Source organism: Stegostoma tigrinum, chromosome 5, assembly GCF_030684315.1.
Source record: "Stegostoma tigrinum isolate sSteTig4 chromosome 5, sSteTig4.hap1, whole genome shotgun sequence".
NCBI classification, from domain to species: Eukaryota; Metazoa; Chordata; class Chondrichthyes; order Orectolobiformes; family Stegostomatidae; genus Stegostoma; species Stegostoma tigrinum.
The window spans coordinates 105323031-105467209 of NC_081358.1; the positions used below are offsets into that span (position 1 = coordinate 105323031).

At 40.8% G+C, this 144179-nt stretch overlaps 1 long non-coding RNA gene across 1 annotated transcript; it reads left to right on the forward strand.

Moving 5' to 3' along the window:
- The first annotated feature begins 17897 nt into the window (after nucleotides 1-17897).
- On the forward strand, nucleotides 17898-74043 carry LOC125452097 (uncharacterized). Its single transcript, XR_007247455.2, has 3 exons — nucleotides 17898-18101; nucleotides 67704-67788; nucleotides 73668-74043. It is a non-coding gene; the product is annotated as an uncharacterized LOC125452097 (long non-coding RNA).
- The last annotated feature ends 70136 nt before the right edge of the window (nucleotides 74044-144179 follow it).

Here is a 144179-nt window from a genome sequence, read left to right on the forward strand (position 1 = left end):
TGTTTCCTACATTAGATTTGCTATGTTTGATTGCAATCTGTCTCCTCTTGCTACCTGTATTATTTTCTCATCATGATTTAAACCTATGATATTCTGTGTCAATGTAGTTGAGTCCTGCAGAAAAAGCTGGAAAAATTCAAGAGACCATACAGCACTGGTACTGAGGTGATGCCTGACCTGCAAAATATTTCCTACATTTTCATCACAGATTTTCAGCAATAGCCATTCTTTGTTTTCATAATTTTGATGGATTCAGATGTTGCTATAAAAGGTGAGCCATCTGTGAGGTGACTGGAGTAGAAAAAGTCTTTTTCATTGTTCCATTAAAACCAACAAAACCATATGATGATACTGACATAAAAAAAGCTGTTCGCCTCAGGAAGTATGCTCAATCTCTTATTTCTGCAGTCCCTCCCTTTCTATACTGGCTGGTTTTACTTAATCCCTCTGGAGGGAAATCTGAGAAGGTGCAAGTCAGCCTTGCTTATTCACTACCATCACAATTTCTAGCCTTCCTTCTATGTAACAAAAAGCAATTCTGCTTACAACAATTCCTTTTGTAGGATTCTGCATAAGTCTCATATTGTGTCCTCATCAGCACTTAATAGGTCCCAAAGAAATTTGTCAATCTTTCAAATATTGTCAGCAACTATAATACGGGTCATTATGTGGCTTACAATACTCCCTCTATTCCCATTCTGAGCTTTCCATATTGACCTTTTTTTTATGATTCCTGAAAATGTTATGACTTGAGAGACAATAGAGAAGGAAGAATATCCTGGGAAACACATTCTGTGTGGACTTTGAGACTAATTTTTTTTTTCATTACTACAGGGTCATATAAGTGGAACTTGTGTTTATTGGAATAGTTACCAGTTCAACTTTGCTCATTTAGGGAATTATTAGGAGTTGGGAGGAATTGTTAGGTTTGTTTGTATTTCAGCTAATTTGTTTACTATTTGACTTAAGGAAATACATTGTTACTTTTTAGTTACTAAGTGAATCAGGGATTTTCTTTCATTTAAACCTACCATTGTCCATAACAGTTTGGGGCCCAAGCTTGGGATCTGGCTTGTTTGTTTACTGGATCTGAATGGATCTGTATGGATTTGGACAGATTTTAAAAGACTTGGGAATTAGTGTTCTAGAATTTTAAATAAAATGTAAATGAGCAAAATTTGTTTAGTTTTGGTTACTTGTGGTTGGTTAAATCAAAAGTGAGGGAAATGAGATAACAAGGTATAGAGCTGGATAAACACAGCAGGCCAAGCAGCGTCAGAGGACCAGGAAGGCTGACGTTTTGAGCCTAGACCCGTCTTCAGAAAACAATTATTAATATTGCTAAAGGGGTTGTGGGATTTGAAGATGCTTCCCAAATTTGCCAAGGAAGTTTGGAAAGACAGAGAAAGATACACTTTTAGGCGGCAAAAAACAGGCTAGATTTGGGTTTAACTAAGAACAAAAGGAAAGCTGAAATTGTAAAGCAGTTAGTCAAGCATTTAGGTATAACAGTAAAAACACTCAAGTGCAGTGGAATTAGAGAACATTAGATTGAAAATTGGACAATTGGAGTTAGAATGGAAAGAAAAGGATAGAAAGAGGGGAGGGGAGAGCGGGAGGTAGATAGGATGGTGATAGGTGAGCACAGGTAGTGGTGATGGGGATTGGTCAGTGGTAAGGTTGGGGCGGATAGGTGGAAGAGAAGACAGTTTGTGTCAAGTCAACAAAGTGGGGATGATAGGGATGGTTGGACATGGGATGAGGCTGGGGGTGGGGAGATTTTGAATCTGGTGAATTCTATGTTTAGGCCATCAGGCTACAGGTTCCTGAGGTGGAATATTCCCCGAGCCCCACCCCCTTCCCTCAATTTATTTCCCAGCTGCCTGCCCCCTCCCCAGTCCTGACTAAAGGCTTAGGCCTAAAACATCAACTCTCCTGCTGCTCTGATTTTGTGTTCCCCTGTGTAAGATCAGGTTGGAAAGACCGATCAAGAGTGGGGAAGTGACAGTGGGAGTGATTAAAAGATTATCTATTCCAGGAATACAGTTTGTTCTGGTTATGACCTAGCAGGATCAAAAGTGGGAGTGCCATCCCTTGTAGTAGAGAAGCCAAAGGGAAACCAGGGAACTGAGGAGTTGAAAGAAAAGTACCGTGGAATTTTTTTCCGACTGTGTGGCGACAAGATCCCACAGTCGTAAGATCCAAGAAGGAAACACCAAAGAAAGAGGAGTTGAGGTTCAGTGAGCTGACAACCTGTCTGATTAAATGGTCAGGGAAGAATCTAAACAGGTAGAGGATTCCTCAATGTTATTATCTTAAGAATAGAATTCTAAAGCGAGAATGGAGACCATTGCAGGTCAGTGTGGAGGAGAAATAGGCAGACGTTCAGCAGATTATGTTGCTGGTAGCATACAAACAGGAAGTATTGTGGGTAGCAGATGAATTACTGGTAGGTGGTCATTTAGGAGTGAGGAAGAACATAGAACATAGAACAGTACAGCACAGAACAAGCCCTTCAGCCCACGATGCTGTGCCGACCATTGATCCTCATGTATGCACCCTCAAATTTCTGTGACCATATGCATGTCCAGCAGTCTCTTAAATGTCCGCAATGACCCCAAAAGACTCAGGCTAAAGGCACTAAAGCACTTCATTTGGCTTAGATCACTTAAGGATGTGATTGAATTTTGTTGTACCTTCATATGTCAAAGGCAGTAACAAAACCAGCACCTTTGATGCCAATTCCCACATTTGAAGGACCTTTCATGCTGCTTATGATTGACTGTGTAAGTTCCCTCCTTAAAACCAAAAGTGGGTACCAGTATTTGCAAACTATGGTGGATGTGTCTACCAGTTTCCTGGAGGCAATTCCATTACAGAATGTTAAGGCAAAAAAGGTTGTGGAAGAGTTGTCAAAGAGAACATAAGAAGTTTCTATGTTTGTAACCCTAAATGAGCTGTATCAGTTCAAACTAATCCCCTTTGGAATGAAGAATGGACCAGCCACTTTCAAAGATTTATGAATAGAGTTGTGGCAGTTGTGTCATCTGTATAGATGGTTTAGTGATCTTTAGCCATTCTCGGAAAGATTTTGTGGTGTATTTTGCAGAGCTCTTTGAAAGAGCACAGGAGGCAAAACCGGTTATAATTTTATCAAAAAATAAATTTGCAAAGGCAGAAGTGATGTTCTCAGGACACAACATCAGACATGGAGGGATGACCCCAAGGAACATGAAGGTGAAGGCCATCGAGGAATTTTCAAAACTCGATATCGACCAGAGAAAATACCCCACCATTGAAAAAGATTGTGGAGTTTGTTAACAGCCTTACAACATTTTAATGTTGATGTTATAAACAATGTTTCAGAGACAGTTATGTATACAGACGACAACTTTCTCACTTCTTTGGAAAGATTTAAGGACAAGAATACAAGACTATTTCATTGAACTCTTATGTTACAGGCTTTTAATTTACAGACTGGACATATTGCGGGTCATAAAAGTGTTATTGCAGACCCATTATCATGGGTTTGAAAGAAAATCTGTAGACAAGATAGAACCAGTACGATCCAATGTTTTATATGCAGAATTAGTATGAATGTGTAACTTTAGATGACTGACCTATGTATCTCATGGTAATGGGTGTTAAGATTTTTTTTTAAAATGAAGCCATCTTTTCGTAATGATGGTTCTTTTTCTTCTCAAGAGTGGAGGTGTTACAAAGTTGTGTAGAGTAATCATGAATTGGGAGGCAGGAAACTAGAATTTGTTTGTAAAAATATGATAGAGAGAAGAGTGTGTACATAAGGGGCACTTCTGTTTATTGAAATAGCATACTAGCAGAATTTTGTTCCGTTAGCGAATAGTTTGGAGTTATGGGGGAATTGTTAGTAGTTCAATTAATTTGTTCACTGTTGGGGTTGAGGAAACAAATTGTTACTTGTTACTTATAAGGTGAATCAGGGATTTTCTTTCATTTATCACACCCCCCTATTAACCCACACCACACGTTCTCCGAAACAAATCTCAGAGCAAAGGAAGGGAAAACTAGGGTAAAATCACCAATGAAGCACCCTCATTTACAGGGAGCACTGGTCAGGAAATGGTGAGTCCTTGATTCTGATTTGTGACAGTAACTTCTTAACAATTGCATGAGTGGATGTTGCTATGTTGCTGACAGTTCTGAAGAATTCACTGTGTAGCATCAGATATTACAGAATTGCTGTCAGATGAAGTTATTTCATCGCATAAGAAAGCCTTTGGGCATGTATTTAAATAGGACCTTTTCACACCTCTCAGAAATGTTTAAGCTTTGTTCTCCAAATTAATTATTTTAACCATAGTGGCTATTATCATGATGGTTTATGACAGCATTGTTATTTTACAGAAACTTGAGCCCTAAAGTGAACAAATACATACCTTTAAGTTAGATCTGTATTTCTATTTTTTGTCATCTAAGAAGTGAGGGTATGATTTTAGTTGAACGTTAGATTTGATTTGAGAGGTGTCTGAAATTTGCTGGTATTTTTAATGAGGGTTTACAGTCTTGGAGTGGAGCTGAAAGTGAATAATTCAGTTCATTAGGAGAGAAAAGGTTAGCAGACATAAACTTGTTGTTGCCTAGCAGCAAGAGTCCACTAACACAGAAAGCCAGAACTGTCCAGGAGATCAGGAGGTATGTGTAGGTTCAAGCAGAATAAAAATATACCATTTGTATGTTAATTTCCAAACCTAATAGAATATTCCAGAGCTACTTCAAAGAAAACAACTCCAGAGCCAGAAAAAATTCTGAAAGCTGGGTGAGAGGCTCTTGTGGCAAAGTGGTAGTGTCCTTCCCTCCTGAGCCAGGAGGCCCAGGTTCAAGTTCCACCTGTTCCAAAGGGGTTTCATAACATCTCTGAGCAGGTTGATGAGAAAAACAATGAATTTGTTATGGATAGGAAGTAGAAAGGATAAACTGAGCATTTTCAAGTTAGCAATTCTGACAGTCTGAATGCTGCTCGATCAATGCTTGGGCCTCAGTAATTTACAATCAATATTTCGAAGTCATGGTTTGAGGACACTTTTAGGACTGAGATGAAAAGAAATTTGCTCACCCAGAAAAAAGTGAGCCTGTAGTATTTACTCATGCAGAAAATGGTTCAGCCAAAAATAGTTGTGTTCTCAAGAAGTGATAGGTACAGCTCTTATAGTTAAACGGATCAAGGGATATGGGAGAAGGGCAAGCTTGGGGTATTGATCTTGATGATCAGACATAAAGTTCATCAGTTCATAATGAATAGTGGGGCAGGCTTAATGAGTTGGAGAGCCAACCCCTTGACAACCCTTTCGTTTGCTCTCAAAGTACCTAGACATCAAATAAGCTCCAACTGAACTCCATTCCCCACAATTCTGCTCACCCATTTAGTCTATCAATGTTCCTTTGTAATTTTATGCTATCATCTACATTGTCTACAATTCACCTAAGTTTATGTCATAACTGTTATGCAGGCTGGTGGGTCAGTCATACTGCACCAATAAGACTTTACAAAGAATAATTTAAGGAGTTAACATTTTTATATTGTGTATGTTGTATTATTCAAGGAAAACTACAGGCTAGGGAAGCTGGAGAACTCTTTTTCCTTCTTCAAACAGCACTGTAGAATATCCTCCACACCACTCAAGCAGGAGCACAGGGCTCTGATCCAAGATCTCAGCTAAAGAATGATATCTGCAACATTGCAACACTCCCTAAGTATTATAATAATGTGTCAGCGTAGCCTATAATGGATGACATCAACAGTGCTGCAAAAATTGCTGAACTGAAGTGGATTATGGCTTTAAAGTAATAATTGCTTTCAATTCTCAGCTGTCTTGTAAATTTTGATTTTAATCACTTGGGATGACTATGATTGTCTCCAAATGAGATGAATGACTGTGATATTCTGCTCTCAAGTTATATATAGGACAGAGTTGGCAAGTTGATCAAACATTTCGAGGGAGATGGCACAAGTGTAGAACCGGGTACAACTAGCTGGGGAATACGTCGAGGTACAGGACAGAGAGAAGGCCCTGCCAAATTTAACAATAGGTGCCCGTTATCACTATTTCCATCTGCATTTAGTCGACAGTCAATTTTCAAGAAAGCCTTCGGCAGAAAAATGAGTTAGTAGTCAATTACTGCCAGTGCCCTTTCAGGATGGTCACTAATACTCTGGAGAGGATGAAGGTCAGATATCAAGAATGGGAATGAGGTGAGGAGGGGAACGATCTCAGGAACCACAAGGCCAGCCATCAAGAATCACCAGGAGCAGACTGCAATCACAAAAATGGGGAGCAGTGAAGTGGAAAAATTCCATAATTGGCGGAGATGAGGATGAATGTTAAGTGTGGGGCCAGGGTTCCTGAGGGGACTGAAAACTGGGACAATGGGAAGACTCAAACTAAGAAACATAGTTTAAGAATAAGAGCTCTCCCTTTCAGGATGGAGGTGAGGAATGTGATATGGTTTTATATGGAGAAGGTTCTGAAAGGGTTAAAGTCTGAGATTACATTATGTGTCACCCAATCTGACGATGTTACAAGTTCCTCCTTGGAGATTGAATGATGTAACATGAGGTCCCAATGGAGACAAATGTATCTCCCTGGTTTCTATTAATCTTCATTGTTATTTATTCAAGGAAGAATTTTTGTACTTTGATAGACAAGTGAATCAAGAGTTGTTGGAATGAGGAGGCCATCAAGAAAATGGACTTGAAACAATGATCTTGTTGGATGGTGGGACAGGTTTGAAGGACTGAATAGCCTAGTACTGCTTCAATGTTCTTAAATGAGTTCTTTAAAAGGCATTTACCTTCTTGAGTTACCAGTTGTGGCCTTCCTTTCACTGTTGGGTTCCCCGACACCGGCGTAGTAACTGGTAACTTCCAGCTGCACTATAAAAGCCTGAGTTAAAACTGTTAGTGAAAGTCTTGCCTGTTCATGGCAGAAAACTCAGGTGTCACATAACTAGCCAGTGTAAAAATGACACACTGTACTTTGGAGGGGCATTTCATTGTTAAACATCACCCTGACCCCTTTTCCACCTAATGAGAGATTAACACTGAGACCTAATGTTTTGCATCCCTTAATGATTAACCTAATAATGAGTTATCCCAGCCTCTGAAGGGCATTTCCAACTTCCCTTCTTTATATTTTTGGTTTCAGGATTGATGTAATTTCTTTATGTATGTTACACTGATGTGGTCTAACACATTTTCTGCTTCATGCCTCTGAATGCCTGAACTAGACTTATTGTCTGGTTAATCTGTTTTTAACAAGGTCCAGGTTAAAAAAAATCCACACTGACCTGCTGGAAATAGATACAACCCAACTGATTTATACGCTGCTGCTGGAAAATAGGAGCCCAGGACACCTTTGTCCATGACATACTGTAAGGGTTCACATATCTCTCTTCCACCGGCAATTTTTCAGCTGGAGATTTGAGCTGAGCAGTACATGAAGATAGAGCTAAATGCTGCCCTCTAATGGCTCTGTTGTCTCACTGCACCAGCCATTCATTTGAATCGAATGCGAAAAGTTGTTATCGCCAAACGCTCCTGGGCAAAGGCATTGCACAAACACAGCCAGCCAGGGTGATTTGAGTTTAAAAAATTGAAACACCTGAAATAAAAATAGACAGTACTGAAAGAAGAAGAACATGATTTCTGATTAGAAATGTCACTGCCAGTTTGAAGACACCCACTTGAGAATCTGGCCAAAATGAAGAGGAGAAAAGAAAACCTCTCGATTCTGCTAAGTATTATCACTTTAAAAAAAGTTATTACATTAATTAGCCTTGGGAAAAGTTATATTGTAAAGTGCTTTTTCTCCAAGGATGCTGGATGTTTAGAACTGCATCTCAAACTTGTGACAAAATGGTACCTCTCCAAAGGGATGGAAATATTTCTGTTCAGCAACAGTATTGTTAGTTATAGGCAGCAATGTCTTGCCTTTGTTAACAGGAGCAAAGGAAAGAAATTGGTTCTCTTTCAGTACAGAATTAAGACAATGCATGGGAGGAAAATCTGTGATAAAATATAACAACATTGAGGAGGTGACATGGTGATAATGTCACTCAATTTAATAATCCAAAATTAGCCTACTGTTCTCAAGTCCCAGCACAGCTGTTGGTGGAAAATGTAACATTGAAAACTCGTCTTGGGCTCTTGAGTTTCAATGGTAATGTTCCCCTACCTCTAGGCCAGATAGATCTGGGTCTAAGATTACTTTCTACAAAAGAGTCTAATAATATTCTGAACAGGTTGAATAGAAAATGTCTTGAAAACTGATCACAAAAATGCCCTGTAAGGAAGGAATTCTGCCATCCTTACTTGGTTTGGCCTACATATGACTCCAAACAATGCTGAGGATGCTGAAGAAATTTAAGGAGAAGGTAGACAGATTTTTAATTAGTGACGCATTGACGAGTTTAGAGGAGTGGGCAAGAAAATCGAGTTGAGGCTGAGAGATGAGATTAGCAATGATCATATTAAATGGCAGAGCAAACTCAAAAGGCTGCATTGCCCACTTCTGCCCGTAGTTCTCATGTAAACTCATAGCAATGTTGTTAAAATGTAACTGCCCCATGATGGTTGACTTTCATCTTGCACCATTGCAGTCTATGTGATATAGGTACTTCCAAAACACGTTTCAACCTCTTGGTCTAGCAACAGTGAATGAACGGCCATACTTACCCAACTAATTTCACTCAGGATGGTAAGGAACATGTAGGGGAACTTGAAGATGTGGTTTTCCCATCCACTTGCTGCTGTTGGCCCTCAGATTGCAGATATAGAAAGTGCTGTCAAAGAATGATTAATGAATGCATTTGAAAATAGCACACAGTGCAGTCCTGGTTAAAGGAAACTCCACATTATTTAGACGATTTAATGTGTAAGTGACTTCATTACCCTCGCTGCAACTTTGCAAGATTGAGAGTCCAGTGGAAGATAGGCATGGAGTTCACAGAACTGGCAGTCATGCTTTTGTTGCTAAACTAAAACAAAGAACCGCAGAATTTGGAGATCTGAAACAAAAATAGAAATTGCAGGAAAAACCTCAACAGGTCTGGCAGCATCTGTATGAAGACAGCTAAGTGAACTTTGAGTCCCGATGAAGAGTCACTGACTCATGGGGAAATGTTCACTCATCTTTCTCAAAACATATGCCACCAGATCTGCTGAATTTCTCCAGCCATTTCTGTTTTTCACATTGGTTCCTTTTGGTATTTGGGAAAATGTCTGCATTTGCACCACCTCTAGTCTTTTTCAGGCACTTTGGATATTATGAGTTTGATGTAGCCAGATGGCGCAATAAATTTTAATGCTTTCCTCCATGTGAACTGAGCAGTTGCAGTGTTGTCCCAGGAGAGCTGATCTACAAATGAAGGCATATGTAATATTCTTTTTTTAGGTGATTCATTTGTACTGATCTTTGAGATGTTGTTTGCCCTGAGTCAGTTCCCCTTGGCCTGAGTTGTGTTATCTTTGATACAAGAAACATGGCTTGCCCATCTGATTTGAATTTTCTGGAATTCATTTTCTATGTCATTGAGTCCAGGACAATGAAAGGCCACACTGTTTTGTGATTTTTTTTCTGTTACTGAATGCTTACAATGAACTTGGCTACCTCTTATGGCAACATTGATAAGGTTTGATGCAGCACCTATAGCAGACTCAAGGTTCTACAGCATGCAACATGGAGCAGCACGGTGGCTCAGTGGTTAGCACTGTAGCCTCATAGTGCCAGGGACCTAGGTTCAATTCTGCCCTCAGGTAACTGTCTGTGCAGAGTCTGCATGTTCTCCCCATGTCTGCGTGGGTTTCCTCCAGGTGCTCTGGTTTCCTCCTGCAGTCCAAAGATGTGTAGGCCAAGTGGATCGGCCATGTTAAATTGCTCATAATGTTCAGGGGTGTGTGGGTTGTAGGGGAATGGGTCTGGGTGGGATGCTCCAAGGGGCAGTGTGGACTTGTTGGGCCAAAGGGCCTGTTTCCACACTGTAGGGAATCTAATCTTAAAAAAAAACAAGATGGTAAGGAAACTGATCTGGTAGAGTTTGATTTCAATCTTCAGTATAACTTCAAACTTCTCTCAGGCATGCTCAGGGGAGCCTGAAAGAGCCAAGATTGTGCTCTCCGGGCTCTTGCATTAATATTTTAATAAACAGTGACATCCCTGGAACACACTGAAAAAAAAACACAAAGAATTGCAGATGCTGGAAATCTGAAAGAAATACAGGCATTTGCTAGAGAAACTCAGGAGCATGCACAGAGAGAAAACATTTCAGGTCCAGTGAAGGCTCACTAAAGAAGACCTGATGGGCACAATGGCCTACTTCTACTTTTACATGTTATGGTCTTATGGTCGATGTCAACACACCCATCCCAGATGGCATTCAGGTCAATTGACAAAAAATATCAAAGTAAATAGAAAACAACATTGTTCACCCTTTGATTTGGTCTTTTTAGCAAATGGCCTATTGAATGTCAAATGAAAAGATTCAACAAAAATGCTTCTTTTTCAGCAATAACTCTCATGGTGGGTGCTATTTAAGATACTCATAGAGCTGTACAGCATGGAAACATGCCGACCAGATATCCCAAAATAATCTAGACCCAATAGCCAGCATTTGGCCCATATCCTTCCAAACCCTTCCTTGGTCATATACCCATTCAAAAACTTCTAAGCATTGTAATTGTACTAGCTTCCACCACTTCCTCTGGCCGCTCATTCCATACACGCACGCACCACCTTCGTGAAAATTTGCCTCTTCGGTCCCTTTTAAATCTTTTCTCCTTAAGTCTATGTTAGTTTGGACCTACCCTGGGGGAGAGTTCTTAGCTATTCACGCTATCCATGCCCCTCATGATTTTGTAAACCTCTATTAGGTCAGCCCACAGCCTCCAACGTTCCAGGGAAAATAGGTCCAGTCTATTCAGCCACTCCCTTTAGCTCAAACCCTCCAAACCTGGCAGCATCCTTGTAAATCTTTTCTGAACACTTTCAAAATGGTTAGCATTAACCTTTTCAGATTTTAACCCCTTATGCAATCGCCATATTTACAGCTAGTTCTGCTGAGTCTCTGGTCTATTGCTTAACCCTGTATTCCGCTACTTAAATCATTTGTGAAAATTAACTATCAACTTCAGATCAAGTATATTTATCCATCTATTGATCTTTGTAAAAGAAACAAAGCCAAGAGGACATAGATTTAGAGTAATCCACAAAAGAATTAAGAGTAAAGTGAGAAAAAGCCTTTTCACTTAGTAAGTAGTTAGGGTATGAAATACACGGCTTGCAAGTGTGGAAAAGCAGATTTAATTGATTCATTCAAGACGAAATTGGATCAATATTTGGATGGAGTTAACATGTAAGTGCATGGGGGAAATTGCCATGAGGTAATAATACTCACTTAATGAGCTGGTGCGATTACAATTGGTTGAATGGCCTCTTTCTATGCCGTAACACTTCTGTGATTCCGTGGCATTCCAATTTACCAAAGCCAGATTGTTTCTCCCATTGTACATTATATTCATCGTGGTGGCAGATACAGTTGTACAGTTTCATTAAAGTTTTGAGAAGGGGCAGGTTAAACAATAGATATGAGAAAACAATTGTCTATCCGACAGGAGAATCATGTTTTCCTTTCCTGTTCCAATCCATGGCTGATGTGCTAGAATAAATTCAGAATATTTTCTTTCATTGGAATGTGCTTAGAGTTTTTTTCTCTGAAATGCTGATAAAGGCCTCTCTATTTGAGCACAGAATGTATAAGTATAAAGTTGTTCGTCTGTAACCTTCAGTATTCGTTTAGCTTTGTAAGCCTTTATAGTCTCATAACCTCATAGAGGAGTGCATATCTCTGATGTGAGCTTCTTGGCCCCTAATAGCTATTCTGAATGAACTGTTATGTCCATACATTTTTCACTACAAAATTAATTCTAAAGTCGAGATAACCAACACAATGTAAATTAGTGCTGAACTATCATTGAATTTCATCAGTAAATACCAGCCAGTAGGAGCAGAATCTATGTTTACTTGTCTGAGAAGTGTGGTGCCAAGAGATAAGATAAAAATGATGAAGTTCAGTGAGGGTTTCTGCTATATAAAACATAAGCCTGGAAGCATTTAACCCAATCCACAGCCAGAGCTTTTTTTAGCAGACTGTGCAGTCAGAGCTGGCTTAGTGAGGCTTGCCTGGGATCTTGTGAGTGCCAAACAGAAGCCGAAATCAGGAGGAAAATGCAAGATGAGTGCTGAAAGGAATTGAGACCTGGAGTTGGGGATGAATCTCGTGGAGCTGATGGGGGTCTCAGCCGCTGGAGCAAGAGTCAGCAATAGCCCAGTGTTGCCTCTTTTTCTGTCCAGCCACCTTCATCCTGTTCCTCTCAATTGCTTAACTGGATGGTGGCAGGCTTTTTTCAGGATCAAGGATCCTGAGAACGCAAGTCCAACTCAGCAAGAGCTGCAGGCAATTGGAGATCAGGAGCTGTATCAAATGGCAGATCTTCAGGGACCCAGCGTCAAGTGTTGATACTGCACCCACTCAAAGCCTCGCATTGTCAATGATTCCCAGGCCACAAATAAGTGATGGGAAGAGGAGGCTGTGGGAAAGGGCTTACTGGATTAGAGCCTGGTGGGTTGGCGCAAGAGTGGGCATGCCCCAAGCAGGTCCCAATCCTACCACACCCTTCCCAATGTAAAACATTTGATCAGGCACTGAATGGCTTTGAAGAAGGGACCTGAAGTCTCACAAGTAAACCCTGCAAGAGTTTGTTTCTCATACTCCTCACATTTTGAGCCTCCCGCTCACCATTTGATTAACACCAATGTCAGCAAGAAAACAACATTGATTATTCACTTAAGGGCCCCATTTGATGAAGAGGGGGTGAAAGCCATCCACAAGTTTTCCTGCCATTGGCTCAGGTGGAAGGTAGGAATTCATGACAAACCCGCCTCCAGCTTGATTCAATGTCTGTCACTACCAGAGGAAGAGCACAAAAGTTACACTTTCGGAATGACATTTTCTTCCTGGCACAAGTAATTAATATGGTCATCTGGTAACTAAGGGTCAAAAACTACTTGAGAAAGAATTTCGGTGCTATTACACCGACAGGATGTTTCAGACTTGCGATTATTTTAAAATGGCCTTTGAATGTCATCCATGTCTTGCCTGCACTTATGTAAGTTGGAGTCTGAGATCTTTCCACACTCAGGTTACATCAATCACAGATCCCTGGCTGTGTGGAAACAGGTCCTTCAGCCCAATAAGTCCACGCCAACCCTCAGACCATTCCACCCAGACCCATCCCCCTAGAACCCATCTAATCTACTCATTCCCGAACACTACAGGCAATTTAGCATGGCCAATCCACCTAGGCTGCACATCTTTGTGGGAGGAAACTAGAAAACACAGAGAAAACCCATGCAGACAAGGGAAGAATGTGCAAACTCCAGACAGTCACCTAAGGGTAGAATCGAACCTAAGCCCCTAGTGCTGTGAGGCAGCAGTGCTAACCACTGAGCCGCCATGTCATCCACAGTATGGTCCAGCGATAAATATTATGAGCATGTCTCTTAAGATGATAGTGATATACTGACTGTGAGACATAACACAACAGGTAATGTGATTGAAAGCATCCTCACAATACATCTCACTCTGGCCATGTTAACAGCCTATCACTCTGTGCAGCACAGACCTATCACTGCAGAGCTCCTCTCTTGATACTCAGGTGTAACATTATCATAAAAGGCATTAAATTGGCAAGAGAATTTCATTGCTCAAATAACTTCTGTAATTTATGAATTGACAGAAAATGTAGACTTTCCATTTTCCCAAGCAACAGCATATTTATTCAGCAAAGGTATAATTTTTAAAAATAAAGCAGATGATTTTCAATATTGAAGTAATAGGGTTAAATTGTAATGGTTTACATAAATATGGGTGAGTGCGTGTGGAGGGTTGAAATATCTCCTTTTGTTGATGTGGGATTCAAGTTGTTTATACCAACCTCCTTGAAATAAATTTGCATTGTCTCCTATCCAAAGAAATTGGAATATTGTCATGCCTGGTGGAGTTTGCCAGGGCACCAAGTGTATGATGCCTAGAATAAGTAATATCTTGAGTATGGTGGTGAGGGACAGGTTGTTTTAGAAAACTATTATTTCAAAGGACCTGGATGCCACTCTCATGGACAGTCTTTCTCACCCATCCTTAATTGTCCCGAGAAGGTGACGTGAGCTGAGTGCCTTTGTCGATCTGATCGAGAAGCTGTTCCAAGATTTTGACCCAGAGACAACAAAGGATAATTGTATAGTTTCAAGTCAAGATGATGGAGAAAACAAAATTAGATGCTGCTATTCACTTAAGCTGCCTGCCCTAATCCTTCAAAGTGGTCGAGTTCACCAGTTTGGAAGATGCTGTCAAAAAAGGTTTAGTGAGTCGTAAAAGTGCATCTTGGATATAGCACACACTGCTGCTATATGTCGGTGATGAAGTTAATGAATATGTTAGGTGGTGGAATGACCATTTTTGGAACTGCATTCATCTAGTCAAGTCAAGGATATTCCATGATATCCTTGGCTTGTATTTTCCAGTGATGGAGATGTTTGCGGAATCAGAAAATGATTTACTTATCATTGAATAACCAAACTCTGACTTGATCTTGGAGACAGAATATTTATCTATCTGATCTAGTTATTCTTCCTGACATAAGGTGACATGCACCATTTCATATTTTTAATGTGTTAGAACACTCACTGAGATTTCCTTAGTTTTATTCTTTTGTCAATTTTGTTTTGGAGCTGTGAACTGTGATTTCTGAGCTGAAGATGACGTTTGAACTTTTTGGAACAGCTTGTAGTAAAAGAAAAGAACAGGCCATACAAGCTTTTGTTTGTTTGTGAGGCCAGTCTTAGAGGCTAATTGCAGGCTGATTCTTGTTTAAAAGTGTCCCTACAGACACAGTGATCCTAGAAACACCATTGGGCTGAAACAGACAGCAGAAGTTGGCTATTAATGAAATCAGTACCTGGAAATATGTTCTGGCAGGCCTGGAAGAGAATCTATTTTCATGTAGATGGCAGCTGTTGAATAGTAATTGAAGCTTTGGTAAAAGACACTCCGTTTGTAAGAGCAGAAGCAGAATTGATTTGGTTTGATTTATTGCTGTCACGTGTAAGAAGATACAGTGAAAAGTATTGTTTTGCATGCTGTACAGGCAGATTGAATTATACAAAGTATATCAGGTGGCAGAATAGAGTGCAGAATATAGTGTTACAGCTACAGAGAAGGTGCAGATTGAGAGATCAATTTTACTGTTTGAGAGGTCCGTTCAAAAGTCTGATAGCAGTGGGAGAGAAGCTATTCTTGAATCTGTTTGTATGTATATTCAAAATTTTATATCTTCTGCACAATGGAAGAGGGCAGAAGAGCGTATAACCGGGGTGGGAGGCATCTGTGATAATAAAATGTGAGGCTGGATGAACACAGCAGGCCAAGCAGCATCTCAGGAGCACAAAAGCAGAGGCTCTCTGATGAAGGGTCTAGGCCCGAAACGTCAGCTTTTGTCCTCCTGAGATGCTGCTTGGCCTGCTGTGTTCATCCAGCCTCACATTTTATTATCTTGGAATTCTCCAGCATCTGCAGTTCCCATTATCTCTGAGAGGCATCTGTAGTTATGTTTGCTGCTTTCCTGAGGCAGTGGGAAAAATAGATGGGGTTATAGGATTAAAGGCTGGTTTGAGTGATGAATGGGTTATGTCAACGACTCTCAATAGTTTCTTGCAGGCTTGGGAAGAGCAGTTGCCATTACCAAGATGTAATGCATTTGAATTTGAAGCTTCTTTGGTGCATCTTTAAAAAAATGTAAAAATCCTCATGAACATGCCGGATTGCCACTGTCTCCTGAGGAAGTAGAGGCCTTGGCATGCATTCTTGACCGTCACATTGACGTGAGTGGGTGGACCGGGACAGACTGTCAGTGATTGTCACTCCCAGGAACTTGACGTTCTTGACCATTTCAACCTCAGTGCCATTGATGCAGATCGTGGCGTGCCCTCCGCATTGCTTCCTGAAGTCAATGAGCAGCTCCTTCTTTTTGCTGACGTAGTCAGAGAGGTTGTTGTCTTTACACCCTGCCACTAAGCACTCAATCTCTTTCCTATACTCTGTCTCATCTTTGTTTGATGTCTAACCTATCACAGTGTTGTCAGCAAACTTTTAAATGGTTTTGGGGTAGAATTGGCCACACAGTGATCACTGTACAATGAGCACAGTAGGGGGCTGTGCATGCAGGCTTGCGAGGCATCTGTGCTGAGGTTCATCATGGAGGAGGTGTTGTCACCTATTCTTACTGATTGTGCTCTATGGGTCAGGAAGTCGAGGATCCAAATGTGGAGGGGGGATCCAAGACCTGAGTCTCAGAGTTTGGACATGCAATTATGGGGTTGAAAACAGATTGGTAGACAATAAGTAGGATTTTGATGTAGGTATCCTTGTATTCAAGATGTTCCAGGGATGAGTTGTATTTGAGCTGTGTTTTCTGGAGGAGGTGAGCTGTCTGCCTCCAACACAGCATGAAGATTTAAAACTCCCTGCTTAGTCTCCCACACCAGCTTTTGGAGCGCCAAAGAGTGTAAACCTGAATTAGAAATATTACCTTTTTTATTTAGTGAACTGAGAATGTTCCAGAAAAACAGGTAAGGCATCCACATCTATGCTTAACCCTTTGCGAAAGTTATTTAAGTAAGCTAGCTACTTTCTTCAATTTATCCCTTACCTGTGTTTGTTTGTATTTTGTGTAAATGGGGGCCGAAAGCAAATGTTTTGGGTTTGACACACAGACATTAATCATTTCACCTTACTAGATAATTTTTTTCTCTGCCTAAGTTTTGGGTATTCAATAAATGTTAAGTATTCTGTTTGAGATACAAAATTAGTGTCTGAAATTAATTATTCAAAAGATACAGAACTGTTAGGTGTTACAAATACACAAGGAGAAAGGCTGATTTGGTTTGGTTGTCTGTCTCCAGATCATAACAATGATTTGCTGATAGCATTGATAGTATGTCAAAAGAAGGTGGTTGAACTCTCTCTTGTTGAAGATGTCATTGCCTTGTACTGTATGGTGTTCTTTTATCAGCCCAGGCCTGAATGGCTTTGTTGTGTATAGGCACATACATTACTGAAGGAAAACCAAGTAATACTGAACTCTGTGGTATTGACAGCAACATTTCCATAACTAATCTTGTGATGTCGGGAGGGCCACTGATGAAGGAACTGATGATAACTGGGCCCTAGACATTACCAGGAGAAAACCCTCTGCAGCAATGGCTTGTTATGATTTGATTAGCCTCCAAAAAAAACAAACCTATCTTCCTGTGCATTGGTTTGATTCCACACTGTAGAGACTTTTCTTTGATTCTCATTTATGAGAAAACCTCAAATCCACACTCAGTCAAATGCTGCCTTTATTGCCAGTCGCAGTCGCTGTCACCAGATGTAGGGCAACAGTCAGAGTAGCAGGACTAGTTGAAGGGGGGATCTTAAGAATCCCTTTTGGGGTCCACAAGAACTCTATACACTTCGCAGAAAAATCCATCTGTAAATTACTGACAAGTTTTGTTCTGCAAAATCCTCACACGACTCTCAGTTACAATTGCATAACGTTGGAGCTGATAACCTTGGGCTGTGAGTTTAATGTTTCAATTTAATGTCTCACCAATTGATGACAGGCATGTTGAGCCTGAGTTGAATCCTGGAATGTACACTTCTGATAGACAGGGTATATACTGTGGTTACATTAGGTGGATTAAATTAGGATCCTGCACGGAGAAACCGTAAACATGTCCTTTCTGAGTACCCTCACAGTATCACACAATGTAACTTAATAACTTACTATATCGACAGAAGTCACTGCTGTGTATCAAACAACCACATTAGAGTCTAATTCAGAGTGATGTCATTGCATCTGCTCATTGGAATAAAAAAACAAGCAAGGAACTCAAGAGAACAGTTACAGCAAAAAGGCTGACTGGAAATGGGTTTGAATGTAACGAAGCTAAAGCGATGATCCAGGACAGGTAATTATGGTGGTGCTGGATGATGGCCTTGTTCATGAATAAACTGTTATTCATGTTAAAAAATATGATGATGATAACGGTATACCCAATGAAGCAGCATGAGGTGGTGAATTTATAGTATAATATGAGTATATCTGGGTTCAATTAATAATATATGAATAGTAATATTGTTTCATTAATTAAATGTAGTATCAATATATAAAACTAACGAAACATGTTTTATTTTTAAGTGTGAAGAAGCATTTGCTGTAGTACAATTACTCTGCTTTTAACTCGTGAATTGAAATAATTAAATAAATACATACAACAACGCTTCATCATGAGACCTAGAGAATTTAGTTGGAATAATGCCACCTGCTTTAAACAGTGGTTAATAGCTATTTCAAGTCCACCTCATTATGTATGCTGCAATATGATTATATTCTCTGCAGGCCCCTGTGGTATGTCATTTTGCTAATGGTTTCAGCAGCCAGATGAAATAAAACAGAATCAAACAACTGAAATAAAATTATTGACAAAGCTTTTGGAACATGTTCATGAGGCAGACAAGATTTATAGTACCTTGCCCAGATTTTATTTAATAATTTGAATTTGAACGTTTCATATAAAAGTGAAACAGTGGTGAACTTGCATTCTAATTAAGATGGGCTAAGACTGTGAACCATGACGAGTCACGGGTTGAGCAATTGGGTTGTAATTTTAATGCAACAATGCTGATTATAGACTAGAAAATCTGATGGATGAATTTTGAAACCAGCTTTTTGGATTTTGTTATGCATACCAGAGTTTTATTCCTGTCAATGATTTAAATGGCGTGTCCAAAGAGAATTTTCTCAAATGTCCTATCAGCACCTATATCTATCACCATCTCCATTCCCCCCAATCTCCAGGCTGACAGCTCTATGCCATTCCCCCAACCCCCAAACCATGCCAACACACCTCCCCCAACCCACAAGCTGGGTGAAAAGAATGTTCAAACATTACATTGGTGATCCAATGAATATGGAAGACCAACCAGAAGTACATCATAATAGCTGAATCTAGAGGTTAAAAGGGCACGAATGGAGGTTTTCTAAAGCAGAACAGCTGAGACAAGCCAAAGTCAGAGAACGTTATAGTGGTGAAAATAACTGCTTTGCGTAAAAATAAGATTGGAAGCTCATCTTCTGATCAAATGTTACATCAACGCTGTGAACCAATTAACTTAATCTCTGAATGTTGACAGAGAAGAACTGAGACAGTTAGCTAGGGAATAGAAACACAAACATCTAAACTCACCATGTTGGCACACAGCCCACCATCCAATCATGTTGCTTTGTGACAGAAGCAGGCCTTGAGGTTCTAATGATTTTGTAAAAAGATAGATCAACCTGGAGAGAACTTCAAAGTTTGTACTTTAAAGAGAGATCCCACATCAAATCTGACTTAAATTTTGCCAGAATTGAAGCCAGTTGTAAATTATATCTAACTTTCTGGAGGTGTCATTATAGAAATTAAACATTCAGATCAGAAACTTGAGTCCTAATGATAATTTCTAACACTTTCAGCCATTATTTGTGGAAGACTAGCCGTGATCTTAAAGGTGCATTTTTGTAGCTCATGAGCTGATAGAGGGCGGTACATAGCTACTTTAAGCACAAACTCCATCAGGGTTTTGTCTTATTATTTACATCTGAGGCTGAAGCAATCCATAGATCTTCACAAGATTATGTTTTACTCCAAGAACTTCAAATGAAGAACTAACATGGAAAATTATTTTCCCAATAGTTTATGATTTAATTCTGAGTGCTGCATCTAAGTTTGGAGGAGTTAACTGTTGCTTTAGCCCCCAGAACTTCATGGGTTACACCGTTTTTTATAGTTACCAAAATAACCGATTAAAGACCTTACCTGTACCAGGATTTAAACCAAAAAGATCACACAATTAGTTTTATAAATAAACAGAATCATTGGGTTATGATCAAAACAAAGCTTAATCTTTGAAGGTGCAATATATGGCTAACATACACTGTCAATATTATAGAAGTATAAATGATTATCCCTTTAAATAACTCCAAAACACATACACACAAACACATCCTCCCATGTCGGGAGAAGAGAAAAAAAATGGATCTTTCCGCAGCAATTGGCTGCCTGGAAGGAAAAAAATACACTTTTATCAATGGATTATTCTTCAAGGCAAAAGGATGAAGCACATATTGCTCTGAATTCTGTTGCTGTGATGTTCTGACACATGCAGCCAAGTCACTTATCACATGTAGTTGTCTCTAGGATCTTTCAGACATAGCTTTCTCAAGAAATGCAGTATTGAGAAGATCCTCCAAACAATTTCACAGGAAGAAATAAGTTTTGACCTGAACTCTGCAAAACATACATAAAAAAATCAAGAACATCAATAGGCCTTTGAGCCTGCACTGCCTTTCAGTATAATCATGGCTGATCATTCACATCTGTGACCTGTTCCTACCTCATCCCGTACACTGTGATCCCTTTAGTCCTAAGAAACATATCTAACATTTTTTCTTGAAAACATTTAATATTTTAACCTCAACCTCTGCTGTAGCTGAGAATTCTACAAGCTCACCATTCACAGGGGTGAAGAACTTTCTGCTCATCTCAGTCCAAAATTGCTTCTTCCCTTTTCTTAGACTGTGATTCCTGGTTTTGGAGTTCCCAGCCATTGAAAGCATTCTTTCTGCTGATCAACTCTACTACTTATATCTTCAAAAACTTTCAACAGATTTGTCAAGCTTGATTTCATTTTCATAAATGCATGCTGAATCTGTTCAATCCTGTTATTGTTTTCCAAGCGGTCTGCTATTAAGCCCTTTATAATGGACTCTAGCATATTCCCTACCATCAGTAATCACGTTAGCCAGTCTATAATTCCTTGTTTTATCATTAGTTTCTTTTTTTTAAATAGCACAGTAACATTAATTACTCTCCTAACTATTGGAAGCGTTCCAGAGTCTATTGAGTCTTGAACAATGACCGCCATCTACTATTTATAGGACCATTTCATTAACTACTGTGGAATATTTAAGTTTCGGGCTGTAATCTCAGAACCAAGTATGTCACTCTCCATCTTAACAAGAAATTCTATCATACTATTGCCACAAAAAACCTGCTTTTAGAAAGAAGAGAGATTACTTGGTGGCCTTCCTTATGGGATTAGTGAAACAATTTAATTGCAAATATCAAACCATTCTCTCCAAACTAGTCACAGGACCCACAGCAAAAAAAGCAGCAATCACTAATTTTGTGGTTTTTAGGAAATTTTTGATTTCTATTGAACAAAATTTGTAAAGTTTACAACGACTTTTCAGTGGGATCATACAAGGACACCACTCCAGGTATCTCCATAAAATTGATGCAAAACAATTTCTCCAGGATCTATGAAAACCTAATCCTCCAAGCAATATTAAATATAAAACATCATCAAAGCAGGAGAAGAAGCAGTAGATACTTTGGAAAGCTATTTTTACAAATTAGCACAACAGGAAATCAAAATCCCTAAACAGAAGTCTAAACAGAATGATGGATAACCTTAAGGTTTCATTCCTTGATATATTCATTTAGTTCTGTATCACAAGGCTTCTACGTACTATAGAATACATGTTGAATGAAATTACCAAAACTTGTATTGTTGTCAAAATTTATAAGTAGCAGCAGCTAAACTCAGCTTGACCAGATGATAATCCTGAGAATGAAAACTTTCAAATGGAACTAAAGATGAAGCTTGAAGATTTCAAGCAATGGGTCCGTAATTGTTTGATTGCTAGTTTATTCCAATGTGAGAAGAAAGATTGTTGTTATGCTTGATTAGATTTTTACCACAACAGAGGCTCTCTCACTGTCGCAGTAGGAATTGGGGGAATGAGTTACATTTTCTACATGTGTGCTTTATGGAAGCAGCTGGTTATTTAAATTATAATTTGCCACCATTGAAGTGGGATTTTGGTTGCCTTGGAATGTGAAACCCAAAGTGTGGAAATTTTATCTGTGATTGATGAGCCTGAATTTTATATATTAAAATTGCCCAGGGACCACTTTGGATGTAGTCCCAGGACGCTTATGGAGAGGTAAGGTGCCTTTTTGATTTGATAAAAAGTTGTCGTCAATGTGTAAAACAAAATGTACACTCGTTAGTTGTCAAGGTCATTGGAACTGTCAATAGACATGTTAAAATCAAATGTCAAAATTGTAAACAGGAGCTGGCAAAAGTGCTAAGAGGACTTGTCAACAAGAGCTGTCAAGCAATCAATGCATTTAGAATTCCTGTCCTTTAGGACTATTAAAAAATATTTCTGGATTTGCTTGATGGATGTACAAAAAATTGATGACAAAATGTTGGTACAAGGCATGGGTTGGCATGAGTTGAAAATTGACAGCTATAAAAAAAATGGGGTTGGGTAGAGGGACATTGGCTGCCATCGAAAACAAGGGAGTATTTTTCTTCAGCAGAGAGCAGCGGGAGCCGGGCAGAAGTGAGGTCAGAGCAGAGAAGCAGTTGGGAAGTTAAGTGACCGTTATTTAAACACTTACCTCGAAGCCAGTGGGCTTTTCTTCAGCAGAGAGCAGCGGCAGCCGGGCGGAAGTGAGGTTGGAGCAGAGAGACAGTTGGGAAGGTAAGTGACCGTTATTTAAACACTACCTCGAAGGCCCAGGTCCTACACAGTTGGGCTTCCCTCCCTCCCTCCTCCTCTAACCTAATTAAAAGTCCACAGGCTCACAGCAGGAAGAGCAGGATCGTCAATCAGAGGCCTACAGGTGGGTGAGTCTGCTTTAAAGATTAGCAAATACCTGCCTTGACTGGCAGAGCCCTCCATTCCTGTTCCAGCAGCAGAAAGAGTGAGAGCTCTAACTGAGAAGGACTCTCGTGTATTGTTAAGGTAAGGCTTTTCAATTTATATCCTTGTGTATTGTGTAATTGATTAAAAGTCTAATTGCTTAATTGAAAAAGAGCGTAGCAGAGAAGTACTAGAAAGCATTTAATACATAAGTTGTAAAAGTTAACTAAATAAGTAGTAATGGCTGGACAGGTGATGTGCTGTAGCTGTATGATGTGGGAGCTGGCTGATCCCATTGTGAACGGCAGCGACAACATCTGCAGCAAGTGTTGGTTGCTGGAAGAACTCCGGATCAGAGTAAATGATCTAGAATCGGAGCTTCAAACTCTGCGGCACATCCGGGAGGGGTGAGTTACCTGGACACTTTGTGTCAGGAGGCAGTCACACCCGGTAGATTAAATAACTCAAATTCAGAAAGTGTTCAGCGACAAGGTGTGACTGCAAGTGAGGCAGGTACGGGGATTCCGAGTTCAGGAGTGCAGGAGCCTCAGCCCTTGACCTTGAGCAACAGGTATGAGATTCTTGCTCCCTGTACAGATGAGGAAAAGGACTGTGGACAGGATGAGCCAGCTGACCATGGCATCGTGGTCTAGAAGGCCATTCAAGAGGGGGGAACAAAAAGACAGGTAGTAGTTATAGGAGATTCTATTATTCAGGGGACAGTTAGTATCCTATCCAAGCTGGATCTGGAGTCCCGCATGGTGTGTTGCCTGCCTGGTGCCGGGGTGCAGGAAATCTCCGACCGGGTTGAAAGGATATTGGAGCGGGAAGGGGACGATCCAGTTGTTGTGGTCCATGTTGGGACTAACAACATTGGCAAAGCTAGGGTAGAGGACCTGTTCAGGGATTATCAAGCGCAAGGAAAGAAATTGAAGTGCAGGTCCTCAAGGGTCATAATAGGGAAAAGAAAGTTAGGGAAGTAAACACGTGGCTAAGGGATTGGTGTGGGAAAGAGGGATTCCATTTCATGGGGCATTGGCATCAGTTTTGGAACCGGGGGGTATCTGTACCGTTGGGACGGTCTCCACCTGAACCGATCTGGAACCAGTGTTCTAGCGAAAAGGATAAATAGGGTGGTCAGTAGGACTTTAAACTTCTGAGTCGGGGGGAGGGGAAAGTGAAAGAGACAGGGAATGTGGAGTTAAATGGAAAGATAAGCAACAGGATAGCATGTGTACAAGTGGATTTAAGCTCAAGGCAGACTAGGAATACAGCAAAAAGGAAGGACAGCTTCAGACATCTTGGGATTTCCAACCTCTTTAATAATGATAAGAAAGTTAGCATTAAGGCACTTTATCTAAATGCTCGTAGTATTCGCAACAAAGCAGATGAATTAACAGCACAAATCCTCTTGAATGATTATGATGTGGTCGGCATCACAGAGACATGGTTGAAGGGAGCTCAGGACTGGCAGTTAAACATCCAAGGATTCACAACATATCGAAAAGACAGGGAGGTGGGTAGAGGGGGTGGGGTTGCCTTGTTAGTTAAGAATGAAATTAAATCTACGGCACTGAATGGCATAGGGTCAGAAGATGTGGAGTCTGTGTGGGTGGAATTGAGGAACCACAAAGGCAAAAAAACTATAATGGGAGTTATGTACAGACCTCCAAACAGTGATCAGGACCAGGGGCGCAAGATGCACCGAAAAATAAATAGGGCATTACAGAAAGGCAAGGTCACGGTGATCATGGGGGGCTTCAATTTGCAGGTGGATTGGGTGAATAATGTTGCCGGTGGATCCAAAGAAAAGGAATTCATGGAATGTTTGCAGGATGGCTTTTTGGAACAGCTTGTGATGGAGCCCACAAGGGTGTAGGCTATTCTGGACTTAATGCTATGTAATGAGCCAGAGTTTATAAAAGACCTTAAAATAAGGGAACACTTAGGAGGCAGCGATCGTAATATGGTAGAGTTCGGTCTGCAGTTTGAAAGAGAGAAGGCAAAATCGGATGTAATGTTGTGACAGTTAAATAAAGGTAATTACAGGGGCATGAGAGAGGAATTGATGAAAATCGACTGGAAGCAGAGCCTAGTGGGGAAGACAGGAGACCAACAATGGCAGGAGTTTCTGGGTGTAATTGAGGACACAGTACAGAGGTTCATCCCAAAGAAAAGAAAGATTATCCGGGACTACTTTAGGTTTGAAATGGCTGATGAAATTCAATGTGAGGTTTTGCACTTTGGAAAAAAGAATACAGGCATGGATGATTTTCTAAATGGTGAGAAAATTTGCAAAGCAGAAGTACAAAGGGATCTGGGAGTGTTGATCCAGGATTCTCTAAAGGTTAACTTGCAAGTAGAGTCCGTAATTAAGAAAGTGAATGTAATATTGTCATTTATCTCACGAGGGTTGGAATATAAAAGCAGCGATGTGCTTCTGAGGCTTTATAAAGCTCTAGTTAGGCCCCATTTAGAATACTGCGTCCAATTTTGGGCCCCACACCTCAGGAAGGACATACTCGCCCTGAAGCACGTCCAGCGGAGATTCACATGGATGATCCCGAGAATGGTAGGTTTAACATGTGATGAACGGATAAAGACCCTGGGATTGTACTCATTAGAGTTTAGAATGTTGAGGGGAGATTTTAAAGAAGCTTACAAGATAATGTATGGCTTAGAAGGGGTGGACGCTAGGAAGTTGTTTCCGTTAGGCGTGAGACTAGGACCTGTGGGCGCAGCCTTAGAATTAGAGGGGGTAAATTTAAAACTGAAATGAGATGACATTTCTTCAGCCAGAGAGTGGTGGGCTTGTGGAATTCATTGCCACGGAGTGCAGTGGAGGCCGGGACGTTGGATGCCTTCAAGGCAAAGATCGACAAATTCTTGATCTCAGAAGGAATCAAGGGCCACGGGGAGAGTCAAGGAAAGTGGAGTTGAAATGCCCATCAGCCATGATTTAAATGGCGGAGTGGACTTGATGGGCTGAATGGCCTTACTTCCACTCCTATGTCATATGATCTTATGGTCTTATGTGTAGGGCAATAAGTGGCATGGTTTGGCAGAGATAGGGAATGGGAAACAAAGAGATGTGAGAGGTGAGATCGGGAGAGATAGTTCATGCTTTGGATGTAGTATTGGATTTCTCATTAGACTTCTGCAAGCTTCTTCAGTTCTGCCAGAATTTCTCTCCCAATTTCAACATAGATGCGCCCACTGCAGTTGTCATGGTTCCATCGAAAATGAAGGGAAGGAATATGGCCACATCAGTGTCTACACACTCAGAATGGAGGCAGCAAACTCAATTATAATGTATACAACTGTATAGATGTCAATGTCTGTCCATAGGCTTCTCACAGGACTCTTATGGTGTTGTAGCAATCGCTCTATTTTTGAGCCAGAAGATCAAGTTTCAAGTCTCACTTACCCTGGTGTTGCGTCGTAACAAGCTGATTAAAAATAACCAATATTTCTCACTACCTAATGGTGATATCACCACCTAAGGATGAACAACAGGACTGCAGCAGTCTAACATGATGATTTTAGACTCTTACCTGGTTAACTCATCATATTTGCCTTTATTCTATTTGTCAAGAAAGGGGAAATTTCATCCTATGGTACCAATGAATGATTCAAGCACAGAAAGAAGCTATTCAACCTGCCATGCCCAAGCCAATTCTCTGCTGGGGCAATTCAGCTAGTTCTACTCCCTGCCGTTCCAAACATACCAACATCCAAAATGGGACTCGACCATTCAGCCTCTGCAACCTGCTCTACCATTCAACAATATCACCCCTGATCTGTTTGCACCTCAAATTACGCATTCCGATCTCCTTCTGATAACCTTATGTGCATTTTCTAATAAGGACACTGCCTTCTACACCTTTAATACAAAGACACACAGCCTCATAAGATAAAATAAATTCTCATTACATTGACCTCAAAAGACTCATAACTTTGAAGCTATGCCCCTTAGTCCAGTACGGACACATAAGAGAAAAGATCCTTTCCTCACATACCTTATCAAGATGGCTTAAGATCTTGTACACTTCAATAAAATCGCCTCTTCGTTCTTCTAAACTCCAATAGAATCAAATCAACCTGCCCACTAATCTTGGTAAGACAACCCACTCATTTCAGGCGTCAATGTAATAAACTTCTTCTGAACTGCATTTACAACCCTCTAAAACTGCAATATCTGAGATGTGATCTTACAAGTGCCATATATAACTGAAGTATAATATCAATAATTTTATATTCAATCCCTTTCATAATTAAGGAAAGCATCCTATTAGCATTCTTGAATATCAATTGTGAGTACATACTAGCTTTCTATGAATCATGCTATATAACACCTACATCCTCTGCATCTTGGAATTCTGCAGTTGTTTTCAGTAAAGTAATACATTTTTATTGTTCCTACCAAAGAAAACATTTTCACATTTGCCCACATTACGTATCATCAGCCAGATTTTTTGCCTACTAGTTCCATCTACCTAGTTTCATCTGCAACCTCATTATGTCTTCTTCATGACATACTTTCTTATTTATTTTTGAATCACTTATGTAAATAGGCCCTTGCAGGACTCCATTCATCACACCTTGCTAATCAAGCAAAGGCCCATTTATGCTTGGATCTCGAGATGGCATTTCGTACGGTGCCACATCTAAAGTAATTGCCGAAAACAGAAACTAATAATACATGGGCTTTCATACTGACATGGATAGATGTTTGGTTGGCCAACTAATACCAAATAATGGTATATCTACAAGTTCCCCTTATCCACAAGGAGTCATAGAGTCATACAAAACAGAAACAGAACATTTGATCCAACTCATCCAAGCCAAACAAGTTTTCAAAACTAAAGTAGTCTAATTTGCCTGTGTTTGGCCCATATCCCTTAAATCTTTCCTATTCATGTACCTGTCCAAATGTCTTCTAAATGTTTTCACTGTACCTGCATCCACCTCCGCCTCTAGACATTCATACCACATTCGAACAACCCTCTGTGTGAAAAGCTTGCCTTTCAGATCCCTTTTAAATATTTCTCCTCTTATGTTAAAATATGCCCTCTAGTTTTGAACTCTCCTACCCTTGGGAAAAGACCTTTGCTATTCAACTTATCCATGCCTCTCATGATTTTATAAACCCTTATAGGTCACCCCTCAACCTCCCATGCTCCAGTGACCAAAATCCTATCTAGCCCCTCCTCATTACAAAATTCTACAGCTGCTATGCTAAAAAAAACTCCAAAAACTTGGATAAACATGATTTCCCTTGAAACCATGCAGACTCTTCCTGATTAAGTTGACCTTTTCTAATTGCAAAGCTATAATCCTTTCACAAATCATCTCTAACATGTTCCCAATGACTGGCATAAAGCTACCTGGCCATTAGTTTCTTTTTCCCATCCACCATCCCTTCTTGAACAGAGGGATTACATATGCTACTTTCCAGTATGATGGAACATGTCAAAAATCTGTGAAATTTTGCAAAATTAACACCAACACACCTACTACCTCATTAGTAACCTCTTTAAAGATGTGAGGATAAAATCCATCTGGACCCAAAGACTTGTCAGCCCCCATCTCTATTGCGTTGCTTTGCATCACCTTTCTCATGGTATTAATATTATTACTTTCCTTTTCCAATCCACCTCCTAATTTACAGACGTGACTGGAATTTTTCTTTCATATTCTCAATAATAAATAAAGATGCAAGTTATTTGTTTGTTTCATTTACCATTTCCCTGTTATTGACCATCAACTTCCAATTCTCACTCTCTATTGAACCAATACTCACATTACTTGATCTTTGCATTTTTAAATATTTATAAACTCTCGACATACATTTTCAAGATGGATTCTTCTCATACTCTAATTTCCCCCTCCTTATTGACCTTTAATCATTCTCTTCTGTTCTCCATATTTAATTAATCATCTGATCGGCCTTTCATTTTTGTGCGCTTATATGCTTTTTCCTTATGTTTGACATTTGCCTTAAACTCTTCAGTTAAGCCATCCTTTTAGAAATTTTCTTCATTGTGGGAACACACTTCAGAGTATTCAGAATGTAGTACCATTAAATGTGTGTTACTGTATACTCAAATCCATAATGCTGGTTCACCCCACGCCCTTGTATGTTGTTTTTGGAGCCTCCTCTTCAGGTGCTTATCTAATTTCCTCTGGAATGCCATTTTAATCTGTTTCCATCATGTTCTCAGTCACTGCATTCCAGATCTTAACCATGTGTTGTTTAAAAAGAAAACTATTCTTCAAAGTTCAAAAGCAAAGTCACTGAAAAATCTCAGCAGCTCTGGCAGCATATGTTAAGGAAAAAACAGTTAGTTTTGGGTCCAGTGACCCATCCTCAGAATCCAAACGGACATGAAACGTTAACTCCGTTTTTTCCTTCACAGATGCTGCCAGATCTGCTGAGCTTTTCCAGCAACTTTGTTTTTATTCCTGATTTACAGTATCTGCAGTTCTTTCAGATTCTATTCTTCAAAGCTCTTTTGCTATAAAGCTTATATCAGCTTCCTTCAGTTCTTGACCTTTCCACCAACTGCAACTGTTGCTTTCTATCTACTTTGTGCAGACTCCAGATGATTTTGAAATCCAATATCTCATTGAATCTCTCTTCTCCAATGATAACAACCCCAGCTTCCCCAGCCTATCTACACAACTCAAGTGTCATATCATTTCATCCTATTTTGTAGACCTTTCACTGAAGCTGCCCCATGCTTCCTAAAATCTGCTACTCAGCATTGGATACATTTTTTTTGTTGCAGTCAAACTAGTTTCCCATAAAAGTTTGTCGTGATTTCTGATTGAGAAAGGATATGCAGATGTCTGTGCCCAGCTGATTAGGTACAGTGTCATCTTGTCCTGTGAGAGAGACGTGTCAGTGATTGTTGTATGGGTGATTTGGTGTCAGTTTTGAACAGCTGCCAGTATGTTCAAGCTGTGAGAAGTAAGTGTAGACTTGCAGCAAAATAACTCCACAGAGGCTGTTACCCCATCACCAAGTCACCCATTATTTATACATGAACAGTCCCTGACCATAGTTCTGATTTTATATGAAACAAACATCGTAGTGTCTGTATTCTTGACTCTCAATCTTTATGTCAGCCATGTCTCCCTGATTGGACCAGATTAACAGCCCCAATCAGGAACTCATATTCTATTGATGTCCAGCTGGCAGTTTTCATTACAATCACTATAGCAGCAGTGTATAGTGTGTGAAGGTGAAGTGAATCTGTGAATGTCAGACTCAAGCCATAGTAGGAGAGGTGTTGGCATAGTGGTCATATCATTGGGCTAATTATCCAAACTTAATGTTCTGAGGATATAGGTTCAAGTCTCATGGTGACAGATGATGAAATTTGCATTCAATTATTATCTGAAAAGTGAAGCTAGTGTCAATTCTGGTTGGCCATCATAAACAGCAATCTTTTTTAGTAATACCCTTGAGAGAAGAAACCCTACTGTCCTTACCTCACCTTGTCTACTTGTGACTCCAGCCACCAGCAATAGGGTTGACTTTTGCCTGAAATGGCCTCAGGAGCCAACCAGTCTAAATCGATTATAGATGACAACAAATGCCAGTGCAATGTCCCATACAGGAACAAAGTAATTTCTTTTGGATTAAATCTACTGTATACTATGTGATGCTGGTGATGTAATCTGAACATGAAATGACCAACACAAAAACAGATATTGCAAGAAAAACTCAGCAGATCTAGCAGCATAATAAGATAATAATGTGTGAAGCTGGATGAACACAGCAGGCCAAGCAGCATCTCAGGAGCACAAAAGCTGACGTTTCGGGCCTAGACCCTTCATCAGAAGGGTCTAGGCCAAAAACGTCAGCTTTTGTGCTTCTGAGATGCTTGGCCTGCTGTGTTCATCCAGCTTCACACTTTATTATCTTGGATTCTCCCGCATCTGTAGTTCCCATTATCTCAGATCTAGCAGCATCTGTGAAGAGAAAGCAGAGTCAACCAACCCTAATTCAATGTTATTCCAGCATTCTCTATTTTTGTTTCAAATTTCTAGCATCTGTGGGTTTTTTTCCTCAGAATTAAGAAAATTACTAACATTGATCCCTTACGCATAGTTGTTGAAATTCTTTCAACATCAAGATCTGCAGGATTACAGCCCTAGCTTTGAGCTGCACATCTATTTTCTCCCAGTTAAATTTCAGAAGCTGTCTGTATAACAGCGCTACTTTGTAATATCCTTTGGTTTAGGATGCAGCTGAAGAATTTTAACAAAGTCAGCTGACATAAGGTATAATTGTAGACTTTACTGAAGAATGAACTAAATTGTTTCACTTTGTCATGGTGTCTTCAAGAGACTGTAAATCCATGTGACATTGCATCACTGCTTCGTTTGCAAATCACAAAATAACCTCTCAAATTGCAGTCTTGAGGGTCTCCGGGTCACCATTAGACAGAGAAGGTCACTCTTCTCTCTGTATCAAGATATGAAATGCAATGTGTAGAAACTATGCAAGGCATTTTCTCTGCTGCTGTGACATGAGTCATTCTTTTCTCCTGCTGAGGCGCAATTACACAGATATGTCCAGCATTCAAGCTTTAGAGCATAGACTTGCTTTTAGCTGTGCCATCCTCACACAAATGTGGGCTTTCTGTGAGGCATGCAGCCACTCAACAGAACATTTAGAGTTGCGTTGCACTAAGGTAAGGTCACCACAGTCCCAGGGAACTGCTGTCTCAGTGAAGAGAGGTGGCTGTTGGTCTTTTAATCTACAGGTCACCCTGCCGCAGGCAAGGACAGAGTCCTTCATGGTAACCCTAGCCAATGTGAGAATTGAACCTACGCTGTTCACATCAGCCTGTAAACCAACCATCCAAGCTAATCGGCTATTACTGAAATGATAAGACAGCACAACACTTAGGCATTGTCTGCACTGAAAGCAACAGATAAAGTTTAAACTCACAGCACAGTTTATCAGACCTTTTTCGATGGGCTTTCCAATTTTTATGCCTGGCACTCTTAGAATAAGCATCTTCAGACTCACTATTGATTAAAAAAAATTAACAAAAGTAATAAAAATAGCATTGCTGTGAAGATTTACTGAGAGGAAAGGATTAAAACAAAATTGATATAACATGATGAAAGATCTATCTGTCAAGGTCGCTGTCTGCTGTCAGAGTCAGCATTTGCCATTGTAGTACTTTAGCTTTTGGTGTTTGCTTTTGTATCCAGAATAATTCTTCGTTCCCCATTGCTAGCCTGCCTGTGCATGTCTTCAGTCAGCTCGTCAATATCTAATCTCATCTGCTTTCTGGCCAGAAAGGAATGTAATAAGCTGTCCTTGGTGTTTAAAGGAAAATGCTGCACAGAAAGAAAACTTATTAACAGCTTATTCCATCCATTTTCTGAGAGAGAAAAAAAATCTGCTGGGTTGCACAGAGTGAAGTGGGGGAGGGTACTCAAGAAATCAAAGGAAAGGAATTCAACTCACTGAAGCCATGTGAGAGAATTTTCTTCAACAAACTCAAGTTTGATTTTGCAGCTTCTACTTATGCTTTAACAGATTTAAATAGCTATCTTGTTAAAATTTTCAAGATAATGAAGGAAATTAAAAAGTTTCTCAGAGATAGCCAGAATTACAGATGCTGGAGTCAGAGTCAATACAGTGTGGAGCTGGAAAAATACAGCAGTTCAGGCAGCATCAGAGGAGCAGGAGAGTTGACGCTTTGGGCCTAGACCCTCCTGACCTGCTGTGTTCCTCCAGCTCCTCACTGAACCAAAATGAAAAAGTTTGTCCAATTTAAATGACAGTGGAGATTTCACTCAATGATTAAAGTAGAAATTATGTATGTGATGGATGATTGGTGGATGAAGGGAAAAAGAGCTGCTGGAAGATGGGAACAGGGTGTTTGAATACAATTCGCACTAGCTTGTTGTGTATAGAGTAAACACTAACTGACCTTGTTACTTTTGTTTACTTTTCTGATTCTCAAAATGCTTGCACATTTTCCACGCCAGTTGCTATGGAAATAAAAGACAACTTGAGTCAGAATTTGACCTTTTTTGTAACTTAGTGGCAAAGCAAGTAAATTGGTAAAGACTTTAATAACAAGACTGAGCAAATCCACATAGTAGCTCTGCTATCATACTCAGAAAAGAATACCACACAATGTAGAGCAACCAATATTTCACTGGGAAGCAGAGAAACCAAACTATAGAAGTTTTGAAAGCTCTGAAGACATATTTTGAAAACCATGACAATAATACATATGAATGATATTTGGTCAACATCAGATGTCAAAGGGAGGGGACGAAATTTGATCAGTTTGTGGCCACACAAATACATCAAACTGAGCATGTCAGTTTGAACGCTTGAAAAGCAATCTCATCAGAGACAGGATTGTCATGAGAGATGCTGTAGTCCAAACATGTCTACTGAGGAGAAACCTATTCTAAAGATAGCTATTGTCATATGAAGAAAGTCTGAGGTGGCCAAATCATAAGCTAAAGCATGTTCATGGGAGAACAAACAAAACATTGCACAATGTTGAGATAGATTGCAAATGCAAACAGCAGATCACATACAAGGAAAAAGATATTTGCAGAAATAAATCAGAAAGATTTGGGACAGCAAGAAGATCGAGACTGGAAGGCAGAATGCAGATGCAAACTTATGGCACATCACTATGGATGGACACTTGGAGCAGACCTCTTCCCTTTCACAGGAATTAACTATCCTGTCACCATTGAATATTATTCTCACCACTGATGGTTAGATCATCTCATGTCAATGGCTACTAGTGTGGTTGTTGAATATCTAAAAGCACAGTTCAGTCAACATGAATTCTAGACATTATAATAAATGACCGGGACCTTCAGTTCATGAGTCAAGAATTTAGTTTCATTAAGGATTAAAAATTTCAACAATAGACATCAATACTACATGATCCCCAGTCAAATAGATCAAATGGCAGATGAATGGCCAAAAGAAACATGCTAATGTGCAATTAAGGCATGCATGATTCAAAAATTATGGGCTGAATCCTACACTTTCTATGGCAAAATCCAAGTTGCATCTGTTTTATTGCATAGTTTCCAAGTGTGAGTCCTGGGGCATTTTCTTACCTTATCTTAACAAACTCACTGCATTAATTACCTACCCATGTCATCTCTGTTTCTGCCCCAACTTAACAGTTCCTAAAACTATTTGCCATTCAGCACATATCTGCCAAAACTTTGGCACTGCTTTCATCTTCACCATCTTTAGAAGGCCACTGTGTAACAGAATGAGCACGAGGATTCTGAAGCTACCTTGTTCCGTCAAGGATGCTTGCACACGATGTTGCAGAAGGTGAAGATGGCACTGTGATTTTACAACAAGGATCTGGAGATTCTGGTCCAGCAGGTGGTGTAACAAAAACAGTATTCACTTTCTGGAGGACAGTGAGATGAAGCTGCAACACCAGGCCCTGCCAGCCTTGTCTAAGGTCACCATCTAGATCAGTGCTATCCTCAAGGTGTCGAAGAATAGCCAGCGGAGCTGCAAGAAGGCCAATGACCTTTTCTGCTTCATCAGGGTTCGTGCCACACTCATCTCCCTGATACCTCATATTCACTCTACGTATACCACTGCACTATCAAGGCTTATATTGTGCCACTCTCACTTTTACTCTTAATTTCTTTCCTCACCTGCTGTCTCCCTTCACCCTCCCACACCAATAACCAACCTGTCCATTGTGCTACCTTCACAGTTCTTTGGTACATTTCACCACATCTCTCCGACATGCTGCAGTATCAATAGCCATGTCACCCACTGTAATTGCTTTCTCACTTTACTGATTGCATGTTCTGCAGCCCTACACATGTCATCACTGGAGGAACGCCAGACTCCAGATGTGGGACCCTCCCAGATCTCTGAGGATGAAGGTACCACAAAATCAGAGGTAGCACCAGCAAAACATCCTCCTCCAGCCCCCACCAGTCCAGATATTGACCTCCTACAGCATCCACCAGCCCAGAAACCAAGACCTCTTGGGGGGGGTACCATTGAAATGGAGCGTATGTGGAAGCTCAATCTAGTGAGTACCTGAGTGAGAACTTCTCAGCTAGAAATTGAAGGAAGAACACAAACAGCTGGCACTTGGCGATCTGCAAGAGACATGCTCAGCCCTCAGCAATGGAGGATGCTGTAGTGACAGCAATCAGGAAATTCCTCCAAATTCTCAGGGAGGAGCAAGCATTTGGGGAACAATGGCCCTCTTTGCCCAGAAGAGGTAATAGTGCAGCAGTTTATGTGAATGCCTGGCCTTCTCCATGGAGAGGTTGACAGCTGCTATGCAGATTCAAGCCCAGCATCCTTAAGGACTGCTGCAGAGGCACATGCATGTGCAGTCCATTGCCCCAGCCACTCGACTTCAGGACCAATAGCATTGTGAAGTGGTGGGGAAGACTTGACCCCAGTCTTGGTATTCAATGCTCAGAAGGGGATGGAGTGTTGCAAGGAGGAACCAAGGGTGAGGTGGGCCCACACTCAGGACCCTCTGTACTTTCCAACTCAGACCCTGCAGAGTGGGTGGGTCCCTCTACCTCTAACTTGCTCACCCCACACTGTACCTTGGAAGTTCAGGCTGAGGAGTGTTAACTTCAATCTGGCAGGAAGACTGTCACAAGTCCCAAACACCAACAATCCCAGTAGAGTTGTGAGCACATGGAATAGTTTACCAGTGGTAGTCGTGGAAGCAGAGTCATTAGTGACATTTAAGCAACTGCTGGACATGCACATGGACAGCAGTGAATTGAGGGGAATGTAGGTTAGGTTATTTTTGGATAAGGATTATTCCACGGCACAACATCGTGGGCTGAAGGGCCTGTACTGTGCTGTACCTTTCTATGTTGTATGTTCTATGTTTCTCCACCAGACCTCCAGGGCCAACAGGTTTCATAGCAGAGTAGGCTCCCTCCTCCCCCTAGGAGGGAGCCTACTCTGCTATGAAACCTGTTGGCCCTGGAGGTCTGGTGGAGAAACATAGAACATACAACATAGAAAGGTACAGCACAGTACAGGCCCTTCAGCTTGCCTCTATTTAGCTTGTGCTATTATGGATGTGTTATGGATGTATTATGGATGTGTATTGAGCTTCAGAAACTGTTGTACATGGAGATGTAGGGCAAGGAGAGAAGAAGAAAGAGGGTATTGGGGGCACAAGTAAAGAAGGCTTATTGGTAAATATTTACCTTTGCATTAGGGTTGATGATGTTATGTTTTTGGCATGTATCAGCGAGCCTCTCCGTGGAGGGGGTAAATTCAATTTCTCACCAGCCAGCTTCAGGTTATAGCAAAACTTCATGGATGGGGTCCTGTGCTACAGCACACTACACCATCTGAAAACAAGGAGGACAATGTATACACACGGCAATGGATACTGGTAACAACTGGTGTCCTCCCTCATTGTATATGCCTGCAGTTTGGCTCCTTCTGTCCAGCAGTGTCTGTACCAGTATCTATAACATACAGAGTTAATTCTTGAGCTGGCCAGGGAGTACACAGACAGTGTGTCCGTATGCTGCACATTTCCTGCACATGTGACAAATATCTTTTCCCTTTAAAGTTTTTGAGAAGATTTGTAGCTCGAGTTGTGGGTGAGTTTGTAGAATTGCTTGCTTAGCTGGTGTGTTTGGTTGCACAAGTTTCATCAGCCTGCTAGGTAACATCATCAGTGCAGCTCTGGTAGAAGTGTTGCTGATCTATCCCCTTTGTCGTTTATATGCCTCGGTTTGCTGGGGTGGTTGGTATTACTTTGGTTCTGTTTCTCAGTGGTTTGTTTATCAGGTCCGGTTCAATGCATTTGTTGCTGAAGTTCTGGTTGGAATGCCAGGTTGGAATGCTAGGCCTCCAGGAATTCTTTGGCTTGCCTCTATTTAGCTTGTGCTATTATGGATGTGTTATGGATGTATTATGGATGTGTATTGAGACCAATGAGTACTGGTCATGTCTCTTGATGACTAATGGTGTTCATGTGCCCTTATTGTTAGTTTTCTTCCAATTTGGCCTATGTAATGTTTCTCACAGTCCTTGCTGGGTATTTTGTATATTACGTTAGTTTTATTGGTTGTGGGTATGGGATCCTTTACATTCATCAATCACTGTACCACCCACCAACGTAAACACAACATCCTCACGGAATAAAATTCACAAAAGAAGAAGAGAGCAATAATTGACTACCCTTCCTCGAAATAATGGTATAATGTAGGAACAATGGGGAACTCGAGACTAGCATTTACTGAAAGACCACACATTCGGACCAGATGCTTAATTTCTCCAGTAACCACCCGAACACCCATAAACGAAGCCACAACAGGACATTATTCAAACATACCTCAACACACTGCAGCAATTCGGAATTGTGTAATGCAGAGCGGGAGCACTTACACAGATTTTTTTTAAAAGGAATGGACACTCAAAAAGCACAATCTGCCATTACCTCAGCAACCGAACACAAGAAGAAGACACAACATGGCCAGACACACTAGTCAAATTACTGCACATCAGAGACATATCAGAGATAGCCACAAGACTAGGTATCAGGATAGTCCACAACCAACAACTACCCAGCAATAGCTACTGATGGAACATAAAGGATCCCATCCCAAAACCAATAAAATGAATGTGATATACAAAATACCATGCAAGGACTGTGAAAAAATTGCATAGCCCAAACTGGAAGAAAACCAGTAATAAGGATACGTGAACATCAACTAGCCATCAAGAGACATGACCAGTTCTCACTGGTCTCAATACACACAGACAAAGGAGGACGCAAAATCCAATACCCATGCTTCTTTCTCAGATTCTTGCTATTATCATATCCTTCATTCCATGACGACAGCGAGCAGTTCTTGAGTATACAAAAGTACAAGTTCAGAAAAGGAGGAGAGGGAAGGGACATTTGCTGGAAATCAAGTGATCGTGATCATAACATCTGTGGTTTGCATTTGTTGCCGGAGAATGACAAGGGTAAAGTCAGATTTGAAAAAGTAGAAAAGGCAAGAATTACCATCAGTGTGACATGCTCAGCAATATCAATGACAGTATCGCTCTTGGCTCGACTGTATGTAGCAGCATACTGTCCTGCCTGGAACCATATACCTTCAATATTACTAGGTTAAAATCCTTGAAGTCGAATCTTAACAACATTCTGTGAGTGCCAAAACCCATGGATTGCAGTGGTTCAACAATTTCACATTTCGATCGGCAATTAGGAACCTCTTTAGTGCGAGACAGGCTATTCTTTAAAAATGGAGTCAATCATTAGAATAAAGAAGGTTCTGGTAAATCTCTTGCTCCATTTTTGCTTTCCCCCAACTTACTCACTGCCCTCTTTACATTATCCAAACTAACACGGCCTGTTTGTATGCCTTTTCCCAATGATCTATCTTCAAGGAATAAGGAAATGTCTTGCCTTTTTAAGAGCCAGCTTTTCAACCAACAGACTAACATTACCCTTTAAGTCACTCCTTGACATGAAAACCGTGATATAAGCGAGAAGAACTTGTCAAGTATCATTAAAAGCATTCTTACAGGTCAAAAATCTTCTTTGTTGGGAAAATACCAAATCTTATCAAATATTTAAATACCTCCAGATTCCATAAATTCATTACATCATAACACATACCATATCCCAAAATTATTATTATCTTATTCAAGGCCAGGTCAGAAAACAGTTCTGCCTGTTCACAATCCCTGAAGCCACAGATAACCTTGACTATTCATATCTTCTTCAGATCTTTGCTCATGTGGAACTCAGTGCCAACCACAAAGAACTGATCGATTGTTCAGGTCATTCCTCATAGCTGTTAGGAAACACTCAAGGTGACAGGTTAGATATCCAAATGCCACAGAGCTCTGAAAGGTGTTTTCAGTTTTCAGGCTACTACCACCTTTTCTAATTCATGCACCATCCATCAAACTGACATTCTTTCTATGCTTAACACTGAATCTCAAACAATAACTTTTGAGAAGTGTGCAGATGCAAAGACTATTGATTTGTATTATCTATTACACAAAGGCACACACACACATGTATACAGAAAGGTGAATGCATTGCATTCAGTAGCTTTATGTTATTGTAGGCAATAATCAACATCATACTTGGTGCTGCATTGCTGTGAAAAGCAAAGATGCGGACAGGCCCATTAACAAAAATTTTAAAAAATGTTTCTGCTAAGGCTATGATATTTCATTGTTTAAAAAAAATCTCAGCATCAAAGAAACACTTTTCAAATGTAAGAAAAGGGCTGATTCTGACAACAGGATCATGCATACTATGAATAATGAAATTCAGGAATACAACATGGGTGAAATAGTGCGTTAATACACCGTCCTATAATGTCTTCAGGGATCTACAATAAAATCCATCCCAGCTGATAAGCAGCATTTGTCAGCTGTTAGGATAGCTTGCGAATATTAGACCAGACACATCAAAAAAGAGAGGTCACAAAGGTTAAAAAAAAGAAGGAAACCTGGCACCTCCTGGCACTAATCCAGGAAGAGTCAATAACTCCAGGAAGAACACAAATTAAATTAACGAAACTATATCGGTGACTGGTCAGAGAAATAAATATGCAATAGAAACAAGAATAGCAAATTAAATACATTGCTACATGGAATTATTATTGTGAGTTTGAGAAGCATAGAATACGGAGTTGTGCTACCAGAATATCTTGCATGTTTTCAATGCCTTCCAAAGCACCTCACAGTCAATTGAGTATTTTTGATTGTGGTCACTGTGATAACGTGTGCACAGTTGGGTAAGGCAAATTACCCATTGACTCAGAACACATCAGACGTGATCATATTTTTATGTTGTTTATGTTTGAAGCTAACGTTGGACATCACAAGTAAAAATGAATACCATTAGCCACCATGGACATCCCACACTTGAATTCTCACTTTAACAAACATACATAAATACAAGTCGCTATTTATGTAAAAATTGAAAAATGATTAATATGATTTTAGAGGGAAATCAATTTCCTGATAGTGACATAGGATTAGCTGACACAACTCAGCTTAGCTCTCTAGGTCTTCATGCTAGTTCTGAACAAAAATCTATAAACCACGGTCTTAAAAACTAATTTTCCCAGCATGCACACAATTTTGGGGGAATGATTTGAAGAGTTCTACCATACTTTGAGTGAAAATGTCTTTTAACCTTTTGGTGCCATGAGTCTCACTGATAAAGTACTTTCATTGTAAATGTGTTGTTGTGCTATTCGAAAGTTTTGTCTGCTGCACTATTGAATGTTAGGAAAGAGCTATATAGATACTTGAGTCTTTGGATCTAGCCTCAAATGAAGTATAATCAATTGAGGGGAAACATTTTGAGGCATGTAGACCTTATCCATTTCATAGAAGGTTGTTAATGTTACTTGTGTTAGCATGGAATACTTTTTCGAACTGAAAAGTTTCTTTATCATCTTGTGATGAAAGATATACATTGTGTATATATATGAACAACATGTTTGAGTTTGCACTTTGAAAAAAGAAAACTCTTCACAGAAGTAACACTCATTTATTTTAAGAGTGTTCTTCCAGAACAGTGATTTAGTTCAAACATTTTCTCAGAGAGAAAATAATTGTGGTTCCATTTAGTGTTAGCAGAAAGCTGTTTACTCTGAGATGTTTTTGACAAGTAGAGTAAACACATAAGGCCTCTACCTTTGTTTACAGTTTAGAAACAGCGAAAATTGGAGCAGGAGTAGGTCTTTTGGCTCTTTGAGCCTGCTCTGCTATTTAATATGATCCAGACTAATCATCCAACTCAGTAACAAACATAGAGAATGATGCAGAAACTCAGCAGCATCTGTGAAGTGAAATTGAGTTAATAGGTCACGTCTGGTGTGATTCTACCTCTGCTTGATCTGTTACCTGGCACTATCCTTACAGAAGCTCAAGTCCAGAGAAATGTCACCACAATCTAAACTCTTTACAGTTCACTTAAGCTGATTCTGCTTTGATTCAACACAAAACCCTGTTACCACTTTCTCCTTAAACCTTTTGAATATTTTAGCCAAAGAATCAAATCTAACTCCTTCATGAAAACATTCAATGACTTAGCCTCAACTGTTTTTTGCAACAAATAATGCCACAACCTCACGACTCTCTGGGTGATGAAATTTCTTATCACCTCAGTCTAAAATACCCTCAAACTGTGACTCCTACTTCTGTACTCTGCAATCATCAGGTACACTCTTTCTGCTCTCACCCTGTCTATCCCTGTTAGAATTTGGCCTTCTGTGAAATCCCCCCAACTCACTTTTCATTCTAGTGAATATGGAGCTAACCAATCCAGTTTCCTCTCACACAGTGGTCCTGCCATCCCAGTAATCAGTCTGGTAAACCTTTGTTGCACTCCCTCCATAGCCAGAACTGCATACAATACTGAACAAAACTGCTCACTTCCAGTCCAAGCTGGGGGTGCACTAGAGCTCCTATGCCAGAGCTCATTTGATATGACTACTTCTCCAGTTCTTTTTTTTTCTCCCCTCTCTTTTGTTTTTAAACTTACTTACCTTGTCCTGAGGCTGCAGTGATGGTGACAGCCCAGTATGCAAATCTTGAGCAAATAATGGGCGCAGACCTCGAGCAGGCCCAGGGCAGAGGTGAATGAGTCTCTACTTACTTTCCTGGGACAATCACGGGACCTGGAATCAGCATCCGCTATATTGGGATTGGCGAAATCGGCTAGGTAGGCCCAGCAGCAAAAGAAGGCATCGAGCATCTTCGTTGTTGGTTGAGTCCGGCACTGACGGTGATGAAGAGGTGGCAGAAGGGCTTCGTGGCAACACCAATGAGGTGGGCCCAGGAGTGAGAAATGCGGCTCTAGTGCAGGAGGTGGCGAGGCTGTGGCAGAATAGTATTGGCCCAGCAGCAAATATGAAGATCAGCAACATTGGTGTTCATTGGGTCTGGCAAAGATGATGGCAAAGCGGTTGCGTTGGACTGGTGGTGTAGGCGTCATTGATGGTGATGAGCTGGCTCAGGACTGATAGACTCTCTTCAAGCTATATCCTTATCTTAAATTATTCAAAATGGTGCCATTTCATGACAACAAATGGAAGCTTTTCACTGTAGTTATTGTAGTTTTTGATGCAAAGTACATTTGTCAATACATCAAAATCAATTCACAAATCAATGCTCTCGGCATTGTCTTGCCCTGTATAATTATTTCTGTAAGCCAGTTAAGTAGAACCTAAAGAGTTGAGATTAGCCGATCATTTCTTCGGACTTGAGTTTATTTAGGGATAGTGTTAGGTAACAGATCAAACTTTCATTTTGCTGTGTCCTTTGAGATCATTCTCACTGTTAAGTACATTTAGATAGTTTGAATTTTTCTTCTTTCTTCTTTTGTGTAATAAACTTATTTTAGTTAAAAACAAAAACTGTAGCCTCATGTGAATATATCTGAGGACTAGCCACCACGTAACCTAACTAAGCCAAAAAACAACCTTTCATATCCCAGCTTTCATTCTAACATCTAATTTGTCCAATTGTACCATCAGCTGTGACTATAACGCACCACCAACGTGCTTTCTGATTCTACAGAGGGAGGGGAAATTACAATGCTATCAGGCAAGAACAATGGAGTACCAGTTGGGATCAGATGTTCTCAGGGAAATGCATGATGGAGATGTGGAGTTTAGTCAGGGATCAGTTGCTACAGGTGCTGGATAGGTTTGTCCCACTGAGGCAAGGAAAGGATGGTAAGGTGAAGGAACCTTGGATGACAAGACATGTTGAACAACTCGTCAAGAGGAAGAAGGAATCTTACTTAAGGTTGAGGAAGCAAGGATCTGACAGGGCTCTAGAGGCCTACAAGGTAGCCAGGAAGAAACTGAAGAATGGACTTAGGAGAGCCAGAAGGGGATATGAGAAAACCTTTGTGGGTAGGATCAAGGAAAACCGCAAGGCTTCATATACTTATGAGGGGAACAAGAGGATGGCCAGAGTGAGGGTAGGACCAACCAGGGATAGTGGATGGAACTTGGGTGCAGAATCAGAGGTGGTAGGGGACATCCTTAATGAATACTTTGTTTCAGTATTCACCAGTGAGAGGGACCTTGATTTCTGTGAGGACAGTATGAAATAGGCTGATATGTTCAAACAGGTTGTTACCAGGAAGGAGGATGTGCTAGAAATTTTGAAAAACATGAGGATAGATAAGACCCCTGGGCCAGATGGGATATACCCAAGGTTACCACGGGAAGCAAGGGAAGAAATTGCTGCCCCTTTGGCAATGATCTTTGCATCCTCACAGTCCACTGGAGTAGTATCAGATGATTGGCGGGTGGCAAATGTTATTCCCTTGTTCAAGAAAGGGAATAGGGATAATTCTGGAAATAACAGATCAGTCAGCCTTACTTCTGTATGGGTAAACTATTGGAGAGGATTCTGAGACATGGTATTTTGGATTATTTGGAAAAGCACAGTTCAATTAGAAATTGTCAGCATGGCCTTGTGAGGGGCAGGTCATGCCTCACAAGTTTTACTGAATTCTTTGAGGATGTCACAAAACACATTGATGAGGGCAGAGCAATGGAAGTGGTGTACATGGATTTTAGCAAGGCATTTGATAAGGTCCCACATGGTAGATGCATTCAGAAATTAAGGAGGTATGGGATTCAGGAAAATTTGACTGTCTGGATACAAAATTGGCTGTCCAACTGAAGGCGAGGGTGGTAGTAGATGGAAAGTATTCAGCCTGGAGTTCGGTGACCAGTGGTGTGCCGCAGGTTTCTGTTCTGGGATCCCTTCTCTTTGCAATCTTTATAAATGACTCGGATGAGGAATAGGAAGGGTGGGTTAGTAAGTTTGCCAATGACATGAAGGTTGGTGGAGTTGTGGACAGTGCGGAAGGCTGTTATAGGTTACAACGGAACATTGACAGGGTGCAGACCTGGGCAAAGAATTGATAAATGGAATTCAACCTCAAAGTATGAAATAATTCATTTTGGAATGTCAAATTTGAACGCAGAATACAGGGTTAATGGTAGGATTGTCAGCAGTGTGGAGGAACAGAGGGATCTTGAGGTCACGTCCATAGATCCCTCAAAGTTGCGACCCAAGTTGATAGGCTTATGATGCATTAGCTTTCATTGGCAGAGGAATTGAGTTTAAGAGCTGAGAGGTTATGCTGCAGCTCTATAAAACTCTGGTTAGATCACACTTGGAATATTGTGTTCAGTTCTGGTACCTCATTACAGGAAAGATGTGGAAGCTTTAGAGAGGGTGTAGAGGAGATTTACCCGGATGCTGCCTGGAGTGAAGGGCAGGTTTTATGAGGAAAGGTTGAGGGAGCGAGGGCTTTTTTCATTGGAGTGAAGAAGGATGAGAGGTGACTTGATAGAGGTTTACAAGATGATGAGAAGCCTAGAGAGATTGGATTGTCAGAGACTTTTTCCCAGGGACAAAATTACTATTACGAGGGGGCCAAATTTTAAGGTGATTGGTGGAAGGTTTAGTGGAGATGTCAGATGTAGGCTCTTTACGCAGAGAGTGGTGGGTGTGTGGAATGCGCTGCCAGCATCAGAGGCTTTTAAACAACTCTTGGATAGGCACATGCAGGATAGTAAAGTGTAGGGTATGCAGGATAGATTGACCTTAGTAGGATAATAGGGCGGCACAACAACATGGGCCGAAGACCCTGTACTGTGCTGTACTGTCCTATGTTCTATGTTCTATGTTTACAACTCCGAGGCATTTTGAACTACATTTTTCTTGTACAGCCATGGATTACCAAACTATACAGGCCTCCCTAAAATCAACTGCTGAAGCAGTTGCTCCACATAGTGGAATATGGATTTTCATGCTGACATTAGTCAGCTAACAGCGCTGCAGTGGTGTCCTTGTGGCCTAATCAGAAAGCCCAGCTTCAAGTCTCACCTATCCTAGTAAAGTATCATAATTTGTCCCAACACGTTCATACAAAATACAGATTCTTGTGGTAGTGTGACCCTATCTCCGAGCCAGGAGACCTGGGTTCAAGTCCCACTTGCTCCAGAGGTGGTCATTACATCTCTAAGCAGATTAATTAAAAGATATCTCATCATGAAAGTAGTGAAATATGGTTGAACTTTGTATATAGGGGCTCTTGTAGCAGAATAATAGAGTCCCTTACTCTCAGTCAGGAGACACAGGTTCAAGTCCTACCTGTTCCAGAGGCATTTAATAAAGCCTCCGAACTGGTTGACTAGAAGATATCTTCCAGCCTGCCATTCTTAAAAGATCATTTAGACTCTGGACCACATTAATTAACTGCTACTGCATGTACAACAGTGGTTTGAGAAATACAGCATTTCCACCTTGCACTTAGTAAACAGTAAAGAAACCCAATTGAAGCTGAGATATTTTACAAATGTTCAATAACGTCTCTCCTTGAAGCCACAGATTATGGAAAATCTGCCATAAAATTGTTTCAGTTCAACAAACTTTCAAGAACACAATTGTTTTGTGAATGGACAGTGTGACATGAATAAAAAAATTATGCGAGGTTAATTTTCAACGAGGCAAAATATTTAAATAATTCGACCAAAGCCAATTCAGGTCAAAAAAAATGTATCTTTTCACAATTAGACCTGGGTTTAACCTTGCATACCAAATTACATGATAATCAAATCTGAAATAAAGGCATCATAATTAAGTAGTGTTAAAATTCAGAAACATTAAAATTAGTTGGAAAGACAGCATTTGTTAAACAGTCAATCATAATTTACACATAAATCACCTACCCCATCTGGGCAGTTTTATACCGACGAGGACACCCTTGAGTTAAACAAAAATACTAGTTGCTTTTGATCCTGCATTAGTATAAGATTTTGAAACTCAATAATTTTTAAGCAAAGATAAGACTTTCTAATTTTCTTTCCCTCCTGACAGCAGTAATTTTGAGACTATTTTAAATACTCACCCACCCAAGTTTAAGACATGGCAGTAATATGACAGGCTTTTAATTGCCTTGGAAAAAAAAAGCAGAATTTGCTGGAAGTGCATAACCAGTCCATTAGCAGCTAAAGTGAGCAAACTTATTATCTGATCAACGGAATTGACAAGGAAAGCTAAATTCTCAGATTCATGATGCCAGTATATGGTATATACAACTAAATGGCAGATTGCTGTACAGTTTTTTCAATACTGAGTTATACATTATTATGCAACTTGTTAGTTTCAAGTTTATGTATAGTGTTTTAATTGATTGTCATCACAATAGCCGCCTACAGTTCCTGTAAGCCCCCCAAAGTGAATTAAGCAGATGACAATAACATTGTATGTCAGCTTTGTGGTGTTATTGGTTGCATTGGAGAACTCTTGCTAATGAATCCTGACTTGCTAAGAATTACACTAAACAACCAATTTAAGACTATGAATCAGACTGGCAATGTGGCTAATGTGTAGACGTTAGAAGTCACATATATTCACAGGCAGTCCCTTATCCTTTGCAATCAGAAGAAAAGAAACACATTCATACACTATGCCTTTATCAACTGAAGGAAAGCTTGGCTTCATTCCCCACGGCAATATCTTGACCAATCAAAGCTAAGTAACATAGTTTGGTAGTTAACGGTTTGCTGGTACATTTTCCATTGCAATTTCTTTACAATAGGGAGGCTTCTTGGCAACCAATTATCAGCTTCCTCTCATGCAAACTAAACTTTTATTCCAATGGAGATTTGGTATTCTTGGAATTCTGTCCTGATGGATGTAAGATGAAAAATTTAGACAGTGTAGCTTTAATTTCATTAAAATTTTATTTTTGCAATGTTACAGAAATCTTTCTGTTGCCTTTGTTTGGAGGACATCAGCAAATAAACAACCTGAGAGAAGAGAGATAACAAGGTGTAGAGCTTGATGAACACAGCAGGTAATGCAGCATCAGAGGAGCAGGAAGGTTGACGAAGAAGGGTGAAGGCCCGAAACGTCAGCCTTCCTGCTCCTCTGATACTGCTTGGCCTGCTGTGTTCATCCAGCTCTACACCTTGTTATCTCAGGTTCTCCAGCATCTGCGGTTCCTACTATCTCTAAACTGAGAGGAAGGTCATGTTTTCCCTCTTTGAATCCCCTAGGTTTTTGCATTGCTGCTATTTAACAATGTAAGGCAGGCAGACACAACCAAACACCTCTTAGCCTTTAAGTCCTTGGCTCTTCGTTCTCAACCATGACAAATATGCAGTCATGGACAGGCCCATCACTGAGTCTGAAAGGTTTTTTTTGCTGCAACTTACTTCCTGTTATTCAGAAAGACAAGATTCTTTGCAGATTATGTCCTGCCATAGACATAAACTGATTTCTTCTACTGTATTCTTATTCCAGCTTGTTTCTTGTTTTCCCTCATCCGTTTCTCACATTCAAACTTGACTATTCCAATGTTGACTTGAGTAGCTCTCAACTACCATCTCCATAATGGTTAGACCGCTGCATTTCCACACAATTCCTAAACCATATTAAGTGCACTTTAGCATCAGTTCTGCACTTGTTGATCTATTATAGCCCCAGATCAAACCACCAAACTTATGTCACAATTAGTCAAGGGACAATAACACAAAGAGAGAGTGCTGGAGAAATTCAGCAGGTCAGGCAGCATCCATAGAGGGAGAAGCAGAGCCAAAGTTTACAGCCCAATGACCCTTTTTCAGGGTTAGTAATCTTTCTTTACAAATAATTACACTAAGTGTAAAATCCCAGGTATTTATAAACAGAATATAGCCACACAATTTGAGGATTCTAAGGCAACAAAAACGCTTTGCAAATTTAATGTAGTGATACAATCTTCAATATACATAGAATTATTTCCAACATTCAGAATTAACACACGCACGCGCACGCACATGCACACACACACACACACGCATGTCCAGGTACTGACACTGCAGCTCATCAAACCGATTTAATTTTTACAAGGGACTTGAATTTCTTCTCTTTCAGAGACCTACTTTTGGAAGTCTGTCATAAGTTGAACCATCTGAAACTACCTCAATGATGACTCAAATTCTGGTTGTTCACTTTCTATTCAGGATTCTTCTCCTCTGGATTCAGGAAATTGTAACCCAGTCTGCCTTAAATTGGCTGTTCAACCGTTCTGAGTGAACTCTTACAAACCTCACTTCAAGCTCAACACTTGTTTTTAAGCCCTATTGTATGGAAACATTTTCTGGAAGTCAAATGTACCAAACCCTTTGAACTTCTGGTACTCTAAATACTCTAATAGTCACAGATTGTTTAGTTTGCACAGCATAAGGTAAACACAATAAAAAGGGATTGCATCACACATTTGTTCCTAGTGAAGAGAATTGAGAGGGGAGAGATTGTGAAGATTGACTATTCCCACCTCCCAGAAGAAAAGTCTGTGGCAAACCTACAAACCAGAAAGAAGTCAACACAATGTGGAGCTGGAGGAATGAGGCAGATCGAGCAGCATCAAATGAGTTTAAGACAGAAACTCAGGAAATGAATATGCTTTCATATTGGAGATAATAGGAACTGCAGGTGCCGAGATAATCCGAGATAACAAGGTGTGGAGCTGGATGAACACAGCAGGCCAGGTGAACTTTTTCTATTGGCTGTTAAGCAGGAAGTTTCAAAAATGAAACAAATAGGGTGGAAGTCCAATGGAATATATCTCATTCTTTGTTGCTATCCCTAAAGTCAAGAAAGGATTTGGGTGTGTTGAGAAAAATCAGAGAAAATAATCCAAAATCATGCTCTTTTGCAACCATTTGTCACTCACACTACTGATAATGACAAATCTTGATGGACTGATTAGATTTATCCATGAATGACGTGAACAGAGCATAAATCTTCAGGGAAGTAGAATGGGACAATCCTGAACAATTTGTTTTGTATTGACACTCAGAGAAAAAGCCATTGCATCTTGCTCTCCATCTCTTCTGAAAGAGAAGATTTTTTTTGTGAAATGAGAAACTTTGAGCAATTATCTTGGGCCAAAATCCAGGAACTCTCTCCCTAATGGAATTACTTGTTAACTCACAGCAGGTGAACTGCAGTAATTCAAGAAAGCAGCTCACCACTACCTTCTAAAGGGCAACTAGGGACAGGCAATAAATGCTGGTCAGCCACCAATGCCTACATGCCACAAATGAATAGTTTTAAAAAAACATAATTAAGTAAATAAATAAGCAAATACAATAAGTGCAAGGAGACATTGAATTTCCTGGCCTGATCTGGGCTGATAGAGTTTACGGGTCACAGATCCCCATTTGTCCCAGATGAGATAGCACTGCTGTCTAGGTACAGAACAATGAATCATGGGAAGCAATTGGTCCCTGCTGCATCTGTGCACAAGTTTATCTATAACCTTTTTAAATAGAAGGCATTTGATTTTCTTTCAATAACATACTGGTCCTTTTACTTTGCATCATTTGTAGTATGAATCATTGTCTCCTTTCCCTTGCAGCTGTTTGGATTCTACATAACATTACTTTGTATAAGCTTATCCCCCTTGCCAAGACCTGAGTTCACAGCAGTAAATGCTTCGTAATAGAACATTCTGTGCTTTATCACACTCCCAGTAATTAGAATGACTGTTGAGAAATGGAAATGCCAGTTTGGAGTGGTAAGGTTATGCAAAGTAAAGTGATTTTTGACAGTATTCGACCTGTATATATTGCAATAAACTGAGTTGTTGGAAGTATTAATTGACTCAACTTCTCCATCCACATTAATTTTTTTTTCCATCAAGTACTTGAAAGAACTACATTTGAATTGCATAATACATTATAATGCACTTTTTCCAGTGCAAACTTGAGACAGGTGACGGAAACAAAAGCCCAAAAATTCCTGAAGAAATACCCTTGACTAAAACATTAAAATATTTTCTGCGGCCTTCAATGAAGAAAATGTACTTATTGAAAAATAACTGCTGGTGTGATGCCAATGAGTAATGTGACATATTAAAAAATCATTTCATAATCTCTGGTAAACAAGAAATTCTTGACTTATTTTGATGTGGATCATTGATGCATTTGAATATGTATTTGATCGCCTGCATATATATCCAGTATTTTGTTGATTATTTATTTTAAAAGGAGAACATATCTACAAAACCTGCTAGAAAGAGAACATTAGCTCAAGCCAGTGTGTTAAAAAAAACCTGCCCAGCATTTAAAAATGTTCAAAAGATTTGAAAGCCTAGATTTAAGATAGTTTCAGCTCTTAAATTTAAAGTGGTTGTTCCATGATTAACTGCCTTTCTTCCTTTTCCTTATCTTTTTTACTTGTTGTTTTTCCTTTTAATTCAGATGTGAATTGAATTGTGCATTTTAGATAACAGTAAGAAGTCTGGATGTGACAAATACTGACATAGAAATATCATGCCAGTTCTGATCCAGGACGTTTCAGGACCAAGACAAGTCCAGATCCATCTGCTGCCATTTCCAAATGAATTTGTTCAAGTTATCAAGAAGAGATATGACCTTGGAGCTTTTTATCATCTACTTTTGACAGGCTGCTCCACCTTCCTTAATGAAGTTAAAATTGATGTTTCCTCATTCAAGCACTTCTTTCTCAAAACTATAACTAAAATATTTTACACTTCTGCTTGGCGTGCATGGTTGTCCATGTATTGTGATATATTTCCTTTAAGTCAACTCTACTGGATGGCTTCACTTGAACTCCCTGAAATCTAGTGAGTCAAAGACTTTCTTTAATTCAGGTGGCACGGTCGCACAATGGTTAGCACTGCTGCCTGACAGTGCCAGGGACACAGGCTCAATTCCAGTCTTGGGTGACTGTCTGTGTGAAGTTTGCACATTCTCACTGTGTCTGTGTGGGTTTCCTCTGGGTGCTCCAGTTTCCTCCCACAGTCCAGAGATGTGCAGTGGAGGTGGATTGGCCTTGCTAAATTGCCCATAGTGTTCAGTGAGGTTTGGATTAGGGGGATGGGTCTAAGTGGGATGTTCTGAGGTTCAGTGTGGGCTTGTTGGGCTGAAGGGCCTGTTTCCACATTGTAGGGATTCTATATTCTATATTAATCTAGAAGAGGTACTGTTTCTTTGATTTACCATCAATTAGAACAAAGGAAGAAAATATTGTATCAAGGAAGTATTAACTGGTAATAAGTTAGTGGATTGACGACTATTTGTTAAAAATTCTTTGGAGATACAAGAACTAAGAGATAATACTGATGAATAAAGATTCGAATCAGGTTGGCTTCATTCTCTTAAAAATAGAAGCTGACCACACCGAACTCTTCGGGAACAATGATAGACTTAAGAGGGTAGAAGTTGCTTCCATTAAAATCAGACATCATGAATACACAATAGTCACTCATAAATTCAATGAAGAATTCAAGTGTCAGGACAGAAATATTAGAATGAGGAACTTAATATCATAGGCAAAATGAGAACAGAAATATTTAAAGAGAAGTAAGTACATAAAGGAGCAAAAAATAGATAAATAGGCTGATAGCATTTGAAAAAATTAGAATGGTAGAAGGCTTGTGGCTGAATGTTTCATTTTCTAACAAGATAATTATACAAATATTTATTTTAAAAGACCGCTTAGCATAGTGGCAGAGAATGTCATGCGAAAGGAAGGTTGGGTTTTACATAGAAACCTTTATAGGTTTGGTGGTATTATTTTTTTTCACAATTAATTTGATTATTTTACCTTCTCAAGTTGACTCGTATTCTTCCGTATCAACTTTTTCATTCATTCACAGTATATGCCCATAAGTTGTCAGTCCAGCATTTATTGTCCATCCCTAATTACCTGGACAGCTGTTCCAAGTCAACCACATATTGTAGGTCTGGAGTCATATGTATACCAGACTCAGAAAGGAAAGCAATTTCCTTCTCTAAACAACATTAGTCAGCCAAATTTTTTCCCCCTGGCATTCAACAATGGTTTCACGATCATCATTAGACTCTAACTTCAAATCATTTTATTGAATTCAAATTCCATTAACTCACATGTCAGGATTGAAATCCAAGTCCCCAGAACATTAATATAATTAATAATGATTGATTAATAGTTTAGTGATAATACCACATGGCCATTACCTCCCCTGTGAAAAGATTATGAAGTAAAATCCCTCAATCAGATAGTCACATTTTCTTTCAATAGTTATTTATGTGGGAATCACAGGCAGATTGAGCCATCATTGCCCTTAAAATGTGGCAGTCAAATACAGTCTTTGTGTTCCCATCCATCCCTGTCCTGTCCTTCTAGGTGGTAGAAGTCACAGGTTTGGGGCAAAAAAACGCTACATATTGATTAAGAGCATGAGTTGACCACTCATCCCCTCAACAATTAGGAGCAGATAGAGGCTAAATCGCTCTCAAGTCAGCTCTGCCATTCAGCTAGAGGTTGACATTGTTCTACACAGTACTGCATCTTCCAAATCTTTGCCCACTCATTTAATTTATTTCTATCCCCTTGCAAACTCTCTTCCTCCTCTTGAAAATTTGTCTTGATGCCAATGGCAAAGAAATTCCTTTCCTTTGTTCAAATCTTTGATCCAGATTACAAACATTTGATGCACCAATGCTGAACATTATGGCATTCTTTTAGAGGTTGGAAATTCAGAATGGGTATGGTACACACAACAGCCACAGTGTGCTCTCTGCGAAGAGTGAATTTTAAATGGCAGATAGGTTGCAAATGATTGACACTGCTTTCTGAGCGTGATTATCAAAAATAGACAGTAATTTTATTTTCCTTGAAAAGAGAAGAGGTAGAACAGGTGGCAGCATCAACCTTAGTGTATAAAAGGTGAAAATGACTAACCTAAAGGAACTGCATCTGATCTCACACAAAATCCCTATGGTATATTTTAACGTATTATAAACTGATAGGATCTTTATGCTGCATGAGAAAATCTATGAGCCCCCTCTCTTCCCTGTTGTTTAGATGGTGTGTGTCCTCTTGCAGGTAATTCCTTCAGAGGCACTCAGAAATAGGCGTCTTACAAACATTGCAAATTTTCTTCAAAAAATACAGCCAGCCATCAAGAGGTACCCACTAGCTGGAATGCAGTGCTATTTTGCTGGGCCCGAATTTAATACTGTTATTTCTGGAAATGGGGGATAACCAATTTTGGTCCTTCTTTTGATCAAATTGTTTTAGAAAATAGTTGAACTTTAAAAAAAACTCATCCTAAAAAATAGCACTCTGTTTCAAATGAATGAGTTAAATCATGCATTGTGAAGAAATAAAGCATTTATTCATAAGTATACCATAAACAAGAATGCTTAGGCTCAGATGATCTGAAGCTGAATCTTATAGTTTAGTACCTACTCATTTAACCTCACTTACTAAAATATATGAAGTAGTAAAAGCAGAAAATTGATAAAATGACAACTATTTAACAAACTTTGCCATTTGCAACTAATCACTATGTGAAATTCAGTGGGACCTCTTACTGAATAACCATCATCCACCAACAGGTATTCCCACCCCCACAACTTATGGTAAAATTATTCATTTAAAGCAGAAGGAAGGGAAGTCTTGCTATGTGATTGAGAAGTAATATTTGTTTTAAGGCAAACTTGATAAAGATGTAAAAGATTTTCAATTAGCTTCTAATCGTTTCAAAAGCAAATGTGAAAATTTCCACTTCCTGGCCTAAACATTGCAAATCATTTACTTACTGTCATGATTAGAGACGAGATGGCCCCCTAACTCCACTTTAGCTGTAATTCACTCAGTTCCCCATTACTATGCTAATAATTTCAGACCAGCTTTCATGGGCTGTCAACGATTTGCGTCCAGGTCCATGAGTGAAGGGCTGAGTGCTCTTTGTGGGGCCCTCAGATGTGTCAGATCTTGCAATGGGTCATAGCGATTTGGATAATGGATAGTGATTGGTATGAAATTGCTTTAACCCACAGGCTGTCATTGCATTATGTGTGGTTAATCAAAAGCATATGACTGCCAGAAAAGATGTAGCTCATACCAAATAATCTATTCATTTAAGCAGGGACTGCAAACAGACACCAATTCTCATGTGAATAATGAGGAAACGTGAAGAGTGCAGATGAATGTGTGATAGGGTGAATGCACACACATCAAAGCCGGAAAGGGGAGGAAAAATAAATAAAACCGAAGCTGTCACGAAGATATAATCACATCAAGACCTACTTCATGGTCAGGTTCTCTGTGGATGGCAAGCATACTTATTTCAAATTCTCCCTTTCTCATGTTTGTGCACGATTGTCTATGCAAATTAGCCGTCTGTCCTGCAAACAAGACACAATCTATACAGGTTTTATCGCTACTTTGACGGAATGGGTAAATCAGCTTATGCCTTTTGTTATTCACTGATTGTGAAGCACTTCTGATGCATGCATAAGCAAGGATGATTTAAACTAGCAGAAATTCATTTACGTGGTGTTGTCACTTGACGAAGATGAGTGGCAGAATCATTTACTGGATATTTTTAGTCCTGATACATTCTGTTCACTGAGCAGAGACAGTTGTCAACGTGTTTGTATTTATTATTTGTATTACAGAGGGACTTTTTAAATCTATGTCTTTCACAAGCAAAATGTTCCTCCACTGATTCAGAGGGACAGCAGAGACTGCTGGTAATCAACTGCTAAATAAAAAAGGAAGGCTCTTACGCCCTGAAAATAGCTCAATATCAGACAATAGATGGAATGAACTGGGAAAGAGACAACTCAGCTGCTAAAATGGTTATTTTGCTCATTTTGACAAGTACAGTAGAAATGGAAACAGACAGCTACAGATCCATTTTCTCAGTGACTTGGAGAATCTACTGAAATGCAACTGTAAGCCATTCCACTGGTGCTGTTTTGTTTGTTTATCCGGCTGTTTTTGACATTCTGGATACATTAAATACAGGCAACTAATTTAACTACATGGTCAGGTTTAATGGAAGGTGAAATGTAAACTTACAAGATGTTTAGGTTTTTCAAGTCAATTGCATCTTTTCCTATAATCTTGTGGAGTTCGAACAATCTCGTGCACATTCTTAATTATACTGTCTGTGAATATTACATTTATTTTAACTACTTAACATTAGAAAAGGATGAACATTTTCATAACAGGTTCCCACTGTATTGTGACTCCAGGCAGTACACCCCCAAATCGTAGACTTTGTATGCAAGGCTGTGGCATAATACTTACATCTTCTGACTCCGAGGCAACAGCTCCACCAGTCACGGTTAATTGTAGGTTTTTGTAACTTGTCTGATCATTTATGCCCTATTGTTAGCCCTTAAATTATTCAGTACATCTATTTTCACAAATTAACAATTGTCATGATTTCATAATCTCTGGATTGCTAGTTAGGTGTCATAGTCATTGCAATATCTAGCTTTGTAATAAGTGGTAGCTGTCCGGAAACTAAAGATCTTAGAATGGACAAACATTGAAAATTTATGGCTTAGATGGGCGTCATTTGGCCCAGCATGGCTTCTGTGATCATGATCCAGCCTAATTCCACTTTCTACATCTTGAATGGAGGTAATAGCATTCCAAGTGTACATCCAAGTATCTTTTAAATACAATCTAGTTCTGGCAACTTTGAAGGCAGTGGGTTTCCTACACCTACCATCCTCTCGCTGAAAGTATTCTCCTCACTTCACTGTAATTGTTTTACTAATTACTATAAGTCTATTCCTCATGTTACTGACCTCTCCAAGGAAAAATTTCTTTCCTTTTCACTTTATCTCGGTGCTTCAGTTAAGCCTCCCCTGTGCCTCATCTGATCCAAAGAGAACACTCCAAGCCTATCTAAATCCAAATAGCTGAAGCATTCGAGTTTTGGCAAAGTCCTTGTAAATCATCTTCGTAGGCTGTCTAGTGTAATGATATGTTTTCTTCAATGTGGCAACCAGAACTCTGAGCAATAAGCTAACTCTGATCTGGACTGTGTTAATGAGCACAATTCTCCTGCTATGTCTTGGCTCAAAAAGTATCCCTACGCCTTCTTAAGAACAATATTTACTTCATTTTCTTTTCTCACGATACTCTTGATTTAAAGTTTTCTACGTGTACGACAGTAGTCAAGGCCTGTAGAGAGAATCCGTGAGATTAGGCATTGCCTTTGAGTAACACACTATGGTTTCACAGCAAAGCAAATTAATAAGTTCAATAATGAAATAAGTTAACATTATTGGATCAGCGAAAGGAAAACAAGTAAAATAATCTCTGAATAATCTATTGGTGAATAAATGTGCAAGTCTCATCCGGATTAGTCAAATGGAGCCCTGATGTGAACTAACGAAAACAGTTCTGAACTCAAATTGAACTTCCTCCAGGCAATAATGACTGAACTAAGAAGGAACCTTGATGCTGAAGCTGCAACAATACTTTACAGTATCTTTAACGTGGGCCAGTACCTAGGTTAAATATCGGATTATACAATTGTGCTGTTTTGCTGGAAAGACAGACGAAAAATGTATTCAAAGATGAGGTGACCATTAGCAATACTCATGTGATGGTGGCCCAAACCACTGGACAGGCAATGAAATAATTTGTGGTGCAGTGAATATACCGGTAGTTCTGCTATAATGTTTGGTTTGCTAACACAAATTGGCTGTAATGCCATTGATGAATAGCAAATGCTGTTAATATAAAGCGAACTTCCTGCTGTACAGGTACAGCAATTTTCTATTGTGTTTCCCTATAATGTAATTTTCTATGGCGATTTTCCATAGCTCAATTTTCTACAGTGCGAGCTCACACAAGAATGCAACTATTGCATTATAGGAGAACTACCTGTAGTATAATGTGTAACAATGAAACAAATGACCTTATAATCTACTTAATATTGCCAGCTATTGGTTAAATGTTGACCAAATATCCCAGAAACACCCTTAACACAGTGAATTTTCTGAAGAAGAGTCCCAACCCGAAACGTCAGTTTTCCTGATCCTCTGAAGCTGCCTGGCCCACTGTGTTCCTTCAGCTCTGCACTGTGTTATCTCAGACACCAGCACCGGCAGTTCTTACTATCCAGAAACATCCTGCATTTGTTTTAAATAATATCATGGAATCTCTCATATATATCGCAAGATAATTTCTGCCCATCAGAATATAAAAGATTAATCCTGGAAGGAGCTAGCCAGTTTTACTGTTGTTGTTCTACTATATGTACACAAGACACCTCAGATGGTTTCAGTGGACATGACCACAACATTTACCATAAAGCAAGCTGATGATAGCACATAAGTGAAATAGGATAATTGGCAACAGAGTCCCAAAGTAACCAATAGTATCTCCTTAACCAATGGAGCAGAGGAAGAATGTATTATTATGGCTAGAGACCCAATTTTTAACCAACCTGTTCAGTGATGCTATTACATAGTACTGGAATCGGTGGGCCTCGAACCCAGGCCTCCCAGCTCAGAGTAGTTACAAAATCAAAATACAGTGGATGCAAAAAATCTATGTCAAATATTGCATGTCAGCATTAAATGTTGTCAGGCTATTGACCTGTGGATTAGGTTAGTTTGATCAATCTATAATGTAATAACAGGATTGTTGTTCTCTTTCGTACTCAATTTACACTTTTTGGAAGTCTATTTTGGGCTATTTTGTTTATCTTCTTAAATAGATACAAGACTATTTATTGCCTATCCCCAATTACTTGGAGAAGTTGATGTAAGCTGTCTTCCTGAATTACGACAGTCCTTAGGTGTAACAGCATAACACTAACAATGTCTTCAAGAAGGGATTGGTAGATTTTGACACAGTCTACAGTGAAGGATTGCCAATACATTTCTAAGTCAGGATTGCGACTGGCTTGGAGGGGAATTTACAAATGGTGGTGTTCCATGTCTCCACTGCCCTTGTCATTTTGGGTAGTGGGATTTGCAGTTTTGGGAGGGTCTGTTGAAGGAGTGTTGAGAAATCACTGTGCTGCGTCTTCTAATTAGTGCACAATTTTAGTATTAGAAGGAGAATAATGTGGTGAGTAGCTGTATTAGAAACAAGAAATTTAAATTTATCAAATATGGACTGATAACCCCAAACGCTTTTCGCATAATCAATGTTAGCAAATGTAGTGCGCAGTTGCTACACGACACATTTTGGGGATTTTAACCTTCAGGAAGCCTAATAACATTCCTGTCAGGAGGTTTTTGTGTGGGGTATCTTTGAATGGTCAAGACATCTAAAGCACACAGAGGGAGACACCTAATCAGCATTAGATGGACAGGTTAAAATGTAGACCATTTGTTCCAAGTTTTGATGCACACAGTTTGGCTTCTACTGTGTTTTTATTCAACTGTTTAAAGCCAGGACACTTGTAAGGTATCACATTTCTATCCCAACACCAATCAAGGAAACTCCAAATAAAATTAGCAATGGATCTAGGGAATGGAGTTGTACCATTTTTGTGGACTGTAACCAAAAATAATAGAATTTAATACGATCTGAGAGCTAGATTACTGGTGGTCATTCAACAACAGCAGTGAAAGACAAATTAAACATGTTTAAAGCTCAATTGCTGAACATTTAATACGAATGAAAGAAGATAAACAGAATGGTCAAAACTAGACTGACAAAAAGTTTAAAATGAATATGAAAGAGAAATAAAAATCTTTTATTACATTGAGCAAAATAACCTAATCCACAGATCAATAACCTGATAATATTGAATGCGGACATGCAATATTCAATATGGATTTTTTTGCATCCACTGTACTTTGTTTTTGTAAAAGTGAAAACATGTTTAGTCAATAAACAGTGTTGAATTAACTAAAGATGAAGTGAAAACTGACTAAAGAGTATTAATAGACTTGAAGCTAAACAAGTTCTCCACCAGTACAATGCATCAGTGAATGAAACCACAGTGACAGATACAACGTGGAAAATTTTTGATCAAATGGTGTTGAAATGTGGCTACACAGTACTTTAAACAGCATGTTCTGATTAAGAAACCACAACAGAAACATCACAACAAAAACATGCCAAGAAAACAAGCAATGCCAAGAAGAGCCATGATATTCAGCTCCAGTGTTACCTCCAGTGTGAAATTGGACATTTTGTTTTATATTGGTTCATGGATGTAAGCTTTGTTGGCCAAGGCAACATTTATTGCCATTCCCCAATTGTCCTGGAGAACGATGTGTTGAGCTCCCTTCTTGAACTGCTACTGTCCTTTGATGAAGGAACACACACTCACGATGCTGACAGGAAAGGAACTGCAGGATTTGTACACAATAAAAGTAAAGGGGTGATGATATACTTCCAAGTTAGGTGTGACTTTGAAGGGAATTTGCAGGTGGTGGTTTTCCCAGGCTTTGCTCTTCTTGATGGTAGAGGTCAATGTTGGTATACGAGAAGCAGCTTTCAATACGTTGCAAAATGGATGAGTTACTACTATGCATCTTGTAGATGCAAAAAACTGCTGTTGAGATGCATTGACAGTGAAAAGAGTGAACACTGAAGGTGGTGAATGGTTTACCAATCATGTGAGATGTTTTGTCCTGGATAGAGCCAAGCCTCTGGTGTGTTGGATCAGCACCAGTCCAGGCAAGTGAAGAGTATTCCACCACACTCTTCACTTATACCTTGTAAATGATGGCTGCATTGAATATTCGAGAGATGAGTTATTTGCTGTAGAATTCTTACCCTTTGAACAGATCTTGTAATCACAACACCTACATGGCTGGTCCAGTGTAATTTCTGGTGAATGTAAACTCTCAGGGTGTTGATATTGGTGGGGGGGGAAAGAGATTAAGCAGTGGTAATGTAGTTGAATGTCAAGAGCAATGATTCCATTCTCTCCTTTTGAAGAAGATCATTGTTTGACACTTGATGAACTGTCTTTCAATCTGCTTTGCTGTCTGTGGACAAATGAGTTCCTATCTTGCCTACATAATGACAAAAACTAAAAGGTCATCCATTAACAGTGAGTTAATATGGATCTTTCTGAAACTACAAAAGCTAGAAGCTTCAATTTATCATTGCAAATCTGGTGCAATACATTGCAAAGCTTTCTGCAGTGTTCCTCAAGTAAAATATTTACTGGGTGTCTGCCCCAAAAATGAAATTTTAAGGATACTTACTCATGAGTCACCAGAAGATCAGAAAGTTCATTAATGCATCCTAACAATAAAACTTTAGCCCTCAGCAATCCTCCATTATACAAAATAACAGTCGAAAGAATCGTCAGCTTAGTTTTAGAGCAGAACACATCTGTTACATGCCTTAGAAGTATTTTCCTTCTCCAACAGTTTTAATAAGTTACACTTTTTTTTCTCTTTGTGATATAACAGGCACTTTACAGAGCAAATGTTGCCTGGAAGGCTGTTGATATCCTTAATAAAATATCAATGTCATAATTTTGTTTAGAACTGGTAGTCAGCTCTCAAGCTGCTATTTCTCTGGGAATATTCAACTTGATAATGAACAGAAACAGGTCAATAAGGTTTACCAAGCACAAACAACAGTGGCATTATTAGATATTTACAAGGTCAAAGAAGACAAACACTGGCAACTTTTAAAAAATAATTTTAAGCTAACTTTTTATAGTCCTTTCTTTTTATTTCTACATGAAGGAAGACAGCCAATCTGGAAGACTAATGATTATAATAATTTCTCTACCCATGCAATATTTCTTTATTTTCATAAGATGTGGGCAATACTGACAGTATTAGCATTTGTTGCCCTTCACTAATTGCCCTTGAGTCACTTCTTTGAGTCACAGCTGTCCATGTGGTGTAATGCTATTAAGAGAGTCCCACAATTTCAATCCAGTGACAATGAAGGAGTGGCAACTTAGTTCAAAACCAGATGGCATGTGGCTTGGAGGGGAATTTGTACATTCTCCTGTGCATCTACTTCCCTGGCCCACAAAAGTGCATTGGGTCATTAGTTTGGAAGGAACTGTCAAAAGGAGCTTTGCTGAGTTATTGCAGTATATCTAGTATGTGGTATAAGGTATTGTTCTTCTGAAGGGGGGTTACTGGGACTCAAAACATTAAATCTGTTTCTTTCTGTTTCTCTAGAAATTTCTCATTTTACCTATTTAACTATCTATGTTTTATCTGTGTGTCTGTAAGGGAGAGTTTATGAGAGGATTAGAGAGTTAATTCATAGTATTATAACCTTACGTGTAGCTGGAGTCAAATTACTCAAAATAAGTAATGATTTATTTTTGGACAGTTGCTCAGTGGTTACCACTGCTGCCTCGCAACACCAGAGACCCAGGCTCAATCCTAGCCTTGGGTGGCAGTGTGGAATTTGCACGTTCTGACTATGTTTGTGTGAGTTTCCTCTCACAGACCAAAGATTTGCAAGTGAGCTGGATTGGGCATGGCAGTGTCCGGGGATGTGCAGGCTAAATGAATTAACCATGGTAAAAGTGAGTTTTGGGGATAAGGAGGGATGCTCTTCGGAGGGTCAGGACAGAATTGAAAGTCCAAATGGCCTCTTTCTGTACTGTAGGGTTTCTATAATTCTTCAATGAAAGTAGCCTGGTTTTTGCTTTCTATCAATCTGGTTCTCCAAGTCATGTAAAATGGCAAATTTTGTGAAATAATGGAAATCTTTAACTTTTATGACAACTCCGGGAACAACAGGGCTGGATTTCAAATGTGCAAACCCAGTGACTCATAACATCTTTTGACAGAAAGGTAAAAAGTCTATCCAGTAACTTTGTTTTCACATTTTCTGTTTCTTCTCTCTTTTCTTGAGTGCTTCCTCAGATAAATTCATTCCACAATCCTGCAGCTTGACTTAAGAAGTGGCATGGGATTTCCAATAAATAAAAGATGTCAAATTAAAGAATGTATCAGAGATAATGGGAACTGCAGATGCTGGAGAATCCAAGATAACAAAGTGTGGAGCTGGATGAACACAGCAGGCCAAGCAGCATCTCAGGAGCACAAAAGCTGACGTTTCGGGCCTAGACCCTTCATCAGAGAGCAGAGACCCTCTCTGATGAAGGGTCAAGGCCCGAAACACCAGCTTTTGTGCTCCTGAGATGCTGCTTGGCCTGCTGTGTTCATCCAGCTCCACACTTTGTTATCTCAGATTAAAGAATGCAAGTTTGCAATCTAGTAACATGTACCCTTTGCGTGTTCTGAGATTGGTGAAGCAGAACATTTGCCATATCATTTCTTAAAGTGGTTTCTTAAAGTTTCTTAATTCCTTAAAGTTACATGCATGAGTTTTAACAGTGAATGACAGTAGCATAATAAATCATCAAATAATTCAAATGTACACAATGTAGCATATTGACACCTTCAATTTAGTGATTGAAACCACACACTGCCTGTGTCATGGCCTCTTTGTCATTCTCCTCCTCTACAGCCTGTATCATTTTCAAAACTTATCCACACATGCTGGAGTACCTTTGCCTGCTACACCCACCCACCACCAGGCAACCAAACACAATCTCCACCCGTATGACATATTACCTATGTACTCTCCATATTTAGCCTATGCAATCACCTCTTTAATAACTGTTGATGAATAGCCAATGTGCCCAAACCAGCAACTGCCATCAGAGCAGCAGTTTGACATGCACAAATAAGGCCCAGGCATCAACACAGATCATGAAACAGCAGCCATCTAGGGCATGCTGAATATTAAAATTGGACAAGGGGTGTGAAAATGTAGGAGCACGATTGTAAGTACGCAGAGAGTTGTGAGAGCATGGAATGCGTTGCCAGCAGCAGTTGTGGAAGCAAGGTCATTGGGGTCATTTAAGAGACTGCTGGACATGTATATGGTCACAGAAATTTGAGGGTGCATCCATGAGGATCAATGGTCGGCACAACATTGTGGGCTGAAGGGCCTGTTCTGTGCTGTACTGTTCTATGTTCTATGTTCTACTGTTCTATGTTCTAAATTAGGAATTTACTGAGCTACGGGAATAATGGATACTGATTTATGGCCAGTTAAAAGCAAAGCACTTCTTACTGCAACATTGGTGGTATTCTGATTTTTATGTATGCATTTCTTCTTAAACAAAATATTATTGGTACTGAAATCTAAATTAACGTGCAGAGAATAAGTGAATACCCCCTTCAGGTACCCTTTCACAATTAATCCATTGTATTGTGATTTTCTCTCCACATATCCACTGTGTGTGTCCTACCATGCTGTGCAGTGGCTCATTAAATTCCTAAATGCACTTTTTTCAAATAACAAACAATACAAACACATTTAGATGATGAATATTAGGTTGACTCTCTTTAATGAACTCAATGATTAATGTGCTGGTTTCTTTCTATATAGTCCACATTTAAAGTAAAATTAGTTTCTCTTTCACCCAAAAATACATGACAGTACACTGATAATGTCATACTCATGTTTTTCTTAAATCAGTATTTTTGAATATTTTTTCCTCCCTTCAGCCTTCTTTCTTGCTCGCTTGTAAAAAATTATTACTCACCTTACAGCTAATAGCACATGAACTCTAATAGTCACCTGAGACCAATCTTCACTTTATGGGCTTGAAAATGCTTGTTGCAACAGGAATTGCTGAAAGGAATTCATATAACACCTCTAGTCTGCCAAAGAAGTTCACAGCAAATGAAACAGAGTTGTAATAGGAGAAGTATCACAGTCAATTTACACTCTGCAAGATTCTATTCACAGCATGAAGATAATCGCCAGATAATCTGATCTTCTTCAAAATAGTGCCATGGAACTTCAGGTTTATTTCTGAAGGAAGTTCAGTTTTGAACTGAGATGAGAAGGAATTTCTTCAGCCAGGTATAGGTGAACGTATGGAACTCAGTACCATAGAAAGCTATGGAAGCCAAGTTGTTGTGTGTATTTGAGACAGAGATCATAGATCATAGATCATAGAACATTACAGCACAGTACAGGCCCTTCAGCCCTCAATGTTGTGCCGACCTGTCATACCGATCTCGAGCCCATCTAACCTACACTATTCCATGTACGTCCATATGCTTGTCCAATGACGATTTAAATGTACCTAAAGTTGGCGAATCTACTACCATTGCAGGCAAAGCATTCCATTCCCTTACTACTCTCTGAGTAAAGAAACTACCTCTGACATCTGTCCTATATCTTTCACCCCTCAATTTAAAGCTATGCCCCCTCATGCTCGCCGTCTCCATCCTAGGAAAAAGGCTCTCCCTATCCACCCTATCTAACCCTCTGATTATTTTACATGTTTCAATTAAGTCACCTCTCAATCATCTTCTCTCTAATGAAAACAGCCTCAAGTCCCTCACTCTTTCCTCGTAAGACCTTCCCTCCATACCAGGCAACATCCTAGTAAATCTCCTCTGCACCCTTTCCAAAGCTTCCACATCCTTCTTATAATGCTGTGACCAGAACTGTACACAGGGACTTCTATAAGTTTCATACATCCTTTCCTTCCCCCTCTATGCCCCCAAAACCTCATATCCCCTTTATGCCTATTCAACCAACATTCATTTTTGAACAGTACTGTACAGGTCCTTTGGCCCATGATGTTGTGCTGAACTTTTATGCTAAACCAAAGGTCTATCTAACTTCCACCCCTACCTTATACTCTCATCCATATGCCTATCTAGTAGCTATTCAAATGCCCCTAAGGAGGCCAACACCAGCGCCCTCTCCGGCAATGCATTTCACTGCAAAACTATGTCAGCAAAACTGACAACGTCAAATGCATTAAAATTTTTGAAGATGTGGAACAACTCGCCAAATGTTACATTGCTTCCAAATGCAACATTGAACAGATGACTGATCTGTTTTAACAAACTCAGCCATTTGTTTAAATATTTAAAAGGCTCAACTGATGGCTGTACTATCAATCAATATAAAGATCAAAGCATGATGCCAAATCACATTAAAATCAATTTCACAATATACATAATTCAAAAGAGCACTTTATCCCACTTGATGATACACTTGATATGCTTGCTGTTTTCACAATGCCGATCAATACAATGCTTATGGATATTTTCTAAACAAGGCTTATCAACAATTATTGAATTAGTCTAAGTGAGATGCTCCAAGGGTCACGGTGAACTTGTAGGGCTGAAGGGCCTGTTTCTGCACTGTCAGCATTCCTATGAATAACATCTTTAAATGATCAGAGTGCATTTTGTCATGACATATGAAGTTGACAACACCTTTAAAATTGTTGCCAATTCCAGAACAGCTTTCCCAACTAGATTGAACTAAGTTTGTCTACACATCTTTCAAAGCCAGACAGATTCCATGAAAATTGTGGGGGTTGTGAAATCACCACCAGGTTGGGTTCACCATGGTTCTAATTAGCAAGCAGAGGATCACAGAACATTGAACCACCAGCGCCCTCTCCGGCAATGCATTTCACACCCCGACCACTCTCTGAGTAAAGAACCCGCCACTGACGTCTCCCCTACATCCACCACCACTCACCCCAAAACCATGCCCCCCCGTAACAGCCACCTCCATCCCAGGAAAAGGTCTCCGGCTGCCCACCCCATCCAAACCTCTGATCGCTTTGTACACCTCTATCAAGTCACCTCTCATCCTTTGATAATGGGAACTGCAGATGCTGGTGAATCCAAGATAACAAAGTGTGGAGCTGGATGAACACAGCAAGCCAAGCAGCATCCCAGGAGCACAAAAGCCGATAGGTAGATACTCTTGATTGGTAAGGGATTATGGGAACAAGGCAAGAGAATGGGGTTGACAAATGTATTGGCTATGAACTAATAGCAAAACAGACTCAATTATTCACTTAATTCCGTTCCTATATCTCATAGCCTTACAGTTTAGCAGCTTATCTTCAATATAGTATCTCCTATTGTTTTGGATTTCTTCGTCACTGTAGTGTTAGCTTCAACTTTACATTCAAATCACTGGTGTGATCTTGAACACACAATCATGCTGTCAGCAATGAGCCACAGACAGCCGTGAATGATGACCAGAAGCTAGAAGCCTGCTGATTTCACAGGCTTGTGTGACCAGATTCTGAGACATGGCCTGTTTCAACATGTTTCACAGCAGATTGCCTCTGAACATAGGAAGGAATTTAGGAACATCAGACTAGGACAAAGCCATTCAGCTCTTCATCTACTCCACCATTCAATATAGTCATGGCTAATCAGCGTCTCTTTCCCTTATTGACTGTGATACCTCTCCTATTACAACTCTATTTCATTTGCTGTGAACTTCTTTGGCAGACTACAGGAGCTACATGAATTCCTTTCAGCAATTCCTGTTGCAATAAGCATATTCAAGCCCATAAAGTGAGGTCCAAAGAAATTTGGCGAATCGCTACTAACATTGAGTGAAAATCCCTATATCCTGAAATACTGGACCAAAATCCTGCACTTTGCAAATAACTTTTAAAAGTTGAAAAAGGAAGGCAGAGACAGAAATAGTTGCTTGGAACCATTGTTCAACCTGAAAATCCATTCACACATTCGCTCGAAGGAAACAATCTACCAGACCTAAACCCCATACAGCCCAGATGGAATGGGGCCTTTGCAAATACCAGATATTCCAATGAATCGATATTTATGCACAGAGCCACTGGACATTCCATTTGATCAAAATACATTTTCACTGAATTTTAGCCATCTGATTTTTATGTATGTATTTCTTCTCAGGAATACACACATAATTACCTCAGAAAAGGAACAGCAGTACTGCAATGGCTAGCACAGATTTAGTTTGACCTGAAGATACCCACTATTAGTACAATTGCAGGTCCCAACCTCAACTGAGAGAGCTACCCCCACAGCTACCCGAGGTGAGGGATCCGAAAGAGCTACCGCCCCACGAACCACCCCCACTGCCATCTCCACATGAGGGATCCAAGTCATCTACTTTCCTGAGTACTATCTGCACAGTTATCTCCCTAAAACCGAGCAACACAGGCCTGTTCAGTATCAGGAAAATCAACGGCAACTGATCACGGCCAGCAGACCTGACAACTGACGACCTCTGAAAACCATCGACCCAACTGACCAAACCTCACTCACATCCCGAGGTGAAAACTAGCTCACAAAACCACTGCAAACTATGGAAAACCAAGTACTCACTCCATAAATCCAAAACGCATCCTACCCCACATCAGTGGGCTCAATCCAGACTGAAAGCCTATACTGTCTGAAGTCTTCATTGAAGCACTGCCTACGACAAGCAGAATGGCCTGAGTATTTCAAAATATTGTTTTATCCCCAGTGGTGAGCTTATATTCTCAAGACCCCAAAGCACCCAAGTCAGAGAGGTGAAGGTGTGTGGTGACAGTGTAGGGAACCCCCAAGGTTAGGAAGTCTGATTAAAGTATCTGTGATTAAAACTACTGTTGAGCTTCTAATAGTATTTAATCTGTTTAATTCATGAGTGTATTTATGTGCTGTCCTCTGTATAATTGATAATATCAGCTTCACTCCTTTGCATTTGCCTTTATTTCTTGTGATATACTCGTAAGATTATTAATAAGGTAAATTTTAATAAACAAGTATTTAATGAATGCAAAAATTCTGTTGCCCCTGAAACACCTGCCTACTGCCGCCTTCATTTCACATTCCCTAAATAAGTCTTGTGTCAGAACCAGGGATTGTGGAATGATTCGAACAAACTGAAAATCAGCAAATTACTGATCACAAACCAGAACCCCAACTCTACCTTAAACATACTCAATGAATGAGCTTGAACAGCCCTCTCTGGTAGAGAATTTCAAAAGCTCACAACCTACCAAGTAAAACAAATTCTCTTCATCTCAGTGCAAAGTGGTTTTCCCATTATTTTGAAATTATGTCCCTTTGTTCTAGGTTCCTCAGCCATGCATAGAACACACCTTACCTACAGCTATCTGCCTATCTCATTAGTTTTGTCTCTCATTCTTCAATACTTTAGGAACCCAAGACCAGTTTCCTCAACATCTCTTCAAACAAGTTTCACGAAGCTACAGTCTTGATATGGCAAGAATATCATTTCAAAGGTAAAGAAACCAAAATTCTCCAGGTGCCCTTTAACAAAGATTCCATACAATAAAAAGTCATCTTTGCTACTTCTGACTTCACATACTTTTCAAAGATGAACTCGACATTAGACTTCCTAATGCATGCTACACCTGCAAGTTTGCCTTCAGTAGCTGATTCACAAGAACAGCCAGTGTACTAATGGTAACAAGGTCAGCCATGTGCACCTCATTGACTGTGAGTTCTCCGATTGGACCAGGTTTTCAGCTCCAATCAGGGAGCCCTGGCTGACAGATAAACAGGAATGTCAGAGAGCTGGCTAGATCAGTGTCAGTTATGATGAACGTACAAATAAACAGTGACTTGGTGACGGGATATGGGCCTTTGTGGTCCCTTTTTGCCTTTATATTTTATAACCACTTACTTTTTAGAAAAATTCTACACATCTGTCCCTCCTGCTTATGCGCATAACACCACATTTTGCCACATTGTATTCCATTTCCTGTGTTCCTGTTCACTCATAACCCAGTCTCTCTTGAGACTATTTTGCCTTTTCCTTGCAGCACAGGTTCCCACTGGGTTTTATGTCATTTATAAATTTGGAATATTATAATTAGTCCTGACATCCAAATCATTGATATATATTGTGTACAGCTGGGGACCAAGTGCATGTGACCTGTGAAGTAGCTGTAAGTCACCGCCTCCCAATGCAAGAATGGTTGTTTGTTCCTACTTTCTGTTTACTGCCTATTAGTCCTCAATGCATGCCAAGACATTACATTTTATCCCTTTATAATTGCTAATTAATCTTCTGTAGGAGAGGTACATTTGGCATTACTGAAATAAAATAATTTTGTTATTTTTGATTTTCAAGCAATTCGACCATCATATCTTAAAAGGATGGATCCAAGATAGATCATGAACTCATTCCCCAAACTATGGTTTCAGAAGTTTTGTAATTATCTTGTGTTTACAGAAAACACCTATAATATACAATGTATATAATATACAGACACACACAAGATAACAGATGGCTAGCATTTCACACGGTGTTGTAGCATGGGCTGCACTGCTCAGCCCTTGAATAATGTCCAGCATGAATAATTTTCATCACATTAATTTCATTCCTGGGATGGATAAAACTCCAACAGATGTTTTTCTTTCATTAATTTAATGAAGAAGAGACTTGAAATAACCACTTGACAGACTTGTTCACTTAGTTACTATTAAAATACTGATGATGTCCTTTGTACATTTATTGAAGGATATAGGTAAAAAGGAGTCAACACAGTGTGGAGTTGGAGGAACACAGCAGGTCAGGCAGCATCAGAGGAGCAGGAAAGTCAATGGTTTGGGAGGGGACCCTTCTTCAGAAAGGATTCTGAAGAAGGGCCCCAAATCAAAACAATGACTTTCCTGCTCCTCTGATACTGCCTGACCTGCTGTGTTCCTCCAACTCCACACTGTGTTGACTCTGACTCCAGCATCTACAGTTCTTGCTATCTTTAGGTAAAGGGGACAATATCACTGAGGTTTAAGACAAGTTGAAGTAAATTGATCAGCAATAGTTTGGTCACAAGCTTTTTAAATTAGTGTCAAGATGAAATGAAAAGTTGACCAAATTGGAAGAAGCTCCCCATGTTTGAGGACTTGTGAAAAGATCATTTAGAGTGAAGCATGAATGTAAATGGGGATGAAGGGGACAGAAAGACCATGTAAAGTAGGTTATTTAGGAAGTATAGGAGCAATGGAGGAAATCGCCGAGTGGAAAAGATCATAGAAAAATCATTAAAATACAGAAAAATAAAGAAGTTGCTGTGGAGACACATGTAATTAACATCAGACATCAGAGAAGAATTGTCTACCAGTCATAAATATTTAGTTTTACATTGAGAATGTGAGACTCATTATGTGGAAGCGAGAGCTGATTTCTAACATTTGTAACTATAGAGATTGGCAGTCATAACAATGGGAGAATTGCAAAGCTGTGTTTTCCGGATGGGAATAAATGTGAACTTAATTTTCAGTGCCTGCTCCTGCCCCACCGAACTCATCTCCACCTATCTGGACTCCATTTTCTCCCCTATGGTCCAGGAACTCCCCACCTACGTCCGTGACACCACCCACGCCCTCCACCTCCTCCAGGACTTCCAATTCCCTGGCCTCCAACACCTCATATTCACCATGGACGTCCAGTCCCTGTACACCTGCATTCCGCATGGAGATGGCCTCAAGGCCCTCCGCTTCTTCCTATCCCGCAGGCCCGACCAGTCCCCCTCCACCGACACTCTCATCCGCCTAGCTGAACTCGTCCTCACACTCAACAACTTCTCTTTTGACTCCTCCCACTTCCTACAGACTAAGGGGGTGGCCATGGGCACCCGCATGGGCCCCAGCTATGCCTGCCTCTTTGTAGGTTACGTGGAACAGTCCCTCTTCCGCACCTACACAGGCCCCAAACCCCACCTCTTCCTCCAGTACATTGATGACTGTATCGGCGCCGCCTCTTGCTCCCCAGAGGAGCTCGAACAGTTCATCCACTTCACCAACACCTTCCACCCCAACCTTCAGTTCACCTGGGCCATCTCCAGCACATCCCTCACCTTCCTGGACCTCTCAGTCTCCATCTCAGGCAACCAGCTTGTAACTGATGTCCATTTCAAGCCCACCGACTCCCACAGCTACCTAGAATACACCTCCTCCCACCCACCCTCCTGCAAAAATTCCATCCCCTATTCCCAATTCCTCCGCCTCCGCCGCATCTGCTCCCACGATAAGACATTCCACTCCCGCACATCCCAGATGTCCAAGTTCTTTAAGGACCGCAACTTTCCCCCCACAGTGATCGAGAACGCCCTTGACCGCGTCTCCCGCATTTCCCGCGACACATCCCTCACACCCCGCCCCCGCCACAACCGCCCCAAGAGGATCCCCCTCGTTCTCACACACCACCCTACCAACCTCCGGATACAACGCATTATCCTCCGACACTTCCGCCATTTACAATCCGACCCCACCACCCAAGACATTTTTCCATCCCCTCCCCTGTCAGCTTTCCGGAGAGACCACTCTCTCCGTGACTGCCTTGTTCGCTCCACACTGCCCTCCAACCCCACCACACCCGGCACCTTCCCCTGCAACCGCAGGAAATGCTACACCTGTCCCCACACCTCCTCCCTCACCCCCATCCCAGGCCCCAAAATGACATTCCACATTAAGCAGAGGTTCACCTGCACATCTGCCAATGTGGTGTACTGCATCCACTGTACCCGGTGCGGCTTCCTCTACATTGGGGAAACCAAGCGGAGGCTTGGGGACCGCTTTGCAGAACACCTCCGCTCAGTTCGCAACAAACAACTGCACCTCCCAGTCGCAAACCATTTCCACTCCCCCTCCCATTCTCTAGATGACATGTCCATCATGGGCCTCCTGCAGTGCCACAATGATGCCACCCGAAGGTTGCAGGAACAGCAACTCATATTCCGCCTGGGAACCCTGCAGCCCAATGGTATAGGATATGTGGAACAGTCTCTTTTCTGCAGTTACACTGGCCCTAAATCCCACCTCTTCCTCTGCGACATCAATGATCCTATCGGTGCTGCCTCATCCACACACAAGGAGCTTGAACAATTCATCAACTTTATTAACATCTTTCACACCAACCTCATGTTCACCTGGACCATCTCTAATACCTCTCTCTCCTTCTTGGACTTCTCTGTCTTCATCTCTGGTGACCACCTTGACTCTCACAGCTACCTAGAATATACCTCCTCTCACCCACCTTGCTTTGAGAATGTGCTTTCCTATTCCCAATTCCTCCACCTGTGCCACATCTGCTCCCAAGATGAGGCATTCCACTCCTAAACATCCCAGAAGTCCTCATATTTCAAGAGCCACAACATCCACCCCCTTCAGTGGCTGAAAATGCTCTCAAATGCACTTCTTGTGTCTCCTACACCTCTGCCCTCACACAGCCTCCCTACAACAAAAGCCAAGACAGAATCCCAATTGTCCTCACATATCACCCCACTAACCTCCAATTCAATGTATCATTCTCCGCCACTTCGGCCACCTGCGATCTGACCCTATAACCAAGGATATATTTCCCTCCCCACCCCTAACTGCCTTCCGTAGGGACCACTCTCTCCGCAACTCGCTCATCTGCTCCAAACTCCCCACTAGCCCCCAACATCCCCTGGCACCTTTCCCTGCAACCGCAGGAAGTGCGACACCTGCCCCTACACCTCCCCCCTCACCTCCATCCGAGGTCCCAAAAATACCTTCCACATCAGACAGATGTTTACCTGCACATCTGCTAATGTGGCCTATTGCATCCGTTGCTCCTGATGTGGCTTCCTCTACATCGGTGAGACCTAGTGGAGGCTCAGAGATCACTTCGTACAGCACTTGTGCTCTGTTTACAACAAATGACAACACCTTTCAGTCATGACCATTTCAACAACACTTCCCACTCCCTGGGCGATGTGTCTGTCCTGGTCCTCCTGCAGTGTCACAATGACACCAGCTGGAAACTGGAAGAGCAGCACCTCATATTCCGCCTTGGCAGCCTACAGCCCAATGGTCTCAATGTGGACTTTACCAATTTCAAAATCTCCCCACCCCCAGCCTCATCCCATGACAAAGCCTCCCTTTCATCACCGCCTCCTAGGCCTGACACAACCTGCCCGTCTTCTCTCCCGCCTCACTGACCAATCCCCACCACAGCCTACCTGCACTCAACTATCACCATCCCACCTACCTTCCCCATCTCCACCCCTCCTCACTTTGTTTATTTCAGAACCCCTTTCCCCCTCCTCTCTTTATTTATTTCAGAGCCCCTTTCCCCCTCCACCATTTGTGAAGAAGGTCCCGGCCGGAAACGTCAGCTTTCCTGCTCCTCTGATGCTGCCTGGCCTGCTGTATTCCTCCAGATTGACATGTGTTATCTATAAATTTGGTGTGTCCAGTTCTGATTGCCCAGTTATAAGAAGAATATTCTTGAGCTACAGAAGGTTCAGAAGTGAGTTACCTGGATGTTGCCAGGGTATGGAAAGTTTGAGTTATAAAGAAAAGCTGAATAGGCTGGGACTTTTATCACTACAGCATCGGAGGTTGAGAGGTGACCTTACAGAGGTTTATAAAATCATGAGGCATACGGATGGGGTTCATTGTATATGTCATTTCCTCAGGATGCGAATTTCAAGACTACGGTGCATACTTTTCAGGTGAGAAGAGAGAGACTTAAGAAAAAGACATGAGGGGCAAAGATTTTACCTAGAAAGTTGTTCTCATGTGGAATGAACTTCCTGAGGAAGTGGTGGATGTGGACACAGTTAAAACATTTAAAAGACACCAAGGTAAGCATATAAATAGGAATGGTTTGGAGGGTATGGGCCAGGAGCAGGCAGATGGGATGAGTTCAGTTTGGGATTATGGTCGCCGGGGACTGGTTGGATCAAAGGCTTTGTTTCCATGCTGTACATCTCTATGACTCTCTGAAACGGTTTAGCAAGCTAATCAAGTGGGAATGAATAACAAATGGTAGCCTTGCTAGCGACATTTATATTCTATTTATGAATATAAAAATGAAACTGTCAATCAAGCTTGGGCTCAAGTATTTCAGCAGTGTGATGGATGTCTGAACTTTCAGCCAAGTCTCATTATGGATTCTCACATAGTACATTGAATAATAATTTTGCACAGGGATTGTCCCATAAGTCTCTCATTAAACAAGGATCTGACACTTGTTTTACACAGCCACATAGCACACTTAACAAATGGATTTGCTGAATTTGTTAATTTAGTAGCTTCATGCAGATTGGGCACAACTAACCAGCATTTTTGCCATTGTTAAACCTTTCAACATTATACCCCTGTTTACGTGTCAATTTCTCTCTAGGTGCTGAATAATGGATGAACCAACAGCAGCACAAGCCTGGTATTGTTTTTGACTCTTTTTTACACAATGAAAACTGGATATTTCACTTTTTTTTTCAACAGATGATCAATCCAGTTTGTTTCAAAATACATTCCAGCATTGTTAATGTAATTTCAATTTTGTACATTTTTGAACTATTCCCATTGTATGAAAATGATCGACATCAAGTTTCTGTAGCTGACATTGAACACTTACGACAGAGAAATTTCACTGATAATCTGCTGTTGAAATACATTCTTAAAGTTGAATAATGGGCACTTCATCCTCCCTTTAAATTATGCTGAAGCTGACCTGTTTATGCTTGGTGTTAACAATTGGAATCCCCATTGTCCCTCATTTTCACCGGCAAATATCAGTTAAAAATAAAAACAAAATATAAAATGCTTGTTATTGGCTCAGACCTTTCTTTTCCCCCATTGTCAACTGACCTGCCATATATTTCTAGACCTCGTTTCAAGCTCCTATCAGTTATGAATGCTTTCTGATTGCTAGATATACAGGAATCTATTCCTGGATGTACTCTGTGTTCAAATGACATTTGAAAGAAAGCTTTCAATTTCTTGGCTTCTCTCAACAAACTTTGGAACAATGCCTTATAAAATATCACTTGCCATCTCTCTCGGCACATATCTCTGCCTAAGATAAATAAGTAGAGCACTTCGTATAGTATCCTAGGTATACTTTTTACTATACTCTGGTTCAAAGCTGAAATTACAGTCTCCACTGTAGTCTCCAAACTGTAAGATCCACTAACATTTACTTTATCCAAAATAACAGGTCTTTTCTTTGCCCCTACCCCATGCATTCTGTTCCATTATTTATCTTGATAATGGACATATGAAAAAAAATCAAAGTTGGTAGGCCTAATTCTGCTGACAGCGTGCATTTGTATCAGTTGGAAAGTTCAAGTGAGAAAGGCACTCAGTCTCTGATGCTTTCAAATGCAGTACAGGCCGGCAGGCAGCTTCAGTCCCACTGTCACCTTTCTGTGTTGTTGCAGGAATGATTGGCCTTTTATGCTGTCAGCTTCATGCAAGGATGAGCATCTCAATTGCTGTTGAGGTGTGGCTACTCTTTATCTGAGTTGAGAAGGAGAATGGATTTTACTCAGGCTAAATCTTTGAAGCATCACCCTGAGAATAAACCAGTTGGCCTGCATTTTTTTTTAATTTCTCCCCTCCATTGATGTTCAGGGAAAGGTGTTAGAACAGCAGAGAAGTAATCCATTAAGATGCAAATATTGAACAACTGAACAATTGAAGATGAATAGCATTAATGTCTGAGGACCACAGCACACAACTTGACCAAAAAAAAATTAATAATATTCAGAAGCTCATCTTCCAAATCCAGAAAGAACATGGCACTGAAACAAATGCTATATTTTTGAAACATCTGCTGTGCAGCTCGCTTGTTTATTATCCTGTTTGTTATTGACTGGTCCCCAAAGTACTGGGTGTAAGTTACAGTATGTCTGACAATCTACATGGGACAAGACAATACTTTAAGAATACCTCAGCACTGCATACAAATCTAAGAAAGATATTTTGCATAACATTGTATTCCCAGAGACATTGCAAGTATGCCAGGTAGCTCAACAAAATGTACTTATAGATTTCAGAGAAAATCCAATAACAGACATTTTAAATATATCAAAACAATCCAACAAATCAATGAGCAAGTTCAAGCATATTAAGAAATACATAAATTCAAAGAGATGCTGAAGTGCAACAAAAATCAAATAAATTTATTAAAATCCAAACCATAAATACTGCTCAAATGTACAAGTGAGCTCATCAATCAAGAAATCCAAAGATTTGAACAAACGCTATCTTGTTTTCCTACAATTATTTTGATATTGGAAAATATTGTGGGGCACTTCATCAAAGTATGATCAACCAATACATGGCACCAGGACAAAGTAGATATTAGAATGGATGACTAAAACTGGTGGTTAAAAGATAGGTCTTTAAAGACGGCCTCAAAAGCAAGAGAGGTGGAGAGGCTGAGATAACACAGTGCAGAGCTGGAGGAACACAGCAAGCAAGGCAGCATCAGAGGAGCAGGAAAGTTGATGTTTCGGGTTGGGACCCTTCTTCAGAAATGGGGAGGAGGAAGTGGGCTCAGAAATAAATGGAGCTAGGAGAGGTGGGGCTGGGGAAGGTGGGTGGAGTGGTGATCGATGAGTGCAGATTGGCATTGGGATATGTGGGGCGAATCGGTGAGAGAGAAGATAGACAGGTTGTATCAAGTCAGAGACAGGGATGAGGGAGAGGGTTGGTCATGGGATGAGGCCAGGGTTGGGGAGAATTTCACGCTAATAAAATCCACATTGAGGCCATTGGGCTATCCCCAGTAGGATCAGTCAGCTTGACTCAGGCTTACATTCACCATGTTGGAAATCATGAGTGTTCCAGCCAAACTGAAGTAAACTTAGTCAGGAGAAGGATTTCAGTCAAAAGAGGGTCAGGAACTGTCAGCGCGGCTCAAGGGTAACATACCTTGTTCAGGATCAACCACACAGAGGATTGAAAGTTATCCACCAAATTCAATGTGTGTTAGGTGAGGGCTTAAACAAATTTGGGGTTTAAACAATCAAATCTGGGATGAGGGCCTGAAGTCTGATGTGATTGAGTTTTGGATGGAAACAATGGGGTGTTACCTATAGTTTTTCAGGAAAGTGTTTCCGAACTACTTGTGGTGATAGTGTGCGTGGATGTGAAGCAAGTTGTGAAGCAATTTAAATTGGACAAACCAATCAAGCTGTTGCGAAGTGTCATTAAAATTATCTTAGAGGCATGCATAGCAGGATGCAAGGAGGTTTCTAATGAACAAAAAGTTTACAGTTGAGTCAAATTATCTGTCCAATTTTATTCTTTATAGAACATAGAACATAGAACATAGAACAGTACAGCACAGAACAGGCCCTTCAGCCCACAATGTTGTGCCGACCATTGATCCTCATGTATGCACCCTCAAATTTCTGTGACCATATGCATGTCCAGCAGTCTCTTAAATGACCCCAATGACCTTGCTTCCACAACTGCTGCTGGCAACGCATTCCATGCTCTCACAACTCTCTGCGTAAAGAACCTGCCTCTGACATCCCCTCTATACTTTCCACCAACCAGCTTAAAACTATGACCCCACGTGCTAGCCATTTCTGCCCTGGGAAATAGTCTCTGGCTATCAACTCTATCCATGCCTCTCATTATCTTGTATACCTCAATTAGGTCCCCTCTCCTCCTCCTTTTCTCCAATGAAAAGAGACCGAGCTCAGTCAACCTCTCTTCATAAGATAAGCCCTCCAGTCCAGGCAGCATCCTGGTAAACCTCCTCTGAACCCTCTCCAAAGCATCCACATCTTTCCTATAATAGGGCGCCCAGAACTGGAACTATATACGTCTAAAATGTATGATCCTTTAGGAAGAGGGGAATGTGAACTTCTTTAATCAGAAGAATTGCCAAAATTTAGAATCTAATTGGCTGAAGGCATGATCATCATTGATAAGATGAAATAAGTAGAGAAGGGCAAAAGAAGTCTAAATAGGATATAGATAATAAAATGTGAGGCTGGATGAACACAGCAGGCCAAGCAGCATCTCAGGAGCACAAAAGCTGACGTTTCGGGCCTAGACCCTTCATCAGAGAAGGGGATGGGGAGAGGGAACTGGAATAAATAGGGAGAGAGGGGGAGGCGGACCGAAGATGGAGAGTAAAGAAGATAGGTGGAGAGAGTGTAGGTGGGGAGGTAGGGAGGGGATAGGTCAGTCCAGGGAAGACGGACAGGTCAAGGAGGTGGGATGAGGTTAGTAGGTAGCTGGGGGTGCGGCTTGGGTTGGGAGGAAGGGATGGGTGAGAGGAAGAACCGGTTACGGAGGCAGGGACAGGTTGGACTGGTTTTGGGATGCAGTGGGTGGGGGGGAAGAGCTGGGCTGGTTGTGTGGTGCAGTGGGGGGAGGGGACGAACTGGGCTGGTTTAGGGATGCAGTAGGGGAAGGGGAGATTTTGAAACTGGTGAAGTCCACATTGATACCATGTGGCTGCAGGGTTCCCAGGCGGAATATGATTTGCTGTTCCTGCAACCTTCGGGTGGCATCATTGTGGCACTGCAGGAGGCCCATGATGGACATGTCATCTAGAGAATGGGAGGGGGAGTGGAAATGGTTTGCGACTGGGAGGTGCAGTTGTTTGTTGCGAACTGAGCGGAGGTGTTCTGCAAAGCGGTCCCCAAGCCTCCGCTTGGTTTCCCCAATGTAGAGGAAGCCGCACCGGGTACAGTGGATGCAGTATACCACATTGGCAGATGTGCAGGTGAACCTCTGCTTAATGTGGAATGTCATCTTGGGGCCTGGGATGGGGGTGAGGGAGGAGGTGTGGGGACAAGTGTAGCATTTCCTGCGGTTGCAGGGGAGGGGGCCGGGTGTGGTGGGATTGGAGGGCAGTATGGAGCGAACAAGGCAGTCACGGAGAGAGTGGTCTCTCCGGAAAGCTGACAGGGGAGGGGATGGAAAAATGTCTTGGGTGGTGGGGTCGGATTGTAAATGGCGGAAGTGTCGGAGGATAATGCGTTGTATCCGGAGGTTGGTAGAGTGGTGTGTGAGAACGAGGGGGATCCTCTTGGGGCGGTTGTGGCGGGGGCGGGGTGTGAGGGATGTGTTGCGGGAAATACGGGAGACGCGGTCAAGGGCGTTCTCGATCACTGTGGGGGGAAAGTTGCGGTCCTTGAAGAACTTGGACATCTGGGATGTGCGGGAGTGGAATGTCTTATCGTGGGAGCAGATGCGGCGGAGGCGGAGGAATTGGGAATAGGGGATGGAATTTTTGCAGGAGGGTGGGTGGGAGGAGGTGTATTCTAGGTAGCTGTGGGAATCGGTGGGCTTGAAATGGACATCAGTTACAAGCTGGTTGCCTGAGATGGAGACTGAGAGGTCCAGGAAGGTGAGGGATGTGCTGGAGATGGCCCAGGTGAACTGAAGGTTGGGGTGGAAGGTGTTGGTGAAGTGGATGAACTGTTCGAGCTCCTCTGGGGAGCAAGTGGCGGCGCCGATACAGTCATCAATGTACCGGAGGAAGAGTTGGGGTTTGGGGCCTGTGTAGGTGCGGAAGAGGGACTGTTCCACGTAACCTACAAAGAGGCAGGCAGAGCTGGGGCCCATGCGGGTGCCCATGGCCACCCCCTTAGTCTGTAGGAAGTGGGAGGAGTCAAAAGAGAAGTTGTTGAGTGTGAGGACGAGTTCAGCTAGGCGGATGAGAGTGTCGGTGGAGGGGGACTGGTCGGGCCTGCGGGACAGGAAGAAGCGGAGGGCCTTGAGGCCATCTCCATGCGGAATGCAGGTGTACAGGGACTGGACGTCCATGGTGAATATGAGGTGTTGGGGGCCAGGAAATTGGAAGTCCTGGAGGAGGTGGAGGGCATGGGTGGTGTCACGGACGTAGGTGGGGAGTTCCTGGACCAAAGGGGAGAAAATGGAGTCCAGATAGGTGGAGATGAGTTCGGTGGGGCAGGAGCAGGCTGAGACGATGGGTCGACCAGGGCAGGCAGGTTTGTGGATTTTGGGAAGGAGATAGAAACGGGCCGTGCGGGGTTGGGGAACAATGAGGTTGGAGGCTGTGGGTGGGAGGTCCCCTGTGGTGATGAGGTCGTGAATGGTGTTGGAGGTGATGGTTTGGTGCTCGGGTGTGGGGTCATGATCGAGGAGGCGGTAGGAGGTGGTGTCGGAGAGTTGGCGTCTGGCCTCGGCGATGTAGAGGTCAGAGCGCCATACTACCACTGCGCCACCCTTGTCTGCGGGTTTGATGGTGAGGTTGGGGTTGGAGCGGAGGGAGCAGAGGGCTGCCTGTTCTGCGGGGGAGAGGTTGGAGTGGGTGAGAGGGGTGGAGAGGTTGAGGCAGTTAATGTCTCGACGGCAGTTGGAGATGAAGAGGTCGAGGGAGGGTAGGAGGCCTGGGGGTGGTGTGTGGATTTTGGGAAGGAGATAGAAACGGGCCGTGCCCTGGTCTGCCCTGGTCGACCCATCGTCTCAGCCTGCTCCTGCCCCACCGAACTCATCTCCACCTATCTGGACTCCATTTTCTCCCCTTTGGTCCAGGAACTCCCCACCTACGTCCGTGACACCACCCACGCCCTCCACCTCCTCCAGGACTTCCAATTCCCTGGCCCCCAACACCTCATATTCACCATGGACGTCCAGTCCCTGTACACCTGCATTCCGCATGGAGATGGCCTCAAGGCCCTCCGCTTCTTCCTGTCCCGCAGGCCCGACCAGTCCCCCTCCACTGACACTCTCATCCGCCTAGCTGAACTCGTCCTCACACTCAACAACTTCTCTTTTGACTCCTCCCACTTCCTACAGACTAAGGGGGTGGCCATGGGCACCCGCATGGGCCCCAGCTATGCCTGCCTCTTTGTAGGTTACGTGGAACAGTCCCTCTTCCGCACCTACACAGGCCCCAAACCCCAACTCTTCCTCCGGTACATTGATGACTGTATCGGCGCCGCCACTTGCTCCCCAGAGGAGCTCGAACAGTTCATCCACTTCACCAACACCTTCCACCCCAACCTTCAGTTCACCTGGGCCATCTCCAGCACATCCCTCACCTTCCTGGACCTCTCAGTCTCCATCTCAGGCAACCAGCTTGTAACTGATGTCCATTTCAAGCCCACCGATTCCCACAGCTACCTAGAATACACCTCCTCCCACCCACCCTCCTGCAAAAATTCCATCCCCTATTCTCAATTCCTCCGCCTCCGCCGCATCTGCTCCCACGATAAGACATTCCACACCCGCACATCCCAGGCGTCCAAGTTCTTCAAGGACCGCAACTTGCCCCCCACAGTGATCGAGAACGCCCTTGACCGCGTCTCCCGTATTTCCCGCAACACATCCCTCACACCCCGCCCCCGCCACAACCGCCCCAAGAGGATCCCCCTCGTTCTCACACACCACCCTACCAACCTCCGGATACAACGCATTATCCTCCGACACTTCCGCCATTTACAATCCGACCCCACCACCCAAGACATTTTTCCATCCCCTCCCCTGTCAGCTTTCCGGAGAGACCACTCTCTCCGTGACTGCCTTGTTCGCTCCACACTGCCCTCCAACCCCACCACACCCGGCACCTTCCCTTGCAACCGCAGGAAATGCTACACTTGTCCCCACACCTCCTCCCTCACCCCCATCCCAGGCCCCAAGATGACATTCCACATTAAGCAGAGGTTCACCTGCACATCTGCCAATGTGGTTTTCTGCATCCACTGTACCCGGTGCGGCTTCCTCTACATTGGGGAAACCAAGCGGAGGCTTGGGGACCGCTTTGCAGAACACCTCCGCTCAGTTCGCAACAAACAACTGCACCTCCCAGTCGCAAACCATTTCCACTCCCCCTCCCATTCTCTAGATGACATGTCCATCATGGGCCTCCTGCACTGCCACAATGATGCCACCCGAAGGTTGCAGGAACAGCAACTCATATTCCGCCTGGGAACCCTGCAGCCATATGGTATCAATGTGGACTTCACCAGTTTCAAAATCTCCCCTTCCCCTACTGCATCCCTAAACCAGCCCAGTTCGTCCCCTCCCCCCACTGCACCACACAACCAGCCCAGCTCTTTCCCCCCACCCACTGCAACCCAAAACCAGTCCAACCTGTCTCTGCCTCCCTAACCGGTTCTTCCTCTCACCCATCCCTTCCTCCCACCCCAAGCCGCACCCCCAGCTACTTACTAACCTCATCCCACCTCCTTGACCTGTCCGTCTTCTCTGGACTGACCTATCCCCTCCCTACCTCCCCACCTACACTCTCTCCACCTATCTTCTTTTCTCCCCATCTTCGGTCCGCCTCCCCCTCTCTCCCTATTTATTCCAGTTCCCTCTCCCCATCCCCCTCTCTGATGATGGGTCTAGGCCCGAAACGTCAGCTTTTGTGCTCCTGAGATGCTGCTTGGCCTGCTGTGTTCATCCAGCCTCACATTTTATTATCTTGGAATTTTCCAGCATCTGCAGTTCCCATTATCTCAAAATAGGATATTAAGAGAGGAATGGGGGCTAAATCGCTTCCTTCCCCTGACTCTTTTGAAGTTCCAATATGCTATTAGTGTTTTCCACCATGAAGACTGTGTATTCCCCAGAACTATTTTTCTAACCTCATTTTCCAGTTGTCCAAGGTCCACTCTTGCCTTTTACCTTTTACATAAGGTAAAAAAGACTCTTACAATCTTCTTTCATTGTACTAGCCTGTTTGCCCTCAGATTTCATCTTCTCTCCTTTTTTCATTGTTCTCTGCTGGTTTTTAAAGGCTTCCCACTAAACTTCACAACATTGTAGATATTTTCTAATCAACCCATTCAGAGACAGTGTTGCCCAGGTTTCCTGATTCAGTGGTAGGGGGAATACCACTGCACCACAAGAACTGTGTTTCACCACATTGCATGCCTTTTCTTCTGATTTTATTCGGTCCCTGACTTGCCTTGCCAGATATGGTCTGATCACCCTCACCTTAATAAGTTTCTTCTTTGGGATGAATTTCTGCAGTGCTTCCAAATCAGCCTGAGAATCTCCAATTTTTTTTGAAAAGTTAGGAAGCTGGTCATGACATATTGGAATAATTAAGTCATCAGGTCTGATAACAGGGCAAATATGGATGCTAACAAACAAGCAGAAATATTCTGTTATTTAAAGCTTCAGAAGATACATTGAAGGGGATGTGGGTTCAGTTTAACCATTCTTAATGAATCTGAATTACATGGATACAAAAGAATAAAAGGAGAATGCAGCGGTCAATATTTATCCTTCATGCAACATGAAAATATTCATTATATTTTGTAGGACTTTGATTAATACACAAATTGATTATCACACTTCATTATGTTATAACAGCAATAGCATCTCACAAGCACCTAATTGGCTGTGAAACATTTGGGATATCATGAAATTGTGAAAGTTGCCCTTATTAATGGACATACTTTATCCAATGCTAGATTGTACAGGCTACTAAAGAGTGGTTTACAGTAGCAGACAAATGTAGCTGTGAGATCACACACAAAACAATGAGAGGGCAATTCAGGAAAATGTCCTAAGAACATTATCAATGTATTAGAACCTGGATGTTCCAGGTACAGAACTGACAAATTGTTGGATGTTGAATCAATTAGTCAAGGGAGGATCAGTGCTGGCCGATTAATGATATATTGGGGAGGCGATAGCCTGGTGGTATTTTTGCTGGACTGTTAATCCAGAGACCCAAATAATGTTCTGGAGACCTTGGTTCAAATTATGTCATTGCGGATAATGGAATTTGAATGCTATGAATACCTGGAATTAAAAATTTAATGATGACCATGAATCCATTGTTGATTGTCAGGAAAAACCCATCTGGTTCACTAATGTCCTTTAGGAAAGGAAACTGTCATCCTTACCTGGTCTGGCCTACATGTGACTCCAGACCCACAGCAATGTGGTTTATTATTAACTGCCCTCTGGGCAATTAGGAATGGGGAATAAACACTGACCTAACCAGTGATGCCCTCAGCCCATGAATGAATAATAAAAAAAATGGTGTTGCTAAAAGAGGAAAAATTGAGTCAACCAGTTCTGAATGGGGTTTTGAAGCTGTAAATCTTGTTTTATAAAAGCTTCTGGATGGTGCTGCTGCTGTCTTTTACTCTCTCGCTCTTTGGTTTTCACTTCAGTTGTCAACTTAGTAGTTGTTATGATAAGAAAATAAGAAAAAAATGTTCAAGTCTTTTACATATGCATATTTTCTCTGGATCCATAGCAACTTAATAAAGCCGTGTTCTATCCTTGTCTTAACGTAGGCAGATCGTTACCTCTTGATTCTTAGCGCAATCCTTCGATTTTGTTCTGCCTTGCAATACAAACTCAACACCCTTTACCCAAACTTTTCCATATCTCTTGATACTCTTATGTCATAAAAATCTACCAATTACAGTTTTGGAAGTTCCCAATTACCCAGCATCCAGATCTTGCACAGGAGTGAATTCTTGATTTATCTCTAACTTTCTTTGTTATTGTACTTACATGGCTCATTGGTTCTGTCCTTCAATTTAATTGGTTGGATCCTTTATGTATCCAAGGCATTGCAGACTTAATAGTACATTTGCCTTCCTTTTTGATGGAATATACTTCTTCAATATACCTGAAACTTTTTTGAATAAAATCTGAGCATTGCTTTAAAATTCTGTGTTCTGAATTCTCCATTTAGCTTAAATCCATTAGCTCCCTTTTCATCTATCAATAGATTGGATCTAATCTATTGTACAAGTTTTGTTCAATTTTTACTTGGTTTTAAGCCTTATCATTCATCTACTTTTAGCTATGTTTTTTAATCATACAGGCCTAATGATATCATTATAGAAAAGGCCTTTCAACATTTTAGAAATTGTATCCTTACTTTCCTCATTTATTCCTTCTCTGTTCTAATGAGCAAATTGTGAACTAAAAGCTCTTAGTGCAGTAATTTTGTTATTCTAGTCATCTCTGTAAAGTAAATGCAGATTTCCTTCCCACAATGTGGAGATCTTAATACACTCTGAATAATGGGGCAGCATAGGGGCTCACAGCAGCAGGGACCCGAGTTCAATTCCAGCCTCAGGAACTGCCTGTGTGGGGTGTGCTCATTCTCTCCGTGTCTGCAAGGGTTTCCTCCAGGTGTTCTGGTTTCCTCCCATAGTCCAAAGATTAGCAGGATAGGCAGATTGGCTGTGCTAAATTGCCTGTAGCAGTCAGGGATGTGTAGATTAGGGGATGGGTCAGGGTGAGAAGCTCTGAGGGTCAATTTGGACTTAGTGGGCCGAAGGACCTGTTCCGCACTGCAGGGATTCTGTGAAATTTTTTTTAAAAACTTGACAAGGACCCATTATTTATCTTTGGACTACAACGATGTGAACATTGTCTGGCCCACTCTCTATCTTCACTCTGTCCAGAGAATGTATTTCCTCTTTCGTAAACAATACCACCCAGCCTGTTTTCTTTATATTTTTTGTTGTTAGGACATTGGAAATAGAAGCAGGAACAGGCTATTTCACCCCTCAAGACTGCTTTGTTATTTAACCAGTTTCTGGTTGATTTTCTACCTCACTCAATGCCATTTCCTGAACTATTCCCATATCCCTTGATATCTTTAATATGTTAAAATATATTGATTTTTGTCTTAAATGTACTTAATACCAGAGCCTCCACAGCACTCTGGGCCAGAAAATTCCAGAGATTCAGCACTGAGTGAAAAATTTCTTCCTGTCTCAGTGATAAATGCAAACATATGAATGTGTGAACTTAACTTCTGGGAAGGAATAGGCCATTTGGCAACTCAAAATTGCCCTGCCATTCAGTCAAATCAAGGCTGATCAGATTGTGGCCTCAAATTCACATTCTAACCTACCTCTGATAACATTTGACTCCCTTGTTGGTTAAAAAAGTAATCTACCTCTGTCTTAAAAAAATGAAATCATTATCTTCTGTGGAAAATTGTTCCAAAGGCTCAAAACATTCTTAAGAAGAAATTTCCCCTTATTTCTGTTCTCAATGGAGGCCCCTTATTTTAAAACTGTATCCCTTTCTAGTCTGCTACGCAAAGAATTACATACCTCCAGTATCCACAATGTCAATTCCCCTCAGGATCTTTTATTTTTCAACAAGCTCACTTCTTATTATTCTTAATGCATTATAGGACAAACCTGTCCATCTCTTCCTCATATGGCAGTTCTTCCATCTCAGGTATGAGTTGAGTAAACCTCCGTTGAACTATGTCTAACACATTAACATCCTTTCTTTAACACAGAAACCAAAATTGTACACTATGCATCAGGTATGATCTCATCAAAACATGGTAAAATTGTGAAAAAGCATTTTTTTCTTTCCATTTCCCTTACAATAAACAAAAAATTCAGTTTCAAAACAGAATAGGAAATGTGGGAAAATAGCCAACTCCTTATTCTCAGGCTGAGCCCATGAGACTTCACAGCTAGAGGAATCATCTTCCCTGTGTCTACTCTTTCTAGCCCTGTAAGATTTGGAATGCTTAAACAAAATCATCTCTCAGTTTTTTTTCTCGTCACATTTGCTAACCTCCTGCGTGGGACATGTCAAAAACCTTCTGAAAATCTCAATGCAGCACATCTGCAATATCCCCTTTATCAATTCTGCTGGGTACACCCTCAAAAAAAAACCTCTAACAGATTTGTAAAATCCCTGGTCTCTTGCAATACTTGCCCTCCCCATTTGCCTCTTCTGAACTTCTGCATTTGACATCACTATCGAAGACTTTGCAATCTGTTTTCATGTTTTTTGATTCTTTGCTTTCATGCACACTTTTCTCTTCCTTGATCAGCTTCTATTACTAAGTTTGCTGAAACCTAAAATACTTCCAATATTCAATATTCTTGATAGATATCCAATCATTTTCCTTTGCTCCAATACAACCAATAACGTCTGTTCTTACCTCATTTGGGTCACATTTTTCTTTGGTCGTTTGATTCCTTTTCTGGCTAGGTTTTTGTGCTTGAGAGGAATTTAAATTTGTGATAAACAATCTATTAATTCTTAAATACTTACAATTGTCTCTCTGCCATCACACTTTTTAATACAGTTTCCTTATCTATCATTGCCAAGTTATCGTCCATACTCTGGTTGTTACTTTACAGTTATTCAATATCCTAATTTCAGGTTCATTTATTAGGCCTTTCCCATTGTATAATACAACACCTAAAACAGCCCATCCTCTCATTGGTGCCTCAACATACCATTTTAGAATACCCACTTTGTAGCCCACCAAATATAATATGCCCTGTTATTTTTTTCTTTCTGCTCTTTGCATCAACGCTACTGGTTAGTCTAGATCTTCTATGAACATAATTGTTTCAGTTCATTAGGTTTACTTCCCATATTATGTGCATTTCAATAGACATAGCTTAACATTTTCAAAACGTATTTTAGGCTGAGGTCATTCAATGGCTATTTTTCATGCTGGCCAGATTTCTCTTTCCTTTAGTTTCTGATTGTTTCAAGTTCATCTGATCACGTTGCTCTTCACAAACTCCTATTGCTGAGTTGTTTTCCTCATAAATATTATTTTGGTCTATTTTCACATCCTCAGGCTAGAGACTGCCAGACTCAAAGTTGAGAAAGTGCCACAATGTTGGTTGTGATATAACTTGAAAATAGAGGCTAAAGGTCCACTGAAAATTGGGAATAAAGTTCAACTTGATTCAGAGATAGTAGGAGCTGCCGATGCTGGAGAATCTGAGATAACAAAGTATAAAGCTGGATGAATACAGCAGGCCAAGCAGCATCAGAGGGGCAAGAAAGCTGACGATTCGGGTCTGGAGCCTTCTTCATTTCTGAAGAAGGGTCCAAACCTGAAATGTCAGCTTTCCTGCTACTCTGATGCAGCTTGGTCTACTGTGTTCATCGAGCTTTACACCTTGTTATCTCTTACAAAGTTCACCTGTTTGCTTCAACCAGTCCACGCAGAAAATAATCCCAAACTAAACTAGTCCCACCTACCTGCTCCAAGCCCATATCCTTCCAAACCTTTCCTATTGATTTAGTTATCCTGATGTCTTTTAAATGTCATAATTGTACACATATCCATCACTTCCACAGGAAATTCATTCCACACATAAACCACCCTCTGTGTGAAAAATTTTCCCCTCATGCCTTTTTAAAATTTCTTTCCTCTCACCATAAAAAATGGTGTCCCTTAGTCCTGAAATCCCCTATTCCACGGGAAAGACAACTACCGTTGACTCTATCTCCACCCCTCATTATTTTCTAAATTTCTATAAGGTCATTGTACTGTATCCACTGTACCCGGTGTGGCTTCCTCTACATTGGGGAAACCAAGCAGAGGCTTGGGGACTGCTTTGCAGAACACCTCCGCTCGGTTCGCAATAAACAACTGCACCTCCCAGTCACAAACCGTTTTAATGCCCCCTCCCATTCCTTAGACAACATGTCCATCATGGGCCTCCTGCAGTGCCACAATGATGCCACCCAAAGGTTGCAGGAACAGCAACTCATATTCCGCTTGGGAACCCTGCAGTCCAATGGTATCAATGTGAACTTTACAAGCTTCAAAATCTCCTCCTCCCCCACTGCATCCCAAAACCAGCCCAGCTCGTCCCCTCCCCCAATGCACCCCTAAACCAGCCCAGCTTGTCCCCGCCTCCCTAACCTGTTCTTCCTCTCACCTATCCCCTCCTCCCACCTCAAGCCTCACGTCCATTTCCTACCTACTAACCTCGTCCTGCCTTCTTGACCTGTCCATCCTCCCTGGATTGACCTATCCCCTCCCTACTTCCCCACCTATACTCTCCTCTCCACCTATCTTCTTTTATCTCCATCTTCGGTCTGCCTCCCCCTCTCTCTCTATTTATTTCAGAACCCTCACCCCATCCCTCTCTCTGATGAAGGGTCTAGGCCCAAAACGTCAGCTTTTGTGCTCCTAAGATGTTGCTTGGCCTGCTGTGTTCATCCAGCTCCACACTTTGTTATCTATGTGCCTAGTTTGTTCCCTCAATTGCTTGATATCAACTGGAGCAAATTGAATTGGCTGGGGTCCACAGAGGAAGCCAAGATAAATTATCCATTTGGCACTTTTGGCTGAAAATTGTTACAAATGCTGGGGTCTCCATCGTTGAGATTGGTGATACTTCTATAGCCTCCTCTTCCAGTCAGTTCTTAATTGTCCACCATCATTGACCCATTGACTATGAACCACTCAGCTCAGTCTATTACTTGCTACTGATGCTATTTGGCACGCAAGTTTGTTTTGTAGCATCTCTAGTTTGACACCACATTTATTCGAAGTGCTACACTCCTGACATGCTCCAGTATGTCTCCATTGAGCTGAGGTTGATCTCTTGGTTTGGTTGTAATGGTAGAGAAGAGGAATAACAAAAATAGAAATTAGGAGCTGAAGTAGGTCGCTAGGTCAAGCCTGCTTGCCATTCGATATGATCTTGGCTGATCCTCTTTCTCAATGTCATTTCCCTGTTTTCTTCCGCTTGATGCCTTTAATATGAAAACCCTCTTTCTTGAGTATTCTCAGTGATTTGGCCTCCACAATGTCCTGTGGCAGCAAGTTCAACAGGTTGACTAGCTTCTGAGTGAAGAAATGTTTCCTAATATCTATGCTAATTGGCCTACTCCATATCTTGAGTTTGTGACACTTGATTCTCGGCTCCCCAGCCTGGGAAAATATCTTCCCTGCCTCTCTACTGTCTGACTTTGTTAGAATTTTACACGTTTCAAACAGATCCCTCTCATCCATATAAAACCTGGTAAATAGAGGTCCAGTTGAACAAATCTCTTGGCATGCAACAGACCTGCCATCCCTGGCACCAGCTTAGTGAACCTCTATTGCTCTCTGTCCACAACAAATACATCATGCCTTAGGCAGGGAGATGGAACTACATACAATACGCCAAGCACAGTCCTACCTGTTTCAGTGCAGTAAAGTATCCCTACTTCTAAACTCAAATTGTCTTGCAATAAATACCTTTTGCCTTCCTATTTGCCTGTCGCAAAGCAATAGTCTGTTTTTTGAAACACTATTGCAATGCCATTAACAATATACCACTGTATCCCTCTAGAACAAAATAAAATATTAGAATGGGTTTCTGGATCAGTTGCCCAATGACATGACTACTGTGCTGCTGCATCCCTCACTGGGCCAGACCATGAGGTCAAAGACTACATCTGCATACAATTGCACAGCAACTGATGGTCCACGTTGCCTCATGGGTGTCCACTGTTCGGTTACAAATCTGCTCCTAGCATATTCTATTTGCATAGTGGTTGTGCCGGACAAGACAAAAAGAGGCTACTCCCATTGTGAAGGGAGGAAAGGCCTGTACACTGGTCATTCTGACAGATACTGTCATGGACAGATGCATCTGTGGCCAGTTTACAGTCAAGCTTATTTTTCACTCTCATTGTTTCCTTCACCACTGTCAAGGGCCTAGTCTTTTAGCTAAGTTCATTAGGAATCGATTAGCACAATCACTGCTGGTGCTGTCAAGATGATTTTCAAGTCCTCCAGCCAAACTATGTTCTGCCACTTTAGTGTTTTCTTGCAGTGATATTCAATATGGAGGAGTTATGATTCATGAGGGGAAGGGGCAGTTTAATGTCATCAACACAAAGGTTTCATATGTGTATTTGAAATAAACACTCTGAGACTGCAGTGGGTCTGTCATCAATGTTCAGGATTCCTAGACAAACTTTGCTCACAACTACACACTACTGCAATACCATCTCTGCTGATTCTATCCTGCTGAGACAGGGCGTACTGAGGGATGGCACTGAGACATTGTAAGGTTTAACTTGATCACTATGACTTTATCAGGCTGTGTGACAGCACTGCCGAGTTTGGCAATATGCCCAGACATTAATGAACATAATTCTGAGGGTCTACAGGGTTGAGTTTGCCATCATTGCTCTGGTTTCTAGATTGCCTGGGTAATCTGTTAGGTTTCACTCCTATTTTGAGCCTTACCTGTGGTTTGGTACAAATGAATGGCTTACAAGGCAATTTTGAATGGCAGTGAAGAAGTAATCAGATCATTGTAAATTGGTCTGGGTAAGACCAGAATTTTCCTTTCCCGAAAGGCATTTTAAGTGTCTTTAGCTTGTATCTTGTTGTCAAAAACTGGGCGCATATTTTATGAAAACATAGAACATTACAGCACAGTACAGGTCCTTCGGCCTTCGATGTTGTGCCGACCTGTCAAACCGATCTCAAGCCCATCTAACCTACACTATTCCATGTACGTCCATATGCCTGTCCAATGATGACTTAAATGTACTTAAAGTTGGCGAATCTACTACCGTTGCAGGCAAAGCGTTCCATTCCCTTACTATTCTCTGAGTAAAGAAGCTACCACTGACATCTGTCCTATATCTTTCACCCCTCAATTTAAAACTGTGCCCCCTCATGCGACCCAACAACATCTTAGGAAAAAGGCTCTCCCTATCCACCCTATCTAACCCTCTGATTATTTTATATGTTTCAATTAAGTCACCCCTCAACCTTCTTCTCTCTAACGAAAACAGCCTCAAGTCCCTCAGCCTTTCCTCATAAGACCTTCCCTCCATACCAGGCAACATCCTAGTAAATCTCCTCTGCACCCTTTCCAAAGCTTCCACATCCTTCTTATAATGCGGTGACCGGAACTGTACGCAATACTCCAAGTGTGGCCGCACCAGAGTTTTGTACAGCTTCACCATAACCTCTTGGTTCCAGAACTCGATCCCTCTATTAATAAAAGCTAAAACACTGTATGCCTTCTTAACAGCCCTGTCAATCTGGGTGGCAACTTTCAAGGATCTGTGTACATGGACACCGAGATCTCTCTGCTCATCTACACTACCAAGGATCTTACCATTAGCCCTGTACTTTGCCTTCCGGTTACTCCTACCAAAGTGCATCACCTCACACTTGTCTGCTTTAAACTCCATTTGCCACCTCTCAGCCCAGCTCTGCAGCTTATCTATGTCTCTCTGCAACCTACAGCATCCTTCGTCACTATTCACAACTCCACCAACCTTAGTGTCATCTGCAAATTTACTAACCCATCCTTCTACGCCCTCATCCAGGTCATTTATAAAAATGACAAACAGCAGTGGACCCAACACCGACCCCTGCAGTACACCACTAGTAACTGGTCTCCAGGATGAACATTTCCCATCAACCACCACCCTCTGTCTTCTTTCAGCAAGCAATTTCCGATCCAAACTGCTATATCTCCCACAATCCCATTCCTCCGCATTTTGTACAATAGCCTACTATGGGAAACCTTATCGTACACCTTGCTGAAATCCATATACACCACATCAACCAGTTTACTCTCATCGACCTGTTTGGTCACCTTCTCAAAGAACTCAATAAGGTTTGTAAGGCACAACCTTCCCTTCACAAAACCGTGCTGACTATCCCTAATCAATTTATTCTTTTCTAGATGATTATAAATCCTATCTCTTACAACCTTTTCCAACACTTTACCAACAACTGAGGTAAGGCTCACTGGTGTCTCATTACCAGGGTTGTCTCTACTCCCCTTTTTGAACAGGGGAACCACATTTGCTATCCTCCAGTGGTCTGGCACTATTCCTGTAGACAATGACGAGTTAAAGATCAATGCCAAAGGTTCGGCAATCTACTCCCTGGCTTCCCAGAGGATCCTAGGATAAATCCCATCCAGCCCAGGGGACTTATCTATCTTCACCCTCTGTAGGATTTCTAATACCTCTTCCTTGTGAACCTCAATCCCACCTAGTCCAGTAGCCTGTATCTCAGTATTCTCCTCGACAACATTGTCGTTTTCTAGAGTGAATACTGTCGAAAAATATTCATTTAGTGCTTCCCCTATCTCCTCTGACTCCACACACAACTTCCCACTACTATCCTTGATTGGCCCTAATCTTACTTTCGTCATTCTTTTATTCCTTAAATACCTATAGAAAGCCTTCGGGTTTACCCTGATCCTATCTGCCAACAACTTCTCATGTCTCCTCCTGGCTCTTCTGAGCTCTCTCTTTAGGTCTTTCCTGGCTACCTCGTATTTTGAGTTGTCATCAGAATTATACAGGTGGAAAACAGACAGCTCAGCTTTTTTTTGCATCATTGGATGCTTCGTCATCTACCTGTTCAGAGATGTTGTCACACAGGTCTGGAGGAGGTGAGATTTGAAACCAAGACTCCAGTTCAGTGGGAGGGACACTATCACTGCACCATAAGAGCACTCTTTGCTCTATTGGATACTGCAAAGTCACTGGCTACTGCAAATGCTATGTGCACTGACAGCACTCCATCAATAATATAGAATGTGTTGTACAATTAGTGAAGCTGTTCCATTATCGCTACAAAAATGGCATTTACCTGAGAATGTGAATAATTGTCCAAGTATGTCCTGTATATAAATAAAATGCAGGATAAATCCAACTTGGCTAATTTCTGGCCCATCAGTCCCTTCCTAATCATCAGTAAAGTGATAAGGAGATCATTGACAGTGCTAACAAAACAGCAATTTCTCAATAATAACCTGCTCTCAGACTCTCAGTTTGGATTCTGCCATGGCCATTCAGCTCCTGACCATGTCACAGCCTTAGTTCAAACATGAGTAAAAGAGATGAATGCCAGACGCCATGTGAGACTGAATGCCCTTGACATCAATGCTACATTTGATTGAATATTCCACCAAGGATATCTGGTAAAGTCAAAGTAAATGGGAATCATGGGAAAACTCTCTGGGGTTGGATAACCAGTACAAATGGTGGTGGTTGTTAATGTCAGTGATCAGTTATCTCAGCTGCAGGGCAGCTCTGCAGGTGTTCCTCATGGTAGTGTCCTTGACCCAACCATCTTCACCTGCTTCATCAATGGCCTTCTTTCGATCATGTCAGAAGTGAGGATGTTTGCTTCCGATTGCAATGCTCAGCACTATTTGCAACCCTTCAGACACTGAAGCAGTGTATGTCCGAATGCAACAAGACCTGTCCACCATCCAGACATTGGCCAACAAGAGGCAAGTCACATTCATGTCACACAAGTGCCAAACCACGACTACCTCCAACAGAAGAAAGTCCAACCATTTCCCCCTGATACTCGGTAGCATTACCATCACTGAATCCTACACTATCAACATGCTGGAGGGGGTTAGAGGGGTTGTCATTAACCAGAAACTGAAGTGATCTAGTAATTTAAGAACAGTGAACTTAAAAAAAACTTGATACCATAGACAAAGCAAGGTCCTTGATTGGTACCACATTCACAACCGTTTCACTCCCTCTGCCACCAAAGTACAGCAGTAGCAGTGTATACTATCTACAAGATAGATTACTGAAACTTGCAAAAGACAATGCTTTCCAAACCCATGATCATTAAGATTTGGAAGGACAAGGCCAGCAGATACACGGGAACACCACCACCTGCAAGTTCGTCTCCAAAACACACACCATCCTGATATGGAAATATAGCATCAAACCTCAATGTCACAGGGTCAAATCTTGGAACTCCCTTGTTAACAACTTTGTGCGTAGACGTGCACCAACAACTTGATTGCAAACATAAATAATGCACCTAACAACCAGCTTCCCACAGGCAACTAAGGATGAGCATTAACTGTTGGTACAGCCATTCATGGATGCCAATCCACCAGGAATGAATAAAATACATTCAAACCTGAGAGTTAGGCCAAGAAGACTCCTGGTGTTGAACTTCAGGACCACAGCAATGGGTTTCAACAGAAACTTTGCTTTTAAATCTTAAAAAGAAGTTGACTAAGAAAGAACTTCACAAAAGTGTACAAGAAAATTACCGGTGTATAGAAAATACAAATTCAGAGTATTCATTGATAGTATAACAAGGGAACAAGGGTCCAGACTTTGAAGAACAAAACTCCTACTGATAGCAGTAAAAATTTCTCCGCATAAAAAAAAACCAGCAAAAAAGGAAATGATCAATTCTTACAGCGAGCTGCTGAAAGTCAATATTTCAACAATTTCTTTTTTCAAAGTTTTCAAAGAAAATTTTCAAAGCAAGTCCTCAAAGTTGTAGAAGAAATAAAGCTTGGCAATCAATAAAAATAACAGGAGCAGGTTTTAGGAGGTTATAGCCAGCCTTGTGAAATGGTCAGATCTTGGCAGATGAAATGCAATTAGGAAAATTGTGACATGCATTTTTACAGTAAAAGTGAGAGAAATAATACCAGTCTGTGGGCTTATTTTCATTGATTTTCGAAGTTTGTAGGACAAATTGGTAAAAAGAAAAATCAAGATTCTTGACTTTGTTAAACAGAAGCATGGCAGGAATTTAATCCCCCAGAAACAGGTGAGTTTAAAAAAGTGAAAAGGTTTTATTTTTAAATGATGGCAAATCCAAATCCATCCTGCCTGGAGTCCATTCACTTTCAGTTTTAGTGAAGATACCCCCCACCTTCCCAGTAAGAGTGGGACCATAAGGCATAAGAAATTAAAAGGCAGGGCTGGATCCTATTCTGGGCAGTATTATTTAAGAAGGTTTACAAGATGTTTTAGAAAATGCAAGAATTTTGACTCGATTGCTCACAGAGATCTTGGAACTTTGGGGAGCATCCACAGAAGCTGAAATACCTTAGATTGGAAATTGATAGAACATAATTAATTGAAGTGTTCAAAATTCTGAGAGGCTTTTTAGTGGAGTAGCAAGAGAAAAATTATTTCCAGTAATGTCAAGTAGCCGGCAGCTGCAGTTGCCACATAATTAGACAAAGAATTAGAAATGATATGAGGTGAATTATGTCAAGACAAGTTGCTGAGCTCTGTAATACAATGCTCAACAGCTTCCTGAGGAACACCTGCAGCAATGTCCTTGGGCTAAGGTATAGGGCTCTGATAGCCTAAGCTACCTTCCCTTATGCAAGATACGATTTCACCAATTGCAAAGTTTTCTTTCTGATTTCAATTCTCTTCAAACTTGTTCTGACTTCTTGATGTCACACTCTGTCAAATCTGCCTCACTGTAAAGTGTAATTGCTCTCACCTCGCTTCTGGAAGTCAGCTCTTCTGTCCCAAGTTTAGCCCCAAGGTTGTAATGAGGTTTGGAGGTAAATGATCCTGCCAGAAACCAAACACAACATTGGTTAGAGCAGTCAACTCTGGTCACTTATTGTGAAAAGGATCTAGAAGCACAGCCTTAGCTTACCACTCTGCAGCTCATTCTGCTTTAACCTATATTTCCAAGCTCAGAGTCTCAATTTTTTTTCGAATAGTCTCTCATTTGCAAACATTCTTCTTGATTGCTGCAAGTGTAATCTTTATATATATCCCCATAAAGTTACTGATGCGGTAATTTTTTTTTCAATTAATAACAAATTAAGCTAAGTGAAAGAAATCTCTGAAATATTCAGTATTTTTATAGTCATTCAATACAGCTTGGATAAAATTCTCAAAAGTATTACACAGTTCAATTCACTTTGCTGAATTGCCAAAGCAGACCTTCTTAAATGCTATTTCATCTTTCCCCCAGGAATTGATAGCAATACATTTGAAAATAAGCGAAATGTAGATTATAATGTCTCTGTAAAGATTCCTATGCAGCATAGACAAAATTGAAGACTGTGATGTTCTTCAACTTGTCTTTTCCACGATGTACTGAATTAAGCTGTGAAGTAACTTGGAATATTAGAACTATGCAGTTCACAAAAAGAATATTTAGTCTATTGTGTTTAGGCTGCCTTCTTATTCAAGCGATCTAATATTGTGCTACCCTCTTTCCGCTCATAGATTTGCATCTTTGTTTGCTTCAAATATATATCAATTTCTTTGGGACATTGTTCCCTCTGCCTCTCCCTTTCTATGTGATGGAATATTTTGTACTCCAAACTCACTCATGTGAACAAATGTCTTTTCAGCTTTTTTCTCACGCCCTTCACAGTTGAATTGATGAACCATCATCAGTACAAAGCACAAGAGTTAAAAAAAAGGATGAGGTCCTAAAGGCAGAATACAGGGAGCCAGGCAGAAAGTAAAGAAAGCAAAACTCAAAGGCAGTGATCTCAGGATTACTACCGGTGCCACGTGCTAGTCAGTGGAGGAATAACAGGATTTATCAGATGAATGTGTGGCTACAAATGTGGTCTCGGGGGGAGGGCTTTCAGATTCCTGGTGCTTTGGGACCAGTTCGGGGGAGGTGGATCTGTACAAATTGGGCAGGTTACACTTGGGCAAGGACTGGGGCTGATGTGTTGGGGGACTGTTTGTTAGAGACGTTTGGGAGGGTTTAAACTGATAAACTAACTTAACCTATGTAAGGAGTCAAGGAAGAAGGCAGCAAGGAAGAAAACAAAAGCTAGAAAAGGGAATAAGAAAAGTGATAGGCTGAGAAATGAAGGACAACATTCAAACAGGGCTATTGAGAAAAGTAAGGAGGAGACAAACACTATTAAAAGGACAAGCTTAAAGACTTTGTGCGTTAACGCGCAGAGCATCAATAAAGTGGATGAACTAATCATGCAGATAGATATAAATGGGTACAATATAATTGCGGCTACAGAGACATAGCTGCAGGGTGACCAGGGATGGGAAGTGAATGTTCCAGGGTATTCAATATTTAGGAATGACGGGCAAAAAGAAAAAGGTGGCAGAGTGGCATTGCTGGTTAAAGAAGAAATTAAAACAATCGTGTAAATGGATATTCACTCTGACAATGTGACATCTATGTGGGTGGAGTTAAGAAGTACCAAGCAGCAAAAAACATTAGTAGATGTCATATATAGACCTCCAAACTGCAGTGGTAATATTGAGAATGGCATTAAACAGGAAATTTGAGATGAACGTGATAAGAGAATATCAGCGATCATGGGTGATATTAATCTGCACATAGATTGGGCAAATCAGATTAGCCACAATGCCATAGGGAAGGAATTCCTGGAGTGTATATGGGATGGTTTACTTGACCAATATGTGAAGGAACCAACTAGAGAGTAGGCAGCCTTAGACTGGGTGCTGTGTAATAAGAAGGGAATCATTGCCAATCTGGAGAGCCCTTGGGGAAGAGCAACAATAACATGATTGAATTTTTTAATTAAGATGGAGAATGAGGTTGTTGATTCAGAAACTATGAAAGCCTGAGGTGTGAGATGCTCTTGATAGATTGGGGAGAGTTACTTAAAGGGATGACAGTGGATAGGCAATGGGAAACATTCAAGGAATGCATGAGGGAACTGCAACAACTGCTTCTTCCTATCTGCCACAAAAGCAAATGGGGTAAGAGGGCCAATCCATGGCTCACAAAGGAAATAAGAGATAGTTTCTTATCCAAGATAAGAGTGTACAGATTGGACAAGAAAAATAATTAATCTGAGGATTGAGAGCAGTTTAGTGTTCAGCAAAGAAAGACCAAAGGATTGATTAGGATGGGAAAAAATAGAGTATGAAAGTGAGCTTTCAGGAAACATAAAGACTGTCACTAAGAGTTTCTATAGGTATGTGAAGAGAAAGAGATTGGTAAAGAAAATGTAGATCACCCTTCAGACAGAAATGGGCGAATATATAAAAGGGAACAAAGAAATGGCTAAACAACTGAATATATACTTTGATTCTATCTTCACAAAATAGGACAGAAATCAGAGATCAGAATTGTTAAAGAGTGCAAGATTTAATGAGAGGGAAGAGCTGACGGAGATCAATATTAGTAAGAAAATGGTGCTGGGAAAATTGTAGGTATTGAAGGCCGATAAATCCCCAGCCCCTGATAATCCACATTCCAGAGTACATTAGGAAGTAGCTCTAGAAATAGTGGATCCGTTGGCAGTCATCTTCCAGGATTCGATAGACTGTTCTTCAGCTAAAGTGTTAGGAATTCTTCCCTCAGTTTCCCTCCCCTCCTTCTGTTCTGTCTTCGATCTGCCTGGTGAGAACTGATTGATGAAGCCTGCTATCTGAGAAAACTCCCCTCTGCCCTGAGCCTATTTATTCTTGGCCTGCAGCATGGATTTGATCTAATCCTGGCATAGTTTTTCCAGCACAGATTTGGCTTGTCGAACTTTCCTGGACTTAGTGCAAATATTCCAGTGCATTTGTGGCAAGCTTCCTCCAGCACCTCCTTGCCTGAGTACTCTCAACCTGGTATTTTATTGTTTGATCATATTTATGGAAGGAGGAGCTTACGCAGTTCCAATCAATTTTGAACAATGACCGTGGTACAGCCACTCATGATGTCTGATCATTGTCTCCTTGCTCACCTTTATCTGAATGTTAATTTAGCATTCTTTGAAGATTATTTTCCAAAATAACACACTTATAATAAGGTGTATTTAATATTGTTGATGCTCATTCAATGGGTATTGTGACCTCCATGCTCTTTGTAATTTTCCCCTTTGTTTTCATATGCCAGAATTTTGGAAAATTAAGTGCGCCATCGTGGTCAGTTAATAAAATCTTACAAACAGACAAAAAAACAGAAATTGCTGAAAAAGCTCAGTAGATCTGATGACATCGGTGGAGAGAAATCAGAGTTAACATTTCAGATTGAGTGATCCTTTCTCAGAACAATTAACTATGATTTCTCTCTACAGATGCTGCCAGACCTACTTAGCTTTCTAGCTATTTCTGGTTTTGTTTCTGATTTACAGCATACATAGTTCTTTCATTTTTTTTTAATGAAATCTCATGCTACACAGTAAATACCAAGAAAATCTGTTTTTAAAGAATCCTTTAACATAGACCATTAGTTTTACATTACTTCTACAAGTGAAAGCCTGGCTCCTACATTTGACCTCTATGTAAATATTTTAGCTTCTTCTATGTTAGGTGCATGAATGTTGTCTGGGGTTCCTGACTCTGAAAATGAGTTGTTTTTTTAATTAGATTTCCAGACGTTGCTAATCCTGTGGTCATTCTTATAGTGTCCTAAACTATCCTCTTTTAATAATTTCAATCCTGTTGTAAAGCAGTACTCTAATTACAGAATAGTCAATGAAGTGTTCAAAACTCTAGATTGATTAATAAGTTTACACAGAAAGGTTATTTTTCCATCAGTGCAACATAAAGGTTGCTTGACATTTGAACAAAAAGACATTGTGTTGTATGTTGATTTTAAATACTCCACAACAATAAAGTGACTTGACTTTGAGTAATGTACTTTTGCAAGCTTTTTGCATCTCCAAAAATAGACAAGAGCACAATAATATGGTGAGGTTCACAAAGTTCCTTGTGGACAAGGATTGGTCACTGAACTGTGTAAAATCAATGAATTTTCAGCAGCAAAGCAACAACAAGTCACATCCCAAGCCTTATTCCGAACCTATCTGGACTGCAGCTTGCTTCGCGGGCAGAAATCATGTGTTTCCTTGAGTGCAGAAGGTATGTGTTATTACAGAATGGAACAACTCGGAACATTCATGGGCAATGCATCCTCAATGTTTATAGCTACCAATCATGCATTGTTTTGATTCATTTTAAAGAAAAAAATAAGTGGAAATTCAGGGATTTATGGACCATTTAGCCGAACATCTCTCACGGGGAAATTTTTGGAGTCTTCCTAGAGGATGGGATAATTGAACACGTTGAACATTTTTCGTTAATCAGGAGGAGCCAGCATAGATTCAAGGCAGGTAGGTAATACCGAACAAGCCTCGTTGAAATTTTTGAAGAGGTGACAAATATAATTGACGGGGGAATGTCTACGGATGTTGTTAATGTGGATTTCCAGAATGTATTTGATAAAGTTACATGTAAGAAATTGTCAGCTAATGTAGAAGGAATTGACGACAAATTACTGACCTGGATGGGAAATTGATTGAGTGGCAGGCAACAAACAGTAGGAATCATGAGGTACTTTAATTTAAGCGGGATATATCCAGTAGGATCCCACAAGGATCTGCATTAGGGCCTCAATTATTCACATTATTTACTGATGGATTACTGATAGAAAGTCATGTATCCAAATTTGCTGATGGAAGAAAGTTAGGCGGCATTATAGACAGGGTAGATGATAGCATAAAATTTCAAATGGCTGTTGGTAGACAAAGTGAATGGGCAAAATTGTGGGCAATGGTGTGTGATATGAGCAAATGTGAAGTTATCTATTTGAACTGAAAAAAAGATACATCAGGAGACTTTCTAAGTATTATAAAGTTAAAAACTTTGGGGTTCACATGAATGGACCTTTGAAATGTCATGAACAGGTGCAGAAAAAATTAAGAAAATTAATGAAATACTGGCCTTTATATCTAGAGAACTTGAGTATAAGGATGCAGAATATCTGCGTTAAAACCACACGGTGTACCGTGAGCACATGTGAGCACCACACCTTGGGTCAGATATATTAGCCTTGGAGGGAGTAGAACGTAGATTGACAAGAATGGTTACTGATCTTCAGGGGCTAAATATGAGCAGAGATTATACAAATCAGGCCTCCTTTCTCTAACGTTTGGAATGTTAAAGGATGATCTGATCAAAGCCTTCTGGATATTAACAGAAAAATACAGGATAAGTGAAACAAAAACTATTTCCATTGGTTGAGAATTCGAGAACCAGGGGGCATAGTCTAAGAATTAGGGTCAGGCCGCTCAGGAGAGATGTTAAGAAGCACTTCAGTCCATGAAGAGTAATAGATATTTGGAACTCTCTTCCACAAATGGCAGTGAATGCAGGATTAATTGTTAATTTTAAATTTGTGATGCATACATCTTTGTTAAGAAAATGTATTAAGAGATATGGGTCAAAGACAGGTACATGGTGTTAGGTCACAAATCAGCCATGTTTCATCAAATGGCAGAATAGGCTTGAGGGGCTGAATGGCTGAAAATGTTCCTCTGCTCCTACTTTATGTTATTTATGCATTTTGCAAATGTTGTGCTGTTGTCTATGAGCAATGCCGATTCTGGAGAATTGAGTGAAATTCCACATCAGACATTCAACATGTGGAGAAAATATTCTCACATCATTTGAACCTGTTCTTTTTTGACACTATATTGTAAAGAAGTGACTTTAACAGAGTTACTCAACTTCATGTAACATCAGGTTGCCAGTTCTTGGTATCTTAATAATGAAATAAGGTTGGGTCAGGCCAAGAGCAGGGCTTATTTTGTCAGTGCTGAAAATTCATTGGACTGTGACCATTGTAAGCTTAAGGTGAAAAAGTAATCTACAATCTGAAGCAGATTTCTTTAAATTACATTTATGAAAGACCCAGAGAAGCCAAATTTCTGAGTTTAGAGCTTCTTGGGAGTTAAGCTAAACCTTTCATCACACTTAGAATTTTGACAGCTGTAATTTACTGTTTTATTTTGCTCCAGAGGTAATTAATTTGGAATGAGCTAGATCAAATAACTTCTGATCTTCCTAAGCCTTCCCCAAGGGCCCCAGAAGGTTAATTTATTTCTATTGTGTCAATTTTATGGTTTCTCTCAGTTCTTTCCATGCATACAATTAAGTTGACCGCTGCTTGTTGTTTTCAAATTGCCAGGTTAATAGATTCTCAGAGAAATCTCCACATTCACAGCGTGTAGTTTCTGTCATGTTAAGGGGAAATTAAACTTTACCCATTTGTAAGGCATGAAGCCTGAATTTAGACTCAATTTCTGCTTTGTTAAAATGTCTTGGCTTTTTGTATATTGTGACTCATACCTTATTTTCTTTCTGACGTTTGGCTTCTTTCATGTGTTTGGTTTTTTTTAAATCATATAAACAGTATAAAATAATCTCATCCAAAGAAAGAAGAACATTCAATTTATACCAGAATGCACTTTCAGCTCTTGCACACAAGAACATAAGGCAGAAGCAGAAGTAAGTCATTTAGACCATCAAGTCTGCTCCACCATTCAGTGAGATCATGATTAATCTGATAGTCCTCGACTTCAATTTCCTGTCTTTTTCTCTTAATTCTTGATTCCATCACTGATTAAAAATCTGTCCATCACATTCTTGAATACATGACATGGCGCAGCCTCTTTAGCCTTTAGTGGTAAAGAATTCTATTAATTCACTATCTCAAAGAACAAATTCCTCATCATCTCTGTCATAACTAGGCATTCCCTTACTTTAAGATTATGCCCTCTTGCCCTCGCCTTTCCCACAAAAGGAGGAAGTCTCCCTGTATTTACCCTATTAAACCTGTTAATATTCTTGGATGTTTTGATAAGGTCACTGCAAACTTAGTTATAGTACATTCCTGACCTTATATATATTGTAAATAATTATGACACAGTACTGATCCTTATGGCACCCCACTACTTACAGGTTCCATCCTGAAAATGACCCCCTTATCCCAACAGTCTGCCTTCTATTAGTTGGCCAATCCTCTATCTATGCTAATATACAAACTTCCCAAATCATGGGCTCTTTAGTAGCCTAACAGGTGGCACCTTATCAATTCCTCCTGGAAAACCAAATACATTAAAATCTGAGATAATGGGAACTGCAGATGCTGGAGAATTCCAAGATAATAAAATGTGAGGCTGGAGGGTGTTCATCCAGCCTCACATTTTATTACATTAAAATCTACTGCTTCCACTTTATCTATCCTGAATTTTAATACATTGTAAGGTATTATTTCCCCTTCCTGTACCCAAGTTAAATCTGTTTGATTTTATGAGATAGCAGGAACTGCCGATGCTGGAGAATCTGAGATAACAAGTTGTCGAGCTGGATGAACACAGCAGGCCAAGCAGCATCAGAGGAGCAGGGAAGCTGACTTTTCAGGACCGTTATAATAGTCACCACCATTTTCACAATGACAATTAATATACGAACTAGCCTATGGCCACCAATTTTGTTTTTAACTTCTTCATGTTTGAATAAAATGGGTTACATTTTAAGGTTATCAAGCTTCCACAATCTTTTCAGATCCTAAGGATTCTTAGAAAATTACTGCCAGCAAAGCCACTATCACTGTGACTACTTCCTTTAATATCCTAAGAAATATCCCTTCAGGTCCAGGGGAATTATTGGTCTTTAGTCCCATTAGTTTCCACACTATTTTTCTCATTCGTAATGATTGTATTTTTTTTTCCTCTCAGCTTTTTGCCCTCTGATTATTCAGTATTTTTGGAATGCTATTAGTGCTTTCCACTGTGAAGAACAGTACAAAGTACTTACTCAATTTTGTTGCAATTTCCTGCTTCTCCATTGTTATTGCCCAGTCTCATTCTCCAAAGGGTCTTATGTTCAATTTGGCCTGTATCTTTTCATATGTTTAAAGATTCTCTTGCTGTCCAGCATAATATTTCTTGAAAGTTATCCCTCAAAGTTTGTTTTCTGTCTTTTAGTAAAAAAAAATTTTTTGTTGGTTTTTAAAACTTCTCCAATCTAATGGTATACCACTAAACGTTTCCAAGTTTTTTTTAAAATGTTTTAGTTTGAAGTGATCCTTAACATCCCTCAGTAACCATGACTTGACTAATCCTTTCCTACAACCCTTCTTTCTCACTGGGATGTATTTTTGTTGTGAGCCATGACTATTTCCTTAGACATCTACCATTGTTCTATGTTCATTGTTCTGCAGCTAAACCCTTAGTCCAGTCTATTCCAGCTAGCTCTGCCTTAATTTCTTTGTAACTACTATTATTTAGAAGAGAAAATGCTGAGAATTGATATTGTGATTGTACAGACATATAATAATTCTTGGAGGTCTTGCTCTTTCACTTGAGGCATAATTATTCTGGCAGCCAATTCAGTATTATGATATATTTAAAGATAAAATGAACTGTCTACTCACCTGCACAAATCTAAGGTTCATACGAAAGCAAAAAAGTGGAGGTGTTGGAAAGCTGAGAAACAAACAAAAAGATATAATTCTGTAAATATTCAGCAGCTGTAGCAGCATCTGTGCAAAAATAAACTTTTTAAATGGAACCAAGCTATATGAATGAATCAAGACACAGATCTTGTTAATAGGCTGCTACAAGGGTATAAAATATACACTAATGGATTTGAAATTCCATCATCTGATTTGATATCTGTAACTATCATAAGAACAGAAGAAATTAGAGCAGGAATAGGATATTTTCCTCCTCAACCTTGCCCTGACATTCTATGAGATCATCACTGAGCCATCCTCTTTTCAACCAGCTATCAACTCACTGAAATTTCAAAGATCTATCTACCTCCTCTTTAAATATTTTCAGTGATCCACAACTCTTGAGGCTCAAGAACTTCAGACATTCAATACTCTCAGTTTTAAATGAACATCCCCTTATTCTGTAACTATGTCCCCTAGTTCATGATTCTACCATGAGTAGAAACAGTCTGCCTTTTAATTGTTCCTACCAATGTGCCAGAGAATTAATTTGGATTGAGCTAAAGAACATATATTTCATGGATTTTGATGAGTAGGACATGATTTCATGATGGATGAATGATAAGAAACTTTAAGAACCATGAGGAGGATGGTATAGAATTTCAAAACCACATAGTTGGTAGAATATACCGAGAAATAGCTGATGAAATTTAATTCAGAAGAGTGTGAAATGATTCATTTGGATAGGAAGAATGCAGGGAGATAAAAAATGCAATTTAAGGTTGCTGACAGGTTGAGAATAGATGTCATTATATATATGGTCTATCAGAGCAGGTATGGGCACATGTATATATTCGATCACATCTCTTCACCTGGTAAAACCCAGCAATAGGTCTTGAACCAAAAGCACTTTGTCACTGACTGTCTGAATATTTGCAGTCCCTCAGTTCATTAATATTTTGAACTTCACCTTCACTACCTCCTGACACATTGACGGTGTGCAGGTTGTGTGGTCCCACCATCCTCAGTAGATCAGTGAAAGGATCCTGGGGCGAAGAAATTGAGAACCATAATAATCTGGCCAACTGTCACTGGATGTCTACCAAACTACATGGATCTCAGCTTGTCCTGTAACAGGATAAACAGCTTGGTAACAGCTTTCTCAAAAAACTGCAGTCTGTGCTCACACTGCTGCTTAGACACCAAGGCATGGCCCAGTCCTGTACAGTAGACATTGCCCTTTGATGGGCCCTTGTTGGCAGATTGCATGTGCCTCTCCCTCCTCATAGACCTCTCCTCACCCATTGAAAAAGCTAGCTTTCTTGGTCCTTCTTCCACCATTGCCTGAATTTCTATCTCTCTGAGCTGTTCCTCCTCTTCAGGGTGGCCATGATATCTGGGCAATGGTCCATTCTCCAAGTTCGTCACACTCACTGCAAGTAACACGTACTTCACTTCTGCCTTTTACACCCCTTGGGCGCAAGTGTCCTGTACATTCGCAGCATGACCTCTGGACTCCTACACTCAATGCATTGACCAATAGTAGCAGGCATTCCAAATGCTGCCTTCACTATCCTATCCACTTTTAAGGAACCATGAACCTGCACTCCAAGGTCTCTTTGTCAGCAGATCTCCCCAGGACCTTACCATTAAGTGTAGAAATCCTTCCCTGATTTGCTTTTCGAAAATACAACACTTCACATCTTTCTAAATTAAACTCCATCTGCCATTCCTCAGTCCATTGGGCCATCTGATCAAGATCCCATTGTAGAAGTAACCTTCTTCGCTGTCCACTACTTCTCTAATTTTGGTGTCTTCTGCAAACTTACTAACCATACCACCTATGTTCACATCCAAATCATTGATATAAATAACAAAAAGCAGTGGACTCAGCACAAATCTTGGTGGCACACCGCTGGTTAATTCTGGTCTCCCTGCTAATGGAAGGATGTTGTGAAGCCTGAAAGGATTCATAAAAGATTTACAAGTATGTTGCCAGGATTGGAGGGTCTGAGCTATACGGAGATGTTGAATAGACTGGGGTTATTATCCTTGGAGCTTCAGGGGCTGCGGATTAACATTATAGAGGTTTGTAAAATCATGAGGGGCATGGATTAGGTAAATAGGCAAGGTCTTTTCCCCAGGGTGGGAGGTCCAAAAGAAAGGGAATAGGCTTAAGGTGGGAGGGGAAAGATTTGAAAGGGGCCTAAAGGGCAACTTTGTCATCCAGAGTGTGGTGCATGTACAGAATGTGCTACCTGAAGAAGTGGTGGAAGCTGGTACAATTACAACATTTAAGAGGCATCTGGATGGGTATATGAATAGGAAGTGTTTAGAAGATATGAGCCAAATGCTGGCAAATGGGATTAGAGTTATTTTGACTGTCTAGTCAGCCTGGGCTAGTTGGACCAAAGGGTCTATTTCTGTGTGTTATGTCTCTATGACTCTAAGTGTCACTGTACCTTGCTTCACGTCCCCATTTGCAGGTACATTTACTCCCAACACTTTCCACTTTTGATATCATTAGCAATGTTCTCCATTCACCACCCTCCCTTCTACTACAGATGGCCAAACCAGATAAGTGGCTGCAAGGAGTAACAATTAGTTGTGTTTCCTTGCTGCTTTCTTTAATCAGGTAGGACTCTAAATCTGTTTCAAGCACCTTTGATAAGGTAAAAAAAAAGCTGAAAAAAATTGGCTTGAGTTTAATCGATGAACTTCTACTTCATTGTCAGAAGACCACTTTGCATGGATCCCCTCATGTATGAGTTATGGATTAAATTTAACTTCAATCAAGGCCTAACTGAATTGTAATTATGGACTCATTCAGAATGCCAGCCTAAAAGTCTGGTCTTCCACATTAGTTGCAAGACCTATTCTCAGCAAAAGTGTGTTTTCACAAGATTCACAGATTTTCTGAAGTTTAGCAAAAGTACCAAATCATGATGCTCAATAAAAGCAACAAATTGATTTATTTCACAATGGAATACTAGATCGTTATTTTTCACAGTTGGATGCTTAGCTCTTGTTCTGTTCTTTGGACTGAGTTTTCCTTTGGTCCTCTATCTTCTTAATTCATACTGAATGACGATGAGTCAAAACTTATTAGCCCTCGTTAGAAACTGCATATTATGCCTGATCAGAGGCATCCATAATTCTAATTGATTTATCAATCCCTTAACACCATGTCAATTTCAGAGGAGTGTGTTTCAGACACTGTGTGGCCAATTATATCTTTAAAAATGATGGTCATCTTACTGCTAGTACTTTCTTCCATTTCCTGATTTGTTCTTTGAAATGTCAGTCACCTGTAGGATCAATCCTTTCATTGCAGTTTAGGGGTCGGGGTGTAATTGCGGAGCGTCCGTAAGAGAGTTAACAGTGTGTTAGGCTCAGAGTAGAATCTTAGCAGGCGCTGTGTCATGCTTTTCCTGAAGGATACTTGCCATGAGCCCTCAAGATTTCTTGCCATATCTTAGCAAACGTACTTCATTCAGTATGGATTCTACCCCTTTGGTGTCCCTCACATCTGATTCTAGAACAATCTTACCACAAGCAACTCTCAGAAAAATTCACTACTCACTAGACACCGATGAAAAGATCGGTATGCTTTGCACCCACACCAAATGTGAGAGGCTGTTGTGCACCCAAATAATAATGAACAATCTGATATTACCCCTGAACAGCGGCATCGTGGCACAACAGCCATGTTGCACTCATAGCCACTTAGCTGATGTTTCTTTACACTTTGAACTCCATTCTCTCATCCTCGTTGGCATTTAAACCCTGTGCCACACTCTATCTGTCTTTTGATGCACTCCAAATGATCACCCTCAATGTGTTCCCCATACTTTTTCACCAATTTTCAATGATTACATGCATCTGCCATTGTCCATAGGGACAGCAAGCAACTGGACAAGTCTAAACTTGAGAATTTTGTTGACAACCAACAAAAGGGAACATAAAAGAAACAAATACAGGCTGTAATTATCACCCACAATGTGAATCAAATGTTGTCATCTTGGCCTTTCCAGTCCATGATGGCCTTTTCTGTCCAGTTGGCATTTATCAGGTGCCAATCAGTCCCTGTTTTCTTCTCTCCATAGGTACTGACAGACCAGCTGAACTTCTCCAGCAATTCCTGTTTTCATTTACTTTGTATAGAACATAGAACAGTACAGCACAGAACAGGCCCTTCAGCCCACAATGTTGTGCCGACCATTGATCCTCATGTATGCACCCTCAAATTTCTGTGACCATATGCATGTCCAGCAGTCTCTTAAATGACCCCAATGACCTTGCTTCCACAACCGCTGCTGGCAACACATTCCATGCTCTCACAACTCTCTGTGTAAAGAACCCGCCTCTGACATCCGCTCTATACTTTCCTCCAACCAGCTTAAAACTATGACCCCTCGTGTTAGCCTTTTCTGCCCTGGGAAATAGTCTCTGGCTATCAACTCTATCTATGCCTCTCATTATCTTGTATACCTCAATTAGGACCCCTCTCCACCACCTCTTCTCCAATGAAAAAAGTCCGAGCTCAGTCAACCTCTCTTCATAAGATAAGCCCTCCAGTCCAGGCAGCATCCCGGTAAACCTACTCTGAACCCTCTCCAAAGCATCCACATCTTTCCTATAATAGGGCGACCAGAACTGGACGCAGCATTCCAAGTGCGGTCTAACCAAAGTTTTATAGAGCTGCAACAAGATCTCACGACTCTTAAACTCAATCCCCCTGCTAATGAAAGCCAAAACACCATATGATTTCTTAACAACCCTGGCAACTTGGGTGGCCATTTTAAGGGATCTATGTATCTGCACACCAAGATCCCTCTGTTCCTCCACACTGCCAAGAATCCTATCCTTAATCCTGTACTCAGCTTTCAAATTCGACCTTCCAAAATGCATCACCTTGCATTTATCCAGGTTGAACTCCATCTGCCACCTCTCAGCCCACCTCTGCATCCTGTCAATGTCCCGCTGCAGCCAACAACAGCCCTCTATACTGTCAACGACACCTCCAACATTCATGTCGTCTGCAAACTTGCTGACCCATCCTTCAATCCCCTCATCCAAGTCATTAATAAAAATTATAAACAGTAGAGGCCCAAGGACAGAGCCCTGTGGAACACCACTCACCACTGACTTCCAGGCAGAATACTTTCCTTCTACTACCACTCGCTGCCTTCTGTTGGCCAGCCAATTCTATATCCAGACAGCTAAGTTCCCCTGTATCCCATTCCTCCTAACCTTCTGAATGAGCCTACCATGGGGAACCTTATCAAATGCCTTACTAAAGTCCATATACACCACATCCACAGCTCGACCCTCATCAACTTTTCTAGTCACGTCCTCAAAGAACTCGATAAGGTTTGTGAGGCATGACCTGCCCCTCACAAAGCCGCGTTGACTGCATTTGATCAAGCCATGCTCTTCCAGATGGTCATAAATCCTATCCCTCAGAAACCTTTCTAACACCTTGCAGACAACAGACGTGAGACTTACTGGTCTGTAACTGCCGGGGATTTCCCTATTTCCTTCCTTGAAGAGAGGAATTACATTTGCCTCTCTCCAGTCCTCAGGTACGACTCCAGTGGAGAGCGAGGATGCAAAGAACCTCGCAAGTGGCGAAGCAATTGCATTTCTCGTTTCCCAAAGCAGCCGAGGACAAATCTGGTCCAGGCCTGGCGACTTGTCAATCTTAATGTTTGACAAAATTTTCAGCACATCAGCTTCCTCTATCTCTATCCATTCCAGCATGCACACCTGCTCTTCAAAGGTTTCATTCACTACAAAGTTTGTTTCTTTCGTAAAGACAGAAGCAAAAAACTCATTTAGGGCTTCCCCTACCTCCTTAGACTCCACACACAAGTTCCCTATGCTATCCCTGATCGGCCCTACTCTTTCTTTGACCATTCTCCTATTCCTCACATAAGTGTAAAATGCCTTTGTGTTCTCCCTAATTCGTTCTGCCAAGCCTTTCTCGTGCCCCCTCCTGTCTCTCCTCAGACCATTTTTGAGCTCCTTCCTTGCCTGCGTGTAATCCTCTCTGGCTGACCTTGACCCTAGCTTCCTCCACCTTATGTAAGCTACCTTCTTCCTTTTCACAAGAAGCTCCACCGCTCTCGTCATCCAAGGTTCCTTTATCTTACCCCTTCTTGCCTGTCTCTTGCCTGTATCTCCAGCATTTGTAGTCCTTTGTTTTATTTGACTGACAAGCACATTCACTTGGTGTTCATTCCATATGGGCAAAAGAAATTTGCAAATGAAATGTGACTGGTGTTTGCAAAGACTTGTTTCATGTATTTTCCCCGTCCATGTCATAATGTCTAGCAGACATAGATCCCATACTAATGTCCATCAAAATGATACTGTCTGTGCCCACCCAGAACAGTGTTCGAGCCACTTCCCAGCTGCAGTTAACATCTAGAGAATGTCAAGTGATGTCATTGAATGCAGGCTGTAGCCTCCAAAACCATTTGTGCCTCCTTTTATTTCTTACTATCCTGACAGTCCACTTCCACCCATAAACCACATGTGGAGACTGAACACATTGAAATCTGCTTGCAAATATCCTTCATGCTCCCTGAACCCCCAACTTTACACCTGAGTGATGCCCACCCTGCCCCTTTATGTTCCCCTTGCGGAGGCCATGGCAATGTTCACTGCCAATAAGCTCTTCTCCCACTTACGTACCCTCCAACAACAGATTGAATAGCTCCCCATATATTTTAAGCTTTCCCCCATTAAAGTTCTTTTTCCAACTCCCACAAACATCACAAACACCTCAATTCCCAGCCTTGACTTGAGGCAGTTATTCCTCTATTGCCCCTGCAAACCCCTCCCTCCTACTGCACACTGGACTTCTCTTCTATTTTGCTCTACATCTAGCATATCAGTCAGGCATCTACACATATACTCTGTATTCACAGGAGTTTAGAAAAATGAGGGAGATTTTGTAAAAACCTATAAAATTTGCACAGGACTAGACAGTGTAAATACAGGAAGGATCTTTCTGATGACCAGGGAGACCAGAACCAGGGGTCACAGTCTAAGCGTACAGGTTAAGCCATTATAGGACTGAAACTAGGAGAAATTTCTTCAGCCAAAGTGGTAAGCCTATGGAACTCTCTGCCACAGAAAACAGTTGAAGCCAAAACATTGAACATTCTCAAGAAGGAAACAGATAATGTTTTTGAGTCAAAGGGATTACAGAATTTGGGGTTCATATTGAATGGTAGACAGGGTTGAAGGGCCAAATGGCTGACTTCTCCTCCCATTTTCCATGTTTCCATATAAGATGCTACTCTAGATTTTAAGTTCTACAGGTAAGTGCTGTCTGAAGTCTCTGATGCTGCTGAGGAACAGAAGAATTGGCCATTGGAAGTTTTAAGACTGAAACTCATTGATCAATACAGTGCACTCTTTGTTTCCATTTAATCTACATGCTATTGGAGGGAATCACAACTCAGTTATATGGGCAGTCTGAAGACTGTGCTCTATACTTGATATAATAGGAGTGAAACCAACCACGGAATTCATTCCCAGCACTAATGAATCATTTTTTATTGCCTATTTTGTTAAATTTGAAATTAATGTTGTACTACTTTGAGTTCTGAAATGACTCCATGTCTGGTACTTTGCCTGTAGGCCATCTCTGTCCTTTAAAAAGACCTTTTGAATCCATCTTCCTAATAGCTCCAGCAAACACAAAGTTTTCATGCGTAGCTAAATACCAATCTCATCCCATGTCCATAATTGTTTCAGTAGATTTAATGTGTTATCTCTGTGCTTCACTCATTTTGTTTCCTCGCAGCTTCCTAGCAATGATCTGTCGAATTGTCCCAGATTTCGTTTTTGTCTTTGATTTTCTCTCCTCTTTTAATTACTGTTGGGTTACCACCTCAAGGTGGTATTGTAAATCTGCCTCATTAGCCTGCATTTGTGTTGCGCCCAAGTTAATGAATATGCTCTCAGGAAGCACTACAGCTAAATTTTATCCAATCCAGACCTCTAGCTTCTCAATCAGAGTTCCAGAAGCCATTTGATTGAAGTCAGAAGTCACATGACACCATTGTCACGTGACTTCTGACCTTACCCACCCCAGTCCAACATCAGTACCTAGGCACCATTTGAATGAGGACAATTGGCTGATTTACTTCAAGCCTTCAAGTTATTGGGACATATTTTTCCTAACCTCTGCCTTAGTTGAAGTCAGCTAATGGATCGATTTCAATGTTAATGAGGATAATTATTTTCTTGCATATAATTTACTTAAATCAGTTGGGTAAGTTAACATTAAATGCCTAACTTCACAGACATAGGTGTACAATAATTGAACATTCTCTTCGAAGTAATATTCTAAAGACCATTACGGGTTTAGGTGCACAACTTAAATGGGTTAGCTTTAACCTCACTTTCTGAAGCCTTTGAGAAACATATAGTGTGGAAGCAAGTCATTCAGCCCATTGAGTCCACACTGACCCTCCGAAAGAGCGTCCTGACCCAACCGTGGCTTATGTACGTGCACCTCTATATTGTATGCATGGTATACTATGTGCTTACCATATATTGCAGTTGTTTTCAACGAGAGAAAATAATGACTTTATCGTTACTGAATCCATCACTATCAACATACTTGAGGTGCCAATGACCAGAAACTGAACTCGACTTGATATATAAATACAATGGCTGCCCAAGCAGGCCAGAGGAATCCTGTAGCAGGAATCTCATTTGAAGCATCTAACTCCACAAAGCTGTTCCTATATTTAAGAAGCCAGGCATCATCCAGAACAAAGCAGCCCACTTGATTGGCATCATATCTAAAAGCATCCACATGCTTTGCCAACAATGCACCATTACAACAGTGTATACCATCTACAAGTTCCACTGGAGAAGTTTTGCAAGTGTCCCTAGACTACATTATCCAAACCTACAACTATCACCATCCAGACAGATAAGAGGGTGGATACCTGGGAGCACCACTACCTGCAACTTTTCCTCAAGCTACTCACCATCTTGACTTGGGACCATATCACAGTTCCTTCCTTATCACTGGCCAAAATCTGGAACTCCCTTTGTAATGTCATTGTGAGTGCACCTACAACAAATGGGTTGCAGCAGTTCAGGGTGGCAGCTCACCATCACCCTCTCAAGGGCAACTAATGATGGTCAGTAATGCTGGCCCAGCTAACACTGCCAATGTCTCATGAATGAACAACAAAAAAGTGCTCATTCCAGGTATTACTCTAGCAAAACGTCTTTAAGCATTCTTCACTGCATCTGCATTCTTCCTTAAATAAAGTGATTACTGCTGTATACAGTGTTCCAGATGTGGTTTTACCACCGGCCTTTATAATTGAATTATTGCCTCCGTACATTTGCTTTAAATTCTCCACACATTTGAAAGCATACACGTGGTAATAATTTAGACATGGAAGTTTTTTTTTCTTTTTCTTCTTATTATTTCTTGTGGCAATCTTTGAAATAGTTTAGAAGTTCTTTCTTTAATGTATATCGGAAGAAATTGTGCCTCTGACAGTTGTTGTGTACCACGGGGAGGTGGTGGCCTGGTGGTATTATCTCTGGGCTGTTAATCTAGAGACCCAGCTAATGTTCTGGGGATTCCAAGATAATAAAATGTGAGGCTGGATGAACACAGCAGGCCAAGCAGCATCTCAGGAGCACAAAAGCCGACATTTCGGGCCTAGACCCTTCATCAGAGAGCTCTCTGATGAAGGGTCTAGGCCAGAAACGTCAGCTTTTGTGCTCCTGAGATGCTGCTTGGCCTGCTGTGTTCATCCAGCCTCACATTTTATTATCTTGGAATTCTCCAGCATCTGCAGTTCCCATTACCTCTAATGTTCTGGGGACACAGGTTTGAATCCCACCAGGGCAGATGGTGGAATTTGAATTCAATAAAATAGCTGGAATTAGGAATCTAATGATGACCATGAATTCACTGTTGGAAAAACCCATCTGGTTCACTAATGTCCTTTCAGGAAGGAAACTGCCATCCTTACCTGGTCTGTGACTCCAGACCCAGAGCAATGAGGTTGACTCGTAACTGCCCTCTGGGTAATTAGGGATGGACATGCTGCCCAATCAGTGACGCCCTTATCCCGTGAATGAATAAAGAAAAATAATTAATATGGACTGATGTTCCACATAGGCAAATACACATGAGTCATTTGGTGAGTGTAACCTGCTAGCAATGTCACTGTAACCAGCAATACAGAGGCACATGCGAATCCCCTGGGTGTTAGTAGCTGGTAAATTTGAGTTTAATTAAAACATCTGGAACATAAAGCTGGTTTTAATAATGGTGGCCATGAATTCATTACCAATTATTGTTTAAAAAAAACTACCTGGCTCACTAATATCCATTTAGTTGAGGAAATCTTCCATCCTTGCTTGTTCTGACCAGTCTATGACTCTAGGCTGATATCAATACAGTTGACTCTTCACTGTCTGCTGAAATGACAGAGCAAACGATCCTCTTCAAGAATAATTAGAGTTCAGCAACAAATGCTGGCTTTGCTGCAATGGTGACTTAATGGAATAATTAAAATATATAATTCTTCCATGAAAAGAATTGAGCCCAGGAAGAAGTGTGAAAGATAGGATTAGAGGGCCCATGGGAAATACACGTCTTCATGAAAGACAAAGGTTTATTACAGTGGCAACTCAGAAGCTTATCACGTTTCTTCCTTCAGAAGGCGGCCAGCTTAACTAGGTAAACTCTTACAGCCACTTATATTCTTGAAACACTGCTAGGTATGAACATGTAACGCTAATGCATAAAATCATTTGGCTATCTATTGGTATTAACTTGTAAGATATCTAACGAATCCAATTCTAATTACTCTCAAATACTCATCTCAACCGAACATTTTTAGTCGCAAAGCCAGCTGATGCTAAACAGTTATGGGACAATTTAACCTTTTGTTAATTTTGACAATTTTGTCAATTTGTTGGTATTAAACTAACATCCATAAATTTGAAAACCAAAGCTTGTGGAATAAGTTGGTAATAAACTTCAATGATATACACAAAGCAAATGCATTCACAAGAAAATCAGTTAGGTTGCAGAAGTGAGATATTATGGGTACAAGGGATTTGTTTTTGGAGTTTCTGCTCATTTTGAGGAATCTTGCCTACTATGGTATTCTGGATATTAAAATTGATTGAACAATAAGGGACATATCTTTCATTCAGACATTGCAGCTTTTACTTGTTCCCCCAAATCCTTATGTTGTGATATTTTAACATGACTCTTTTTTTAGTCAGAGACATTAACATTTGTTAACTTGGTAAATTGATAAAATAACCTGAACACAAGCTTTATACAGATAGGCTTCTATGCACAGGTTTCTGGCAGTTCAGCAGATTTTAAATGTTAATACATTCACAGACAACAAAAAGGATAAGACCACGACTTTCATGGCCAACTTCTTATGGTGACATTTCAGTATATGGACAATGAGGTTTGCTTATTTGGTTTGCTAATTTCAAATCTCAGATAGAAGCTGAGTGATCTTTTATGAATCAAAGTCCTGCTTTTTCACACCACCCATGCCAATATCTATTGTAGAGCCACATCTCCAACATTTGCTTGTTTGCTAACATTAATTAGAGATGTCTGTCACTGCATGAATGTCTTTTGTCTGCCAATGGAAAAGATGACAAATCCACAACCAGAGTAGAGCATGGCCATGAAGACCAATTTTGACCTCCTGTCTGATGCGTGAGCTATTCTCAGAAACAGTAGCACTATCAGCAATGAGTTTTCACATTAAGAAAAGTAAAACCTCAGGCAATATTTTACTTTTTGATCATAAACAATTGATTTCTTGTGGAAAGTGTGACCATTTGAATGCTGGATGAGAACAGGATGACTGAGCATAATCTATAAGCTTGGCCAAATAGCCTATGGATGTATAATTTTCATTTTATCTTGTTTAGCCCACTTAAGGGTATTGTAAAGGAAAAAGATGAGGGAAAAAATATTTTTGGATATCACAGATCAGATTTTTAAGCAAGACTTGATTTTGACCTTCAGTGTCAGAGAAAGGTAACCTCATTCTCATGTTAAACTTAGCATCAGATGAAATGACAAGACAATGACAATTATCCTAAATGTTTGGGACCATATTGATTGCAGCAATGTTGTACCAAATCCTCTTTTAATGAGTCCACTGTTTCCATATATTCCTTTGACTGTTCAGTATTACTAAAATGCAACTCATATGAGGTGGCAAGCAACACATCATGCGGCTCAGCAGCGCCTTTCCTTGACAGGCAAAATGGAGTCAAACTTGAAAAGGGTGAGTGCTGCCCTGATGATAAAGGATGAAATAAGGTCAGGGAATGGATCAGCATGAAAGTCAAGAGGAATTTGGAATTTCCCAACGCCCCTGGTTTAAATACATAATGCAATCGTAATTGAATTCCCATCCTGAAGGCCAGCTTGATTGACTGCTTGGATTTACAGCCTGGGGAGTGTGTTGTAATGCTCAGGATTGGATCAAAGTCTTCATGATGTGGAGAGGTCAAGTACCTGGGGGAGTGAATTGGTGGCTTCATGTAAGATCGGAAAACCCACAGTTGGAGGATTTGGTGAGCTTGAGGGAGACTGAAGACTAGGAATTGGGACAACATGGTACAAGCATCAGAGAAACTTCAGGGTGTTTCTAATGACAGAGGCTCTTAAAGAAAATGGCAGATCTGACAGTCTGATCCAAAACCTTTAAACCTCCTTATTCTGCAATCTCTTCACCTCAGTGAAGGCACTAGTTTTCATAATGTGTGGGAAACTCTGTCAACACTAATTAAATAATTGACCATATTTAAAAGGTCCACTTGACTTGTCAAAGTTCAAATGGCATGCTTGATACCCCAATCACAAGAAGAGTGAGCTGACTATAAGCACCATGAGTAGTTCTGGCAGTTCAGCTGGTCAATGCAAATGAATCCCATCTGTTAAAATCAATTTGCAATCATTGAGAAATTTCCAGAACGTGCCAACATTGGTCCCTCATGGTTTAAGCTCTCACAAATTTCAACATTTGGCAAAATATCTAAGCATGGGTCGACAGGAGGAACTAGGAATAAAAGTTAAATAAAGAATAACTATCAGCTGCTTAACTTAAGCAAATTCTGAGCACTTATTCTCAGGGTTTTATTTTGTGATCATAGCAAGAGAGATTAACATGATAAGAATAATTCTTCACCCCACTTCTTCCACTCCTTACAATTCACACTTTAAGAATTAATTTTACAACTGAAATTTCACCTGTTGGAAAAAGTTGAAGTAACATCTTCGATCCCTTGTTTTCCTCCAAATTATTGATTGTCCATCATCAGCTGCACTCAGTTTCTGTCATAATGCTGATAAAGTGAAGTTTTCTACAATTCCCTAATGTCAATGTGGCTGCTCTATGATGCACATAGTCAAAGTGTAAAACCATAGCAGGAAGTGTTAAATGTGCACTTTCTCTAGCATTTGCTATAGAAAGAATGAGAAATCTTGTATTCTTCAAATCAGAAATTAAAACAGGAAATACAACACAGGTCGGGGTGCACCCAAAAGAGAAAGAAATGCCTGTTAAAATTTCAGTCAAGGTCTTCCAAAGTAAAGGATTGTTACCTGAAATTTTAGCCACCTTAGTTGTTCCAGTAAAGATCTGAAAGATGTAACCATAAGGAGATTGAAAGGCCATTAGAACATAGAGCAGTACAGCACAGAACAGGCCCTTCAGCCCACGATGTTGTGCCGACCATTGATCCTCACGTATGCACCCTCAAATTTCTGTGACCATATGCATGTCCAGCAGTCTCTTAAATGTCCCCAATGACCTTGCTTCCACAACTGCTGCTGGCAACGCATTCCATGCTCTCACAACTCTCTGTGTAAAGAACCCGCCTCTGACATCCGCTCTATGCTTTCCTCCAACCAGCTTAAAACTATGACCCCTCGTGTTAGCCTTTTCTGCCCTGGGAAATAGTCTCTGGCTATCAACTCTATCTATGCCTCTCATTATCTTGTATACCTCAATTAGGTCCCCTCTCGTCCTCCTTTCTCTAATGAAAAACGTCCGAGCTCAGTCAACCTCTCTTCATAAGATAAGCCCTCCAGTCCAGGCAGCATCCTGGTGAACCTCCTCTGAACCCTCTCCAAAGCATCCACATCTTTCCTATAATAGGCGACCAGAACTGGACGCAGCATTCCAAGTGCGGTCTAACCAAAGTTTTATAGAGCTGCAACAAGATCTCACGACTCTTAAACTCAATCCCCCTGCTAATGAAAGCCAAAACACCATATGATTTCTTAACAACCCTGTCCACTTGGGTGGCCATTTTAAGGGATCTCTGTATCTGCACACCAAGATCCCTCTGTTCCTCCACACTGCCAAGAATCCTATCCTTAATCCTGTACTCAGCTTTCAAATTTGACCTTCCAAAATGCATCACCTTGCATTTATCCAGGTTGAACTCCATCTGCCACCTCTCAGCCCATCTCTGCATCCTGTCAATGTCCCGCTGCAGCCTACAACAGCCCTCTATACTGTCAACGACACCTCCAACCTTCATGTCGTCTGCAAACCTGCTGACCCATCCTTCAATCCCCTCATCCAAGTCATTAATAAAAATTATAAACAGTAGAGGCCCAAGGACAGAGCCCTGTGGAACACCACTCACCACTGACTTCCAGGCAGAATATTTTCCTTCTACTACCACTCGCTGTCTTCTGTTGGCCAGCCAATTCTGTATCCAGACAGCTAAGTTCCCCTGTATCCCATTCCTCCTAACCTTCTGAATGAGCCTACCATGGGGAACCTTATCAAATGCCTTGCTGAAGTTCATATTTACCACATCCACAGCTCGACCCTCATCAACTTTTCTAGTCACATCCTCAAAGAACTCGATAAGGTTTGTGAGGCATGACCTGCCCCTCACAAAGCCGCGTTGACTGCATTTGATCAAGCCATGCTCTTCCAGATGGTCATAAATCCTATCCCTCAGAATCCTTTCTAACACCTTGCAGACGACAGACATGAGACTTACTGGTCTGTATATGCCGGGGATTTCCCTATTTCCTTCCTTGAAGAGAGGAATTACATTTGCATCTCTCCAGTCCTCAGGTACGACTCCAGTGGAGAGCGAGGATGCAAAGATCTTCGCGAGTGGCGAAGCAATTGCATTTCTTGTTTCCCAAAGCAGCCGAGGACAAATCTGGTCCAGGCCTGGCGACTTGTCAATCTTAATGTTTGACAAAATTTTCAGCACATCAGCTTCCTCTATCTCTATCCATTCCAGCATGCACACCTGCTCTTCAAAGGTTTCATTCACTACAAAGTTTGTTTCTTTCGTAAAGACAGAAGCAAAAAACTCATTTAGGGCTTCCCCTACCTCCTCAGACTCCACACACAAGTTCCCTATGCTATTCCTGATTGGCCCTACTCTTTCTTTGACCATTCTCTTATTCCTCACATAAGTGTAAAATGCCTTGTGTTCTCCCTAATCCATTCTGCCAAGCCTTTCTCGTGCCCCTTTCTGGCTCTCCTCAGACCATTTTTGAGCTCTTTCCTTGCCTGCCTGTAATCCTCTAGAGCTGAGCTTAACCCTAGCTTCCTCCACCTTATGTAAGCTACCTTCATCCTTTTGCCGAGACGCTCCACCGGTCTCGTCATCCAAGGTTCCTTTATCTCACCCCTTCTTGCCTGTCTCAGAGGGACGTATTTATTCATCACTCACAACAACTGTTCCTTAAACAGTCTCCACATGTCTATAGTGCCCTTACCATGGAACAATTGCTCCCAGTCCATGCTTCCTAACTCATGTCTAATCGCATCATAGTTTCCTCTTCCCCAATTAAATATCCTCCCATTCTGCCTAATCCTCTCCTTCTCCATAGCTATGTAGAATGTGAGGCAGTTATGGTCACTATCACCAAAATGCTCTCCCACCACAAGATCTGATACCTGCCCCGGCTCGTTTCCGAGCACCAAGTCTAGAATGGCCTCTCCCCTCGTCGGCCTGTCAACGTACTGCGTTAGGAAACCCTCCTGAACACACCTTACAAAATCAGCTCCATTCAAATCTTCTGCTCGAAGGAGGTTCCAATCAATATTAGGAAAGTTAAAGTCACCCATTACTACAACCCTACTACGTCCGTACTTTTCCAAAATCAGCCAACCTATGCTTTCTTCAATCTCTCTGCTGCTATTGGGGGGCCTGTAGTAAACCCCTAACGAGGTGACTATTCCCTTGCTGTTCCTAATTTCCACCCATACTGACTCAGTAGGCAGATCTTCCTCGACAATGGAAGCTTCTGTAGCTGTGATACCCTCTCTGATTAGTAGTGCTACACCCCCTCCTCTTTTTCCCCCCTCGCTATTCTTTTTAAATGCTCTAAACCCTGGAACATCCAGCAACCATTCCTGCCCCTGAGAAACCCATGTCTCTGTTATGGCCACAACATCATAGCACCAGGTACTGATCCATGCTCTAAGTTCATCACGTTTATTCCTGATACTCCTTGCGTTAAAGCAAACACACTTTAACCGATCCCTTGGTTCCTTCCCAGGAAAATCCTTCCCACTAGCTGGTCTACCTCTTGCTACTGCCTCACCTGCATCAACTCTCACCTCCGGTATACAGCTCAGGTTCCCACCCCCCCTGCCATACTAGTTTAAACCCTCTCGAACTACTCAAGCAAACCTTCCACCCAGGATATTGGTCCCCTTCCAGTTCAGATGCAACCCGTCCTTCTTGTACAGGTCCCACCTTCCCAAGAAAGCATCCTAATTGTCTACATAGCTGAAGCCCTCCCTCCTATACCAGCTGCACAGCCACGTGTTAAGCTGCACCCGCTCCCTGGTCCTCGCCTCGCTATCTCGTGGCACCGGTAGTAAACTAGAGAACACTACGCTGTTCGTCCTGCTTTGCAGCTTCCATCCTAACTCCCTGAAATCACTTTTTATATCCTCAATCCTTTATCTGGCTATATCATTAGTGCCAATATGTAACATGATTTCTGGCTGTTCGCCCTCCCCTTTTAGGACCTTATACACCTGATCGGAGACTTTTTGAAGTTTCTTCCTTTAAAGATTCAACAAGTATAGCATTCAACTTCACTTGAAACAAACCCAATGTTTCATACTTCTCTCAGCTTTCTCACTAAGACTGCTTACCTCCATCACATTAGTGTGATCTTCTCAGTCCCCACTTTAATTGATGTTGACATATTCTTCCTTTTTTATGTTTCGATTTTTGGTGTTCTCGAGTTATGCCTTCCAACTTCCACCCTCAATCATTGAAAAACCTGAGCTCATTCAAAACACTGCCGTCTATGCCCATATTAGGTCTTGTTCATCCAATGCCCTTTTGTTCGTATTGGCTCCAGTAAAGCAAGATTATCATTCTACAATTCTCATTTTTGTCTTCAAATCTCTCCAAGTCCTTGCCCTCTCCTTTTTTGCAAAATCCTCCAATCTTGTAGTTTTCCATGATTGCTGCACTACTCTAATTCTGTACTTTTCACATCTACAGGTATAATGGCACTTCCATTGGTGACCATGCTTTCAGCTGTCTGTGCCCTTGACTCTGGAATTCTCTCTCTAATTTTCTCTGCTTTTTCCTGCCTCCTTTAAGATGCTTCTTTGAACAAGCACAAGGTCACCTGTCTGGACATCTCAAGTGGTTCTGTGTGAAATGTTTGTTTTGCATCATTAATGTCAATTGTTTTAAGATGTTTTACTGCGGTAAAGGAGATATATTGTACATGTCATTAGCTGCCTTGATTGTTAGAATTTCTCAAAATGCTTTCCGTGCCTTTTCAGGGGTTGAAGGGGAAGGAGTTAATCATTGTATACATCAGTTTTTTTTCGGGGGAAGGAAGAGTACAAGGTGGAGTGGTGGAATAGGGTCCAAGTTATTGGGAGGTGTCCCCCAAGCTTTAGATAGCATGATGCAGCTCCTGTTCTGCTTTTGTGACTTCATCACAACTGCAAGTGAATTCTTTTTTCACCAATCACATTTCTGTTTAAATTATGACAATAGTGTTGGAGTAGCTCCAGAGAAGCTCAAATCTCATAACAGTTTTACCATATGGTACTGTGCGGGTGATCTTATGTATAACATTTCACATATTTCACAGCTAAGTAAGGTCTGTTGTATAAGATGATGGTTCTGAAAGAGTTAATGGTTTTAGTTGCAACAGTTCCACCCAACCTCATGATGTCATAGGACTTTATGGATTGGTTTAGATTGGCATCATAGTCAGCACATAAATGGTGGGCTGAAGGATCTGTTCCTGTACTGTATTGTTCTATGAATTGGGTCGAGAAATATTAAGTCTTGCAGAAACAGCCAATGGAGACAAATGTTACGTAGCAAAAAGTTGCTGTTTTAAGGGTTTTAAGTTCCCAGAGCATTCTTGCAATGATGCCACAGAACTGCTCACCACTGGGCATAAATAGTATAGCATCAGCATAGTTATTAGACAGATCCATGACGGAAGATCAATAGAATTTAGGGAATATTGCAACCTAAAATCAAAGCCTGGTATATTTTACTTTACTATTGAAAAGTTGGGTAGAATAACTGTGAGGTGGAAGGCAGGAAGCTAAAATGTGTTGTTCCTTTAAGAGATTTGTGCTTGTCTGTATTTGGAATTTTTTTTTTAAAAGTAGGTACGTGAGCAACAGCTGAAGTTGCCAATACAGTGAGCCTCCAAAAGTGAAACAAGTGTATCAAAAATGGCAGGTAAAACAACAATCTTGTTTTGATGTTGTGACAATGAGTTTGAATTCGGCCAATTAATTCAAAACCAAACTCAATGATTCAAAGCCAGTTGAATTTAAATCTGATAGTGTTGACAACCTGAAACCAATCATATTGTAAGAATTGGATTATGCCATTACAGATATATAAAATGAGGGCATTTGGGAAATCAGGAAACTTTTCATAGAATCCCTACAGTGTGGAAAAGGCCCACACCACTTTAACAAGCCCACACCGACCCTTGCAGCATCCCACCTAGACCCATCCCCCTGTAACCCACACAACCCTGAACACTACAGGCAATTTAACATGGCCGATCCATCTAGCCTGCACATCTTTGGACTGTGGGAGGAAACCGGAGTACCTAGAGGAAACGCACACAGACACGGGGAGAATACACAAGCTCCGCACAGACAGTCACCCGAGGCTTGAATTGAACCCGGGTCTCTGGTGCTGTGAGGCTTTGCAGTGCTAACCACTGAACCACCGTGCTGCCCAAAGGAAGAGCCAACTGTCATCAGAAAAAGAGAGACAAATGCCACCTGTTAGCACCGTTCAGAGAGAAAGCCCATCTAATTAATCAAATTTACCATGGTATTTTAGCTCAAAGTCCTCATTGAAGAAATTAGAGATAAAACATCACTGACAGCAGAATTAACAGAAGAAAAGAATTTGTGAACGGACAAGAGACAACAGAATATTCCAGATGACAGTCTGTGCAAACTTGGAGAGATTAAGTTATAATTTATTGGGTTTATAATAGTAGGACTTTTCTTTACTTAAACAGTATTCCAGTAGAATTTAGACCAGTTAGGGAATAGTTAGTAACATAGCGGGGAATTGCTGGTTTGTTAGCAATTTTATTAATTTGTTCGTTGTTGGGTTAAATGAATAAATTGCTTCCTGTTGCTTGTGAAGTGGAGATCAGGGATTTTCTTTCTTTTAACCACTGTTTTAACAGATAACAAAGGGAAAGGCAAAGCTTTCTTGGTGTTTCAGGGGTTAATTATATGAAGGGAACCTCTAATGTTGTCATAGCAGATTGGAGCCTATGTTTTAGTTTAACTATCAGAGGGGTTCAGCCATTCCCTGTTGTAGCATTGCCATATATTGTTGTATTCAGTATTGTGCAATGAACAGTTTTATACAAGCCTAACCCTAAAAACAGTTTTTGACCCTGCCTTCTCCTCAATCCTGTTGACAGGAAACTACATGATAAAAGCATAATCCTGATTAATTAGTTAATGAAGTTCATGTATATTGCTGTCATGCAATAAACTGCACATTTTTATGCAAGAGAAGTGTCACTTCTGAAGACTTTGTAGTCGTCCGTTCTCAGGTTCTCAGACGTAGCATTGAAAAGACCATGTGTGACAGCAGTAAACTACCTCAACCACATCACAGAGTCTTTCTGACCAGGTTGTACAACATGGTGATCAGCGATGGGCAGAGTATTCATTTGAACCTAGACATTTTTTTTAAACAAATGGCTTATCACTTATATGAATAATATAACTTTAAGAAAATATCATTAGTCAATGCACAGTTAAAACATGAATATTGACAGTCAACAGTAGTTGACATTTGCAAAGAAGAACATCCAAGAGATTCAGGATCCTCCAGTAGAGAAAAGATATAGTGAGAATCAGAATCAAGGTTGACAGTCCTCAAGTCAAAGAGTTCCTGTTTTCAAATCAGAATCTAGTTGAATTCTGCTGCCTTCAGACCACCAATATTTGTGAAGTCTGAGACTTTGCGAGAGATGGAGCTATGCTGAGCATGGAAATTGTTATATGCATGGATGTAATCAGAAATAAAAGCTTTTGGGAGGTTAATTGTTATCGACGTCTGTTATGACACACTGGTAATGTTTCTACCTGGGAGCAGGGAGGCCCACGTTCAAATGCCTACTGCTCCAGACGTCTATCATAGCATTCCTGAACCGGTAGATTAGAAATTACCTACAAGTTAATAGTTCTAATATCATTCATGTTGAAGTTTCATTCGATTCACCCACCATTCAGACCTTGGGTAGAGAAACAGTTAGCCTTGCACAAAGAAACAGGTAAAACAAACCAGTTGCTGATAGATGTAACCAAGTCTAACTAGTTAACGTTAATTGTATCTATCGATTTCATGCATTAAATCACAAAATTGTATCCCGTTATGTCAGATAAATGCCTGTTCTTAACATTCGATTGTGGTCTATCCTCAGTCACTGATATTTTGATAGGCCTCTAGGCTCAGGACAGATATAGGATTGAGCACAGTAAGCTATCTTAATGACAAGCTGCTCACATTGGTAACCAGAAGGTACCCCAAGATGCCATTTCACTAGTCAATTGCTTAGAACTTGTTGAGAACTACTTACCAATATATGCCAACATTTTCTACTTTCCCTCTGCTGTTCCTTAATGTTGAAGTGTCAATTAGGGTCCACATTTTTCAATACAAGGAGAGAAGCAAAATTAAAAATCCAATTTACCAGATAGCTATAAATTGGAATTGACAAAAAGCTGGGAACTGCCCTATCCTATCTATCACAAAATGGTTTGTAGCTCCTGGGACGCATAATTTACTTCAGAGACACTCGTTAGTGAGTGTTTTAACAGCATGGCTCCATCGATAATGATATTCACTAATTGACAAGAATAAACTGAAGTATTTGGTTTGTTTGCAACAATGTGGCATTCTGGACCAGGAAGTTAATGCTATTAATTGTTAAATTAAATCTACCCAGTAACCTTTCATTCTCCAAATCCATTCCAATAACTTTTCTGAACAGTTTGCAATGTGCTGTAATCAGTTGTCTTGTTATTTGCCACTCAAAAATAATGAAACAAAATCCTGTTTTTTTCTCTTCCTTTTTTTTCTACATTTTAGGCTGAGATCATGTGTCCAAATTGTATTTGATTTCAGCCATAAAACATAAAAGGAAAAAAAAATCAGAATGCATCACGTAACATTTTGCACTGATGAATTATTCAGGAATGAAGGGTTGTATCACAGAATTATTTTACATAAAGTGCTTTAAGCGTATGATATAAATTACCAGGTTAGACCACTGAAGCAAATCGTATAAATTTGTGTAGGAACTAACTGGATTTATGCCTGGACAGAAAAGAAATTAAGGTATACGCTGAGAAGACAAGAAATATGGGTTTCAGAGAAACCAAAAGAAAGAGTGGGTCATTGGTCCACATTATATTTTCTTCTTCCTAAAATTTTGAACACATAAATTACAAGCAGAATAAGCTTAATGCCAAATTGTGCATTTATTTTTAGCTTTTTAACTGTTCATCAAATTGGTGATACTTTCATTTCAATCAACATTGTGACTATTTCATCACATTTTTCTCCACTGCAATTACATCAGGCACACTCAACATTCATGCAGCTGTGTTGCCTGTGTTATCACTGCCAGTGATGCTGCAGAAAATTGCACAGAGCAAACAATAGAACCATTTGAATGCTGAACAAAGACATTTTAACACATGAACAAATATGTTCCCTTTTCAACTGTTCTCCAATATGCAGAGTTTAAAATACCATAGTCAGAGATTGCAATTTTCATTAATCCCCAAAACACCAGTCAAAAGCACTGGAATCACAATTTTGCTATGTGCATTGTGTGTAATTTATTCAGACTCTCAACATTTAGACCATTTTCTTCAAAGAGAGCAATTGCAAATGTAAACTGTTCTATTCCAAAGTAAATATACTGTTTCTTATTTATGGAGACCAAAATTGTCCATATGCCTTGGATCACAGAGTGCATCCAAGTGGTTCTTTTCGGATTTGGTTAACGGTGGTTATGAGAAGCCTCAACAATGGCAATTTGCTTAAATATGAGCATTTATTGAGTCATAATAAAAGATGAAAGAAGAAAGGAACATTTATTAAGTAAGTAATAAGAATTTAGAAGAGAAAAAGAAAATAAAAAGCATCACGCCCTCCTGCCTATTAGGAACCCCTCGATCCACAACTGGTCTGGAGGCTGAGGTTGTATCTGGCACTGTTGGTGATCTCAGTCCAAGGCGAAGTCCAGTAACGTGGAACAAAACTCTCTCTCTTGTTCACTGTAACAACCCGCAATGCACAGAAAATAAAATACAGAAAAAAGCAGAGTGTGTTAATTAGTTTTAATCTACTATAGATTCAAAAGTGAGTGGGGTGTAAACTCTTACATATAATTACATCATCCATCGCTCCTCCTCTTCAAAGGTAGGATAAGCCCACCCCATTATTAAATTTACCTTTCCTAAACTCCTCACACATTCCAAAGTCCCTATCACTTGGATATTAGCAATGACTCAATCTTATTATCCAGATTTAAAGGTTCACTTATGTTAAAAACAGTGTTTGGAAACTCTCTCTGGCCAGAAAATGAAATTCCAAACATGGTAATTTCTGGAATTAAATTTACCCAATTCAAACATTATTTGGAGCCAATTCCAAAAGATAAATTTTTACCAAGCTTTACAAGCCAAGTTTTGAATCAACATTTTGCAGTTTTTTTTCATTTACACATCCATTGATGGTTTCTTAAAAGATCATTTTCTTAAACATACATGTCCTGTACTGGTACAGGCACAGAACACACTTTGAAGTCATTATACATTCTCAAAATGTAACTCAAAACTTCAAAATATCCCCAGATCTTGCGCTCCAGGGAACAAAATGCTACAAATTGTGTAGCTCGACATTTGGCAACCAACAAGCAAAGGCACATTCAAACCACATCATAAAGAGTTAACAAGGTGCATTAACTGAAGGTTACTGGGGTGATACTCCAGATTCAATGCTTCATTCTCCGCCACTTCCACCACCTGCAATCTGACCCCACTACAAAGGATATATTTCCCTCCCCACCCTTATCTGCCTTCCAATGGGACTGCTCTCTCCGTGACTCCCTTGTCTACTCCACACTCCCCACTAGCCCCACCACCCCGGCACCTTTCCCTGCAACCACAGGAAGTGCTACAACTGCCCCACACCTCCCCCTCACCTCCATCCCAGGCCCCCGGAAAACCTTCCACATAAAACAAATGTTTACCTGCGCATCTGCTAATGTGGTATATTGAGTCTGCTGTTCCCGATGTGGCCTTCTCAACACTGGGGAAACCAAATGGAGGCTTGGAGACCGCTTCATGGAACACCTACACTCAGTTTGCAACAAACGGCTGTACCTCCCAATCGTGAACCACTTCAACTGCCCCTTCCACTCCTTGGATGACAGATCCATCCTGGACCTCCTCCAGCATCACAATGTTGCCACCTGAAGGCTGGTAGAACAGCACCTCATATTCCGCCTTGGACCCTACAACCCAATGGTCTCAACGTGGACTTCACAAGTTTCAAAATCTCTCCACCCTCGACCTCATCCCAAGACCAACCCTCCATCTTGCTCCCACCTCCTCTACTTGTCCACTCTTCTCCCACCTATCTGATCCTCCGTCCTCACTGACCAAACTCCATCCCTACTTCCTACCTACATTCATCTGCTAGCTTCATCCCTGTCTTTATCTTGCCTGATAATCTTTTGACTGGTACATTATTGGTTGCCTTGTCGCAGCTCAATTCCTCTTTATCTACCTGTAGAAGTTGTATACTCAAACATCTCCAACAAATTTGTCTAACATAATTTCCTTCCCAAAAAATCAAATAAAAACAAGAACTCTGAAACAGAAACAGAAATTGCTGGAAAAAAACACAGCAGGTTGGCAGCACCTGTGGAGAGAAAGCAGAGTTAACATTTCAGGTCCAGTGATTCACGCAGCTTCAGAGGAGCAGATGTTGCTTGGCCTGCTGTGTTCATCCAGCTCTGCACCTTGTTGTCTCAGATTCTTCAGCATCGGCAGTTCCTACTATCTCAGGTCCGGTGATCCTTCTTCAGGACGGTCATGTTCTTCATTCTCCTGAACAGAAGTGTAATGATTAGAATGAGATTAGCCAGGTCACTTTCATTGAGTATGAGTTCCCTGGTTGGGGCTGTTAACCTGGGCCACTAAGGGAATCCTGGCTGACAAATATAAACAGGGGTCTCATAGATTCTCCTCACTCTAGGGGCTGCCTCTGAGTTAGCTGCCCAGAGTCCATTTACTGTGCGCGCGTCAATAAGGGTTGACTTGATGATGGGAACTGGCCTCAGTGGGCTGATTTCAAAATAGTAACTCTGCTTCTCTCCACGGACTTGCCATGTTTTTCCAGCAATTATTGTTTTTGCTTCCTTTTCATGAAACTCAGTGGATTTTGTCTAATCATTAAAACACTGAGAAAATCATAGTAAAATTTCCTTAATGGTCGATTCCAGTACCCCACTGATGCCTGTTGTGTCCTGTAAATCATTGTATTCTCTCTCTTTTCTTGCATAGTGGTGTCACAATTATCATCTTCCAATTTGCTGGAGCCAATCAAGAATCTGGGGAGTTTTAGAAAATAATAGCCAGCCCATTTCTTATCTCAGCAGCCATTCCCTTTAATAGCTGAGGATGTAGGCCATCAGCTCTTTGGGGATTTGTTTGAGTGAAAACATAAAGAGACTGCTGAATACATAGCACTGCTTCACCAATATTAATTTACTATTTATGTATTCAGTGTTTCCCTGAAGGCTTTTCTTTGTCAAGATAGGTTCACTAAATATCACAATAAGAGAGAAAAGAAAAAAAACTGGCCAGGGCTCAAAATAACAATTTGAGACCAAGCTTGACATGAGGGAAAGCTGACATAAACTTTAGATGAGAACCAATTAAACTTATCATTACCTGAACTTAAATTGTGAAACAGCCATTTCTCTATCATTGCTGTGGAAATTTTTTAAACATTCATAGAAAGATATTGGAGTATCATCAGAGCAGATATACATAATATAAATGATATTATGCCAGCAAAGTGAGATTCTTGAAATCAGATATCACTCTATTATTAGTGAGTGATTCAAAATTGCTTTAACTTCTTCAAAGTTTTTTTTTACAGATACAGTAAAGGAATATTTTTCTGACTATGACAAAATGAAGAATATATTTCTGCATACTACTGATACGCACTTTTTAAAAATAGAATATCCGATTATACGTTTTAGTTCTTCCATACTATTTTTTCAAACACACCCTGTGTACAATGAATAGCACAATTGAATAGAAAAAAGAAAAGTCATTTCTTCAAGATAAGTAGCGCAATTTGAGAGATAGATAAGAAATATTTTGGAAGGTGGAAAGACGAAATAGAAGAGTTAGATTAGGGCAATAGCAATAATATGAACCATTTCTCTTCAACATTTAAAGTATTCATTCATTCTCAACCTATAATCCTCCTGGTCATCATAGGAGACATTTTCCAAAGGCACAAAATGTAGGTAATGATTTTAATATTTATAACAAATTTCACAAATAGTATTCAGTATACTTCACAGTAAAATAATAACTTTGCAAACATGGCCACTCTGAAGATATTCAAACCAGCCCTCAATTTTTACTGATGTTTAGAAAATAAGTTTTGTCACAAGTTTTGCGTGACTTTAAGTGATTTACATAATTTATTTTACACAATATGATTCTTAACACCCAGCTCTACGTAAAAATAAAATGAACAACACCGTGTACAACTCTACTCATTCTCTCTTTAATATGATCAATTTGTAAGGATGCACCAGAATAGGTCCTATTAAAATCATTAAGTCGTTACAACAAATTGCTGATCCACTTTTTCCTGACTTGGAAAATTAACTGATTTCTTATTTGCTGCTGGTTATAAATTATTACTTCATAGAATCAAATGATTGCACTTTGCATTTTGCTACAGTTAAAACATTCATATGTCTGAAAATGAAGCATGTTAATGCATGAGTGTTTTGTTAGTAATAATGGTATTAAAATCACAACACGAGAAGTTACAGAGCACATGAAGCACTATACTGAGCACTGGAGGTACTGAGCACTAAAATATACTCACATAATTTCCAAAGGCCAAATGCAATCTATATTCTGGTGTCTCATAAAATGTTTCAAGCAACATAGTGAAGCTTTCCTATATTCACTGATTTAAAAAGGTATCTGTTCAGAGCTTTATGCAATATAACACCAATTCTAGGCTGGCCATACTTTTGAAGGAGAAAATTCATGTAACTGCGACATCAGTATTAAACAAAAATTAAATCCTAAAATTTCAGGAAACTCCAGTGAGATAAGTAAGTTTCAGGTGAAAACATTTATAGAGGGGGCCAAGCATTATCACAGGATATGACATTATTCATGCACTAGGCAGGTCACAAAAGGCCTTAATGATCCTTATTGCTTGCTTATTTATTGTGAGAAATCTTTACAAAGCCACCCACCAGCCAAGATCTGAAGGTTTGATGATCGGCCATTTTCATGGACCAAAATAGTAAGTCATTACAAGCTTAAATCTCCAATATGAAACTCTAGATGATCAGAAGTGCAATGCAACAAAGTTGTCCACTTTTTGTCAAGTTGGAATTAAATGACAAAGCTCAGCTGGGAGAAAGGAAAGTCAGATCTGAGGCTGTCAATCCAAATCTAGATTAACATTTGTGTGGACTTCCAGAGAGTAATTGCAGCATCATTGAAAGATGGAATTAGATACTCGTGCCTGGGGTTAAAGTGGAAGTGTGGCAGGAATTCTACGCCAACCAATTGATTTCTGGGCTTTATTCAGTCAAGACCAGGGATTGCAGCCAATTTCCTCCCAGAAGGAAGATTCACATTTTAAATACACTAACTAGACTAAAAGCGCAGATTTACCTTGCTTTACAGATTCGTTGGGTTTTCCCAGGTTTCCTTGCATACTTCAATTTCTTCCTTCTGATTAACCTGATAGTCATTGTCTGCCATTCTTCGTGGCCTGACCAACCATCTGACTTACAACTCATACTTGCACAGTTACATTATTTTTAATTTAAGGTTGATGCTGTCTCCAAATTCTGTAGTCAAGCGCAGATTGTAGATTGTCCCTTTAGAAGGATAAGAGGAATATAGTTGTGTTCTGGAGTATCCCATTTAATATTTGCCACTGTGTCTCTATTGATCTATTTTGATCTATGCAATTTCATTTCAGCCAGCTCAATGTTTTTGCCCACAAGTTGCCCTTGCTAAGGTTTAAATGACTGGTCTTAGACCTAAAATTCAATCATATTGAGATTGCTGACACCTTTAGGGGCCTTAACACTCAGGTTATTGTTCAGTTCTGCCACATTACATAATACCAAACCTAACATAACGTACTCCTTGGTCAATTTCAAAACATGCTCCTCTCAGGAACTATCGAGTAAGCATTGAATGAACTCTTCATCCAAGCTATGACTGCCAATCTTTTTCCAGTTCATATGTAGATCAGAGTAGCATATGATTTTGACCAGGTCCAAAGAAGAACCATACTTGACTCAAAACATTAACTCTGCTTCTTTTCTCTACAGATGCTGCCAGACCTGCTTAGTTTCTCCAGCATCTTTTGTTTGTATGTCAGATTTCCAGCATCCATGGTATTTTGATTTCACATGATTGTTGCTGTCCCTTTATCACATGAAACCAACATCTCTTCTTGTACACATTGTCTCACACTGTGGTTACTGTTAAAGAGCCTATAGACCACTTCACTCATGGATATTTTCCTTCACTGTTCCTCATCTCCCCCCAAAATGATTTGACATTTTGATCCCCAGAACCAAGCTCATCTTTAACTATTGAATACATGTCAGAGAATAGAATCCCGAGAGTGTGGAAGTAGGCCATTTGGACAATCAAGTGCACACCAACCTTCCAAAGAGCATTCTATCCAGACCCACCTCTACCCTATCACTCCAACCCTGCAATTCGCATGGCTAATCTGCCCATCTTTCTCATCACTGGATACTATCGGCAATTTAGCATGGCCAATCTACCTAACCTGCGCATCTTTGGGCTGTCGAAGGAGACTGCAGCACCTAGAGGAAACCCACGCAGACACAAGGAGAACTTGTACACGCTACAAAGGCAGTTGCCCAAGGCTGGAATTGAACCCGGGTCCCAGCACCAGTGCTAACCACCGAGCATGAGCTAGAGCCTGCGAAGACAATGTCAGTTCTCTGTGGTAAAAGCTACTTTACAGCTAAAGGAAACCAAATTATTAGTCTTTCATCATCCTTCCTGAACTTTCCACCTTTACCTAGCTTCCTATGTTTCTTGAATCTCATCTGTGCCTCAACACTCAGGAACCAATCCTTGTCATTCTGAAGCTATGTGTCCGTAATGACTACCAGATTGTATAATGAATTAATAAAATGTGTTTGATCAAATATTTTACTATGTTGTTCATGCTACAGATAAAGAATCTTTAGTTTTGACTATTTGTTATCTTTTTAAAGTCTATTTTTGATTGGTGTTTTAAATTCATAATGCTTTCCTTGCTCTATCCTTTCCTGCCATTGTCTGACCCCCATTATTATTTTCTCTATGACCTTATCTCTACTCTTTGATATACTGCATCATTCTACATTTTGTCCCTTTCCTATGCTATTGAGTTTTAAACCCTCTGTACTTCTGTAGGTATGAGTTTTGCAAGTACAGATCAGGTGAAGACTGTCCCATTTAGGTTGCCCCAACCACCCACTTCCCCAGTACTCTGTGTGACAATACTGCAGCTTTAAGAGATTATTTTGTACTGGCTTTTTTTTGAAGAGAGGTTTTAAAGCAGAGGCATCAAGCTGGCTATTGAAGACCCATAAAATAAGCAGATTGGGTGGCCTTTTTTCTTAAAGTTGGAGCAATAGAAGCAGCTTGAATGGATGTGGTCAAGCTCCCATAGAACCAGCATCTTTTATTTCTTAGGTTTTCAGTAGAGGTTGTTGCTAGTCTCTCTGCTGTATTGGAGCCTACAGTACACTAGCTACACCAGCTAGCTATACTAGCTACAGTAGCTACATATAACAGCTGCTACACTCTCTCAGAGCTTTATCTGGAGGTTTTCCTCCTAGGCTGCTGGAGTTGCACATGAGACAATCTGTTTTCTGAATTTGGGTTTTACCATTTGTGAATTTGTGTTTATGAGATGTTACTATAATGGAACAGTTACTGTTTAGTAGCTAACTATTACTGTATTAAGTTTTCCAATAGAGTTACAGCTGAGTCAATTCTTTTCTTTATTTTCTACATTCGTGTATTTTAACGAGAGTGTATGAATATAGTGTCTTTTGCTTCAAAACTGGCATTTTTGCCAATCAAATTGTGTCTGGAACACAGCACCTTACATGTACCTTTAAACTAAGAAAAGTTTGGGTCTAGACTATTTTCTTAACATATTTCGAGATGTTTGGTCTGGTCCAAAACACCTATCAGTGGTACATGAACCGGAACCTGCAAAGACAATGTCTATTCTCTATAATAAAAGCTACTTTGAGCATTAAGAAAACCAATTTATTCATCCTTCATTAGTTATTGTCAGTTATGACATTCAATAAATAAGTCAGAGACTTTTTGTCAGTGTGAACCAGTCACCTTGTTCTACCTGCAAACCCGTAAAAGCATGCAGGGAGGGAAGATCAAATATCAGCAATCTGCTCAGCATAAAAACCATCTTAGTAGATCATAGTCACACAATGTCATCGAGTCATTAAGTCAATGTCATGGAAACAGACCCTTCAGCCCAACTTGTCCATACCAACCACGATTCTTAAACTGAACTAATCCAGATCCTATGAGTAGAGACCATTGAATTTTTCTTTTTTCCTCAGGTTGCATTCTGTCCATAACATGTGACATGTGTGTGTGTGTGTATGTGTAGAAAGGGGATTTTGTAATGGCATTACAGTTTTAACTAAAATAGCTATATGCTGACGGTTTATATTGTCTTCCTATAGCTAGGCTCTAATTGCTTGTAATAAATTGTCATTCTGTAAAGTACAGAGAACATTTACTGGTAAAGCACAGAAATTGTTAATTTCACAATTTAAGGAGGTTTCTTGTGATTATAATGCTGTAAAGAATACAACATTGGCTGCAGATGAATTAGTGCCTGATATAGATAGACATTGATTTGAGCATTTAAGGAAGCAGCCAGGTCAAACCTATATTGAATTCAAAAGAGTTAAGCAAAATAATTTTGATAAGGATATGAGCATTGAAGGCTGAAACCACGTATGAAGGTCTTACATAGATTATTCGCCTTCAGGACTTTGAAAACTCATTACCTTCTGTATTAAGAACTCATGTTGAGAAATAAAGTATGACAACTGCTAAATAGGCTCCAGTAATGACTGACGATTTTGAACTGATCTATATAAATAAATACTTTCGCCATCACCCTCATAAATTCAAAAGGGATAACAAAATGGAAGAAAGGAATCTGAACAGACAAGGATAGTTCAGAATTTCTTCAGGTCTCTTTTGCAGAACAGAAGGAAGAGTACGTACAGTAGAGCTAGAAACCAGTAGCAAATCTTCTTTCATTGCCATTCATATTTTTTGGAATACTGGAAGTTAAAAGGGAAATCCATGGAAATGACTGGAGTTAATAAAACTGAGTCTTAAAAAGAAACTGAGAAGGAAAATGTCATGAATCAGATTGCAGTTTAGTGACGACTTAGACACCAGAGATGGACATTGCTGTGAGTGCAAAAGACATGCAGAGCTGAGTGTTATGAAGGATGCTTATCTAAGAGAAATACATCCTCATTTTCTTCCTGGGAAGCATTCAAGCTGATAACTATAACTCTCTTGTTGAAGAAGGATTTAGCTTTCTCTCCAAAGGGAGCAATGAAAACCAAAGTGTTGGTAAATGGGATAGATGGAGAGTATACTCCAGTTCTGTTGTACAAAGTCCAATTGAAGTTGACTTAGATTCATAGAGTCCAGTCCATGCTGACCATTCCCAAACAAAACCAGCCCCACCTGCTTGCACTTTGTCCACATCTCCAAACCTTTCCAATTCATGAACTCAACCAAACACCTTTTAAACATTCTAACTATATCTCCATCCGTCACTTTCTCAGGCAGTCTAGAAGACACTTTTTGGTTCAGGTCTGTCTGGTTAAGGACACAGTTTGTCCATCAGATCTGTACTGAGAAATGGCTGGAAAGGGCAGTAGTGGGAAGCAAGGGGACTGAAGTTACCAAGGGATGGAGATTTGGGAACATATTTGGACTGATTGAGGGCTGCATGATGTCGGGGGTGGTTATGACGGAGGTGGGTGCAGGAGAGGGGAAGCAGAGTTATGGTGAAATTGTAAAGGGATGCAGCTGTATTTGTAAGCGGGGACTTTTGATATTTATGAATAGGAATGGGATAATGCGAGAAGAGGGTTTATCCATGGTCACTTACATTTAGGTCCAAAGGTTGAGGAACACATTGCATGAATACCCCCATATGGCAGGGAGTGGGTTTAGGAGGAATTGGACAGAGTGGACAGGCGGAGGATCTTACAAATGGGTTGGTTGCAATGCTTCCCTATACGTGCATCTGCACAGTCGCTGAGAGTTTATGTGCACTCCGATCAGTCTGGCCAACACACTGGTTTCTGCCGGCAGAGGGCACAATCAAAGGAACATTCATTGGGTGTGGACCCAAAAAGAGCAAAACCGAGGAAATTCACAGGAAGGGCTATCAGGAAGGGGATCTGCTTGTTCGAGGTCTCACCAATATATGGAGATGGTGGCTAGAAGTCACTGGTCAAGGAGTATATACTGTCACCTTTCGTCATCGCGCTGGAAATCAAAATTACAGAACGGGGGAGAAAATTACTGCGGCCACACTCAAAGTGGACAGGTAAATATCTCGACCTTTGGAGGAGGCGACTATAAGACCCATTAATTTTAGAGGGTAAGAACATAACATAAAATCTCATTCACTGTACAAGGCAGAGACCTGCAGGCTCCCAACTCCCTGAAGATTCTAATGCATTGTCTCCATGAGAGCTGTACACCACTCTGTCCCAGATATTGCTGACCACTTCATCGAGAACAACATTTTCATGCACAAAGTCCGAGGAAAGAATAGGGGTATTTAACCATGAGGGATGATAGTTGAAACTGTACTCTTTGCCCTGTGTGCACCTTGTTCATGTTACTTCTGCATGATTTTGCAGGCTCTTAACAGACACATTTATGGATCATTCTGTAAAATATGATGTTAGGATGATGTGCTGGCACAGTTACATTCAGGGCTAGACAGACTCTCAAACTAACTGATGTTTTGCAAACACATTAACATTTATGGAAATATGAGGCTTCATACACAGTGTAATGTTACTGTATAATCAAAGTGTCCTTGCATTATGTCTTTATTTTTCATTCCCTCTCACTATACCCTAATTCCTGTAACTAGGGTAGAGGAAGTCTGCTCAACAATGGAGCTCATTGGTGTTGGAAATTTGTCCAGGTGCCCCTGGGGACATTTGGGTCTGGGCAACCCTGACATATTGAGGGTCTCCTTGCCAGAGGCAAGTGGACCTTCTTCAGCATGACCTTCCAAACATTGGAGGAAGGCAGGCACAATGGAGGTGGAATTTGACCATCTCTGGAGTGTCCAAAAAGGAAGGAGGACAATCTTGAGGGGAAAGTGTGGAGTTTTAACTCCATCTGGGTGGCTCCTGATACTTCCCTGCCTCCCTGTGAGGAAGGGTCACCAGGAAGAAGCACCAGATTCCCTCTTCCACCTGTCAATCTCAAAATACCGGATGCATTGATGGTCATCTGTGAAATTGAAATGAATATTGAGAATATACATTTTAGAACCTTGCCCAGACAGGTGCACAGAAGCCTGAGTTTGGTTAATCCCAAAGGGATTAGGCAGAATAAACTACTGGTGACTCAATCAACTCAGGAGAATGTTGTAGGTGTATCTCATCCAAACAATTCTGAAAGGATATGCCCGCAAAGCTTAGGCTTTGCGTCTAAGTGTGGCCAAGTGGTCAACAGTCTAAGCAACTAGTCCCAGTTCAAAATTTGGACACTCTAAATTAAATTCACCTTCTGCAAGCTAGGCCTGGTGGACTGGCAGCCCATACAAGTTCACCACCGTGAGTAATATATGTGTTTTTCAGCTCTTTGGGGAAAAGTTGACATAATTTGTTATGTAAGAGGTGTTTCCTTAACTTACAAGATTTTAAATAAAATTTAGTTCAACCTACGCTCCTTTCTTTGTCTCATACAGAAAAAAAACACCTGGGTAAACGTGCTTCATGAAGAATAAACTGATTGAAATCTCTGTATAGAATGTTTCATGGGCAACAAAAGTATTTCTTGAACCAAATTGTATTCCCTGAGTTCATTCTCTGTCTGTAGTTCAAGTTCTTTCTTAAATTCCATCCCATTTTGCAATCATAAAAATCTACAGCACAGAGAAAAAGCTTTTGGTCCATCTCATCTATGCCAGCTTATTGATTTTTGTTATTTCTTGATAATTCAAGCTTTCTTACTTCCATTTATCCTTTTATTTTGCTTTCTATGTCTTTACTTTCAGTTGCTCCTTACTTTAGAACAAGGAGTAGCAGTAGGCCATCAGGCCCCCTGACCTTGTTCCACCATACCATAAGATCATGGTGGGTCTGAGAGGGGCGCTGGTGGCTTAGTGGTCGTAACATGTTGCCGTAACCTTAGAGGACAATATGGCTGCTCTGTAATGAGAGAAAGCAAGACGACTGATGGTAAGCTTAACCTGAGTGTCACAGTGCCTCAGGTGATGTTGCAAACGTGGGGTCTTCCTGGCAACCCTAGCTGGTGCATGAATCTGGTATTATCACTGCACTAGTTACCAAAAGATAATGTGGACAACTAATGTAGGAAAGTCAGTTAGTGTCGCAGTGTGGTACTACCCTCCGATCTGCAGCAACTGTTCTAGAGTTTATGGAATCTTGGAGATGACCACCAATGTGTTCACTTCCTTCAATACTCTGGGAAGTAGATAAACAGACCCTGGGAATTTACTAGCCTTCAATCCCATCAATTTCCCCAATGCTATTTCCTGAATAATAATGATTTCCTCCAGTTCCTCCAACTTATTAAATCTTTCTAGTTAATTATTTGTGTTCTTCTTTTTTGAAGACAGAACCAAAGTATATGTTTAGCTTTTATGGTTGGTCATTCATTTCCTTGTTCCCCAATAATAATTCCCTGTTTGTGACTGTATGAGAATTACATTTCTCTTCACCAGTCTATTTCACTTTGTATACCAGCAGAAATCTTTATGGTCAATTTTATGTCCCCTGCAAACTTACTGTCATCCCCTAGTTTTCCTTCCTAAAACAAGCCTTTTTGTCTTCCTTTGATAAATCCTAAATTGCTCCCATACCTTAGGCCTTTTGTTTAATCATAGTCAGTTTGTATGTTAGGATCTAACACTCTGCCTAACTTCAGATACAAGGGTTTTAGTTGTCCTTGTAACATTTAGTTTTCATTGTTGTTGCATTCTTTGTTTTTTTTTCCGTCACTTTCTGCCATTATCTGACCCTTATTTCCCAAATTACTTACTTTCTCTTCACTTTGTGCACTCTTTACTGCAGGGAATACTGTCAACCCCGTTCACTATACTCCCATTGACTACCCCATAATTATCATTTCACCCTCTTCAATAGTTTGCTGTACCATGGTGCTATGGTCAGTTTTCTCAGTCACCCTGGAGTCCCTACTGTTATAGAAAATAGAAATAGAACAGTACAGCACAGAACAGGCCCTTCAGCCCACAATGTTGTGCTGACCATTGATCCTCATGTATGCACCCTCAAATTTCTGTGACCATATGCATGTCCAGCAGTCTCTTAAATGACCCCAATGACCTTGCTTCCACAACGGCTGCTGGCAACGCATTCCATGCTCTCACAACTCTCTGTGTAAAGAACCCACCTCTGACACCCCCTCTATACTTTCCTCCAACTAGTTTAAAACTATGACCCCTCGTGTTAGCCATTTCTGCCATGGGAAATAGTCTCTGGCTATCAACTCTATCTATGCCTCTCATTATCTTGTACACCTCAATTAAGTCCCCTCTCCTCCTTCTTTTCTCCAATGAAAAAAAGTCCGAGCTCAGTCAACCTCTCTTCATAAGATAAGCCCTCCAGTCCAGGCAGCATCCTGGTAAACCTCCTTTGAACCGTCTCCAAAGCATCCACATCTTTCCTATAATAGGGCGATCAGAACTGGACACAGTATTCCAAGTGCGGTCTAACCAAAGTTTTATAGAGCTGCAACAAGATCTCACGACTCTTAACCTCAATCCCCCTGTTAATGAAAGCCAAAACACCATATGCCTTCTTAACAACCCTGTCCACTTGGGTGGCCATTTTAAGGGATCTATGCATCCTGCTGTTTTGATAGGTGTTCAAAATCATCTAAACAAAGTGAGAGCTCCTTAAACACTGTTGGGCAACTGCAGAAGCTGGCTCTACTGCATTCCTTACCTTTGGGCCCACTAACCAGCCTCATTTGCCATCATGCTCTCCTGTCCCTGAACAATGATCAAATCAGAAGGTGCTATCTTCAATGAAGTGATTGCATCCTGGTATATATCCTTTGCTTGATATATTGCAGGCTTGGAAGTTCAGAATTCCACCCAGAGATTTCAAGTTAAAACTCCGTGAGCTGTAAACCTTAACAACAGATCGAGTTGCCCTGAATCACAATACATTCCAAGACCTCCGACATGCTGCAACCATGATGCATCATCTGGCATTTTGCTTAAAAACCTAATTATAGCATTTACTTATTCATATTGTGTTTTATACATTTTATTTATTTTACCATCAATACTACTGATGCATTATACTATTTTAAATCTTGGAGAATGGAGCAGATCTTAACCACTACTAGATATTCACCAAACAACTCCTCTCTCTGTTATAGAGCAAGAACGACTCCAATAGAATTGGAATTAGAACTATTAGAATCAGGTTGTATTGTCGCATGGACTCAAGTTTAAGGATATATGGGGACAGTGAGAAATTTACGATGTTGCCATTCACAGTGTCATCTTAGGTAAAAGGTACCTAGGTACAAAATCTTCAGTAAAATGTTAAAAAAAAGAAATAAGTTAAAAGTTCACTTTACAGTTCTCATTCGCATAAAGTAGTAAATAAGAATTAAAGTTAAAAGTTCCAAATTACAGTCCTTCTTTAGCCATGGGCCTGCAGTCACTCCATGCTACACTTTCCCCATGAGGGCTCAATCTCTCTCCCACACTGGACTCGATCTCTCTTGATCCCTGGATCTCTGCATTGCCATGTTTGCTGCCGACCGCCATCCTCTCCCTTCTGCATTGGGCAGTCTCTCAAACCAGCACTTTCCCCGTTGCTGTCTTCACTGGCAAACACGAGCCTCACCAACTGCCTTGCCACAGGCTGCGATAGTCCTGCTCTGGTGCCGCTCCAGGCCCCCAGTTGCTTCCCCAATGCTGCAAACTGCTGAAGTTCTGCCCAGACACACCAGCCACCTCATGGCTGACCACCAAGGTCCACGCTTCAGGTCCCCAGCCACTGCTATCGCCACTGCTGCCTCTACAACTGAGCTCCCTCCAGAAGGTAAGTAAGGAGAAAAAATAACTTTAAAAGAAAAGAAAAAGAGAAAAAAAAGTGAGAATAGAAGGGAAAAAAGCAATCAGAATAGATGAGTTCCAGCTCAGAAGCCCTACTCTGCTGCCATCTTGGATTCCAGTTGAGAAAGGCAGAAATGCAAAAGCAAAAAAAAAGTTACTTCTTCCCCACATTGTGCTGAGCTCCCCACTCACAAAAATTTCAAATTTGTATTTTGATTCCTTAGCTGCACTTGATGATTAAACTAATACCAATTAGCATTACTGTGGATACTCAAATTGTAATTATACACTGGATGAAAGTTGGGGCAGAATTTAATGGTCTTACTAGTCACAATTTCGATGATGATAAAGTCCAATTGAATTAGTGTTGGAAACCAGTGGATGACCTCCCTGCCCTGCCACCGAATGAAGGCCTGCTATTTCCATTAAATACGACCATATTTTTAGCTGTCTGAAACTGTGAAGGTGGAGCTAACAACTGGAAAATAGGCTGTTAGGGAAATACATATATGTGCATTTGTGCTTCTTCACAGAACCCACCGACACACTCACCTCCATCTCCCTGACCAGAAATAAAAAGCTGGACGAAAGCAAATGAGCATATGCACGTAGAAAAAATTAAGATGGTTGAAAAAAAATGCCCAAACCATTTTATCTGGATAAACAGAAAAGTAAATGTGTTGAATTGTTGTGTTGTCTAACAGCAAGTACATGTAGTAATGTTGTCAGCATAGCTATAAGTGCTAAGTGTTAAAAACAGAGACACTTTTAAGCTATGCTGATATCGGTGTGACAAGTTTGCATGGAGCCATAGGAATTATTGTTGGGGTTAGTATCTCTACAGTGCTGACAGCACAAATAAAAAAAAATTGAACTTCGTAATAATTTATACAAAATATATAAATGGAGTTGAAAAACCACTGTGGAGCATCCCTTTGCCATGGAGATGATATGAACTGTGACAAATAACAAGTGACAGTAAAGAAAACGCTTTCTCTCAAGACGCTTTCCTACATATTTTATTATTGCATTATTAAACTGCATGGATGATTCCAGGCAGGATGTGGTGAGTGGGGACAGCCTCTGTAATATATACAGCTGTATGATACATTTATTTGTGAAACTCATCATTTTATGGAAATCAATATTGGGGACCCAGACCCAACTATCATGATGTGAAGTCAGTCATTTCCGAGCACATGATACTTGTCATTTTGATTCAGATCACTATAAAATGCATCCTGGATGTTGTATCTGCCATAACAAAGGTTTATGCAGCATGTATGTGTGAGAGAATGAGCAAAAGAGCCAAAACAGTGGATGTGGGAGGAGGGATGGGCACAGAAATTGGATTGTCCCTAAAATTAGCTATGGGGATCATGATCAAAGCTTTGTACTGCATGTTCATTGAGCGGTGCTGAACTTGCTGCAATTAGCTCATGTTCATGTAAGGCCAAAGCCATTTAAAAGTAGCCAAGTGTTTTTAAAGAGAATGTGCACTCTGGCTGAAGCAAATGCTGGATGTAGCCAGGAAGACATTGGGCAGAAAGAACAAGTAATTGTGCCATCGAGCAAAAAGCCTGGCCCAAGGTTGGCTGAATGCAGTATGAGAGGATCTGGCAAACAAGAAGATGAGCCATATCACCCTTTGTTTAGAAACAGAGACAATAGGAATGAAGGATTTGAGAATGGGAACAGGGATATATTGCTGCAGTTTACACAGAGCCTTGCACTCTTGGATCTAGCTGTAGAGGATGGGTAAGTAGTGCTGGGAGGGAGACTAAGCAAAGTCCGTATTTTTATTGTGTGTAGTTCAAGAATGGAGGATGAGTGCAAAAAATCTGTTCTAGAATATAGAACACAGAACATAGCGCAGTACAGCACAGTACAGGCCCTTCGGCCCATGGTGTTGTGCCGAACATTTACCCAAATCCTAAGATCTATCTAACCTCCACCCGTACCTTACACTATCATCCATATATATATCTAATAGCCGCTTAAATGACACTAATGTGGCTGACTTCACTACCCTGTCCAGCAATGCGTTCCACACCCTGACTACTCTCTGAGTAAAGAACCTACCTCTGACGTCTCCCCCTATATCTACCTCCACTCACTTTAAAATTATGCCCCCGCGTAATAGCCATCTCCTAGGAAAACGTCTCTGGCTATCCACTCTATTGATGCCTCTGATCATTTTGTACACCTGTAACAAATCATCTCTCATCCTTTGTCGTTCTAAAGAGAAAAGCCCTGGCTCTCTCAACCTCTGCTCATAAGACCTTCCCTCCATTCCAGGTAACATCCTGGTAAATCACCTCAGCACCTTTTCCAAGGGCTCCACATCTTTCCTGTAATGAGGCAACCAGAACTGGACACAATAATCCAGACGTGGCCGAACCAGGGATTTGTATAGGTGGAGCATAACTTCACGGCTCTTGAACTTGATCCCTCTATTAATGAAAGCTAACACACCATACGCCATCTTAACAACTCTATCACCTGAACGTCAGCTTTCAGGGAGCTATGGACATGAACTCCGAGATCCCTCTGCTCCTCCACACTGCCAAGAATCTTTCCATTAGCCCTATATTCTGCTTTTAAGTCTGTCTTTCCGAAATGAATCACCACACACTTTTCAGGGTTAAACCCTTTCTGCCACTTCTCAGCCCAGCTCTGCATCCTATCAATGTCCCTTTGTAACCCTGAACAGCCCTCCACACTGTTCACAGCATGACCCACCTTTGTATCATCTGCGAACTTGCTAATCCACCCTTCTACTCCTTCATCTAAATCATTTACAAAAATCACAAATAGAAGAGGACCCAGGACAGACCATAGTGGTACGCCACTTGTAACTGAGCACCATGTTGAATATTTTCCATCCACTACCACCCTTTGCCTTCCAAGGGTCAGCCAATTCTGAATCCACTC